General features: G+C 45.6%; 3 protein-coding genes across 8 annotated transcripts; 1 reads left to right on the top strand and 2 right to left on the bottom strand.

Annotated features, from left to right (window-relative positions):
* Positions 1 to 4,226: 4,226 nt before the first annotated feature.
* Positions 4,227 to 12,101, bottom strand: med16 (mediator complex subunit 16). Of its 3 annotated transcripts, XM_014149223.2 has the most exons (16): positions 11,990 to 12,101; positions 11,410 to 11,587; positions 11,101 to 11,208; positions 10,775 to 10,944; positions 10,025 to 10,306; positions 9,596 to 9,745; positions 9,346 to 9,451; positions 8,912 to 9,067; positions 8,331 to 8,551; positions 7,718 to 7,924; positions 6,732 to 6,942; positions 6,327 to 6,460; positions 5,713 to 5,905; positions 5,261 to 5,477; positions 4,914 to 4,997; positions 4,227 to 4,643 (listed from the first exon to the last, which is right to left on the bottom strand). In XM_014149223.2, exons 2-16 carry the CDS (start codon positions 11,549 to 11,551, stop codon positions 4,517 to 4,519), a joined length of 2,508 nt encoding a protein of 835 aa, XP_014004698.1. In that variant the 5' UTR covers positions 11,552 to 11,587; positions 11,990 to 12,101; the 3' UTR covers positions 4,227 to 4,516.
* A 166-nt stretch (positions 12,102 to 12,267) lies between these two features.
* Positions 12,268 to 30,946, top strand: LOC106573922 (membralin). Of its 4 annotated transcripts, XR_001321448.2 has the most exons (13): positions 12,268 to 12,668; positions 13,023 to 13,314; positions 18,600 to 18,905; positions 19,009 to 19,111; positions 24,794 to 24,904; positions 25,511 to 25,633; positions 25,758 to 25,858; positions 26,063 to 26,120; positions 26,231 to 26,314; positions 26,734 to 26,866; positions 27,188 to 27,287; positions 27,879 to 28,893; positions 29,983 to 30,946. XR_001321448.2 is itself a non-coding variant. In XM_014149383.2 (12 exons), exons 2-12 carry the CDS (start codon positions 13,102 to 13,104, stop codon positions 28,698 to 28,700), a joined length of 2,154 nt encoding a protein of 717 aa, XP_014004858.1. In that variant the 5' UTR covers positions 12,268 to 12,668; positions 13,023 to 13,101; the 3' UTR covers positions 28,701 to 30,946. The 4 variants fall into 4 exon arrangements, 3 of the variants coding, with proteins under 3 accessions (XP_014004858.1, XP_045553257.1, XP_014004859.1); XM_014149383.2 differs by having other exon boundaries at positions 27,879 to 30,946; XM_045697301.1 differs by having other exon boundaries at positions 12,268 to 13,314; positions 27,879 to 30,946.
* Positions 30,947 to 31,466: 520 nt separating this feature from the next.
* On the bottom strand, positions 31,467 to 70,276 carry LOC106573964 (glutamate receptor ionotropic, NMDA 3A). The gene is made up of 9 exons (XM_045697303.1): positions 69,643 to 70,276; positions 64,555 to 64,740; positions 63,643 to 64,513; positions 63,349 to 63,494; positions 56,557 to 56,672; positions 39,093 to 39,244; positions 34,102 to 34,266; positions 33,242 to 33,312; positions 31,467 to 32,740 (listed from the first exon to the last, which is right to left on the bottom strand). The coding sequence occupies exons 1-9, from the start codon at positions 70,263 to 70,265 to the stop codon at positions 32,641 to 32,643; spliced, it is 2,430 nt and encodes an 809-aa protein (XP_045553259.1). The 5' UTR covers positions 70,266 to 70,276; the 3' UTR covers positions 31,467 to 32,640.
* Between the last annotated feature and the right edge of the window lie 48,706 nt (positions 70,277 to 118,982).

Genomic DNA, 118,982 nt, shown 5'->3' with positions numbered 1-118,982 from the left:
GATTATCATATATGCATAGTCACTTTAACTATACAATCATCTACATACTACCTCAATTTGGCCGACCAACCAGTGCTCCCGCACATTAGCTAACCGGGCTATCTGCATTGTGTCCCACCCACCACCCGCCAACCCCTCTTTTACGATACTGCTACTCTCTGTTCATCATATATGCATAGTCACTTTAACCATATCTACATGTATATCTACCTCAATCAGCCTGACTAACCGGTGTCTGTATGTAGCCTCGCTACTTGTATAGCCTCGCTACTGTATATAGCCTGTCTTTTTACTGTTGTTTTATTTCTTTACCTACGTATTGTTCACCTAATACCTTTTTTGCACTATTGGTTAGAGCCTGTAAGTAAGCATTTCACTGTAAGGTCTACACCTGTTGTATTCAGCACACGTGACAAATAAACTTTGATTTGATTTGAGTAGACTATCGTTCAAGGTTGTCCAGAGTAGACAGTCAGTTTCACTCCAGCTATTTCAGGAACTGAGATATGACTTCAAATAAAGTGCTCACGTACACAATAGTAGATTTTGGTAGACAGATGGTGCTCTTTGGTAAATTGGTCATCAAAAAGAAAGGAGGACCAAGGCACTCCTCATATAATTCATTAAAATGCCTTTATTTACATGACAGGTTCAGTGGAAACAAAGTTTTAAAACTCTGACGTGTTTTGGCTGCATGGCCTTCGTCAGGGAGTACAAATATATGATAATACAATGTCCTCTTTTGAACAGCTTTATCCAATCAACCCTGATTTAAAGAGGGAGTGGTTAGAGAGTTCATTGGACAACACCTAGTAAGCAATACTATACACAATAAAAGTGAATTACTGTAGATATGTTATAAAACATGCATCTCAAGGCTAGAAGCATCAGAACCCCTAGAATGGTAGTTGTAACCTTGAATATGACTGGGCAAAGTGTTAAGAATAGGAGAGCCATCTATTTTATAGTACAGTACACTAGAACACAGCAAATATGAACCGCAACAGTCTAAACCTAGCTGAGGGCAATAGAGCAAAATGTCCACTAGATGACAGCAAAGGGACCTCTCACCACCCTACAGGAAAGGTGAGAAATCCATATCTTTTTTTTTCAACCAGGGTACGTAGTGGCCTGTAGTTTGTAAATCCCAAAACCATCTCTTTAGTTTAGCTGTTTAAGACGGTCCCCTTTTCTAATTGAGGCCGAAACATGATCAATACCCATAGTTTGCAGGGAGGCAGGGTTGCCATGGTGTAAGGACATGTAGTGCCTTGCCATGGGGTAGTCTTCATTGCCTACCCGTATGGCATACTTGTGTTCCGCTAAGCGGTCTTGAATGTGTCTCTTTGTCCGTCCAATGTACCTTGCACTGTGAACATTACAATCTGTAGATGACGTGAGGGGTTTTGCAGATAATGAATGCTTGACTTTTTCTGTGCAATATTTCTGCTATGGTTACACTGGTTGCATTTAAAAAAGCTCCTGGGTTTGTGGTCTAGTCAAGTTTTTTGAGAGTTACCAGGAAGATAGCTGTGGACTAATCTCTCATTTAGGGTAGGACATCTCTTAAAGCTTATGACTGGTGGCTCTGGGAAGACTTCGCGCAGTAGTGTATCACTTTGGATGATTGCCCAATTCTTTTTAATTACTATTTTAATGTTCTCTGCTTCAGTGCTGTATTTTGTAACAAAGTACACTCTCTTTGGTGCATCATGTGTTCCCTTTCGCAAAAAGTTATCTCTGCCAAGTCATCCGGCACCTTATGCCTGCATCTTTCAGGACCTGAGCGCTGTAGCCTCGATTCAAGAAGACATTCTCAAATTCAGCAGATTTGACACTGTAGTCTGTTTCCTGATCAAATTCTGCGGACTCTTTGGAATTGGCCATATGGAATGTTCTCTTTTAGCCTTTTGGGGTGGAAGCTGTCTGCCCTCAGAATGATATTCCCATCTGTAGGCTTCCTAAAGATTGATGTGTGCAAACAACCTGTTATTTTTACTGATGTCAAGGTCCAAAAAATGAATTTTATCCTAACTGTACTCCATAGTTCATTTGATGTTAGGGTTAATGAATGTTATCCTAACTGTACTCCATAGCTCGTTTGATGTTAGGGTTAATGAATGTTATCCTAACTGTACTCCATAGCTCGTTTGATGTTAGGGTTAATGAATGTTATCCTAACTGTACTCCATAGCTCGTTTGATGTTAGGGTTAATGAATGTTATCCTAACTGTACTCCATAGCTCGTTTGATGTTAGGGTTAATGAATGTTATCCTAACTGTACTGCATAGTTCGTTTGATGTTAGGGTTAATGCTGATAAGGTATTGGTGGAAGGAATTAAGTTCATCTTCTGAGCCAGACCAGAACAGGCAAACATCATCAATATAGCGTCCCCACCCTATAATCCAGTTAAAGAACTGGTTTTTAGAAGGATCCAAAATAAAGTAACTTTCCTATTTACCTAAGTACAAACCAGCATAGGAAGGACTGTAGCAAGCTCCCATGACACATCCTTTGACTTGTTTAAAAATACGGTCAGTGAGACAATTCAGTCAATGAGACAATGAATTATGTGGGAGGTATCTGTCTCAGGCCGGGTACTCAAGAAATGGTGCATAGCTGCCAATCCTTGTTCATGATCAATGGTGGTGTATAGTCTCCACATCCATGGTGACTAAAAATGAATTATTTTGTTCAATTCCTTAATTTTGTTCAACACATCTGTGGTATCTTGAAGATAAGCATTTTCTGCCTTCACTCCCAGCCTAATAAAGTAATCAATGTACTTGGAGATGGGTTCTGTCAAACTTTCATTACCACTAATGACTGGTCTGCCAAGGGGGTTTTCAGGATTCTTGTGGACTTCTGGAAGATAAAAAGAAGCCATACGCAGACTGCCATTGAAAATACATTTGAACTCATTGTCTGAAATGTAGTTATTCTCCTTAGCTTCTGTGAGGATCCCTTTCAATTCAGTTTGTAGGTCCTCTGTAGGGTTGAAGAGATTGGTAGAGTTCACCATTGTCTAATTGACGATAGGCTTCTGTCACATATTTTTCTTTACTCCACACTACTGTAGCGCCACCTTGGTCTGCTTAGTTAAACCACAATCCGTCCATTTTTGGACAATGATTGAAATGCATGCCTATCTTAGAAAGGTTACGTCTTGTTTGGAGTCCATTTGACCCTTAAACAGATTCTCCACATCAAAATTCACCTTCTTTGTAAATGTATTTAGTGTGGCATTCTGGACAATGCGACAAAAGGTGGAAGTTGTTGAGGACACAAACTGCCTGACCTGAAACACTGGTGTCTGTAGTTGGAGAGATGTTTTGCTTGTACCAGGCCTTCAGATGTAGATTGCTGCTGTAGAAACGAAATAGGTCAATCTTTGTAATGAATGAATTAGTTGACTATGTGGGGGCAAAGGACAGTCCTTTAGACAAGCCCATTACACAATCAGACATTCTTGCTGTGTTCTAGTGTATTATAAAATAGATGGCTCTCCTAATCTTAACACTTTGCCCAGTCATATCCAAGGTTACAACTACCATTCTCAGGGTTCTGATGCTTCTAGCCTTGAGATGCATTTTTTAATAAAATATCACCCATATTTCACTTTTTAACATGAATAGTATTGCTTACTAGGTGTTGTCCAATGAATTATGTAACCACTCCCTCTTCAAATCAGGGTTGATTGGAAAAAGCTGTTCAAAGGAGGACATTGTATTATCATATATTTGTACTCCCTGACGAAGGCCATGCAGCCAAAACACGTCAGAGTTTTAAAACTTTGTTTCCACTGAACCTGCCATGTAAATAAAGGCATTTTAATTAATTATATGAAGAGTGCTTTGGTCCTCCTTTTTGATGACAAAAATTATTTGGAACATCTCTAGTGCTTTTTTATTAAATGGAATCTCTTCGCGGAGTGTTACGTAAATCCAGCATTTTGATACAAAACCCATTTTAAATGAATCCTTATTATTACTAGTTCCTTTGTCTAATCCCTGGTGCACATGACAAGACTAAAGCCAGATTAGGCTTTATGCACAATAGACGTCTAGAGTCGCCACATTCTAACTACATCGAAACACACAATCATCCACCAAGGGCCAAATCATCATCTTCCATTTACATGAATGCAATATTTACATGAAAATATGAGCAAACTCGTCCAGATCTCAAATAGGATTTGAAGAGAAAAGCCACACCTCTCAACCATAAAGGTCACCAAATAAGGTTTATTTTCTTGACACAGGTTTGAATATAAAAAGGGAAACATAAAAAAACACGTGGTTCCTATTTACAGGTATCTCTGGCACATTTAACCCCAATGACGGCATGATCACTGCCTCTCCAAACAGCGATCTTTGAAATACAACCGTATGGATATCCAGTACTTCATCTGTCCCCCAAAGAGATCTGCTACGAGGCAGCAGTGTCATGCAGGCTAGTGTCCAAAGGCTGACCTGAGGTCAGGGTTTGCGGTGATAGTGGTCTCAGGACAGATCTCAGGACATTGTGGAGGGGATCCTTCTCCAGAGGCCCCCGCAAAGGCAGTTCTTGATCCAGCGCTGCTCCCACTGCTTCATGGCGTTGGTCTTGTTAGGCGAGCGGAGCATAGTCACACAGCCACACCTGAGATGGGGGAGGGAGAGAAAGAGAGCGAAATAAAAAGGTGGAAAGACACCAAAAGAAAGGTAGGCAGAGAAAGAGTGAATGTCAACACAGGCATGGTCAGACTGAAAAAGCAAGACCAGGAAAAGACAAGCTTCAAATTGTTACTTGGACCAAAAAAAAAGGTTCTTAAAAATAATGAAAACGTAAAGCGGTGGAATGATATAAAAATCAAGGAAAAGCAGGAAGTGTTGGGGAGAGGGTCATAGAGGAAGTGGTGTGGTGTCTGACCTGGTACAGGCTTTGCTGTCCTCTGTGGGGCAGACTCCCATGTAGAGACAACGTAGATGATCCATCCTCTGGACCCCCGGGCTCCTAGATACACGCACAATGAGTATATTGACCAATGGAAGGCTTCAGCTGAGCTTTGACTGAAATATTGGCAATATTAAGCAGAAGCACATTTACTACAAACAGATGTCAAAAGGACAACTGAGTGGCATGTGGGCCAAATGCCAAGAGTGGGCCAAATGCCAAGAGCACTACACCTACTTCTAACCCTAAAGAAGCCTACCAGGTGGCAGAGACACCCTTTCCCCTGAATACCATGTAGCCCTCTCCTGAGGCCTCACTCTTACCTGGAGAAGACCTCCACCTGGGCTGTGGAGTTGAGACCCGGCAGGCTGTAGGGCTTGCCAAACTGAAGCCGCAGCGGGTGCTTGCCCTGCAGCTTGCAGATGATGCCATCATTGACAGGCAGCCAGTCCATGCTGGGCACCAGCAGCTGGCTGGGCAGCAGGCAGCACTCGTCTATCAGCGGCTCATCTGGCTCCTGGGGGTGGCCCTCGTCCCGAGCTGGAAGGGGGAGGGGGATACATGGGTGAAGGCCAGGTACACATACAGATTGATGTAAGGTCTAAACAGATGCATAGAAACATTGACAGAAGAATGGACAGAGTAGACTGATATACAGACAGACACAGGCTGATGACACTGTTTTAACTTAAGGCATCTGTGGCACATTTAACCCCACATAGCTACATCCACATAATATATAGTCCACAGATACAAATGTTCTCCTCATCCTTACAGCAGAGCCAGAGCTTGGTGAGCAGGCGGAAGAGCAGCGACATGCTGTCCTGGTTGTCCGAGGTGGCCGTGTAGATGGGCAAGCAGCCAGGCTTCAGAAGGCCCCAGATGCGGATCATCACCATCATCTCCCGCAGCATACCCAGGGACCAACCGTCGCGCAGGAACCCAAAGCCGGGACGCACGACGGAGCCCTGAGACAGGACAAGGGTTAAAACAAGAGGGATACAGCACAGAAAGACAGACAGAGACAGAGTAACACTCTATTCTAGCATCAGCTCTACATACAGGAGGACAGAAACAGACAGAAGGACACTTTACTAGCACCAGCTCTACATTTGATTGAACACTACATTGTTTCAATACATCTTATCTAAAGTGTTTCTGGAGTAACAATGCACTCTTTTTCAGCACGTTGTGAAAGGCCTACATTGGTAGCTCTGTGAAAGGCCTACATTGGTAGCTCTGTGAAAGGTCTACATTGGTAGCTCTGTGAAAGGCCTACATTGGTAGCTCTGTGAAAGGCCTACATTGGTAGCTCTGTGAAAGGCCTACATTGGTAGCTCTGTGAAAGGCCTACATTGGTAGCTCGATTCGTAAAAATAAAAAAAACACCTGATTGGGTAGGTTGGCCATCAGGTACAGCACAAAGTCTCCCACCCATTGGATGAGCTGCTGCAGAGACTGGAGTGGGGGGCCGTCCAGCACAAATTCCTCCGTCTTCAGGTTGATCATCACCTTATCGATATCTACAGAGGGGGTGGAAGGTCAATCTTCACCAGAATCACTGAAGTCTTAAAATAAAAACGACACACACTGTAGATACTAGCAAGCTAACAGGACGGCAAACAACGCAGCCTTAGCCTACAGTCTGTTCAACAATAACAAAAGTTCCGTTCAGTTAAAATGGACAAGAATTCATTTTTCCAGCCTCACGTTAAGTGAAATTGGTGTCAGAAGTGGGATCCGTCTATTCATTGATTATACAGGTATAAATGGTAGTGATGCTAGTCCTCCTACCAGTGTCAGTGTTTTTGGAACATATCTCTGCCAGCCTGTCCCCGGGGCTCTTGTCTGGAGTGTTGAGGACGTGGGGTCTCAGCAAGGACTTGAGGGTGGAGCTAATGGCGATGAGGAGGAGCTTGGCGTGGAAGTCACAGGCTCGCGCAGCTGTGGCCGATGACAGCTTACAGAGGGAGGCCTTAACCGCCACGATACGTGTCGAGAGCACCTTCCACACACAGATACTGGATATTAGAAAAACAAACAAAAACACTTCCATCTATTGTCACAAATTTGTTTTCAACAGATTTCAGTCTGTCTGACCGAATGCCATGCAGCGGGGATCCCTGGGTTGTGTATTGAAATGACAAGGACTACCTGAATTTGTCCAATAAGAACTGTATAATTCAATTTCCTGTCGCAAAACATTTTGCTACGTTGTGCCCTACTGAACACGACCCTGGTTCACCTACCTGCTGCAGAGCTTGGTTCTGGCTCATCATGGTCCACCTACCTGCTGCAGGGCTTGGTTCTGGCTCATCATGGTCCACCTACCTGCTGCAGAGCTTGGTTCTGGCTCATCATGGTCCGCCTAACTGCTGCAGAGCTTGGTTCTGGCTCATCATGGTCCACCTACCTGCTGCAGAGCTTGGTTCTGTCTCATTACGGTCCACCTACCTGCTGCAGGGCTTGGTTCTGGCTCATCACGGTCCACCTACCTGCTGCAGAGCTTGGTTCTGGCTCATCATGGTCCACCTACCTGCTGCAGAGCTTGGTTCTGGCTCATCATGGTCCACCTACCTGCTGCAGGGCTTGGTTCTGGCTCATCATGGTTCACCTACCTGCTGCAGAGCTTGGTTCTGGCTCATCATGGTCACCTACCTGCTGCAGAGCTTGGTTCTGGCTCATCATGGTCCACCTACCTGCTGCAGAGCTTGGTTCTGGCTCATCATGGTTCACCTACCTGCTGCAGGGCTTGGTTCTGGCTCATCATGGTCACCTACCTGCTGCAGGGCTTGGTTCTGTCTCATGTACTCCTCATGCAGCTTCTCCACCAGGTTATGGACCATGCCAGGCTGCACGTGGAGCAGCACGTCCCACCAGTCGTAGCCTGTCACCATGCAGTACTCCAGCAGGAACAGCAGGTGGCGCAGAAGTGTGTTCATGTCCAGCATCTGGCCCATGGATGGAGATACGCGAATCATGTGCAGCTGAGGAGGGAAGAGCCAAAAGAGAGATGTGAAAAATATGGATACAAATATTGTTCCTATCTGAGGGATGGTCGGGTCAGACACAAAAGTCATGAATAAGGACATGGATAGCTTGTTGTTGTAAGAGAGGATACATGTATTATTTGTTTCATACATTATTGCCTGCAGACCATAAACTCCTGTAAGATTTAACACCAATGGCTGGGGTGTGTACTCAAGGGACATTGACGGTAAAAAATTCTACATGTTTTCCCTTTTCAAAAACTTAAGCCGTCTAAGCTTTACAACCTCAAATCCGGAGTAGCCTTCTCCTCATCTTTATTAAAGGTGGATGAGGTGCTGATATTGTACTGTGAGACATGTAAGGTCACAGTCAACGGATCTCAACGCATTGCTGCACTCTCACCTTGCCGTGGTTGTCCACTCCGGCCAGGGCCAGTGAGGTCCAGGAGAACTGCAGGGCCTTGAAGTGGACGGTTGGGCCGCCGGGGCGCTGACGCTTGATGGCCGGCTCATCACCGGGGCGCTGGGAGGAGCCCGAGGAGGATCCGTAGAACACGCCCATGGTGTGAAGGGACAGCCGGTGGAGGATCTGGATACTGCCGTCGTGGAAGGCTAGGGCCAGGCCTGGGAGGGACCACCACACAGAATCACATACAATTGAATTCACTTTATTGATCTCCAGAGGGTGGCATTGAGAATGACCCCAGCAGCACAGACAGGGGCAACACAGTAAGTATATAACATTCCATTCATCAATTTCTCTGCCATTATGCATCAATGTGTCATGTTACCACTATGTTGTGTGGGACACATCCATGTAGGTACCACTTCCCTAACACGTTTCTTGAGCATAGAACCACTTTTTCCTTTGGTAGGTTTAATTGAGCTGCAAACCACCATTTTGTAAAGGTGGATGCTGCCACCTGGAGTGCTCAATAGTAGATCCGGAGGGGGAATGACGGGTTATTTGGCATCAGCACATACCGAGGCCTGGGCAGAACTTGGTGTCCGACGCCACCTTTAGGTCAGTGTTGGAGATGGAGATTGGCAGCTTTGGCAGAGCCACGGCTGACACACGGTCCAGATCATTGGTGGCCGAGAGGATGCGCCATTTCAGGATCGTCGGCTGTTTCTCGCCCACTGTGGGGATAGAGAGGGGAAAGGGTGAGTAAGGGGGGTGTCTTTATGGGGGCATCTCAATTGTAGAATAATGTACTGTCTCCTTTCCTTTAACTGCATTGATCTGAAAACAAAATGGAGGATGCCTAAAAGGGAATTTACTGTCACCTGTTCAGTTCTTTAAAGTGGACAACAATTGGAAACTTCAATATTTTGAGATGCCCCCTATAAGTGACCTACAGTAATAATTATAGTTGGGTTGAGTGTGCTCTTCCTTGGTTTATCGTTCTCTGCCTTACCTACTGGTGAACGATGTTGGAATATGTTATTGACAGGGAGGCCTTCCTTCCGCAATGACCAGCACTCTACGATGCTGCCCATCTGACTGGAGGCACACAGCAGCACCTAAAAGAGCATTCATATCGCGGTTTAATCCACACACACTAAACTGTTTGAATGCACATTTGGCATACTGGTAAGTGATAAAGCTGGAAAGAATTCAAAATAAAGGACACATGGAAAGCAACGTGTTCACAGTGTCTCTCTCACCTGCTCTGAATTCTCCCTGGTGAGGAACTTGAGGTGTGTGACAGCCGGGTACTTGTCCCTCCTGACCGGGTCCGTGGTGCAGCGCATGAAGAGCGAGGGCAGCAGCTCAGTGTCGATGCGACACTTCTCGTTGACCACGCTCACGCACACCTTGATGTAGAGTTGGGACGACAATGGAAATGTTTAATCACGACAAGTCAGTGATAATATTATTGCAATACTAGCACTACTTAACTGATGTTGGAGTAAAACTTCACATTATCGGATGGTAAACCCTCTTTACAAGAAAATAAAAAGCATTAGCATTTGAACAGTATTATTTGCCAGACTTTTCTGAGACAAGGCGACTGGCTAGCACTTCTTGTGGTAGCCAGTAATGATAAGAATAACAAAAATAATTGTGTAATAGCATCGCTAGCTAATACCTACCTTGTAGAACTGCACAGGTGATGAGCTGCTGCCATCCGTGGCCGCCACCACAATGTTACCCCCGCCGGTAAAGGCGATGTCGGCCAGGGCCACACGGCCCCTCAGGCGACACAGGCTCTCGCTGGCTGTGAGCAGCTGACCATTGGGTTTCAGCAGGGACACGGTGACCAGGCCGCTCACCGTCACTGCCAGCCAGCCCTCCATGGGCTTTCCCCCAAACAGCGTGAGTGACGGTGAGAACTTGACCCGCGAGAATTTCTCACCGAAATTGGTGGAGCCCGACTGGGGGAGGAAGATTGAAGGAGAGGTAGAGAGAGAGTGGGGTGTGGCACATTTCAACAAACTAAGTGGCAAATTAGTTATATTGTTATATACTTGTTAAATGCTGTTATGTGCAGTGCTCCAAAGCCAGTGTACAGCACCCCCTGCCAAATAATGGCATATACAGTATTGTCTTATCTCAAGAGGTAGCTTAGAGTAGAGATTAAGAGCGTTGGGCCAGTAACCGAAAGGTTGCTGGTTGGAATCCCTGAGCCGACTAGATGAAAATTCTGTTGATGTGCCCTTGAGCAAGGCACTTAACCCTAGTTGCTCCTGACAGTCGCTCTGGATGACTAAAATGTAAAATAAAAAATAGCTTTAAACTGGTCTATAAAATACTGACATGGTAATAAATCATAAGGTCCACACAGACAGTTAAGAAGAGCTGGTAGATTGTGTGAATATGAGAACAAGCTGGTGGTCCATTACCATCTCCACATGGAGAGCCAGCTTAACTCCATTGTGCAGCCAGGACAGAGCTATGATGGGGTCTCCGTCCTCTGCACTCCCTAGTGAACTCTCCCAGCTGTTCACTAGGTGATCTGCCATCGCCCAGCACTTGATCTGCCCATCTCCATCAGCAGACAGCAACCTGGAACCTATGAATGAACGTAGTCATGTGTTCACACATATTTTAACTCAATACACTAGGGACACTTCTTGGCATTGTACTGAGTTCCACATCAGTCTACTTGGATTGATAGGGCAGTTGCAACTTTAAGGGTGGTTTTGGTGTTGTTACTATGTTGACCCACCTGATTGGTCCCACTCCAGACAGGATATGACCTCACCATGTCCAGAGTTAATGGAGTACACATCCCATGGGTGCTCTGTGTCAATGATGTGGACCATATGACTGACTTCTGAAATAAAGCAAATCACTGTAGTGTATGTTCTGCTAATCAAGTTACGAGGCATTGAGTTACATACGCAAAATTATATACGGATATATGGGATCAAACCTGATACTGGCAATGCGATTTGTTCCATTTCACATTCCTACTGTGCTCTTGTTACACACAACAAAACGGTCACAAGATCAGTACCAAGCACATTTTTTGTACCTTTCTCGTCTTCCTCATTTTTTAGGTCTGTGGTGAAGGCAACGAGGTTCCTGCAGGACCAGGCACACACCAGTGGGATGGAAGGATAGTGGTTGCTCTTGGGCCTCTTCTCCCACTCACAAACATAGGCAACCTCCATCATTCAACCATATGCTTTTCCACTGGTTGTGCAAGTGTCCTTGTCCAATCAGAGAAATGTTCAATCAGTCACCTTCATGTACTTGATTGCACTTTTCAGCTATATCACAAACAAGACACACAGAATTCGATGTGAAATGTACGTTCCTTGCATCAGTCTTCTTCGAGCGAACACTGTCACCTATGTTAGTTAGGTTAGCTACTGTTAGTCAACGTAGTTATCTGTTATATGTAGCTAGCTAAAACGCATTAGCTGCTACTTCAATTAGCTGGTTTATAAAGATAATGCTAGCTAGCAATATGATAATGTAGTACGTTAGAACCAAATCATGAAGCAACTACATCAGACGAACTTCTAATAATCTAGCTAAATGTCTTATTTATAGAGGTAGTAGGTGATATTTTAAATCTCTAACGTTAAATAAATACATTTACTCTTTACCATTCATCCTACAAAATGTTACAAACAAAGATGGTGCGGTAGGACCCCTGACAAGCGAATTTAGACGTATTTTCAGTTGCCTGCAGCCTTATTATTTTATAAAAACGTTATAAATGTATTTGGTAGAGTACAATTTAATAGAAAATGAATAACACGTTTCATCTAGCATATTATGTTTACTATTTGTATATTACTTTTTCTATGATCTCTTTATAAAAATGTGTATGTATGGCCGTTCCATCTACAGAGGGCGCTCGCGGTAATCGACTCTTCTTGTCAGGCTTTCTTTCTTAAATTTTGTCTTGCCTTATAGTTGTTGCTTCCCAGGCTATGTTAAGGAATCGTTGAGAGTATTGCAACAACTAACTAGCAAGGGATGCTTTTTTTTCAAGAATCAAGCACAAACTGGAATCATAGTTATCATTTCCATCTGAGATATATGATCGACAGTCTAGACTAAAAAGTAACAACGCGGTTCTCATCGTAGAGCTTGAACGTCGTCAGCGACACTAGCTAGTAGCGTATTAATAACTTTATTTTATTGGGATTTTTCTGGTGATTGGCAATGAGACAACTGCATAACAGCGAATTTAACATAAAATACTAAGAATATACCGCCATAACAGTCAATGTTTCTTCGGAAGGTTGCGTGGTCGCTAGCATGATATCTATGTTGCAGGTAACTAGATTGCTAGCCTGGGTGTGAATGTTGACTGACTGACGCTTAGTTATAAGGCCTACAAGTTAATAGAACATTGCTTATTGTAAAGAAGATTTTGACATTCCTTTAAGTGCCATTGCTAACTAGATTCATACAAACCTTTTGCTTGCTAGCTAAATTGTATTAACTCATTAGCTAACGTTAGAGGAACGAGTTTGTAGCCGGATAGTTACATATATTTCTACGACATGGTCGTAGTGCAGCACAGCCCATTAAGACATCAAATTGGTCACCTCTAGAAATGGACTGTTCTGTGTAAACTGACAGCTGCGTTATTGCATTGGGTTAATGCAGTTTTGTACCATTCTACAGTTGGGGAGTTTTTGGTGCCACGTTTGACCTGGATTGAGATAGCTAACAAGCCGCTATCAGTCGTCCTGCCAGAGATAAAATGTCAGAAAACCAGGGCAACGCGAACAACAACGTCCCGCAAAATAACAATGGCGGGGCGAACAGGATACGAAACCCTAATATCAACCAAAACCCACTCATCAATGTTCGAGACAGACTTTTCCATGCCCTATTCTTCAAGATGGCAGTTACCTATGCCAGATTGTTTCCACCGTCTTTCAGAAGAATCTTCGAGTTCTTTATCCTACTAAAGGTAAGACTTCCCCTCACATGATTTTACCTTCATGTAGGCTACCAAATGTCAAGGATATGGTATCAAGTACACTCACCAAGGACGGTAGGCTAATTTGCTCCAAATAAATTAGTTTTGTATATTAACTCCAAATAAATTAGTTTTGTATATTAATTTTATAACTTTCAATTATCACAGGAAAGGGGCAATTCCACGGTAACAGAATGATGCTGACTCAGATTCTTAACTATAAAATGTATGTCAAACAAAACAATGATTGCGAAGTTAAACAAGCCATACAACTATGCACAAGGACTACTTTTGACAATTTCCACTGAACATTTTACAAAAACACATTTACTTGAACAGTGCAGATGCAAAGTTTGGTAACAGAATTATGGTTTGTGATGTTTGTGCCCATTCTGTTTCCAAACTTTGCATTTGCAAAGTCCAGCCTTTGTTTTGATGTGTGGATTAGTTTGGATCTTAGATCTTACTTTGGTAGAACAGAAGTTTAAAAAAAATCCACTTGAATGCATCAGATCTGTGGTAACAACTATTCCGCCCAAATAAACAAATCTATGTAAGTACAGTTGAAGATGAGCCTAACAGACGAGCTAAATCACTTCTATGCTCGCTTCGAGGCAAGCAACACTGAGACATGCATGAGAGCATCAGCTGTTCCGGACGACTGTGATCACGCTCTCTGTAGCCGACGTGAGTAAGACCTTTAAACAGGTCAACATACACAAGGCTGCGGGGCCAGACGGATTACCGGGACGTGTGCTCCAGGTATGTGCTGACCAACTGGCAGGTGTCTTCACTGACATTTTCAACATGTCCCTGATTGAGTCTGTAATACCAACATGTTTCAAGCAGACCAGCATAGTCCCTGTGCCCAAGAACACAAAGGCAACCTGCCTAAATTACTACAGACCCGTAGCACTCACGTCCGTAGCCATGAAGTGCTTTAAACGGTTGGTAATGGCTCACATCAACACCATTATCCCAGAAACCCTAGACCCACTCCAATTTGCATACCGCCCAAACAGATCCACAGATGATGCCATCTCTATTGCATTCCACACTGCCCTTTCCCACCGGAACAAAAGGAACACCTATGTGAGAATGCTATTCATTGACTACAGCTCAGCGTTCAACACTATAGTACCCATAAAGCTCATCACTAAGCTATGGAACCTGGGACTAAACACCTCCCTCTGGAACTGGATCCTGGACTTCCTGACGGGCCGCCCCCAGGTGGCAAGGGTAGGTAGCAACACATCTGCCACGCTGATCCTCAACACTGGAGCTCCCCAGGGGTGCGTGCTCAGTCCCCTCCTGTACTCCCTGTTCACCCACGACTGCATGGCCAGGCACGACTCCAACACCATCATTAAGTTTGCAGACGACACAAGTGGTAGGCCTGAACACCGACAACGACGAGACAGCCTATAGGGAGGAGGTCAGAGACCTGGTCCGGTGGTGCCAGGATAACAACCTATCAGTCAACGTAACCAAGACTAAGGAGATGATTGTGGACTACAGGAAAAGAGGCACCGAGCACGCTCCCATTCTCATCGACGGGGCTGTAGTGGAGCAGGTTCAGAGCTTCAAGTTCCTTGGTGTCCACATCAACAAACTAGAATGATCCAAACACACCAAGACAGTCATGAAGAGGGCACGACAAAGCCTATTCCCCCTCAGGAGACTAAAAAGATTTGGTATGGGTCCTGAGATCCTCAAAAGTTTCTACAGCTGCAACATTGAGAGCATCCTGACTGGTTGCATCACTGCCTGGTACGGCAATTGCTCGGCCTCCGACTGCAAGGCACTTCAGAGGGTAGTTCGTACGGCCCAGTACATCACGGGAGCTAAGCTGCCTGCCATCCAGGACCTCTACACCAGGCAGTGTCAGAGAAAGGCCCTAAAAACATAGACCCCAGCTACCCCAGTCATAGACTGTATTCTCTACTACCATATGGCAATCAGTACCGGAGTGCCAAGTCTAGGACAAAAAGACTTCTCAACAGTTTTTACCCCAGGGCATAAGACTCCTGAACAGGTAACCAAATGGTTACCCGGACTATTTGCATTGTGTGCCCCCCCAACCCCTCTCTTATGCTGCTGCTACTCTCTGTTTATCATATATGCATAGTCACTTTTAACTATACAGTCATGTACATATTACCTCAATTGGGCCGACCAACCAGTGCTCCCGCCATTGGCTAACCTGGCTATCTGCATTGTCCCACCACCTGCCAACCCCTCTTTTTATGCTACTGCTACTCTCTGTTCATCATGTATGCATAGTCACTTTAACCATACCTACATGTACATACTACCTCATTAAGCCTGACTAACTGGTGTCTGTAAATAGCCTTGCTACTGTTATTTTCAAATGTCTTTTTACTGTTTTATTTCTTTACTTACCTACACACACCTTTTTTTTCCGCTCTATTGGTTAGAGCCTGTAAGTAAGCATTTCACTGTAAGGTCTACACCTGTTGTATTCGGCGCACGTGACAAATAAACTTTGATTTGATAACCAGGTAGGTCTATTTTATGAAGTTTCCACCGGATCAGAGCATGACCTCTCTTCCCCTTTCATGCTAGTGGTACTCGAAAGAGAGAGAACTGGAACCATTTTTCAAATGAGTTATGTTGAGGAACTATTGTCATTCTCAATGGATGTAAAAACAGACTTTGTTTACTTGCTTTTTGAGGTGAAAACATTTACTTGAGAAGCTCCACAGCTCATTAGTGGTGGTGAGTTAAGACAATAATAAATTGTATCCGATCCCCAAATGGGCACATTTTATAGGTCTACATTTGCGCGCAGGCCAGGTAGACTAGTCCTACTTCTTTGTGTAATCAGGTGCGTGTCCTTACTCAAGATTGACAGGAGCGCTCCAAGCGAAAGACAATGAATAAATTCACAACTCAAATGTAATGAAATGAACCAAAACTTTTGTGTAGCCTACGTTGTGTGCTCTGCAAACAATGTGTCCACCCCTACAATGACAACAGTAAGACTGTAATAATAATTTATTAAATGCATTTAACACAAATTAACGTAACCAAACAAATATTGTAGATTCGAAATTATCGGAATTAAGGTCAATGGACTTCCGGTGATACTGGTGTGCCATCCCTGCGTGCTCCGCAATGGGTTAGTCCACTCAGACAGGCGTGAATCAGACAGCCGTCTTGTGTGCAATAACATTTTTTTGTATTTTACCCACTTTTTCTCCCCAATTTCGATCTTGTCTCATCGCTGCAACTCCCCAATTTGCTCGGGAGGTGAAGGTCAAGTAATGCATCCTCTGAAGCATGACCCACCAAACCTCGCTTCTTAACCTGTTGGGGCTAGGGGGCAGTATTTGCACGGCCGGATAAAAAACGTACCCGATTTAAACTGGTTACTACTCTTGCCCAGAAACGAGAATATGCATATAATTAGTAGATTTGGAGAGAGAACACTCTAAAGTTTCTAAAACTGTTTGAATGGTGTCTGTGAGTATAACGGAACTCATATGGCAGGCCAAAACCTGAGAAGATTCCATACAGGAAGTGCCCTGTCTGACAATTTGTTCTCCTTCTGTAGCATCTCTATCGAATATACAGCATCTCTGCTGTAACGTGACATTTTCTAAGGCTTCCATTGGCTCCCAGAAGGCGCCAGAAAGTGGAATGACGTCTCTCCAGTCTATGGGCGAAAAACAGCAGGAGATTTTGTGAGTGGTCAGGCTGAGAACAGTGACACTGGAAATGTGCGTTCATGTGAATTCTCCATGTTTTTCTTTCTCTCTTTGAATGAATACAACGTCGCCCGGTTGGAATATTATAGCTATTTTTACGAGAAATCGCATAAAAATTGATTTTAAACAGCGTTTGACATGCTTCTAAGTACGGTGATGGAATATTTTGATTTTTTTTGTCATGAAAGGCGCCAGCGCGTCACCCTTTGGATACTGACCTGAACGCACGAACAAAACGGAGCTATTTGAATATAACTATGGATTATTTGGAACCAAAACAACATTTGTTGTTGAAGTAGAAGTCCTGGGAGTGCATTCTGACGAAGGACAGCAAAGGTAATCCAATTTTTCTTATAGTAAATCTGAGTTTGGTGAGGGCCAAACTTGGTGGGTGTCAAATTAGCTAGCCGTGCTATCTACTCAGAATATTGCAAAAAGTGGTTCGCCGAAAAGCTATTTTAAAATCTGACACCGCGATTGCATAAAGCAGTTCTGTGTATTTTGTGAACGTTAATTGTGAGTAATTTAGTAAATTCACCGGAAGTTTGTGGTGGGTATGCTAGTTCTGAACATCATATGCTAATGTAAAAAGCTGGTTTTTGATATAAATATGAACTTGATTGAACAAAACATGCATGTATTGTATAACATAATGTCCTAGGAGTGTCATCTGATGAAGATCATCAAAGGTTAGTGCTGCATTTAGCTGTGGTTTTGGTTTTTGTGACATATATGCTTGCTTTGAAAATGGCTGTGTCCTGACATAATCTAATGTTTTGCTTTCGCTGTAAAGCCTTTTTGAAATCGGACAGTGTGGTTAGATTAACGAGAGTCTTGTCTTTAAAATGGTGTAAAATAGTTTGAGAAATTCAAGTTATAGCATTTGAGGTATTTCTATTTCGCGCCACGCGATTCCACTGGCTGTTGACTAGGTTGCCCAGGGAGGTTAACACTGGCCTGCTTAACCCGGAAGCCAGCCACACCAATGTATCGGAGGAAACACCATTCACCTGACAACTGAGGTCAGCCTGCATGCTCCCGGCCTGCCACAAGGAGTCGCTAGAACGCGATGAGCCAAGTTAAACCCCCCCACCCGGCCAAACCTTCCCCTAACCCGGACGACGCTGGGCCAATTGTACGCCACCCTATTGGACTCCTGATCACGGCCGGTTGTAATACAGCCCGGGATCGAACTCGGGTCTGTGGTGACGCCTCTAGCACTACAATGCCCCGCAATAATTTTTATATATATATATATATATATATATATATATATATATATATATATATATATATATATATATATATATATATATATATATATATATATATATATATATAATCCTTTTTCCTTCAATGTTTTTGTCATCAACATTAACAATGGTGCAGGAGGGGGAACGTACAAAAACATGTATCCTAGTAAATGTGTCCCCTTTGGCATCATTAAACATATGTAAAGGCCAATCCCAAATTGACCTCCATCTCAATACTGCTTTAGACTCCATCTGCCATTAGTTAATGCCTTCCACCCTCTTCTTCCACCAGGCACTGTTTATTCTCTTCATCCTGGCCTATATCCACATCGCTTTCTCACGCTCGCCCATCAACTGCCTGGAGCACGTGCGGGAGAAGTGGCCACGGGACGGCATCCTGCGAGTGGAGATCCAGCGCAACTCGTCGCGTGCACCCATCTTCCTGCAGTTCTACGACTCAGACGGTCTCCAGGGCCTGGTCAAGGAGCCTGAGGGGGAGGGAGGAGGAGGGCTGGGCCTGGCCACGCTCCACCACGAGGAGGACGACGACGACGAGGAGGAGATGACCCTGGAGATGTTTGACAACAGTTCTGTGAGGGTGAGTCACCGCTACTGGCGTGGAGGGAGGGGCTGAGAGAGACCAATAATCCTGCATCATTTATACATTAACTCACTAAGTCTTTTTCTCTTTTCTTTGTCAGTTTGAGCTTGACATCGAGCCGCGGCTGAAGCCCTCGCTGAGTGGTGGGGGAGGGGGCCTCAACGACAGCCAGGACCTCTCCTTCAGCCAGGCGCCCACTAAAGGTATGCAGCCGCTGAGGGAGACAGACTCCCAGATTGAGATGCTAACTCGAGCTGGTAAACTCAACCCCCCCCCAGTGAGTGAGAAATCCTCAATCCACTCCTTTCTTCCTGCGAGTTAGCTCCCTGATCTTCCCTTCCAGCCATCTTTTTGTCGTTAGTCACCCCCATGATTCCATTCCAAAAATGTGTTCCCTTGTCTTTTGCCCCTCAACGATTTCATGTAGCTGTTGTTGTCAAGGAGCATTGTTTGAATCAGACTGTGTGGCCATGTAGCGATGCCATCTTGCCTCCCCAGTGGGCCCTGGCTGTGTGTGGGCTTGGAGCTGACCCTTTGTAGATCGGGCCAGCAGTAGCAGTTGAGAGCCAGACTTTAGTTTAGGCCCAGTTTGTGTTGTGTGCCTTTGACCCTGTCTGTCCTTGCATTAGTTTTAACCAATCTAAATTGCCTTTGCATAAGTGTTTTTCTGTGCTATGCATGGTCTGTGTAAACCTGAGTCCTCCTTTCCGTAATTTGCTTTTAGATGGTCACAGTGGCTCCGGAGGGGATGGCTGCCGTTTTACTGGCTCCTAACCGCATTTTTTTTGTAACTCACTTTGTACATAATGTTGCTGCTACTTTCTCTTATGACCAAAAAGAGCTTCTGGACATCAAACCGGCGATTACTCACCTCGAACTGGACAAATATTTTTTCTTTAATGAGTCTGACGCAAAGGATATACTGCTTCCCGGAGACCAGGCCCTCATCCCCGTCATTCGCGTGAAGAAAATCTGAAAATACAGGGGGTGCCTTATGAGAATTCGTCGGCGAGTGAGTAAACCACCACTACCCTCGATATTATTGGCCAACGTGCAATCACTGGAAAACAAACTGGACGATCTAAGATTTAAGAATGTCCTATCAACGGGACATTAAACTGTAATATCTTGTTTCACCGAGACATGGCTGAACGACTACACGGATTGTATAGAGCTGGCTGGCTTCCCTGTTTTTCGGCAGGACAGAGCAGCTACGTCTGGTAAGACGAGGGATGGGTGTGTGTCTATTTGTCAATAACTACTGGTGCGCTATGTCTAATATTAAAGAAGTCTTGAGGAATTGCTCGCCTGAGGTAGAATACCTCATGATAAGCTGTAGACCACACCATCTACCAAGAGTTCACATCTATATTATTCGTAGCTGTCTAGTTACCACCACAAACCAATGCTGGCACTAAGACCGCACTCAACGAGCTGTGTAAGGCCATAAACAAACAAGAAAATGCTAATTCAGAAGCGGCGCTTCTAGTGGCCGGGGACTTCAATGCAGACAAACTTAAATCCGCTTTACCTCATTTCTACCAGCATGTCACGTGCAACCAGAGGAGAGAAACTCTAGACCACCTTTACTCCACACACAGAGACGCATACAAAGCTCGCCCTTCATTTGGCAATTCTGACCATAATTCTATCCTCCTGATTCCTGCTTACAAGCAAAAATTAAAGCAGGAAGCACCAGTGACTCGCTCAATACAGAAGTGGTCAGATGACACGGATGCTTCGCTACAGGACTGTTTTGCCAGCACAGACTGGAATATATTCGGGATTCATCTAATGACATTGAGGATGATACCACCACAGTCAACGGCTTCATCAATAAGTGCATCAACGACGTCGTCCCTACAGTGACCATATGTACATTTCCCAACTAGAAGCCATGAATTACAGGCAACATCCGCACTGAGCTAAAGGCTAGAGCTTCCGCTTTCAAGGAGCGAGGTACTAATCCGGACTATTATAAGAAATCCTTCTATGCCCTCAAACGAACCATCAAACAGGCAAAGCGTTACCAATTGGATACCATGAAATTGGGGAGAAAAATGGGTAAAAAAAACAAAGCATCAATACGGGACTATTATTGAATCCTACTACACTTGCTCTGACGCTTGTCAGATGTGGCAGGGCTTGGAAACTTTTACAGACTACAAAGGGGAAACTCAGCCACGAGCTGCCCTTTTTTATGCTTGCTTTGAGGCAAGAAACACTGAAGCATGCTTGAGAGCACCAGCTGTTCCGGATGACTGTGTGATCACACTCTCCATAGCCGATGTAAGCAAGACCTTTAAACAGGTCAACATTCACAAGGCCACAGGGCCAGATGGATTACCAGGATGTGTACTCCAAGCATGCACAGGCTAACTAGCAAGTGTCTACACTGACATCTTCAACCTCTCCCTGGCCGAATCTGTAATACATACATGTCTCAAACAGACCACCATAGTCCCTGTGCCCAAGATAGTGAAGGTAACCTGCCTAAATGATTACGTTTAGGGTTGAAACGGTTACCAGTTTCACGATAAACCACGGTAAAATTCCAGACGGTTAGTATTGCTGTTTCAAGTTGTAATTATCATTAAAACCATGGTTGATTACCGCGGTTTTGAAAAACTCAAGGTAAATACTGTCCATCCTCAACCAAAGTTAGCAACTGTCTGACACAGGTGTAGCATGCAACGTGGGTTATGTTTTGTGTGAAAACATGGTGGAAGGCAGTGACGGCACTTGGGAGAATTGTCAGCCTTCTAAGAGGACCAAATTTCAAGTGTGGTCTTATTTTGGGTTTTACAAGAGTGCTGAGGGAAACTTAATCGAAGATGGTCGCCCTGTCTACAGAATATGCAACAAAATCGCTGCGAAAGGGGCAACACTTCAGTCATCTTTGTGACCACCACCCACTACTTTATAGTGAATGCAAGGTAAGTTAATATTTAGCTCAATGCATAATGGGGGGGGAAAATGTCATGGTTTGTCTGTCTAACTTGCTAATAGCTTGTCAATGTAAACTGAAGTTTTCAGTGTCACATCCTCTTGTAAAAACTCTACACGTTGTTCTGCTGCTGTATGCGTCGGTTGTCTGCAGACTCTATTCTTCCATTGCTAGGCTGGACAACAGAACGAGTCAAAATTCACCAAAGGTTGAAAAACAGCAAAATAACGTTGGCTAAGCTGGAACACTAGTGCGAGCCCATAGCAAATAAATGGAATCAAATGTTCGCAGAGCCTGTTTTGACTGGAGTGATGCTTAGAATTCAATTTCGCCTAAATGGCACAAACAAATGTTTCCCTTTTTTATTTTACCTCTACAATCTGTTCGTCTGACGAAACTGGGAAAAAAACAACTCGTGTAGAAAATGACATCCGCACCTCAACGGTGTCAACTGTGCTTATGTCTGCGTAATGAGAAAGTAGGGAAAAAATGAACTTCTATTTTTGGTCTAGTGATCGATGACAAATGAGCTTGCTGCCCAGGCTTACATAATTACAAAGAGATTCACCTGATTTTGAAACGGTGCCCGACTTGAATATACACATTGTGTGATATTTGGCGAAATAGACCGGCATGCCTCTCCATAGGAAAATAATGGAGGGAGCTCAACGTTCCAAGGGCAACAATTCTTTTGGGGCTAGCATTTGATGACAATCGAGCTCGCTGCCCACACTTGGATAATTAGAAAGATGAGATTCTCATTATTAAAATGGTGTTAGACTTGAAAAAAAATGGAAATATACACATTGTGAGAGATTTGGCGAAATAGACAGACATGCCCATATTTCCCCCATTGGAAACAATGGGACAACCTCAGAGTTCCATGAGTAATTTTTTGGTTTACATTTTAACTATAAACAACGTGAGCAGGTCTCATTGCAAACAATAGCGAAGGATGCATTGTGACGTAGAACAATAAGCTGGGAATAGAACGTTCGGAAGGCGAGTTGGTGCCACGGCGCTCAATAGAACTAATAGGAGCTGTCAGGGTGAAAAATGCCCTTAAAGGCCTGTTATTTTTATTATTATTATTTTTTTGTGTGTGTGATTACTTCAAAGTGACCGCAAGCAGCTGGGACATATTGTAAATCTGGGCTCCACGGCAGATGCAATAAACTAGTTATCAGAAACAAGCGTTGTTAAAAATGTAATGTGTCCAGTCTACCATTGCACACGATAGCACGTTATGTAGTTTAGTCACCCAACCAACATTTTGTTCATTTAAAATCCGGCAGTCGACTTGGTTGTAAAAGTGTTCCAACAGGAGAAACACTATAGACTCCTATATAGACTTGTATTTATGTCAATTGTTTGGCTCATTGCAATTACCATCACTGTCTTAACTCATTTGTATTTATGTAAATTGTGCATGGGGCACTTTTACCTCTCATGGCCACATGGTGCCATCTTTAATGTTATTATTTTAATGTTTATGCACACAGTGCATAGTGCTGCTAATTGTGTTTGTTGGTTTTCAATATAAAACTTTATGAAATGATTTCAGTGTATCAGTACTTTCTGAACATTTCCAGCACATTTTAACAATACTGCGATAATACTGATAACCGTGATCATTTTGGTCAATATAATCGTGCTATGAAATTTTCATACCGTTTCATCTATTCTCACATCAGTAGCCATGCAGTGCTTTGAAAGGCTGGTCATGGCTCACATCAACACCATCATGCCAGAAACCGTAGACCCACTCCAATTCGCATACCGCCCCAACAGATCCACAGATGACGCAATCTCAATTGCACTCCACACTGCCCTTTCCCACCTGGACAAAAGGAACACCTATGTGAGAATGCTATTCATTGACTACAGCTCAGCGTTCAACACCATAGTGCCCTCAAAGCTCATCACTATGGGGCGGCAGGTAGCCGCCCCATAGGGTTGGACCAGTAACCGAAAGGTTGCTAGAGGGTTGGACCAGTAACCGAAAGGTTGCTAGATTGAATCCCCAAGCTGACAAGGTAAAAACCTGTCGTTCTGCCCCTGAACAAGGCAGTTAACCCAGTGTTCCTAGGCTGTCATTGTAAATAAGAATTTGTTCTTAACTGACTTGCCTAGTTAAATAAAGGTACAATAAATTTAAAAAAAAAGCTCATCACTAAGCTAAGGACCCTGGGACTAAACACCTCCCTTTGTAACTGGATCCTGGACTTCCTGACGGGCTGCCCCCAGGTGGTAAGGTTAGGTAACAACACATCTGCCATGCTGATTCTCAACACTGGGGCATGTCAGGGGTACGTGCTTAGTCCCCTCCTGTACTCCCTGTTCACCCACGACTGCGTGTCCAAGCATGACTCCAACACCATCAAGTTTGCTGATGACACAACAGTGGTAGGCCTGAACACAGACAACGATGAGACAGCCTATAGGGAGGAGGTCAGAGACAACAGCCTCTCTCAATGTGAGCAAGATAAAGGAGCTGACCGTGGACTACAGAAAAATGAGGGCCGAACAGGTCCCCATTAACATCGACGGGGTTGAAGTGGAGCGGGTCGAGCACTTCATGTTCCTTGGAGTCCACATCACTAACAAACGATCATAGTCCAAACACACCAAGACGGTCATGAAGAGGGCACGACAACCTACTTTTCCCCCTCAGGAGACTGAAAAGATTTGGCATGTGTCCCCAGATCCTCAAGTTTATACAGCTGCACCTTAGAGCATCCTGACCGGTTGCATCACTGTCTGGTATGGCAACTGCTCGGCATCTGACCGTTAGGCGCTACAAAGGGTAGTGCGTACTGCCCAGTACATCACTGAGGCCAATGCAAGCGTGTGTGCAGTGGGGTTGGTGAGCTGCAGTGTGTTGGCAGGATGTGGTAAGCGGCGCTGCTTACCTGTGAGTGTGTCTCTGTGCCTTCAGTGTGGCCTCAGGAGGAATACATAGTGGAGTACTCTCTGGAGTACGGCTTCCTCCGCTTGTCCCAGACCACCCGGCAACGCCTCAACATCCCCGTCATGGTCGTCACGCTGGGTAAGCTGTTATAAAGCCTACTTAACACTGACATAGCACATGATGGCAGGTGCCATGAACAGTCATAGCTGGTGAGCTGTGTTAAGCCTACTTAACCACTTTAACCATGACATAGCAGATGTCATAAACAGTCATACAGTACCTGGGTAAGCTGTGTTATTAACTTAAGCCTACTTAAAGGTAGACTCATCGAAATGACGTAGATGCAGAAAGTAAACGGCATACTGGGCCAATTTCCGCAACACCGAAGAGCGTTGAAGCGCTCTGCTGTTTTGGTCCCGTGGTTACCACGCTGTAACGGTGTAATGAATTTGGACTGTAGGTCATATTGGCCAACACAATGCTGCACTCATATTAACGGAAGTTGAAGCTGAAGGCTCTCAGACCACCCTTTTGTTGAGCCTCCACGGCTAACTTTCACATGTGCGTTTGTCTTTTAGCAGATGCTCTTATTCAGAGCTTAAAGGTTGTAGGTGTTGTAGAAACACAGGTATTGCCAGCAAAACACTTCAAGCTAAGTCGTCATCATAACACTAACAAGTCTGTTACAGGTAGCACAAACAAGTGTTAGAGGGTAGGAGGGGCTCTGTGTGTGTCTGTGTGCAGACCCCATGAAGGATCATTGCTTTGGGGACAGCTTCAGTCACCTCCTCCTGGATGAGTTCCTAGGCTACGATGACATCCTGATGTCTAGTGTCAAGGCCCTGGCAGAGAACGAGGAGGACAAAGGTACATGGTGCTTAGGGATGGAGGTGTGTCTGTGTGTGTCAAGGATTCTCCCATATCTTTCTTTTCTTGGTGGTGTGCAAAGGCCTGTGTGTGTGTTTCTGACCGGTGCTCTGTGTGAGAACAGGCTTCCTCAGGAATGTGGTGTCCGGGGAACACTACCGATTTGTCAGCATGTGGATGGCCCGCACCTCCTACCTGGCTGCGTTTGTCATCATGGTAATATTCGTAAGTAGCAATCTCCACACACCTTTTGTCAAACTTGTGTTAAATGTAGCCCATGAGAAACCTTCATTTAGGTTCTTTACTCTGAAGTTTCACAAACAATACGACATATTTGGTATGATAAATTAGCTGGTGCTTAACTAACTCCCTGGGTTATTCATGAAAGATAAGTTAAGCTGTTGTCTGTTTCCTTCTCTGTGTCTACAGACCCTGTCAGTGTCTATGCTGCTGCGCTACTCCCACCACCAGATCTTTGTCTTCATTGGTGAGTCACACTCACACCCCTCTCAACTCTAGTAGTCCTGGAAGAATACATCTCTATATGCCCTACATGCCAGATGCTCAATCTCTGACCTTTAACCTCTGTTTCTCTAGTGGACCTTCTGCAGATGTTGGAGATGAACATGACCATCGCCTTCCCAGCAGCGCCTCTGCTTACCGTCATCCTGGCTCTCGTGGGTAAGAGCGTCATACCATTGAGCCGCCATCTCTACAGTTACAGATGCGGTCAAATATATTGGCACCTTTGCGTGATTCACTGTTTCTTCTAAAATAAGATGAAATTGAAAATACTTTGTTTACGTGTGTATTTGTATGATTTTAAAATGGCCCGGACTGAATTATAAAAAATTCTAGTAAATTTGGTTGGTGGCAATGATTCTCATTTACTGTGTAATTTCTTACCTGTTGTTGGTGCCTACATGGTAAAAAAGTAATTCATCAAGTTTTGAAAAGAGAACGGAACATTCTGTCTATTGCACTCCATTGTAAAGAGCCAAGGGTGCCACATATTCGACTGCATATGTAACTACAACAAGCTGGGTCTTGTGACGGTTTCTAGATTGAACAGGTGGTACAAATCTCTTCCTCTCTCCCAGGCATGGAGGCCATCATGTCGGAGTTCTTCAACGACACCACCACCGCCTTCTACATCATCCTCATCGTGTGGCTGGCCGACCAGTACGACGCCATCTGCTGCCACACCAACACCAGCAAACGTCATTGGCTGAGGTGAGTTCAACACACCAACACCAGCAAACGTCATTGGCTGAGGTGAGTTCAACACACCAACACCAGCAAATGCCAATAGCTGATATAAACCATTCATACCCTCCTATCTTGCATCAAATGGGGATGGGCAGAGAGAAAGGGCCCTTGGAACATTATTTACTGTGTTTCTATGTAGTCAGTTGAACTAATTTGCTTATTCTCTCCACTAGCATACAACTGATCACTTTGTCTCTCCAGTTCCAGACAGTCTATCCATTCCTCTGTTTGTCAGTCTAGTTATTTTTGGCTACTCTCTAAGGAGGCTGTCTCTGTCTCCTGCAGGTTCTTCTATCTGTATCACTTTGCGTTCTACGCCTACCACTACCGCTTCAACGGCCAGTACAGCAGCCTGGCTCTGGTCACCTCCTGGCTCTTCATACAGGTGAGAAGGGTTGGAGGAAAGAAATTGACTAGAGAAAATAAACTCAAACTGTAGTGTGATTTCAAAGTGTGTGTGTTTAGTTAATAGCCCACGCACTCCATCCTCCAGCATTTTGAATACGAGCACCAAGTCAAAACACTAGAGGCTTCGTCTTTTTTCCACGAGGCCAACACACCAGTTATTCAGTACACTGAGCTGGAAAGTGCTTCATCTTTTAATCAAGTGGACATGTTATTGTGGCCTTCTCCTTACTTATTATTCATTAGATGGTAAACAAACAAAACATAGAATAACATTTATTTTAGCGAATCGCTAAAGAAGGTAATAACGGGTTGGTGTGTTTTCAAACCGATTTTAATTGAATGTCCTGAATATGATCTATTTCCCTATAGAAGTGACTGTGTGATTCTAATGGTTTAGCCCAAATGCTAGTGGCTGGACCAAAGAGATTAGCATCCTAGGCTAGAGTAGCCAATGCCAGCCACCCCTTGTTCTAGGTTATAGCCTCTCCAGGCCCTGTTTCTTACGCCATGACTTAAACACAGACTTACTTTAAACTCCTACATCTCTTCTTCATCCCTCCATCCCTAGCACTCCATGATCTACTTCTTCCACCACTACGAGCTTCCGGCCATCCTGCAACAGATCCGCATCCAGGAGATGCTGCTGCAGAACCAGCTGGCGGGCCAGGGGGGCAACCAGACGGCCCTGCAGGATAACCTCAACAACAACAACACCACCACCGCTGCAGCCGGCGCAGCAGCCCCAGCTCGGGGACGGGAAGCCAACGGCCAGGTCCGACCGCCAGATGAGCCCCTGGCTTCGTCGGTGGCCCATGCCCAAGGTTCAGCGACCCTGGCTTCCCAGTCAAACGGCCTGGCCGGGAGCGCCACGTTAGAAGGGGCCGTAGGAGAGTTGACGACGGAGCTGGACTGGATGGGGGAGACGACAGCCATCATCACGGAGGCCTTGTCCTCCTCAGCCCCCCAACCTGGGGGGTCTTTGCTGGAAAGCACGGCAGGGGGATTGCTGGGGGAGGCCAGAGGGGTGGGGAGGGTTGGTGTTTCTGAGGCAGGCCTCAGCGTGGTGGCGGAGATTCGAATGGGAGGGGGTGGTGGTGGTGGAGAGAGCACAAGTGGCACTGGTCCCAGCTTGATGGCAGTGGAAATCAAAACCATAGTGGCTTGTAGAGGCAGTGCAGCAGGATCAGGCCTGCCTCCTCCCTCTCCTCCAATGGGAGGACTCCAGGAAGCAGAGACTTGCCTCTCTAGTGTCAGGCCATACCTTCCTCAACCACCTTCTCCACACACAGACTGCAGTAGGGCAGTGGTTGGGGAGCCAGAATGCCCCAGGCAGAGCCCCACAGATTGGGACTCCAAGACAGAGGAAGCCCCCAGCCCCACTCCATCCTGAGCCCCCCCTCCCTACATACCCGCTCCCAAAAGCAGAGGAAACATATCTTCTCCCCCTCAATTCTTCTTCCAACACCGCAAGATGCCGACGTGGCTTTATTTCTGTAATGTCATTCTTACGACACCAAGGAGAAGAAGAGGGGGATGGAAAGCTGAGGAAAAGAAAAGCCCCGCCCCTCAACTTCTCTTCAAAGGTGTGGAACTGTTCAGAAATGGCTACCCTGACATACATTTTGTTGCCTTGAAATGTTTTTTTTTTTTTAATGTATTTGTAAAATAATCATCAATCCTATTGAATTGGTGATATACAATTCCTTAAAGATGATGATTCTGTTGGTTAGGGGGTGTCTCGACTGGCTATGGAAATGGCGGTGTATGTTTCCTTTTGAGAGCACAGTGGACTTTACAAGGCTGCAAAACATGAACTCTTGTCCTATCCATCCATTCATTCCATCTGGTCCTCAAACCCAGAAAAAAGACAACCCTGTGTTTTGAGTTGCTCATTTTTCTTTCAGAACTGTTAAACAGGCTAATAAAGTTGCTGTGGTTTGTCATGATACTTGGTCAAACCCCACTTCTCACAAGCTCTCAACTTCTTCTCCAGTTTGGAGGTTGTAGTCCTAACTGGCAACTGGCTCCGCAAGCTTGCTCTATCCCTGACTGGAGAATCGTGGGAAATTGAGTTGATATCCACTGTTTTGGAGTGTTAAGTAGACCTCCATGCTCGGATGTTTTGCCAATCCACTGCTCTTACGATGATTGGTAGGTGGCAGTTGCTTCTGTACTGCTTGAGCTGCAAGAAGAGCTGTCATGACTGCAGTTTCTTTTGTCTTAACCCCTTTTTTTGTGAACCTGCATCATTACATCCCTCTGGGAACTTTTCTGTGTACCGTCAGGACACTAGGCCCATTTTCTTACCCATAACTCATTACCCAATTTGTGAAAACTTGCCTTACATCCTGTGTTCCAAAAGAGGAGCATGTGACTGTAAGAATTAAGTTGTATTGTGATGTTTTCTGGTGCATGGCATCAGCTGACGGCAGCCCACGCCAAGCTGGTAAGACAGGTCTTTGCTTCAGACTAGCACAAGACGATAGCTGGCTATGTTAAATGGCTTCAGGGTAAAGCTATTGTAACCACGCCAACCAATCTCCATTAGACGTGTCATTGGTCTACTGTTCAGCTCAAAGGGCAAGTTGTGATGAAATTGCATGCCTTGGACGCTCCAATTTAATTTGGTAAAGAGCGTATTTTCATAATGTTTCTTGTTTTAAAACCTCCAGATGATGAAGCTGCTGAAGACTACCTTGGAAACTTTACCAGACTTGTGTGGCCACTGCTTTGTTCGATAGCTCACAAGAGACTAAACTGGACTTGCAACCCTAGTAAGATGCTACTGTGAGACAAACTACCTGTCATCAGATGGACCTGACTTACATCATGCTCCCCCTTTCTGGAACCAGCTGAACACGGTTCTAAGATGGACAGGGTGTAACAAAAGTCGAGAGAAATTCAAATGATAACGCCATAGAAGTAGAAACTGTCAGGGCAGAATAAACAGGGAATAGTGACAGATGTGTTCAATGTCTACATCCTCATCTGTTGAAACAGACCAATTTCCTGCCCAGAGAGCTTTATTTTTATGCCTTATGATTCCAAATGGGATATTATTATTGGAAGTGCATTTTGAGACTTCCTTAGCAGTCAAATTTAAGCAGGTTTTTGATGTATAGTGGCCTCATATCAGAGGAAAATGGTTTATATTTCAACGGAATCACGATAACCAAGGGCCATTTAGCAAAATGGGTTAGACTTTTCCATTGTTAGTTCTATTAAGACAGGAGTAGAATCATTTCTGTTCAGTGAGTTGGGTGGAGGTGTAGTCATGGCTATGCAGTGGGCAGGACCGAGGACGTGGTTCTGGTTTGAAAGGTCCAAATTGTGCAATATGACAGGAAGTCAGTTTAAAGAGAAGTCTTGTTCATTGTAGAAGTGGATACTTTTACAGATGCGACAAATATGCTCCATCAATGACGTTTCTTTATCTGTGCCTATATGCCGTTCTGTAAGAAAAAAACGGGATGATTGTAGCCTTGCAAACAGTTGCTGTCCAGTTGTAGCTCATTTTAGGCAATGTAAACGAATCCTTCAATTTGTGATGGACTAGATTCCTTCTCTCATTCAAATGTATTTAACTGTTTGGTAAACTACGTGCAGAAGAAGCATTCTTTGCACAAGCAATTGTCATTGGTGTAGTTGTTTGTGTGTCCTAGTATTGGTTATATAAATCCTATCCTTCAGTTGGTAGGGTTACGTGCACCACTAGTTATTGTAGGTTGAAATAGGCCAGCATTTCCCAAACTCGAACCTGGGGTACACGTTTTGGTTTTTGCCCTAGCTGATTCAAATAAAAAGTCGAGTTGATTATTTGAATCAGCTAGGTAGGCCTATGTAACCACAATGTGCACCGCTTGGGGTCCCCAGGATCGAGTTTGGGAAACGCTGACAGGCAATTCCAAATAATGTCCATATTTTCACTCCTGATTAACAAAAGGATCCCATGTCAAAGGAAAAATGACACCCTGTTTTTTTTGTCTAAATGTTTGGAAAGAGTTTATGTGTAATACAGACTTCATGGCTCAGGTACTACCTGTTATTCTATCACTGAAATATTCTAGCATTTCTGAGGGAAACGCCCCTACTTTCCTGCTGTGGACCTAGCTGTAGAAATACAGACAACACAAAGTGCACTTGACAAGGATTCACATTTCAACCATCACAACCAACACTTCCATCAGACTTTATTCTTGAAAAACATGTTAATCAAGGCCAGTGAACGATATCGACTCAGAACTCAAAGAAAACAACAGAAACACCATAAAAGCACCACTCCTGATTTGAATACTGTCTGGACTCCACGTAGTACTGATTGTTGTTTCAGGTTGCCATTGCATTGTTGATAAAATTCAGTTATTGCCACAGCCTTGTGAGCCCCACCACTAAAATCAACAGAGACTAGAAACAGAAGGTTGCGGGTGGCAGCCATTTTGGCTCCTGTGGCAGAGGAGAGAGCACTGGAAAGTTCCCAGAATGGGTGCAGTGCCAGCATGGCTCGGTCATGGGGGCATGCTGGTACCTCCAGCCCCACTCCATTGGCACGGTAGATCCAAGTAGGCCTGAGGTAGCCCAAACACACATTTTACCAATCATGTGAGGACCAATTGGGCACATGTAGATCACAAGTGATTCCCAGTGCCCTGGAAGCGCTTTCATCGCACCCAATAGCAAAAGGTTGGTGTCCAGGGAAAGAGCTGCCATGCTATGGCATCGGGCTCACAGCAATTGGATAAATCCAATCCAAGGTAATCCAACTTCTTTCAATAAACCCCTCCCCTAATACACCATAGGTTTTTCCAAACATTAGGGGACATCAGCTCTTCTCATTAGTGTGTATGGCAGAGGTGGTGCGGACTGTGGGCAGGGATTTGAGGACAGGGTCTGTCATGGTGGTGGCACAGCGGGTGGAGGGGAGGGCTGCAGTAGCTACAACCACGGAGGTCATTCCCGTCACTATGGGGGCGGAGCAGGCAGCCTTCTCCTTGGCCAGGGAAGTCTGCAGCTCAGCCCTCCTGGCCAGAGCCGTCCTCAGCTGATCCCGGATCAGGTCGATCCTCTCCTGCAGCTCCTGCAGCTCTCCCGGCCTCAGAGGAACGCCTGAGGAGGAAGAAGGGATGGATGAAGAAGAGGAGGGGAGGGATAGCACCAGGCTGGCAAAGGAAGTTCCGAAGCCCCCATTCGCACAGACCCGTGTGGCCGGGTTGGTCCTAGGGTTAGTGTCGCATCCAGCCGACTCCCCTCTCCCCCCTTCAGACTCAGCCACGGCTCGGGCTAGAAGGCGGCGGCTGTTGAGGGTCTCCAAGTTAAAGTGGACTCGCTTGTCCTTAGCGGCTGCAGCAGCGGAGTCCCTGCTGCTCTCGTTCCACTTGGCCGAGGCGCCGGGGAAGGGGAGGCTGGGGGTGCTGCTTCTTCTGGATGTCGCAGCTACATGGAGATAAAAGGCTTGTGTCAGTAAAGAAAGAAAGACACAGGTCTGGTGCATAAACAACCACTACTACTAGTGTGTTAGATTGCTTTCAATCGGTATCTCAGTATTAGGGCTAGATTCAATCCATATCTGAGAAGTATCGCGGAAGATCTGCATTAACGTCAATTGAAATTTAAAGGCAATGTTCCCGTGTTCGGGGTAAACACTGCATTCATGGTAAACGCTGCATATGTCGACTTAATTGCAAGTTACCTTTACATTTTAACGGGGATACTTCCACGATAAGGGTTGAATCCAACCCTTAGTAATGCTTCATCTCCTTGTCTCCTTTCCCTCAGAGACATTACCACTGGTAAAAGGACTGGAAAGGTTTCAACTATATATTGTTTCTTCTAGATTCTACTCATGTCCTGTCAGATCAGTGATTATGGAGGAAAGGACAAGGACAGTAAATACATTTTTAAAACAGGTCTCCATAATAGCAGCCATTTTGTCACCTTTTTTCTGTGTTGGCGCCCTGCTTCTTCTTCACATCCTCATAGGTCTGGTTCAGGGCTCGGTGGATTTTCTGCATAACAAATGGGGCCATAGTTACACTGAACCAGGGAAAGGGGTGGGAGGGGGAGAAAAGCTCCACACTGATTTATTCAAAACAGGCAGAATCAACACCATCTTAGAAATTGTAATTACTTTCCCCCTCTCGTTAATAATCCTCCAACTGGGAAAGGAGCTTAGAGGACCTCTGGGGACTTAAACCAGGCAGATTAGAATTTTCAGTGCTTTTAATACTTCACTTCAACTACGGTTCCCAAATGGTGGTTCTCTAAATCAACAGCAGATGGCGACGTTGCCTTTATGTTATCAAATGACAGCCACGGTGATAAACAGTCCTAATGACTGTTTATCCAAGAGAGTGAAAAACCTACACCATAAACAACCTTTTACAAGCAATCAATATTTGTTAATATTTAATTCCTGGAGGATTTGTGAAGCGTAACTGCTTTTAGATATAGAGTTCGTAAAACATGACAGGGAGAGCCACAAATGTGTTCAAGTAAAAAAGAGCACTTTAAAAAGGCCAATAAAAGAAGCTATGAAAAAGTCTGAAGCCTGAGGCGGAGAGACTCACTGTGAAGGTTATTGTATTGACACACAGACGCTCACACACACACACACAGAAGCATCTGTCTGTTTCTTTCTCTCACACATTCTCCTCTCTTTCTCTCTGACACACACTCTTGGTTCAATCACACTTTCTCTGTTTTCTCGTTCTTTCTTGTACACACATGTGCGCACACACACACTCACACTTACATTCTCCTTTGGTTCACTCACACAGTCCCTCCCTCCATCTCACCTGGCTGGTGTGGAGCCAGTACTTGTACTTCTGTCGTCGTCGGATGTGTGGCAGCACAATGTGATAGAAGGCGTGTTCCCCAGCCAGGGTGAGCAGTGATGTGGCCACGCCCACACACAGCAGCACAAACAGCCCTGAGAAGTGACGGATGCCCATCTGGAGAGTCTGTATGAGGAGGGGGAGGGAAGTTGAGGGAAAGGGAGGGGACAGTTGGGTTACTTGACTAGGGTTAACACCTGTAACAAAGGGTTTAACAATGCAGTAAATTGTTTGTCAACCTCTGGTCCATCTACCGACATCAGTCCTTGGGATGATGGTGATTGGTCCCTGAGAACCTTGTCATTAGATCTCTATCCAATGGATACTGAGCATCATTTCAGGTCTCTCATCTTTTCTGACGCTCCCTGTTTTCACCTCTAGGGGCCAGTCTCTATTCATTTCTATTCAGACAGAGATCGACATGGTCCATTGAGTGAGTAAATGAGTAACCATTTGGATAAGGGGATTGTAAATATAAGTGACAATTGTTTTATATCTATTTTGCCTTATGACTGCTGGAGACATGAGAAACCAGTCACATGAAAGCAAACTGAAACATATCTTTTCCACAGTAAAATGTATGAAATGCTGGCCTTATAACTTGCAGATATGAAATGTGGAGACCCAAGCTATAGATTTATGTAGCCATGCGCAAATGACAGTATAGAGTCAAAACTACCAAAAAGTGTTAAAAATAAATCTGAATCGGGCCGTTAAAGATTTGACATCAGGAGGCATCTGTCTGTCCCCTAGAGTGGTCTGGAAGTGTCCTGCCAAGGAGAACTATTTAGAATTTAAAAAGCGTGGCGTTTATTAAATAAATGCTGCTGCGCTCCCATTAAGCCCTGTTTATACCTGATGAAAACGTGTCCTTTGTCCTGATCTTGTTCACATTCTGATTGTGCCCACATATTAGCCATTGCATCTATACAGGGTATTAAAATGTGTCTGTTTTCTGTCCACTGTGTCTGCATTGTGACCAGATTTACATGAATGTAAATTATTTGACATATTTTTCTAAATAATATTTATTTATTTATTTAAAGAGACATATTGATGCCATAATTCAATAGTGGAACCTGACAATGATTTTAGAGGGCAGAATAATGATGATTTAAATGGTTTCACTGTCCAGATCTGTTACACCCGAGACACAATGCATCCCTGACTACCTCCGGAGGTGGTTAGGAAGATCTGATCAGAATCAGATCACCATGCATATTTTAATTGTCTACACCTGTCTAATGTGGGCACAATCAGAACGTGGACAAAATAAGGATAAAGGACGCATGTTAGAACCAGGCATAAACAGGGCTTTAGAGACCTGAGCATTGTGACTAATAACCCAATAACACAATCCTGATCTCCATGCCATTGGCTGCCTTATTGATTTTGTTGTGTTGTATTCTATTTGGTTCTAGATTATTCTACCCAGAGATATGAGTTCTCATTCTATGCCTTCTATTCTACGCTACTCTATTCTAGCCTATATGATTCAGTGGAGGCTGCTGAGGGGAGGACGGCTCATAATAATGGCTGGAATGGAGTGTAATGGAGTGAATGGAATGGTATCAAACACATAAAAAACATGCGTTTCATACCATTCCATTCACTCCATTCCAGCCATTATTATGAGCTGTCCCCCCACAGCAGCCTCCACCGGTATGATTAGTGTCTACCCTGTGGGCTGCTGCAGATGTCCTTTTGAATTCCAGCAGTGCTTAGAGGACATTTAGCCTAAGTCAGGACGACAGTGTGTGTTTGAGAAGCACAGTGTGAGCAGTGAGAACCCTGTCTGAGTGCCTGCCAGCAATACAGTACAGTAGTTGTATAGTACAGTAGTTGTATAGTACAGTACTTGTATAGTACTGTACACCTCCAATAAAATAGGAATCTAGCCTATCAAGGTCTAACAACATGAGTTGTTGGAGATGTGCTGTATATATAGGCAGCCACATTGTTCAACGCTGTTTGACACTTTGCAGAAAAGGCGAGAGAACTTTTCAGAGGAAATGTTCTAAAACGAAAGCCGCCTCTCTGATCTTATCTGTAGAGGTTTGGATGTAGATGTGAGAGAGGGAGGGAGGGAGAGAAGGAAAACTTGAGAGAGGGAGGGGTGGAGGACGGCGGGCTTGTTTCCGAAGTGCTGACACAGTGAACCCCAGGGGTGCAGTACAAGCCCTCCCCGTCCCTCCTGCCATCCTCCCATCCTAGACCCAGTCCCTCCTCCCATTTAATTCTGGAACTTGGCCAAGAGAGGGAGCTGCCAGCCTCTGCTCTCTCCCTCTCCCTCCCTCTGCCACTCTGCTCCCTCTTTCTCACTCTCTCCCACTTTCTCCCTCTTTCTCCCGCCCTCTGCCACTCTGCTCCCTCTCTCTCTCCCTCTCCCTCCCTCTGCCACTCTGTTCCCTCCCTCCCTCTGCCAGTCTGCTCTCTCTCTCCCTCCACCTCACCATTATATCTCTCCCCCTTCTCCTCTCCTCTGCACCTCCCCTCCCTCTCCCCTTCTCCATCTTACCCACTTCACCCCCCATCTGTCCTTCTCTCCCCCATTCTCCCCCATCCTTCTCTCGCCCTCTCCATCCTACCTTCGCCCTCCATCCTCTCACCCCTCCCTCCCTCCCTCCCTTTCCCTCTCTCCCTGACCAAGTAGTGTTCAGTATGCAGGGGGAATAACTCATCCTATTAGCACTTAGGGCCCCCAGTATGGATGGTGTTAGCCTGTCGACTGTGTTTAAGAGTGGACCCGTCCTCCGCCATATTGTTTCTGGGAGGGGTAGCTCGTCTCCCCCCGTTCCCCTCCCTTCCCCTGTCCCTCAGCCTTTCCCCTCCGAATCCATGTGAGCAGAAGGATTTGGAATGAAAATTAGGAATAATCTGTTCAATGCAAGCCACGGTAATTCTGCCCTTCAAATGAGAGTAAAATAGAAATGCCATCCGGGTGCTACTGTGTGAAATATGTAGAGGAAACTGTGAAAGATTAAAATGTGAAAAACATATGGTTTGTAGGATGTGGTAGTTTTGGATTGATAGATGCTAGATGCGCTGCATGTACACTCTCCTTGGAGTTTCTAACATTGATCCAAGGCAGCTTGAAAATGACAGGCTGGAATGTGATTCTGTCAAAAACATATTTTTTTTTACATTTCCAAATAAATATGAATTTGAGTATCTTTTGAGGGGTCGTCGTGGACAGGTACATGATGACATCATAGTTCAAAGGAGTGTCAGCCGGGGTAAATCAATAAAACAAACTAAAATTGTTCCCTTGACGTACCTAAAAGAAGAGATGTTATTGTTAGTCGTGTCGTGTGCGGCTCAGTCGAGGTGAACGGGAGATGTTGTCATGTGGGAGACATCAGTGTCCTACAATCCATTCGTCAGTCTCTCCCCAATGTAAATCAGGTGATAATTTGATGATTAGGTAATGACAAGACTGGGAATGACTTTGATGTTTCTGCACAGATGGCTGGGATCACTGCTTGTCTCTCTAGCAGCGTTTTCCCCATCCGGAAAATGCATACCAGCAGGCACGCGCACACAGGCACGCACATACACCCACACAACCTCAGTCACACACACATGCACACACACACACACACACTCTCTATCTTTGCTGGGTCTGTGAAGATCACAAATCAGCGCAGGCTGATGTGGGGTTGGTATTAGAAAAGTAATCCCAGAGTCCTCGGCTGCTAGGCCCTGTCTCTCTGTCTCTCCTGTCTGTCTGACTGACTGTCTGTCTGACTGTCTGTCTGTCTGGGGAGAAGGAGCCAAAAGGTAAACAGCCCATATCGTAATGCTGATGGGACCAGACGATTGCCCCAGTAACAGGTCATCAACAATAATAACACTATTTAATAGGATTATAACAACCAGTTAATGAATTAGTAACAGCCAATGAAGTATATCAACACAGTATACACTAAGTGTACAAAACATTAAGAACACCTGCTCTTTCCATGACATAGACTGACCAGGTGAATCCAGGTGAAAGCTATGATCCCTTATTGATGTCACTTGTTAAATCCACTTCAATCAGTGTAGATGAAGGGGAGGAGACAGGTTAAAGAAGGATTTTTAAGCCTTGAGACAATTGAGACATTGATTGTGTATGTGTGCATTCAGAGGGTGAATGGGCAAGACAAAATATTGAAGTGCTTTTGAACAGGGTATGGTAGTAGGTGCCAGGCGCACTGGTTTGTGTAAAGAACGGCAATGCTGCTGGGTTCTTGCTCAACAGTTTCCTGTTTGTATCAAGAATGGTCCACCACTCAAAGGACATCCAGCCAACTTGACACAACTGTGGGAAACATTGGAATCAACATGTGCCAGCATCCCTGTGGAACGCTTTGATGGCCAAAGAGGAGGGGTAAAACGCAATGTTAGGAATGTGTTCTTAATGTTTTGTCCACTCAGTGTATGTCTATGATATCAGTCCATTGGGGCAGGAAGTTCGACCAACTGGGTGCTTGGTGTTAAAGGAGAACCTCAGGATGACACACAATCCTGAGAGGATATCATAGACACACACAGAGGTCGAATCTAGGAATAAATATTTTTCCCTAAACATCTGACGCTGATGGATTCCAGACTGTCTAAGGAGTGTCTGCAAACCACACCTAAATATCTCTTAGAATGCATGCCCAATACATTCCTTCATTCAAGTGGTATGCTAGTGTGGATATTGGAATGGAGCCAAACATCCAGTTTGATATGTCCAGATGTGTTAGGATGGCCAAACCCAATGTCCATCAACTGTCTACAACCGACGTGGTGTGCCTACAGGGCGGCCACTCCACCACAGCCCACTAGCCTGGTCCCTATCTGCACAAACAGATCTGGGCCCAGGCTGACATCGCTGGTCAAACACGACCATAGAAGTTGTTGACAACATAGTCCAAACCGGTCTGGGACCGGGACACACACAGACAGACGGACGGACAACTCACCTCGGTGACGGCGAACACCCTCTTCCCACAAGGCACCACCTTGTACCACTTGTCATGCAGCATGTCCATGTAGCCGTCTGACTTGTAGCGACTGATGAACTCTGACACGTTGTTGGTTAGAGGGGAGTTCTGTGGTAGGCCTATTCCATAGCCTGGGGGGATAGAGGAACTATTACCATCAGCATAGTACAATGGGTATAGTAGTTGGTAGAAATTCATGGAAATAATTGTGGTGCATCCCCTTCTATACCACCAGTCACATGGCTGTGCTATCATTAACCTGGATACAAACAGTGACACAGACGTCTCATATCTGCAAAATAAACAGATGGCATTTTTACTAAATCATTGTTTGTCTCTGATCCACATAAAACGCCCAAAATGCTTTAAAGATTGTCCTAAATTGTTTGGTGGAGAACTGAGCAGGGGTCCAAAGGCGTATCATTCCAAACTTCACACAGAGTGAGTTAACTGGCAGAGTGTGTCTGGATCCTGTCCGCCCAAGGAGATGAAGTGGATCAATACTAAACCAAATCGGATGACCTTAGCTTCATCCCTTCCAGAAGGGGAACATGAGGCTATGGATATTATAGACGAACCAAAGAGTTCAGCCTCGACAAATTCCTCTTCTACCTGTACTGCTGATCCTGTACTTTAAACTCCTTTGAAGTTTAAATTACATTTAGTAAATGAGATTTTCGATATCTGATTCCTGGGGTGTGTGGAAGGATGGAGAGGGAAAATCCCCATCTCGTGGTCTTCAGTGGCAACTGGAGGAAAGATGGATGGAGGAATACATGGGAAAAACAGGAAGAACGTTCCGAGCATCCATTATATAATGACAAGGTGTGTGTGTGTGTGTGTGTGTGTGTGTGTGTGTGTGTGTGTGTGTGTGTGTGTGTGTGTGTGTGTGTGTGTGTGTGTGTGTGTGTGTGTGTGTGTGTGTGTGTGTGTGTGCGTGCATGCGTGGGCGTGCGTGGGTGTGGGCTCTGATAGCAGATGAGTTGTGGTGGGCTGGGGAGAACAGAGGATGAGAGCCTGTATCATTGAGACACATCTCTCCCTCCAACTCTCCCTCCATCTCTCCCTCCAACTCTCCCTCCATCTCTCCCTCCAACTCTCTCCTCCCCTCCCTCCATCTCCTCCTCCTCCCTTCTTGTATCCCTCCTTCCTTCCCTCCATCTCAAAAGACGACTGGCAGAAATGTTATTTAATCACTGAATGGGTTTTACCTCTACCTATCCCTCTGTTTCTCATGGCTAATGTATGTCACTCATCTCCCCCTCCATCCCACTCTCTCTCTCCCCCACCCCCCATTTCCCTCCCTCCCCTGGACCAGTCAAGATGACAGATAATAGACAAGTTCTGACATTAACACGTTTCATCAGAGAGAGACTGCCCAAGCATGCACACACACACACACACACACACACACACACACACACACACACACACACACACACACACACACACACACACACACACACACACACACACACACACACACACACACACACACACACACACACACACACACACACAGTCAAGCGCACACACAGTCAAGCACACACACACACACACACACACAGACAGACGTGTATGTGCCTGCGTGTGCGTGTCTGTCTTTCTCTCGGCCTGTCTGCCTGCCTGCCTGCCTGCCTGCCTGCCTGCCTGCCTGCCTGCCTGTCTGCCTGCCTGTCTGCCTGCCTGTCTGCCTGTCTGCCTGCCTGTGTGCTCCTATAAGTAAAAACAGCTGAACTCTTATGGAGTGTAAAGCGTGTGCTTCAGTCTAACAATCTCAGATCCCGTTAACTTCCCTTTGTTTCCCTTAAAGCCAACAGGGTTGGTCCCTCTGCGCTGGCACAGTCTGGCACAGACTGGCACAGACGTCCCTGTAGCCAAGTGTTGATGAGGATGTTATTCTTAAAAAAGCGTGGGCTCGCAGCTTTGTGTCACAATCATTAAATACTGGTTGGCTTTAATCACCAAATTGACAGTCCTGGCACCTTCCAGTTACACTGTCTGTAGCCCACTACGACTCAGCCCAAAAAATAGTGACAAATGAAATCCTAAAGCGGCAGGGACAGATATTCAGAAAGAAGGGACTCTGTTTTAAACGAAAGTTCAACAGCTGTATTTGAGTTGCTTGATTGTTTTATTAAATTAGTAAATAGAGGACTAGCTGCCAACCAAGGTGTGTGTGTGTGTGTGTGTGTGTGTGTGTGTGTGTGTGTGTGTGTGTGTGTGTGTGTGTGTGTGTGTGTGTGTGTGTGTGTGTGTGTGTGTGTGGAGAAGAAGGCAGTGTGTGTGACTGTTGTGTGTGTGTACATATGAGTGTGTGTATGAGATACACAACTGGATGGAGTGATGAAAAGTGAGAAGAAACTGAGAAATTGCGAGAGAAGAGTGAGGTTAGAGTGAGGGAAGAGCGAGGAAAGAGCGAAGGAAGAGCGAGGGAAGATTCGAGGGAAGAGCGAGGGAAGAGCGAGGGAAGAGCGAAGGAAGAGCGAGGGAAGATTCGAGGGAAGAGCGAGGGAAGAGCGAAGGAAGAGCTAGGGAAGAGCGAGGGAAGAGCAAGGGAAGTGAAAAGCGACGAAGTGAAAGGGAAGAGCGAAGGAAGAGCGAAGGAAGATTCGAGGGTAAAGCGAGGGAAGAGCGGGGGAAGAGCGAAGGAAGAGCGAGGGAAGAGCGAAGGAAGAGCGAGGGAAGATCGAGGGAAGATTCGAGGGAAGAGCGAGGGAAGAGCTAGGGAAAAGCGATGAAGTGAAAGAGAAGAGCGAAGGAAGAGCGAGGGAAGAGCGAGGGAAGAGCGAGGGAAGAGCGAGGAAAGAGCGAGGAAAGAGCGAGGAAAGAGTGAAGGAAGTGCGAGGGAAGAGCGAGGGAAGAGCGAGGAAAGAGCGAGGAAAGAGCGAGGAAAGAGCAAGGAAAGAGTGAAGGAAGTGCGAGGGAAGAGCGAGGAAAGAGCGAAGGAAGAGCGAGGGAAGTGAAAAGCGACGAAGTGAAAGGGAAAAGCAAGGAAAGTGAAAAGCGACGGACATGAAAGGGAATAGCGAGGGAGGCTAGAAAATGCAATTAACGGAGAGGAGAGATGAGATAGGAGAGGTCTAATTGAGCAAAACCCCAATTACTGCTTTATTATGGATGACTGTCTAGAGGTCGGGGCCCAAAATGGAGGAACATGTCTCACTTCAAAACCCAGGCAAAAAAGAGCAATAAAATATTCCAGGAGTTACTGTGAAAAGAGATGGTGTCGATCCTGTTCCACACATGGTTTAGTTGTCTCCCCAAACTCAGAAAAACAAAAACAAAGATCCCTCTTCCCTGGTGAAATTCCTCAATAAATCAGCTCTCAAGAGCAACCAGTTGATTGAGTAATGTAGTTCTCACAAGTCTGTTTCATGAAATATTGTGATGTAAAGGAAGTGTGAGTGGGGGGGGGGATTATTTTCAGGAAAAAAGTGAAACTGCTTGACTCAAATGGAATTTGATTGGAGAGTCATTGCTCCCCCAATCGCCCCTCCAGAGCGCGTGACTTCGTCTCATGAAAGATATCTGGCAGACAAAATGTTGCCGTTTCAAAGCTGGTGAGCTGTGAAGTTCACAAGTATAAAATATGCAAATGAGATGAGAGGGCATCTCTCTCTCTCTCTCACACACACACACACACACACACACAAACTTTCATCCACCAAAAATAGGCATACAGTATTTGCGAGCTATCCCACAGTTATAGAATTTCCAGACGAAAAGGGAAAAAGCCAAACGGGAGTGTGTGTGTGTGTTTGCATATGGGTGTGTGTGTACTGTATGTGTGTGTCCTGCCCAGTGATGAATCTGAATACACAGCGTGAGCTGACGTTCTACACATCCAACACAGCAGGTCTGCCCTTTCAGGCTAATAGAAACAGCAGCCAGATGACAGACTCTTTCATTACCGTTCCCTCTCTCCCCATCCTCCTATTACCATTCCCTCTCTCCCACCTCCCTCCTATTACCATTCCCTCTCTCCCCCTTCCTCCTATTACCGTTCCCTCTCTCCCCATCCCTCCTATTACCAAAAATTATGAAATGTATACATTCTCCACTGTAAGTCGCTCTGGATAAGAGTGTCTGCTAAATGACTAAAATGTAAAATGTATTACCGTTCCCTCTCTCCCCATTACCTCCTATTACCGTTTCCTCTCTTCCCATCCTCCTATTACCGTTCCCTCTCTCCCCATCCTCCTATTACCGTTTCCTCTCTCCCCATCCTCCTATTACCGTTCCCTCTTTCCCCCTTCCCTCCTATTACCGTTCCCTCTCCCCCATCCTCCTATTACGTTCCCTCTCTCCCATCCTCCTATTACCGTTCCCTCTCTCCCCCATCCTTCCTATTACAGTTCCCCCTCTCCCCTTTCCGCCTATTACCATTCCCTCTCTCCCCATCCTCCTATTACCGTTCCCTCTCTCCCCCTTCCCTCCTATTACCGTTCCCTCTCTCCCCCTTCCTCCTATTACCGTTCCCTCTCTCCCCATCCCTCCTATTAAAAAATTATGAAATGTATACATTCTCCACTGTAAGTCGCTCTGGATAAGAGTGTCTGCTAAATGACTAAAATGTAAAATGTATTACCGTTCCCTCTCTCCCCATTACCTCCTATTACCGTTTCCTCTCTTCCCCTTCCCTCCTATTACCGTTTCCTCTCTCCCCATCCTCCTATTACCGTTCCCTCTCTCCCCCTTCCCTCCTATTACCATTCCCTCTCTCCCATCCTCCTATTACCGTTCCCTCTCTCCCCCTTCCCTCCTATTACCGTTCCCTCTCCCCCATCCTCCTATTACGTTCCCTCTCTCCCATCCTCCTATTACCGTTCCCTCTCTCCCCATCCTCATATTACCGTTCCCTCTCTCCCCCTTCCCTCCTATTACCGTTCCCTCTCTCCCCCTTCCCTCCAATTACCGTTCCCCCTCTCCCCCATCCCTCCTATTACCATTCCCTCTCTCCCCCATCCTTCCTATTACAGTTCCCCCTCTCCCCCTTTCCTCCTATTACCGTTTCCTCTCTCCCCCTTCCTCCTATTACCATTCCCTCTCTCCCCCTTCCTCCTATTACCGTTCCCTCTCTCCCCATCCCTCCTATTACCATTCCCTCTCTCCCCCTTCCTCCTATTACCATTCCCTCTCTCCCCCTTCCCTCCTATTACCATTCCCTCTCTCCCCATCCCTCCTATTACCATTCCCTCTCACCCCCTTCCTCCTATTACCGTTCCCTCTCTCCCCATCCCTCCTATTACCGTTCCCTCTCTCCCCCTTCCCTCCTATTACCATTCCCTCTCTCCCCATCCTCCTATTACCGTTCCCTCTCTCCCCATCCTCCTATTACCGTTCCCTCTCTCCCCCTTCCCTCCTATTACCATTCCCTCTCTCCCCATCCTCCTATTACCGTTCCCTCTCTCCCCCTTCCCTCCAATTACCGTTCCCCCTCTCCCCCATCCCTCCTATTACCATTCCCTCTCTCCCCCATCCTTCCTATTACCATTCCCTCTCTCCCCATCCCTCCTATTACCGTTCCCTCTCTCCCCCTTCCCTCCTATTACCATTCCCTCTCTCCCCATCCTCCTATTACCGTTCCCTCTCTCCCCATCCCTCCTATTACCGTTCCCTCTCTCCCCATCCTCCTATTACCATTCCCTCTCTCACCATACCTCCTATTACGTTCCCTCTCTCCCCTTCCCTCCCATTACCGTTCCCTCTCTCCCCCATCCCTCCTATTACCGTTCCCCCTCTCCCCCCATCCTCCTATTACCGTTTCCTCTCTTCCCCTTCCCTCCTATTACCGTTTCCTCTCTCCCCATTCTCCTATTACCGTTCCCTCTCTCCCCCTTCCCTCCTATTACCATTCCCTCTCTCCCATCCTCCTATTACGTTCCCTCTCCCCCATCCTCCTATTACCGTTTCCTCTCTTCCCCTTCCCTCCTATTACCGTTCCCTCTCTCCCCCATCCCTCCTATTACCGTTCCCTCTCCCCTTCCCTCCTATTACCGTTCCCTCTCTCCCCCTTCCTCCTATTACCGTTCCCTCTCTCCCCTTCCTCCTATTACCGTTCCCTCTCTCCCCCTTCCCTCCTATTACCGTTCCCCCTCTCCCCCCATCCTCCTATTACCGTTTCCTCTCTTCCCCTTCCCTCCTATTACCGTTTCCTCTCTCCCCCCATCCTCCTATTACCGTTTCCTCTCTTCCCCTTCCCTCCTATTACCGTTCCCTCTCTCCCCCTTCCCTCCTATTACCGTTCCCTCTCCCCATCCTCCTATTACTGTTCCCTCTCTCCCCCATCCTCCTATTACCGTTCCCTCTCTCCCCCATCCCTCCTATTACCGTTCCCTCTCCCCCTTCCCTCCTATTACCGTTCCCTCTCTCCCCCTTCCTCCTATTACCGTTCCCTCTCTCCCCTTCCTCCTATTACCGTTCCCTCTCTCCCCCTTCCCTCCTATTACCGTTCCCTCTCTCCCCCTTCCCTCCTATTACCGTTCCCTCTCTCCCCATCCTCCTATTACCGTTCCCTCTCTCCCCCTTCCCTCCTATTACCGTTCCCTCTCTCCCCCTTCCCTCCTATTACCGTTCCCTCTCTCCCCCTTCCCTCCTATTACCGTTCCCTCTCTCCCCTTCCTCCTATTACCGTTCCCTCTCTCCCCCTTCCCTCCTATTACCGTTCCCTCTCTCCCCTTCCCTCCTATTACCGTTCCCTCTCTCCCCATCCCTCCTATTACCGTTCCCTCTCCCCCTTCCCTCCTATTACCGTTCCCTCTCTCCCCCTTCCCTCCTATTACCGTTCTCTCTCTCCCCATCCTCCTATTACCGTTCCCTCTCTCCCCCTTCCCTCCTATTACCGTTCCCTCTCTCCCCTTCCCTCCTATTACCGTTCCCTCTCTCCCCCTTCCCTCCTATTACCGTTCCCTCTCTCCCCCTTCCCTCCTATTACCGTTCCCTCTCTCCCCCTTCCCTCCTATTACCGTTTCCTCTCTTCCCCTTCCCTCCTATTACCGTTCCCTCTCTCCCCCATCCCTCCTATTACCGTTCCCTCTCCCCCTTCCCTCCTATTACCGTTCCCTCTCTCCCCCTTCCTCCTATTACCGTTCCCTCTCTCCCCTTCCTCCTATTACCGTTCCCTCTCTCCCCCTTCCCTCCTATTACCGTTCCCTCTCTCCCCCTTCCCTCCTATTACCGTTCCCTCTCTCCCCATCCTCCTATTACCGTTCCCTCTCTCCCCCTTCCCTCCTATTACCGTTCCCTCTCTCCCCTTCCCTCCTATTACCGTTCCCTCTCTCCCCTTCCTCCTATTACCGTTCCCTCTCTCCCCCTTCCCTCCTATTACCGTTCCCTCTCTCCCCATCCTCCTATTACCATTCCCTCTCTCCCCCTTCCCTCCTATTACCGTTCCCTCTCTCCCCTTCCCTCCTATTACCGTTCCCTCTCTCCCCCATCCCTCCTATTACCGTTCCCTCTCCCCCTTCCCTCCTATTACCGTTCCCTCTCTCCCCCTTCCCTCCTATTACCGTTCTCTCTCTCCCCATCCTCCTATTACCGTTCCCTCTCTCCCCCTTCCCTCCTATTACCGTTCCCTCTCTCCCCTTCCCTCCTATTACCGTTCCCTCTCTCCCCCTTCCCTCCTATTACCGTTCCCTCTCTCCCCCTTCCCTCCTATTACCGTTCCCTCTCTCCCCTTCCCTCCTATTACCGTTCCCTCTCTCCCCCTTCCCTCCTATTACCGTTCCCTCTCTCCCCCTTCCCTCATATTACCGTTCCCTCTCTCCCCCTTCCCTCCTATTACCGTTCCCTCTCCCCCATCCTCCTATTACCGTTCCCTCTCTCCCCCCTTCCCTCCTATTACCGTTCCCTCTCTCCCCATCCTCCTATTACCGTTCCCTCTCCCCCTTCCCTCCTATTACCGTTCCCTCTCTCCCCCTTCCCTCCTATTACCGTTCCCTCTCTCCCCCTTCCCTCCTATTACCGTTCCCTCTCTCCCCCTTCCCTCATATTACCGTTCCCTCTCTCCCCCTTCCCTCCTATTACCGTTCCCTCTCCCCCATCCTCCTATTACCGTTCCCTCTCTCCCCCTTCCCTCCTATTACCGTTCCCTCTCTCCCCATCCTCCTATTACCGTTCCCTCTCCCCCATCCTCCTATTACCGTTCCCTCTCTCCCCTTCCCTCCTATTACCGTTCCCTCTCTCCCCCTTCCCTCCTATTACCGTTCCCTCTCTCCCCATCCTCCTATTACCGTTCCCTCTCTCCCACTTCCCTCCTATTACCATTCCCTCTCTCCCCCTTCCCTCCTGTTACCGTTCCCTCTCTCCCCCTTCCCTCCTATTACCGTTCCCTCTCTCCCCTTCCCTCCTATTACCGTTCCCTCTCTCCCCCTTCCATCCTATTACCGTTCCCTCTCTCCCCCTTCCCTCCTTTTACCGTTCCCTCTCTCCCCCTTCCATCCTATTACCGTTCCCTCTCTCCCCCTTCCCTCCTATTACCATTCCCTCTCTCCCCATCCTCCTATTACCGTTCCCTCTCTCCCCTTCCCTCCTATTACCATTCCCTCTCTCCCCATCCTCCTATTACCGTTCCCTCTCTCCCCTTCCCTCCTATTACTGTTCCCTCTCTCCCCCTTCCCTCCTATTACCGTTCCCTCTCTCCCCCATCCCTCCTATTACCATTCCCTCTCTCCCGATCCTCCTATTACCGTTCCCTCTCTCCCCATCCTCCTATTACCGTTCCCTCTCTCCCCATCCCTCCTATTACCATTCCCTCTCTCCCCCTTCCTCCTATTACCGTTCCCTCTCTCCCCTTCCCTCCTATTACCGTTCCCTCTCTCCCCATCCCTCCTATTACCGTTCCCTCTCTCCCCCTTCCATCCTATTACCGTTCCTCTCTCCCCATCCTCCTATTACCGTTTCCTCTCTCCCCTTCCCTCCTATTACCGTTCCCTCTCTCCCCCTTCCATCCTATTACCGTTCCCTCTCCCCCTTCCCTCCTATTACCGTTCCCTCTCTCCCCATCCTCCTATTACCGTTCCCTCTCTCCCCATCCTCCTATTACCGTTTCCTCTCTCCCCTTCCCTCCTATTACCGTTCCCTCTCTCCCCCTTCCATCCTATTACCGTTCCCTCTCCCCCTTCCCTCCTATTACCGTTCCCTCTCTCCCCCTTCCCTCCTATTACCGTTCCCTCTCTCCCCATCCTCCTATTACCGTTCCCTCTCTCCCCCTTCCCTCCTATTACCGTTCCCTCTCTCCCCTTCCCTCCTATTACCGTTCCCTCTCTCCCCCATCCCTCCTATTACCGTTCCCTCTCCCCCTTCCCTCCTATTACCGTTCCCTCTCTCCCCCTTCCCTCCTATTACCGTTCTCTCTCTCCCCATCCTCCTATTACCGTTCCCTCTCTCCCCCTTCCCTCCTATTACCGTTCCCTCTCTCCCCTTCCCTCCTATTACCGTTCCCTCTCTCCCCCTTCCCTCCTATTACCGTTCCCTCTCTCCCCCTTCCCTCCTATTACCGTTCCCTCTCTCCCCCTTCCCTCCTATTACCGTTTCCTCTCTTCCCCTTCCCTCCTATTACCGTTCCCTCTCTCCCCCATCCCTCCTATTACCGTTCCCTCTCCCCCTTCCCTCCTATTACCGTTCCCTCTCTCCCCCTTCCTCCTATTACCGTTCCTCTCTCCCCTTCCTCCTATTACCGTTCCCTCTCTCCCCTTCCCTCCTATTACCGTTCCCTCTCTCCCCCTTCCCTCCTATTACCGTTCCCTCTCTCCCCATCCTCCTATTACCGTTCCCTCTCTCCCCCTTCCCTCCTATTACCGTTCCCTCTCTCCCCCTTCCCTCCTATTACCGTTCCCTCTCTCCCCTTCCTCCTATTACCGTTCCCTCTCTCCCCCTTCCCTCCTATTACCGTTCCCTCTCTCCCCATCCTCCTATTACCATTCCCTCTCTCCCCCTTCCCTCCTATTACCGTTCCCTCTCTCCCCTTCCCTCCTATTACCGTTCCCTCTCTCCCCCATCCCTCCTATTACCGTTCCCTCTCCCCCTTCCCTCCTATTACCGTTCCCTCTCTCCCCCTTCCCTCCTATTACCGTTCTCTCTCTCCCCATCCTCCTATTACCGTTCCCTCTCTCCCCCTTCCCTCCTATTACCGTTCCCTCTCTCCCCTTCCCTCCTATTACCGTTCCCTCTCTCCCCCTTCCCTCCTATTACCGTTCCCTCTCTCCCCCTTCCCTCCTATTACCGTTCCCTCTCTCCCCCTTCCCTCCTATTACCGTTCCCTCTCTCCCCTTCCCTCCTATTACCGTTCCCTCTCTCCCCCTTCCCTCATATTACCGTTCCCTCTCTCCCCCTTCCCTCCTATTACCGTTCCCTCTCCCCCATCCTCCTATTACCGTTCCCTCTCTCCCCCTTCCCTCCTATTACCGTTCCCTCTCTCCCCATCCTCCTATTACCGTTCCCTCTCCCCCTTCCCTCCTATTACCGTTCCCTCTCTCCCCCTTCCCTCCTATTACCGTTCCCTCTCTCCCCCTTCCCTCCTATTACCGTTCCCTCTCTCCCCCTTCCCTCATATTACCGTTCCCTCTCTCCCCCTTCCCTCCTATTACCGTTCCCTCTCCCCCATCCTCCTATTACCGTTCCCTCTCTCCCCCTTCCCTCCTATTACCGTTCCCTCTCTCCCCATCCTCCTATTACCGTTCCCTCTCTCCCCATCCTCCTATTACCGTTCCCTCTCCCCCATCCTCCTATTACCGTTCCCTCTCTCCCCCTTCCCTCCTATTACCATTCCCTCTCTCCCGATCCTCCTATTACCGTTCCCTCTCTCCCCATCCTCCTATTACCGTTCCCTCTCTCCCCCATCCCTCCTATTACCATTCCCTCTCTCCCCCTTCCTCCTATTACCGTTCCCTCTCTCCCCCTTCCCTCCTATTACCGTTCCTCTCTCCCCCATCCCTCCTATTACCGTTCCCTCTCTCCCCCTTCCATCCTATTACCGTTCCCTCTCTCCCCATCCTCCTATTACCGTTTCCTCTCTCCCCTTCCCTCCTATTACCGTTCCCTCTCTCCCCCTTCCATCCTATTACCGTTCCCTCTCCCCCCTTCCCTCCTATTACCGTTCCCTCTCTCCCCATCCTCCTATTACCGTTCCCCTCTCTCCCCATCCTCCTATTACCGTTTCCTCTCTCCCCTTCCCTCCTATTACCGTTCCCTCTCTCCCCCTTCCATCCTATTACCGTTCCCTCTCCCCCTTCCCTCCTATTACCGTTCCCTCTCTCCCCTTCCTCCTATTACCGTTCCCTCTCTCCCCATCCTCCTATTACCGTTCCCTCTCCCCCTTCCCTCCTATTACTGTTCCCTCTCTCCCCCTTCCCTCCTATTACCGTTCCCTCTCTCCCCATCCTCCTATTACCGTTCCCTCTCTCCCCCATCCCTCCTATTACCATTCCCTCTCTCCCCCTTCCCTCCTATTACCATTCCCTCTCTCCCCATCCTCCTATTACCGTTCCTCTCTCCCCATCCTCCTATTACCGTTCCCTCTCTCCCCCTTCCCTCCTATTACCGTTCCCTCTCTCCCCATCCTCCTATTACCGTTCCCCCCTCTCCCCCGTCCTCCCATTACCATTCCCCCTCTCCCCCTTCACTCCTATTACCGTTCCCTCTCTCCCCCATCCCTCCTATTACCATTCCCTCTCTCCCCATCCTCCTATTACCGTTCCCTCTCTCCCCATCCTTCCTATTACAGTTCCCTCTCTCCCCATCCTCCTATTACCATTCCCTCTCTCCCCATCCTCCTATTACCGTTCCCTCTCTCCCCATCCTCCTATTACCGTTCCCTCTCTCCCCCTTCCATCCTATTACCGTTCCCTCTCTCCCCATCCCTCCTATTACCGTTCCCTCTCTCCCCATCCTCCGATTACCGTTCCCTCTCTCCCCCTTCCATCCTATTACCGTTCCCTCTCCCCCTTCCCTCCTATTACCGTTCCCTCTCTCCCCATCCTCCTATTACCGTTCCCTCTCTCCCCATCCTCCTATTACCGTTCCCTCTCTCCCCCTTCCATCCTATTACCGTTCCCTCACTCCCCCTTCCCTCCTATTACCATTCCCTCTCTCCCCCTTCCCTCCTATTACCATTCCCTCTCTCCCCCTTCCCTCCTATTACCGTTCCCTCTCTCCCTGTTACGGAGACAGCTATCCTGTGTATGTATCCTGTGTGTGTGTTTCTTGTCTCTCCTTCTGTCCTTCTCCCCTCACAGGTGACAATCATCATTCCCCCAATCAGTCACTAATCAGTCCCCAAACAGAAGACACCTGCTCATCTTCCCTCACCCAATCACAGCCCCTTTCCCTTGGTTTAAATCCCAGTCAGTTGTTTTCTCCCCGAGATCAATCTTTGTGTTCATTCTCTCTCTATCTCTCGCTCTCTCTCTGTGTCCCCATCTCTCTCTTTCTGTATTGATCTGTATTTTGTATTGCAACTACATGTCACTTTGTCCATCCCACCTGTGAGTATTGTTTTGTTGTTTGACTGTTTGTTTGTTTGGTGGGAAAAGGGGGTACCAAGACAAGTCGCCCATGGGCATACATTACCCGTAGGAATACTTTGTCTAAGTACCCTAGTTAAAACTGGGCGGACCACCCACTGTATTTTTGGTTAGTTAGCTAGCTGTTATTGAAATAGGCTAGTCTAGTTTAGGGGTGTTTTGGATTATTGTTTCTTTGCTTGGGTCCAGCTCAGCGCCTTTTCTCACTACCCGATTACCATGGGGTTAAAATAAACCCTGAGTGTTTGACGGTAGATTTCAGTTGTCTGTGGTTTTTGTTTTCACTGTTACTTTTCTCCATTATAATTTGCAGGAGTTATGTTACGGGTCTCGAATCCATCCCCCCTAGACTGCAAGGCCAAAAGGGATTCGTAACACGCCCCATCCCTCCTATTACTGTTCCCTCTCTCCCCCTTCCCTCCTATTACCATTCCCTCTCTCCCCCTTCCCTCCTATTAACGTTCCCTCTCTCCCCCTTCCCTCCTATTACCGTTCCCTCTCTCCCCCTTCCCTCCTATTACCGTTCCCTCTCTCCCCCTTCCCTCCTATTACCGTTCCCTCTCTCCCCCTTCCCTCCTATTACCGTTCCCTCTCTCCCCCTTCCCTCCTATTACTGTTCCCTCTCTCCCCTTCCTCCTATTACCGTTCCCTCTCTCCCCTTCCATCCTATTACCGTTCCCTCTCTCCCCCTTCCTCCTATTACCATTCCCTCTCTCCCCCTTCCATCCTATTACCGTTCCCTTTCTCCCCCATCCTCCAATTACCGTTCCCTCTCTCCCCCATCCCTCCTATTACCGTTCCCTCTCTCCCCCTTCCCTCCTATTACCGTTCCCTCTCTCCCCTTCCCTCCTATTACCGTTCCCTCTCTCCCCCTTCCCTCCTATTACCATTCCCTCTCTCCCCCTTCCCTCCTATTACCGTTCCCTCTCTCCCCTTCCCTCCTATTATGTTCCCTCTCTCCCCCATCCCTCCTATTACCGTTCCCTCTCTCCCCTTCCCTCCTATTATGTTCCCTCTCTCTCCCATCCCTCCTATTACCGTTCCCCCTCTTGCTTGGAGTTTGCAAAAAGGTGCCTAAAACAATATTCTCTGGTGTGATGAAACCAAGATTAAACTCTTTGGCCTGAATGCCAAGCGTCATGTCTGGAGGAAACCAGGCACCGCTCATCACCTGGCTAATACCATCCCTACGGTGAAACCTGGTTGTGGCAGCATCACGCTGTGGCGATGTTGTTCAGTGGCAGGGACTGGGAGACTAGTCAGGATTAAGGGAAAGATGAACGGAACTAAGTACAGAGAGATCCTTGATGAAAACCTGCTCCAGAGCGCTCAGGACCTCAGACTGGGGCAAAGGTTTACATCCAACAGGAGAGTGACCCTGAGCACACAGCCAAGTCAACGCAGGAGTGGCTTCAGGACAAGTCTCTGAATGTCCTTGAGTGGCCTAGCCAGAGCCCGGACTTGAACCCGATCAAACATCTCTGGAGAGACCTGAAAATAGCTGTGCAGCGAAGCTCCTCATCCAACCTTATCAAACTTGAGAGGATCTGCAGAGAAGAATGGGAGAAACTCCCCAAATACAGGTGTGCCAAGCTTGTATGATCATACCCAAGAAGACTCTAGGCTGTAATCACTGCCAAAGGTGTTTCAACAAAGTACTGAGTAAAAGGTCTGAATACTTATGTAAATATGATATTTCAGTTTTTTATTTTTATTACATTTGCAACAATTTCTAAAAACGTGTTTTTGCTTTGTCATTATAGGGTATTGTGTGTAGATTGATGGGGGTAAAAAAGATTTCATACATTTTAGAAGAAGGCTGTAACGTAACAAAATGTGGAAAAAGTGAAGGGGTCTGAATACTTTCCAAATGCACTGTATATCTCAGTAAAGGAAAGATTGGGGGAATCAGGGTCAGGGAGAGATACGCGCCCGGGTTAGCCCCCACAGTTGAAACTTGTCCCCCCTTAGTTTTAGTTTTATGTCCCTATACAAAAATAGCAAAAAAGTTCAAATGTTTGAGTGACAGATTGGCGCAAAATCTGTATCTCCTCTGCGCTTTATCGGCACCATGGACAGAGAGCCTGCCAGAGTGATAAGGGGAAAGCCACTGGGTGGTTAGGTATGACTCCTCTGGGTTTCCATAAAAATCATGAAAAACCCTGCTCATCTGTGGTAGGCTACGTGAATAACGTGGTAGGCTACGTGAATGATGTGATACACCTCCGCCTGTTATATTTTGATTTATAAGGTCGGGGTCACAGGTGAAGCTGCTTCGCTCAACTCTGCCTCACACCCCACCACTACAGAGTTTAGTTAGCTTCTTAACTAGCTGTAAAAGGTCTTAGTTATTAGCCTATTTAGCTCTAACCAGCTAATCTGCCACAATGTATATCAGAAATCAAATCACCGAGGCCACCACCAAGCCCAGCAGCGATGATGCTGCCGAGCTCCAGCTAGCACCAAGTGCAGAGCCTACCAACCCTTCCACAAGCACCGCCAGGATAATGGCTCCACAGCCACTTCCACCTCCGACTGTTCCTGACATGTTTTGGAACAGAGGAGCCAGCCCAGACTAGCCTATTGAATCCTACCCATGTTTTGGAACAGAGGAGCCAGCCCAGACTAGCCTATTGAATCCTACCCATGTTTTGGAACAGAGGAGCCAGCCCAGACTAGCCTATTGAATCCTACCCATGTTTTGGAACAGAGGAGCCAGCCCAGACTAGCCTATTGAATCCTACCCATGTTTTGGAACAGAGGAGCCAGCCCAGACTAGCCTATTGAATCCTACCCATGTTTTGGAACAGAGGAGCCAGCCCAGACTAGCCTATTGAATCCTACCCATGTTTTGGAACAGAGGAGCCAGCCCAGACTAGCCTATTGAATCCTACCCATGTTTTGGAACAGAGGAGCCAGCCCAGACTAGCCTATTGAATCCTACCCATGTTTTGGAACAGAGGAGCCAGCCCAGACTAGCCTATTGAAGCCTACCCATGTTTTGGAACAGAGGAGCCAGCCCAGACTAGCCTATTGAATCCTACCGTTGCTGCAGGTTTTCTGTCCAGAAACCTTCATTTAATAGCAACTGGTTCATAGGAAGAGAGTGGCTGGAGGGTCTCTGCATTTTAACTTTTATGTTTATAGTGGTATAGCGTGATATAAGCAGAATTCAATATAATTCCAATGCAAGAACCCAAATGACGCCCCTGGGTATAGCTACATATCGATATGTTTCATCATAGAAATAGATAGTCTATATTCTGTTTTTATGGTAGCCCATTGCTTGGTTGTAAATGGAACTGTACGTATTGGAAACATGTTTACAGTAGGCAGGCATTGATTAAATGATTACGTGGGTGGGTTGAATTCGATCCACAGAAGTGTATTGTGCCATATCGCAATGTGTTGCTGAATTTATGAGCTGCATGATTTTCCATGTTTGAAGCGTAAATAGGCTAAATATAGATTGTGTCATGCCTTTATCGATCTGATATTTAGATTGTAGGCCTATAGTACACCTACCGCTAGTTTGTTCTGTTCACATTCATTCACATAGGCTGTTTGGAATAGGTGAATTACCCTATCTATCTTGTAGCCTATATTCATTGTCAAATGGCCTTGCTTTAGTGGCAACCTGTCACTTCAAAAGCACTCAATGGTCTTGGAGTCGTTGCATTTGAACTTTATGTTTATTGTGGTATAGCGTGATATAAGCAGAATTCCAACGCAGGAATCCCCCAAAATTGTGCAACCTCACTGATTTCAACAGCCCCCACTTTAGCCTGGAGGGATACTTCTCTGAAGCAATGCTTTTCAATCCTGGTTCAAGACACCCATAAGGTGTGCTGTCTATTCTTCTATCCCTGCACAATACATCTGCTATCAAGTACTCATCACGTTCTTCTATCCCTGCACAATACATCTGCTATCAAGTACTCATCATGTCCTTGGTGAACTGAATTAGGCTTGTGTTATTATAGCAAACAAATAACGTTTTGCAATGGAAAATTAAAACATGTTTCTTATTGGACAAGTTTAGATAGTACGTCCCTGTTTCACACTGTTCCCTGCACACCCTGTGGGTCACCCATAACACCCTGTGGGTCACCAGAACCCATAACACCCTGTGGGTCACCCATAACACCCTGTGGGTCACCAGAACCCATAACACCCTGTGGGTCACCCATAACACCCTGTGGGTCACCCATAACACCCTGTGGGTCACCCATAACACCCTGTGGGTCACCAGAACCCATAACACCCTGTGGGTCACCCATAACACCCTGTGGGTCACCCATAACACCCTGTGGGTCACCAGAACCCATAACACCTATCGGAACTGCTCTAAAAAAGATTGACATTGAAAAGTGAACCTTAATGCGTTGACAATAAGGGAGCAGCGATGCAGAAAGACAAACACAGAAAGGCGAACCGCAGGAGGCTGTTTCCACTTACTCCCCATAATCCTGCACAGGCTCTCAGAAACATGGGTGTGATGTTGGTTCAGACAAAATAGCAATGAATATATTTGAATAATACATATTCAAATGAAAAGAATGTGAATTTGAGATTAACTAGAAAACAGGGAGAGGACAGGGAATCCAAACACACATTCAAGCAAGTGCATGCCTGCCTACCTACCAGGGCACTTAAGAAAGCGCACACACACATACACATAGAGGCAGACAGACAGACAGACAGACAGACAGACAGACAGACAGACAGACAGACAGACAGACAGACAGACAGACAGACAGACAGACAGACAGACAGACAGACAGACAGACAGACACACAGACAGACAGACACACAGACACACAGACACACAGACACACAGACAAGCAATGGCTCTAGAGCCATCAAGTCTGGGGGCTGTCAAAACAATACAGTGTCAGGGTGGACGGGTGGTTTCTTACCTTCGATGGCGAAGGGCTTGCCCACAGTGAGCAGCTTGCAGTCTGCATCGATGGACACCTCGTAGTCCAGCAGGGCCTTGTCCATGATGAAGGCATCAAGCTGAGGGGGATCTACCCTTCAACACACAGGGAGAAGGGGTTATACACGTCCAAATCACCACACACCAAACAGGCCACGTCCCAATCACCACACACCAAACAGGCCACGTCCTAATCACCACACACCAAACAGGCCAAATCATAAAACACCAAACAGGCCACGTCCCAATCACCACACACCAAACAGGCCACGTCCCAATCACCACACACCAAACAGGCCAAATCATAAAACACCAAACAGGCCACGTCCCAATCACCACACACCAAACAGGCCAAATCACAACACAACAAATAGGCCACGTCCCAATCACAACACAACAAATAGGCCACGTCCCAATCACCACACACCAAACAGGCCACGTCCAAATCACCACACACCAACTAGGCCATGTTCCAATCACAACACACCAACTAGGCCACGTCCCAATCACAACACACCAACTAGGCCACATCCTAATCATTGCAAACCACAAACAAAACAGGTGAAGTTTGAAATTGACCATGTCTCAATCCTATGCACTACACATCAAAAAGGCTATGTCCTCCCTCATTCCAGATTCAGCACATGGCTCTCGTCACCATCATGTTTATACTTCATGTCTCAGTGTAAATGGGGGGCTCAGAATCAGTCCTCCAGGGAAATTGGACAGAAGGAGAAGGGTAAAGCAAAGCCATTAGATATACGTTTTATTGTCACATATTAATCGCCTGTCTGACCAAACAAAACCGGAATGAATGCAGACAGAGTACAGTGCCAAAATCAGGCACTCAACTTCCATTATGATGCTGACTCCTGACTAGGCACATCAGCTGAACCAGAGAGGATTATGGGTCATGGGAACTATCATAATGGAGGTTCAAGATGTCAAAACTGCACATTATCAAATGTGTCAGCTTTGGAGTCCTCTGACTTCAGATTCAATTGTAAGGAGGGGATGACCTCTTGGGTAAGAAATCAACAGTGGATATTACTAGCAATTTTCGCTTTGGCTGTTTAATCAAACCATCCATCAAACCATCCACTTAGAAGAGTGGACTCTTATTCCAGAAGGAATAAACTTGTCACGTCTACTCCCGCTCCCCCTCTCTGGCGCTCAATGTCGCCGGTTTACTAACCACTGGTCCTGGCAACCCATCATTATTCACACCTGGCAACCGTCATTACGCACACCGCTTCAGGTAGTATTGTTTATGTTTTCCTTGTTACACGCTGCTCATGTTTTGTATTCCTTCCATGGTTGTTTTCATTAAAATCACACTACACTTGCTTCCAGACTCCCTGGGTCTACGTTACTGTCACGCTCTGACCTAGGAGAGCTGTGTTTTGTCTGTTTAGCTAGGCCAGGGTGTGATAGGTGGGTGGGCATTCTATGTTTTGTGTTCTATGTTTTGGCCGGGTATGGTTTCCAATCAGAGGCAGGTGTCTATCGTTGTCTCTGATTGGAAGCCATACTTAGGCAGCCTGTTTTTCCTTTGTTTTTTTGTGGGTAGTTGTTTTCCGTTTAGTTGTAAGTACCCAACGGAACTGTCTGCTGTAATTTTTTGTTTAATTTGTAAAGTGTTCATTTCTTTCATTAAACTCAAGATGAACATATTCCACGCTGCACCTTGGTCTACTCATTTTGACGCCTGTGACAGTTATAGAATACTACCTCGAAAAAAATATATATACAGTGGGGCAAAAAAGTATTTAGTCAGCCACCAATTGTGCAAGTTCTCCCACTTAAAAAGATGAGAGAGGCCTGTATTTTCATCATAGGTACATGTCAACTATGACAGACAAAATGAGAAAAAAAATTCCAGAAAATCACATTGTAGGATTTTTAATGAATTTATTTGCAAATTATGGTGGAAAATAAGTATTTGGTCACCTACAAACAAGCAAGATTTCTGGCTCTCACAGACCTGTAACTTCTTCTTTAAGAGGCTCCTCTGTCCTCCACTCGTTACCTGTATTAATGGCACCTGTTTGAACTTGTTATCAGTATAAAAGACACCTGTCCACAACCTCAAACAGTCACACTCCAAACTCCACTATGGCCAAGACCAAAGAGCTGTCAAAGGACACCAGAAACAAAATTGTAGACCTGCACCAGGCTGGGAAGACTGAATCTGCAATAGGTAAGCAGCTTGGTTTGAAGAAATCAACTGTGGGAGCAGTTATTAGGAAATGGAAGACATACAAGACCACTGATAATCTCCCTCGATCTGGGGCTCCACGCAAGATCTCACCCCGTGGGGTCAAAATGATCACAAGAACGGTGAGCAAGAATCCCAGAACCACACGGGGGGACCTAGTGAATGACCTGCAGAGAGCTGGGACCAAAGTAACAAAGCCTACCATCAGTAACACACTACGCCGCCAGGGACTCAAATCCTGCAGTGCCAGACGTGTCCCCCTGCTTAAGCCAATACATGTCCAGGCCCGTCTGAAGTTTGCTAGAGAGCATTTGGATGATCCAGAAGAGGATTGGGAGAATGTCATATGGTCAGATGAAACCAAAATAGAACTTTTTGGTAAAAACTCAACTCGTCGTGTTTGGAGGACAAAGAATGCTGAGTTGCATCCAAAGAACACCATACCTACTGTGAAGCATGGGGGTGGAAACATCATGCTTTGGGGCTGTTTTTCTGCAAAGGGACCAGGACGACTGATCCGTGTAAAGGAAAGAATGAATGGGGCCATGTATCGTGAGATTTTGAGTGAAAACCTCCTTCCATCAGCAAGGGCATTGAAGATGAAACGTGGCTGGGTCTTTCAGCATGACAATGATCCCAAACACACCGCCCGGGCAACAAAGGAGTGGCTTCGTAAGAAGCATTTCAAGGTCCTGGAGTGGCCTAGCCAGTCTCCAGATCTCAACCCCATAGAAAATCTTTGGAGGGAGTTGAAAGTCTGTGTTGCCCAGCGACAGCCCCAAAACATCACTGCTCTAGAGGAGATCTGCATGGAGGAATGGGCCAAAATACCAGCAACAGTGTGTGAAAACCTTGTGAAGACTTACAGAAAACGTTTGACCTGTGTCATTGCCAACAAAGGGTATATAACAAAGTATTGAGATAAACTTTTGTTATTGACCAAATACTTATTTTCCACCATAATTTGCAAATAAATTCATTAAAAATCCTACAATGTGATTTTCTGGATTTTTTTTCTCATTTTGTCTGTCATAGTTGAAGTGTACCTATGATGAAAATTACAGGCCTCTCTCATCTTTTTAAGTGGGAGAACTTGCACAATTGGTGGCTGACTAAATACTTTTTTGCCCCACTGTATATGGCAGACTGTTGGCGAACAAGGACACCTACTCCACCAACACCACAATCAGCTGGCACAACTGCGTGCGCCAACGGATGAGGTCCTTCGCATCCTCCACCACCTCGACACCACACGAGAGTATTCACTTTCAAATAGCAGAGCCCTCTATCATGAGTCATCCCAGCGAACCAGTCTCCCAGCCTACCCAGCAGCCTACCCAGCAATCTGCCCAGGTCAGCGATGCCCAACTGCCCCTCCCGGGAAGATAGGATGGGACTCCATCCAAAAGCCGTGGCTTCCTACTCCAGTGCTACCTCTATTTCGCTCATCAGACGGGAGCCCCCACCAGGAGAGGTCCAACGTTGCCACGGTCATTTCCCTGCTGACCGGGTGGGTGTTTGTGTTTGCTACGGCCGTCTGGGAGAGAGGAGAGGAGGAGCTGGTTTCCTATCAGGGGCTCATAGCTCTGTTCAGGGCAGTCTTTGACCATCCCCCGGATGGCAAAGAAGGAGGTGAGCAACTACTCCAACTCTGGCAGGGTGCCCAGACTGCTGCGGAGTACGCCCTCACCTTCCAGACCGTGGCAGCCCCCAGTGGATGGAATGAGCCGGCATTCCACACCCTATTCTGAAGAGGACTGCGCAAGGATGTACAAACGGAGTTGGCTTGTCGGGACGACAAACTTTCCCTGGACGTGCTCATCGCGATGGCCATCCGTCTGGACAACCTTCTTCGGGAGCGTCGGTGGTCCCCTATTCCCCTATTTTGCTGGCTGGCTGTCCCTCAGGTGTTGCCTCTACGGCTCTAGTGGACTCCGGTGCCGCAGGGAATTTCATCGACTAGGCCCTTGTCTCCTCCCTCAACATCACCGTGTACCTGCTCTCCTCTTCTTGTTTGGTCTGAGCCCTGGATAAATGACAGTGGGGACCCAGCACTATTACGCACGTCACAGCACCCTCAAAGCCTTCCCTTTCTCATCACCTCTGCACAAAGTCATCCTCGGCCTCCCGTGGCTTCAACTTCATAAACCCACCATCTCCTGGTCTAAGATGAGAATCATCGCCTAAGGACCAGGATGTCGGAGGAACTGCTTTCCCACACCCTGTGGTTCAACGTCGGTGGAGGGTCCTGTGAGTGCCCTTTAGCTCATCAATCGTTCCTCCCGTATCGTTGGCCCAGTGTTGTGGGAAGTAGATGTGGACATCTGCCTAGCTCTAGAGAGGGAACCCGCTCCAACCACCTGCCCTCCAGAGCGCATCTACGTCCCTGCGGAGGTGAGAGATCAGCTGTTGACCTGGGCACACACATCCCTCGCCGCTGGATATCCAGGTATCACCCGCACCATCCAATCCCTTTCTGATAAATACTGGTGTCCCACTTTGGCACAGGACGTCGCCCACTATGTCAACTCATGTTCAGTATGTACTCAATCCAAAACTCCCCTTCACGTTCCAGCAGGGAAACTACTTCCCCTTCCCGTCACATCTGTCCATAGATTTTGTCACTGTTCTCCCCTCCTCTGATGGTTTCACCACCATTTTAGTGGTTGTGGACAGATTCTCTAAATCCTGCTGTTTTGTCCCTCTTTCTGGTTTTCCTACCACTCTCCAGGTCTCTGAGGCACTGTTCCAGCAGGTCTTCCGGCACTATGGCCTTTCGAAGGACATCGTCTCCAACCGTGGCCCCCAATTCATGTCACAGGTATGTAAAACCTTCATGGAGAAGCTGGGGATCACTTCCGGATACCGGCCTCAGTCTAACGGGCAGATGGAGATGATGAACCAGGAGCTAGGGAGCTTCCTGAGGAGTCACTGCCAGGACCGGCAGGGAGAGTGGGCCCGATTCCTTCCCTGGGCGGATTACACCCAGAATTCATTGCATCACTCCTCCACCGGGCTGACTCCCTTCCAGTGTGTTCTGGGTTATCAGCCGGCCCTGGCTCTATGGACCCCGAGCCAGACCAAAGCTCCTGCGGTGGACGAGTGGTTCAGGCACGCAGAAGAAGTTTGGAACGATGCCTACGTGAGGCTACAGCGTGCCGTCCGCCACCAGAAGAAGCAGGCGGATCGCCACTTCAGTGAGGCTCCCGTGTTTCATCCTGGTGATTGCATCTGGCTCTCCACCAGGAACCTCCCAGTCCGCCTGCCCTGTAAGAAACTGAGCCCCCGGTTTGTGGGGCCGTTCAAGGTTCTCCGGAGGGTCAACAAGGTGACATATAGATTACAGCTCCCCACTAACTACCGAATCTCACCCTCTTTTCATGTCTCCCTCTTCAGGCCAGTGGTTCCTGGTCCCCTGGCTGAAGCCGCCTCCCACGACACCCTTCCGCCTCCCATGGATATCGAAGGAGGTCCCGCCTATGCCGTCAGATCGCTCCTAGACTCCTGACATCGTGGGGTCGGCTCCAGTACCTGGTGGACTGGGAGGGGTATGGTCCAGAGGAGCAGTGTTGGGTTCTGGTGGACGACATTCTAGATCCCAACATCATCCGAGATTTCCACCTTCCCCATCCAGACCGGCCCGCTCCTCTCCCTCGGGGCCGCCCCCTTGGCTGGCGTCATCCTACGGCTGGAGCCGCGAGTCAGGGAGGTACTGTCACGTCTACTCCCCCTCTCCGGCGCTCGACATTACCGGTTTACTGACCACCGGTTCTGGCAACCCATCATTACGCACACTTGGCAACCCTCATTACGCACACCTGCGCCTCATGAGACACACCTGGACTTGATCACTACCCTGATTACAATCTTTGTTTTCTAAGTTATTTTGTAACACAATATGCAAACATGTCTATGTGGCTACTGGCTAACCTTGTCAAAATATCTTACAAAACTAAGATAAAATAGAAGGATCCACAGTCTACACAATCACAAGCTTAAATGACAGTTGTCTTCTCTCTCTTGGTCTAAATTGAACTATAACCCTTCTTCTTCCACCTGAGGTTCAACTTTGCAGTCTTGTGTCTCTAGAGAGTCAGACAACACGCGTAGAGAGACAGATGGTTTGTGTTTGCTCCCTTTCCCATTTGATCTTGTTTTGAAGCAATACCACTGGCCTCTCAACAAACACTTCTCCCAGAGGAAGACAGAGCTGACAGATACTTTCTCTATCTACTCTGTGCTCGACTTGATCCACCTCTGGCCAAATAACTTAAATAACACTTATAAAAACCCATGGATACAATCAAACATAGGTTAATGTGCCTTTAAATAGTATTTCTATGGATGTAGCTCAAAGGTGCCATGGACAATCCTACTCTAGGAGTGATACTGCAGGTGCAGGCTTTTTGTCCCAGCTCCACTCGAACACACCTGATTCTACAAAGCAGCTGCTCATTAGGACCTTGATTAGCTGAATCGGGTATGTGAGTGTAGGGCTGGAACAAAAGCTTGCAGACCCTGTAGCTCTCCAGAAGTAGGGTTGTGATCTCTTACTTGAGGGTGGACACTCCATCGGGTGTGGTGGGCTCATTGTAGCGCCTCATGTACTCGTGCATCTCTGGGAAACTCTTCTTCATGTACTCCTCAGCGCTGCTCTCCCTCACCGTGCCAAACCGGAAACCATGGGATGGGTGGTGGAGCTGGGGTGGAAGGGAGGAAGGCAGAGGGGGAAGGGATGAAGGGAGAGGAGGCAGGGAGGGAGAGAGAGGGAAGATTAGAGAGATAGAGGGTGAAGGAGCAAGAGATTGTGGCGGGAGAGAAGAGTTAATAATGAAAACAAATACTCACCTTGGCGTCGTGGATCCCCGAGAGCTCTTCGAAGGTCTTCTCGCCGACCATGACGGCGGCCAGGTTGGCTGTGTAGCTGGACAGCACCAGCAGGCAGAAGATGGCCCACAGGTTCATCAGAAACCGACCCGTCCAGCACTTGGGCGTCTTGCTGGAGACCGTGCGGCCAAACAGAATGGCGTAGCACAGGTTGAGCGCAGACGAGTAGGAGAAGACACGCAGGCGGTTGCGTCCGTGTGGCGTCATGCCAAATGGGCTCTTCCACTCATAGAGGGTGAGGAAGAGGGCGGTGATATGCAGTGCCACGAAGATGCCCACCCACATAGACCAGTGCAGGGGCCACATGAAGGCGCCGATGGGCGCCGCCGTGTCCTTGCTGCGCACCAGGATGCCCAGCGAGGTGGAGAAGAAGGGCGAGGTGAAGTCGATGACACGGCTGCGTACTGAGTTAATGCTGAATGAGGTGACGGCCATGTCGGCCACGCCATTGAGCAGGTCACCCACCAGCCCACTCCAGCGGCCGCTTTTCGATGCACCGTACTTCCCGTCGCCCACGATGTACAGGTCGTACTCGAAGCGCATGTCCTCTGACATTTTCTCCAGCAGGTCTATGCAGTATCCGTAACAACACTTGCCGTAGTCCGTGGGCAGGAAGGTAGAGTTGCCCGTGGCACGCTCACTGAAGTAGCGCTCCAGCATGTCTGAGCTGTTTGTCCCTGCGTCCAGGCAGTACTGTCCTGCCGGACAGTTCCCGTCCTCATCCACCTCCCGCGTGAATACGAAGGGGTGCTCCACTAGGGTGACTACCCGCACCCGGCTGCCTGCCACAGGACTGCCGGCTCGCCACCGGCCCCCGCCCCGCCCCCATGGCCTTCCCCCCGGCCATGGCCCTTGCCATTGTGCCCTTGCCACAGGCCCTGGTCCTCCACCTCCAGGCGGCCCCCCTCCCAGCTGCCCACTGTCACCCAGGTGGGCTGGCCCACCACGTCCCGCTGCAGGCTCCAGATGTGGAATCGCTGAGAGGTGAGAACTCGGGATAGGTTCCTCTGCACCGACACTGGCCCCGTCAGCCCTGAGAACGACGTGTTGGACAGGAACCTATAAGTCAGAGGAGATCACATTAGATTACAGGACTTCAATACCCTTCAGGCTATTTAGTGCATGCATTTGGGCCCCAAGATATTGCATTTCCTATAGATGATTTCTATGGTGTGGTGGCAGGGGGAGGGGCACACGGACTTCTGGCCACAGGGATAGTGAGTCAGACTGTACAGTATCAAACTCACTTCAGGAAATGCACAGTGAACATACACTTCTGCCTGTGATCTGACTGTAACCACCTACACCTCTTCTCTCCACACCTGACCTGCAGCACAATCCAGACAGGCACCTTAGCTACTGTAGCACAACATGTCAAAAGCAGGATTGGCATCTATTGAAGCCAAACTAATCCGTCCTGCACCTGCAGCAAGGCCAACAGTGTATACCATCACCGCCCTGATTGACAGCTAGTCATTTCCCCATGGCTAGGATTGGCTATCTTTCTGGCTGACACCTTTTTGGCCTCATCACAGACTCTGAACGCCAGGCTCTGCTTAGTTGAGCGAGTGAGTAGTTAATTTCCATGTGAAAACCTGCCCCAGTTCATACATTTCTGCCTCGGATCCATGGTGAAATGCTAGCCCCTAGCGGTTAGCCCTTCAATGAATTACGGCATGGTGGTTTAGCTTAGCGCCAGCGGTTAGCTTAGCGAAGGGGTCACTTCAGGAAATACAGATCCAGCCAATCCCATTGGCTGAGGGTAGCTGTGACAGTCATGTTGTGTCAGGATGAATGTGTGCAGCCATCAATAACTGAGATGACGCCATGTGATCGCCGCTGAACTTCTTTCATCGAAAATTAAAAGGTAATTTGTCTCCAAACCTTTTAGATCATTAATTTCTCCCTGTCTCAGCCTATATCCCCCCTCCTCCCCTCTTTCTCCTCAACCCCACACGAGTTAAAGGAGCTGGAGGCTATTACATCATTACATTGAAAGGCTATGTGTTCCTCTTTAACAGTAGGCACAGGTTGCAATTACTTAAAAGCATCCCCCTCCCCCACCTCAACCTCTGGGTTTCTATCTACCGCTCTCATCAACCCTCATGCATTTCTCTCATGATCCATTCCTTCCTCCCCTGAAGCCCTCTTCTCTCTCTAATAGTTGCTTTGTTATGTAGCTGTAATTATGTGTCTAGGTGACATTATGATTATCATGGAGTTGTTCTTGAGCAAAACGCTGTTATCTCGACATCGTCGATCTTTACTAGGCACCCAGTCAATCCCATTAGTTAGATTGCCCTCTTAAATGACTTGATAGAACTGAATATAGTTTTATTATAGTTATAACGGGGTGCTTTCCAAAGTGTTGTAATCCTTCTCCTCTGCGTTGAAGTCCCAGGCAACAAACACTTCTCCTGAAACGAAGTGCTAACTGCTTACTGCTCAAAATGACTTGCCTCTTTCGGCCAATTAATAAATACAACATGGTGCTCTAGCATTCCAGACCCACAAGCTATTGCATCATTTCTGCTGTATAGTTTTTTCCAACATGATATAGCTGAGCCTAGTTACAATTGGTCCAATTGAAGCTCATTCTATTGTGTTTTTGTGCTGAGACGCTGGCTGCATGGCTAGGTTGCGCAGCTGTTGTTACTCTGGTTTGTGGCAGATACAGCAGTTGTAAAGCTGTGTGCTGCTGTCGCTCTGCACTGCTCTGAGCCACGCAGAAACAGAAAGGACTGTGGGCTCTTTTGATAAGGGAGCCTGGCTGCCTGGCTGCCCTGTTGGAGAGGCAACTGACTGGAACTCATGAATAAAGCTTAAAACTCTTCCCTCCTCCACTTCATGTTTGTATTCCAGCTGGGTGCGTGCGTGCGCATGTGCGTGTGTGTTTGAAAGAGAGAGAGAGTCTGTCTGTCTGTCTGTCTGTCTGTCTGTCTGTCTGTCTGTCTGTCTGTCTGTCTGTCTTGTGTGTGTGTGTGTGTGTGTGTGTGTGTGTGTGTGTGTGTGTGTGTGTGTGTGTGTGTACGCGTGTGTGCGTTCGTGTGTGCGTGTGTGTGTGAGAGAGAGTCTGTGTACGTATGTGTACAAACACACTCCAGCCTCTCTCCAAACACTGGAGGCTGCATCTATCATTGTGTTTAGAGGAGCTGCTCTGTGGTTAGGGGTGACGAACAGTCTGACCTCAGCAAGAGATAGGCCTATTTGCAGTCTCCTGCGAACACTGACACTGGGAGAGAATCACTACTTAACTGTCTACAGCACTTAACGAACCAATCCGTTATAATAACATGGACCTGAAAACACTATTCAGACACAACTTGGCTAAAAGGAGATGCAACAGAATGCAATACAACAGTGTGTGTGTGTGTGTGTGTGTGTGTGTGTGTGTGTGTGTGTGTGTGTGTGTGTGTGTGTGTGTGTGTGTGTGTGTGTGTGTGTGTGTGTGTGTGTGTGGGCACGGGTATGCATGTATGTACACTGAGTACATTAAACATTAAGAACACTTGCTCTTTCCATGACAGACTGACCAGATGAATCCAGATGAAAGCTATGATCCCTTATTGATGTCACTTGTTAAAAATCCACTTCAATCAGTGTAAATTAAGGGGATTGTTAAGCCTAAACATAATTAAGACATGGATTGTGTGTGCGCCATTCAGAGGGTAAATGGAAAAGACAAAATATTTAAGTGCCTTTGAAGGGGGTATGGTAGTAGGTTTGTGTCAAGAACTGCAACGCTGCTGGGTTTTTCAAGCTCAACAGTTTCCTGTGTGTAACAAGAATGGTCCACCACACAAAGGACATCCAACCAACTTGACACAACTGTATGAAGTGTTGGAGTCAACTCAATATTAGGAAGGTATTCGTAATGTAACAGCACTTACAGTTGACCGGGGCAGCACTAGCAGGGCAGAAATTTGACGAAATGACTTGTTGGAAAGGTGGCATCCTATGACGGTGCCACGTTGAAAGTCACTGAGATCTTCAGTACGGGCCATTCTACTGACAATGTTTGTCTATGGAGATTGCATGGCGGTGGACTCGATTTTATACACCTGTCAGCAACGGGTGTTGCTAAAATAGCCGAATCCACTAATTTGAAAGAATTTCCACATACTTTTGTATGTATCTATGCCTTCAGAAAATATTCACACCCCTTGACTTTTTCCACATTATGTTGTGTTACAAAATGGGATTAAAATTGATTTAATTGTAATTTTTTGTCAACGATCTACACAAAATGCTAACATTTGTAAAACATTAATGAAAAATAAAACACTAATATATCTTGATTAGTTAAGTATTCAACCCCCTGAGTCAATACATGTTAGAATCATCTTTGGCAGCGATTACAGCTGTGAGTCTTTCTGGGTAAGTCTCTAAGAGCTTTCCACACCTGGACTAAGCTAAATTTGCACATTATTATTTTCCAAATTGTTCAAGCTCTGTCAAATTGGTTGTTGATCACTGCTAGACGGTCATTTTCAGGTCTTGCCATAGATTTTCAAGCAGATTTAAGTCAAAACTGTAATTCGGCAACATTCCCTGTTGTCTTGGTAAGCAACTCCAATGTATATTTGGCCTTGTGTTAGGTTATTGTCATGCTGAAAGGTGAATTTGTCTCCCAGTGCCTGTTGGAAAGCAGACTGAACAAGGTTTTTCCTCTAGGATTTTGCCTGTGCTTAGCTGTATTCCGTTTCTTTTTAACCTAGAAAACTGCCTAGTCCTTGCTGATGACAAGCATACCCATTACATGATGCAGCCACCATCATGCTTGAAAATACGAAGAGTGGTACTCAGTAATGTGTTATATTGGATTTGCCCCAAACGTAACACTTTGTACTCAAGACAAAAAGTACATTTCTTTTTCACATTTTTTGCAGTTTTACTTTAGTACTTTATTTCAAACAGGATGCATGTTTTGGAATATTTGTATTCTGTACAGGCTTCCTTCTTTTAACTATGTCATGTTCTGTAGGTTAGTATTGTGGAGTAACTACAATGTTGTTGAATCATACTCAGTTTTCTCCTATCACAGCCATTAAACTCTAACTGTTTTAAAGTCACCATTGGCCTCATGGTGAAATCCCTGAGCGGTTTCCTTCCTCTCCGGCAACTGAGTTAGGAAGGACGTCTGTATCTTTGTAGTGACTGGGTGTTTTTTTTTTACCCGTCTACCAAGAGGTGCTCTTCTTTGCGAGACATTGAAAAACCTACCTGGTGTTTGTGGTTAAATCTGTGTTTGAAATTCACTGCTCTACTGAGGGACCTTACAGATAATTGTATGTGTGGGGTACAGAGATGAGGTAGTCATTCCAAAATAATGTGGTGTCTCCCATCTCCCATCATGTGGTGTCTCCCATCTCCCATCTCCCATCATTATCCCCCGTGTATTTATTCCCACGGGGGGGCCAGTACAATTCGCATGAAATTGTACTGGCATGAAATGCATGAAATGAAATGAAATGTATGCATTCACTACTGTAAGTCGCTCTGGATAAGAGCGTCTGCTAAATGACTAAAATGTAATGTAAATGTTAAACACTATTATTCCACACAGTGTCCATGCAACTTTTGTATGTGACTTGTTAAGCAACATTTTATTCCTGAACTTATTTAGGCTTGCCATAACAAAGGGGTTGAATACTTATTGACTCAAGACATTTCAGCTTTTCATTTGTAATTGATTTGTAAAACATTCTAAAAACATAATTCCACTTTGACATTATGGGGTATTGTGTGTAGGCCAGTAACACCAACTCAACATTTTGTCCATTTAAATTCAGGATGTAAATATGGAAAAGGGGTGAAAAGATTGAAGGGGTGAAAAGATTTTTGCCAATCTTTATCAAGGGTGCCAATAATGTTGGATCTGACTGTGTGTATGTGTGTAAGCTATTCTTTTAAACCTCCAGAGACTTTGTGAGTTAAAGGTTCAAAGTAAACCAGCCTTACCTGGCGAGGTACTGTCCGGAGGAGGGCACCTCGTGCTTGTTGGGTTTGTCGTAGCAGTTGACCATGTTCTGGATGAGCGCCAGGTCTGGGCGCACCACTGTGGCCGCCGACACTGCCCGGCCTACCAGCTGGAGTGCGTCGCGGATGTAGAAGTCCAGTGGCTTGCGCTCCACTTCACCGTAGGCCAGCAGACCCAGGGGCAGGCCGATGGAGTGCAGGGCGTCGGGGCTCAGTGGGTAGCCCAGCACCCAGTGCACCGTGGGCAGCGTCAGCCCCAAGTCCTGGGCGCTCTGCAGCACCGCCGCCGCACACTCTGGGTCGCCCCCAAACAGCAGCACCGCGGCCGGCGGTGGGATCTGACTTGGGCCTTGGCCCCGGAAGTGTTCTGAAAGGAAGTCCTGGATTTGGGATTCTGCTGGGCCAGCACGGGTGAGGTTGAGGAGGGCGCGGAGTTGCCAACGGGTGGCGCCACAGCCCAGGTGGCTCTGGAGGTCCAGTAGTTCCAGCAGGCCATCCTCCTCCCAACCCTGGCACAGCACGGCCATGCCCTCCTGCCAGCCGCTCCGCTGGAGGACGGCCAGCAGCAGCTCCGACAGGCCCGACGGGGGGATCCGAGTAACCATCTGTAGGTGGAAGCGGTTCTGGGAGGAGAGAGAGAGAAAGAATCAGAAACCGTGTCAGATCCAAAGAAAAGGACTGGAGCATGAGTCTCACAATTGCTATAATCAAACATAGCATTGCTCACCCTTTGTAAATCACAACTTTGTTGGAATATGACATAGTGGTTACATTTGGCACAGCAATCTACATATGGCCTTCACAATCTCTTCAGTATTGTTAGATTCTGGGTTAAACTTGGAACATTGTTATACTCAGAAGTATAGTATCTAAGGAGTGAAAGAGACTAGTTTTTACAACAGAAGTTAATGGTTATCTGTAGGAGCCAGATGGCTTTGGAATGTGTGGACAGGAGGAAGTCACAGGATTGCTATAGGGGATATGGATGGACATCTGTGGGTTAGGCAAATGAGGGGTTGAGGTCAGGCCAGATCCTCTTATTAAGGGAGAAATGATGGTTTATTACCCTATTACCCTCTTCCTGCCGAACCATAATAGATGTAAGGATTGGAGAGGAGGAGGAGGGCCTAAATTGGAGTATATATACTTGTGGTGGTGGAAACATGTTTTGTCTGAATGCAGCTGTATTGACCCTTTGGGTAGAATAAACTTGTTTAAGATTTCATAATGTCCGTTGTGTTTTTACTCTGAGAATTAGAACAGTATGAAATGTGGTTATTACGTTGTGAAGCATGTAGGACTTATAAAGGCATTATGAATCATTCATTTCCAAAAATGTACAAAGAAAAAGTCAGAACCAAAATAAATGACTGAGTAACATAGACCCAAAAGCCTAAAGGCTTTTCTTTTTGAAACACTGAGAGAATGCAACTCTACTCACTGATTGAAATTCAAACACACTCTGTATGTTAAAGGATGGAGAAAAGTGGTTATCTTTTCAACTGGTTATCTTTTAAATCCCTTTTTTTCATGAAACAAAAACTGTGGTGAGCTTCAAGCTTATGCTCTCCCTAGCCACTCTTTGACTCAAAAAGCAATATCACCGGATAAGAGGGACGATTTCAAACCACCTGTTTCAAAGGCCTTGGTTTGATTACCACTACATACCCATTCAAAATTGGGGTGCCCGTTTCCGTAACCCTCCCTGACACGTTGCTAATTCGCTTCGCTGCAGAAAACAGACAGGAGAGATGGAAGCACAAATTGCAATTCATGCTCTATGTCGGGTTCCCCCTTGTGTGTGTGTGTCTCTATGTGTGTTAGTGTTTGCCTCTCTGACTCCTGCAACCTCAAACAGCCGCTGGGACAGGTGCATCAGAGTAGAAGTTGAAAGGTGAATGTTTGATACATGTGTGTTTGCAGGCAGCAGCCATTAACCATTTCAATGACGCTCATCAAAAGTTGCAGTATTCTTCTGCTCCAGATAAAGAGATCAAAGCTTGGTTTCTCCTGGGACTCAGGGAGAATGAGCTTTGTAGTGTGGCACCCAGTGAGTCAGCTCCTCCCTGGGCATAGAGGAAGAATAGACTGATGTTGCCGCCTAGACCAGAGGTTGGAAACCCCCTAGACTGACCAGAATTAACAAAAAGGTCATAATGCGTTTATAGTTCACTTCGAAGTGTACTGTGACCCTTTTGTAATGTGCTAAAGCTCACAATAACTGCTCACTATCAACAGATGGCATGGTGTCAGTGAGTCGAGCTTGACAATGACTTACACATGGCACATAAGCAAAAGTCCTGTCATCAAAGTATCTTACTTCATATGAATACTCATACTGTAAGTAGCTTTTGTGCCAGTTTTCGGTAAAGTCAGATTTTCACTCCATGCGATGTGGACATACAGTATCTACTTCAAATACCTTGTGCCCCTGCACATTGATCTGGTACTCCCTGTATATAGCTCCACTCTTGTGTATTCTATTCCTCTTGTGTTACTATTTTTCTTTTTAGAATAATTTTTTAACTCTGCATTGTTGGAAAGGGCTCATAAGCAAGCATTTCATTGGTAAAGTCTACACCAGTTGTATTAGGCACGTGACAAATTAAATTTTATTTGACCCCTCATACATCAAGTCCATCACCAGTTCAATGAAAACCTTCAATAACATCTCACTGAGACGACAGGAGTATATTGTGTGTGAGTTATTCCTGTCTCGCAAAGCAGTATCAAAATAGAATTCAACAGTTCACATCATATAGGAACATACATTCGAAGTCGGAAGTTTACATACACTTTGGTTGGAGTCATTAAAACTCGTTTTTCAACCGCTCCACAAATTTCTTGTTAACAAACTATAATTTTGGCAAGTCAGTTAGGACATCTACTTTGTGCATGACACAAGTAATTTTTCCAACAATTGTTTACATACAGATTATTTCACTTATAATTCACTGTATCACAATTTCAGTGGGTCAGAAGTTTACATACACTAAATTGACTGTGCCTTTAAACAGCTTGGAAAATTCCAGAAAATGATGTCATGGCTTTAGAAGCTTCTGATAGGCTGATTGACATCATTTCAGTCAATTGGAGGTGTACCTGTGGATGTATTTCAAGGCCTACCTTCAAACTCAGTGCCTCTTTGCTTGACATAGAAGAAGTCATTTAGCAGACGCATCATTGGAAAATCAAAAGAAATCAAACAAGACCTCCACAAGTCTGGTTCATCCTTGGGAGCAATTTCCAAATGCCTGAAGGAACCACATTCATCTGTACAAACAATAGTACGCAAGTCTAAACACCATGGGACCACGCAGTCGTCATACCACTCAGGAAGGAGACACTTTCTGTCTCCTAGAGATGAACGTACTTTGGTGCGAAAAGTGCAAATCAATCCCAGAACAACAGCAAATGACCTTGTGAAGATGCTGGAGGAAACAGGTACAAAAGTATCTATATCCACAGTAAAACGAGTCCTATATCGACATAACCTGAAAGGCCGCTCAGCAAGGAAGAAGCCACTGCTCCAAAACCACCATAAAAAAGCCAGACTACGGTTTGCAACTCTACATGGGGACAAAGATTGTACTTTCTGGAGAAATGTCCTCTGGTCTGATGAAACAAAAATAGACCCGTTTGGCCATAATGACAGTCGCTATGTTTGGAGGAAAAAGGGGGAGGCTTGCTAGCCGAAGATCACCATCCCAACCGTGAAGCATGGGGGTGGCAGCATCATGTTGTGGGGGTGCTTTGCTGCAGGAGGGACTGGTGCACTTCACAAAATAGATGGCATCATGAGGAGAGAAAATTATGTTGATATATTGAAGCAACATCTCAAGACATCAGTCAGGAAGTTAAAGCTTGGTCGCAAATGGGTCTTCCAAACAGACAATGACCCCAAGCATACTTCCAAAGTTGTGGAAAAATGGCTTAAGGACAACAAAGTCAAGGTATTGGAGTGGCCATCACAAAGCCCTGACCTCAATCCTTTAGAAAATTTGTGGGCAGAACTGAAAAGGCGTGTTCGAGCAGGGAGGCCTACAAACCTGACTCAGTTACACCAGCTCTGTCAGGAGGAATGGGCCAGAATTCACCCAACTTATTGTGGGAAGCTTGTGGAAGGCTACCCGAAACGTTTGACCCAAGTTAAACAATTTAAAGGCAATGCTACCAAATACTAATTGAGTGTATGTAAACTTCTGACCCACTGGGAATGTGATGAAAGAAAGAAAAGCTGAAATAAATCATTCTCTCTACTATTATTCTGACATTTCACATTCTTAAAATAAAGTGGTGATCCTAAATGACCTAAGACAGGGAATTTTTACTAGGATTAAATGTCAGGAGTTGTGGAAAAACTGAGTTTAAATGTATTTTGCTAATGTGTATGTAAACTTCCGACTTCAACTGTATGTAGGATCTTAATTTGATCAACTTGTTGCAGGAGATCTTTCATGCAATGCAGGAAATGTAAAACTTGTAGTGCATTTTTTGTGTATTTGATGTTTAAAAAGGCTTCTTAAATTGTTTAATTTCCACTTCGAATTTTCAGACTTGATTTTTTTCTTACGAAAAATCAATCAACCCCTACAAAAAAATCCATTAATTATAATCCACATAATAATTCACATTTCCTATTGCTGCAAGATTATTTTCCTGCTATAGAAAACTGGCTCAAATTAAGATCCTACGTATTCTTAGAGGTCAATAAGTGCCTATAGAAGGTCTACACCCTACATTTTGTTATGTTACAAAATGGGATTAAAAATTATTTAGTTGTATTTTTTTTGTCTACACAAAAATACTCTGTAATGTCAAAGTGGAAGAAAATTTGTAACATCATTTTTTTATTTATTAATACAAAATATACCTTGATTACATAAGTTTTCACCCCCCCGAGTCAATGCATGTTAGAAACACCGTTGGCAGCTATTACAGCTGTGTCTTCTTGGATAAGTCTCAGTGCTTTGCACACCTGTATTGTGCAATATTTGCCCAATATTCTTTTCAAAATTAGTCAAGCTCTGTCAAGGTGTTGGGGATCATGGCTACACAGCAATTTTCTAGTCTTGCCATAGATTTTTGAACAGATATATGTCAAAACTGTATCTTGGCCACTGAGGAACATTCACTGTGGTAAGCAACTCCTGGGTAGATTTGGCTTGGTGATGTAGGTTATAAAAATATGTATCATCAGGAATAAGGTTTTGAAGTGTCTAGGAGATATAAGAAAGCTCAGGATTTTTATTTGTTTATTTTTTTTTACATATATTTAACCCCGTATTTTTGTTGGCACAAAACTACCTCCATACTTCCATTAATTTGTGTGGGTTACCTTCAGACGAGTACCGTGGGGCTTGTGTGGAACAGAGAACACCATCGTGTTCATGAGTCTCATCTTTCCATAGAGTGGTCATATTAGTTAGAAGGCCAAACCGTTCGAACGCTACAGACGTTTTTGTGAGAATACCGATTTTCAGGATGTCTTGTGCTCTGACAAACAGTGCAGATGTGTAAGGGTGACATAGGTGGATGTGGTGGATTGAGACACAGCCCATGCAAACAAAGATATCTCAAGCTTAAACTGACAGATTTTGATGGGGATTTTTTCATTAGGTTCAATAGATTGATGCATGGGTGCATCAATAGACTCTTAAGGATTAAAAATATTTTCAATGTCTGATTAGTTATAGTTACTCATCTACCAATCACTGCCCTTCTATATGAAGCTTTCGAAAAGCTCTCTGGTCTTTGTACTTGGATCTGTGCTTGAAATTGAATACTTGACTGAAGGACCTTACAGATGTTTTATGTATGGGGGACAGAGGAAGGATTAGTCATTCAAAAATCATGTCAAGCACTATTATTTCCCACAGAGTGAGTCCATATAACTTATTATGTGATGTATTAAGCCACATTTTACATCTGAACTAATTTAGGCTTGCTTAAACAAAGGGTTGAATACTTATGCAACTATTATATTTTAGTTATTTAATTTGTATTCATTTGTAAAAATGTGTAGAATTTACTTTTCACTTTCACATTATGCACTATTTTGTGTAGATCAATGGCAAACAATTACAATCACATCTATTTCAATCCCACTTTGTAACGAAACAATGTGAAAAAATGTCAAAGGGGTGTAAACCTTCTGTAGGCACTGTAACTAATGACTCCAGTAACCTGAGGGAGGACAAAGGGACAAGGACATTATCTGATAGTCTGTTTGATTGGAACCTGGAACAAAAAAGAGAGAGAGAAGAAAAGAGAAGAGGGATATAGCGGGCAACCACAGAATGACAGCTCCATTCAGAATCCAATCTTTCTTACTCCTGGAAATAGAAATAAATAGAAAAGGAAAATTTAGGGAATGAAAATGTAAGTCTCTGTCCCAAATCCTTTACCACACAGCAGCAGCCAAAATGATTTCTCCAACACTTTACTTACAGACAGCGGGCAGTCAGTTTAAGCATATGAAGGTGTGCACCCCACACACCTTCATATGCACGCATTCTATTTCTAAAGCAACCCCCGTGACTCTGTGTGTAATTAATTAGAATACTGATGATGACAACCTGGGGAATGGGAGGTGGACTAGGGGAAACTGGTGAGCGTTGCGCATATGTGAAGTTTGCGCCCCTTCTTTTCAGACGGGAATAAAAGGAAAAGATAAACCATGAAACTATCTTTATTTACCCTTTCCCCTCATATCTTATCCCTCTCCGAAAATCCTTGTTATACCTTTGGTTGAAACACTTCTGTTTTATACCCTCCAAATATATACAGAACCATGAACCTGCCTTTGTTCACACTTTACATTCAGATCTTATCTGTCTCCCAATCCTCATTTTACCTTTGGTTCAAATGTATGTTTTATAGTGTTTGGAATAGAATCTAGCAGGCAGCAACTGTGGATGAGGAATCTAGCAGGCAGCTACTGTGGACTAGCAATCTAGCAGACAGCATCTGTGGACTAGGAATCTAGCAGGCAGTCACTGTGGACTACAAATCTAGCAGGCCGCCACTGTGGACTACAAATCTAGCAGACCGCCACTGTGGACTAGGAATCTAGCAGGCAGCCACTGTGGACTAGGAATCTAGCAGGCAGCAACTGTGGACTAGGAATCTAGCAGGCAGTAACTGTGGACTGGTGTAGAGTGAGTAAATCCAGCCCCAGGGGAAGAACAGAGTTCAGACAGATATGGAATATAGATCAGTGAGGTGGAACACCCAAGGTTTCCTATTTATTCTCTCTCCCTTTCCTTTTTTATTTTTCATTTATCCATGTTTGATGGAATGTTACAAGCGGAGTTCGTTGAGAGTTGAGGAAGAAAGCAAAATGCCATGTCAGAAGGACTATATTAGGTCCCCCCTGAGCAAGACAAGGTTCTTATCAATTACAGACTGAATGGAAGAGCTAGCTACATGAGGCTGGCTGTCAGAGCAAGGAGTCGTGACTGTTTGCCTGCACCCGGCTCTGTGGTGATCCCACAGCCCTGTTACACAAGAGGACAAGTTGTGTGTTACGGTATGTTTTTCTGCCTGGAGCCTATCTGATCAATGTCATATCCCTCATGCCGATCGCTCTGCACTCACACGCAAGACATAGGCCTACATTATGTAGCCAATGAGCAAGCAGCAAATGACCCGTTCAGGAACTCTGACCATGGTTTAGAGTTTGCCTTCAAATACGTTTGACTTCTAAAACTCAAGAGACACAACTCTGTAGACTGTAGTTAGCTGTGGCGTGGCGCAGCAGAAAGGTTTGCACTCTGAAGCTCTGCAGGGGTATAAACAATTGGGGATTGAAAAACCCACTGAGACGCAACAAAACAGTGGCGTGTGCTAAACCTCAAACTCTAAGTGACAGATTTATACATCAACATTGCCTATGCACTTGAATTCATACGTAAACAAAAAAAATTGGGACTGCTGCGTATTCTTCCTCTGGCGGTTTGATCTCTGAATTGTTACGTTTATCTTCTCCCATACAGAGGCTCTGATAGACAGCAGGCTTTGTGTCTAATGCAGACTCTTCTACTCGGCAAAAATCTTAATTTATTCTACATTTCAAGTGACAGTGTTTATCTGCCTTACAATAGTCAAGTGCATTGTGAAGTTAAGGCCCATAGCTAGCTAAGAACTTTCTCAGTACTCCACAGATCACTCAAACCCAAGTGAGCATGACCTGAATATGAAAAACAGGGAATTTGCAACAGTAGAGATGAGACATAATGTGAGAGAATCTATTCATTTCTTTGGTTCTCATCTCAGTTTAGGCTTTATTCATTGGTTTCTTTGTGAATGTTCACTGGAAAACCCTTTTCAGACTGGAGTAATGTCTCCGTTGGAATGTGCCTACGTGGGCCTATAATTTCACGTTTGTGTGGTATCTAGCCAGCTACCATAGCATAAGAATATCAATCCACTCCATACAATAATTTTCTGAAACTACAGCCAATCAAGTCATCGTTACTATAAAAGCTATTTCTAAAGAGATTGCTTATCATCAGAAATGCAGTATTTCATCGTGTTAGAGTAGTAATAGCACGATAATGACACAGTCAAAATGATATTCCAGAGAGCTTGATCTGACAATTTTCTGATCAATGGAGAAATCCATAAGAGGGATTTAAAACCAGTCATGTGTAATGTTGAGAAAACTCTTAAGTAATCTCTCTGGTATGAAATGCATTGTGCAGACTAGGCTAGACTCCCGGACAGTGGTGGAAAAAGGACCCAATTGTCATACTTGAGTAAAAGTAATGATACCTTAATAGAAAAGGACTTAAGTAAAAGTGAAAGACACCCAGTAAAATCATACTTGAGTAAAAGTCTAAAAGTATTTGGTTTTAAATATACTTAAGTATCAAAAGTAAATGTAATTGTTAAAATATCCCTAACTATCAAAAGTAAGTGTAAATCATTTCAAATTCCTTATATTAAGCAAACCAGACGGCACCATTTTCTAGTTTTTATTTATTTACGGATAGCCAGGGGTACGCTCCAACACTCAGACATAATTTACAAATGAAGCATGTTTTTAGTGAGTCTGCCAGATCAGAGGCAGTAAGGATGACCAAGTGTGTGAATTTGACCATTTTCCTGTCTTGCTAAGCATTCAAAATGTAACGAGTACTTCTGGGTGTCAGGGAAAATGTGTGGAGTAAAAAGTACATAATTTTCTTTAGGAATGTAGTGAAGTAAAAGTAAAAGTTGTCAAACATATAAATAGTAAAGTAAAGTACAGATACCCCAAAAACTACTTAAGTAGTACTTTCAAGTATTTTTACTTAAGTACTTTATACCACTGCTCCCGGGCATACAGACTAGCAGATTGATTAGCATTTCTTAAACAAGTCTATAGCTATTAATTGTAGAACTGTAGAAGGTGCCGGTTGTTCATAAGGGTTGGCCTGATACAGGTGCTGCATAGAAACTCTTGAACTACAAATCACCTTTACCGGAAATACCACTGAGCTTAACCAGATTCTTATTTTGAAAAGATTAGCAAATCTGTGTAAAACCTTGTTGAAGCCACACCCCCAGATGAGGTGTCAGTTAGCCATTAATGAATAAACAAATCAATCAATCAATTGGTTACCACAGAATTCAACAAACAGTGTCAGTTACATTCGCCAAGACCCAACCCTCTGTTTACAAAGCGTTATTGGCTCAATGTGGGTGGAGCTAGACTGAGTACTGTGACTTTAAGGCCAAACCTTATGAACAACAGGTGGTGAGAAAAAGCAAAGGTACCTTCTCAAAGATCACTGATATTACATGCAACAGTACAGTAGTCTTCTGTGAATGAGAAGTAGCAGAGAGACAGTGGGAAGGTTCAACCTTGACTGGAGAGTGGGCAAACGAGGAGACAGGCAGAACTGATGGACTTTGATGTCTCTGACAGGAAACAAAAATTGACAATAATGATAAGAGAAGAAAACCTTGTGTGGAACAGTGGAAGAAAATTGCAGTAAGCCTTTTGCAGCAGACGGAGAACTGGATTTATATACTGACAAAAATAATTGGAACAAGCATACTCAGTATTGGAAGTCCACAGAATGCACTAGCCTTTCGAGCCAGACTCAGAAACTAGCATTAGCTCAGCCTTCTGGCCATAGCGTGACTAGAAATACACGTACAATATTAAATATTAGAAATGCAATATGAGAGAAATGTCTTTCCAATCTTTTTTTTGCCTTTGTCTTTGCTTATGCAACTCCTTTCCAAACATGCATGATGTGCAGCCAAATCTTAACAAATACATACACTATATATTAGAGGTCGACCAATTATGATTTTTCAACGCCAATACCGATACCGATTATTGGAGGACCAAAAACATCCGATACCGATTAATCGGCCGATTTATTATTATTTTTTTTAAATGTTGTTGTTGAGAATAATGACAATTACAACAATACTGAATGAACACTTATTTTAACTTAATATAATACATCAATAAAATCAATTTAGCCTCAAATAAATAATGAAACATGTTCAATTTGGTTTAAATAATGCAAAAACAAAGTGTTGGAGAAGAATGTAAAAGTGCAATATGTGCCATGTAAGAAAGCTAACATTTAAGTGCCTTGCTCAGAACATGGGAACATATGAAAGCTGGTGGTTCCTTTTAACATGAGTCTTCAATATTCCCAGGTAAGAAGTTTTAGGTTGTAGTTATTATAGGAATTATAGGACTATTTCTCTCTATACGATTTGTATTTCATATACTTTTGACTATTGGATGTTCTTATAGGCACTTCAGTATTGCCAGTGTAACAGTATAGCTTCCGTCCCTCTCCTCGCTCCTACCTGGGTTCGAACCAGGAACACATCGACAACAGCCACCCTCAAAGCAGTGTTACCCATGCAGAGCAAGGGAAACAACTACTCCAAGTCTCAGAGCGAGAGACGTTTGAAACGCTATTAGCGCGCACCCGCTAACTAGCTAGCCATTTCACATCGGTTACACCAGCCTAATCTTGGGAGTTGACAGGCTTGAAGTCATAAACAGCGCAATGCATTGCGAAGAGCTGCTGGCAAAACGCACGAAAGTGCAGTTTGAATGAATGCTTACGAGCCTGCTGGTGCCAACCACCGCTCAGTCAGACTGCTCTATCAAATCATAGACTTAATTATAATATAATAAACACACAGAAATACGAGCCTTAGGTCATTAATATGGTCGAATCCGGAAACTATCATCTCGAAAACAAAAAGTTTTATTCTTTCAGTGAAATACAGAACCGGTCCGTATTTTATCTAACGGGTGGCATCCCTAAGTCTAAATATTCCTGTTACATTGCACAACCTTCAATGGTATGTCATAATTACGTAAAATTCTGGCAAATTAGTTCGCAACGAGCCAGGCAATGAACGCAAGAGCAGTGACACAATTTCATGTTAGCAGGCAATATTAACTAAATATGCAGGTTTAAAAAGATATACTTGTGTATTGATTTTAAAGAAAGGCATTGATGTTTATGATTAGGTACATTGATGCTGTCACGTCTGATTTGGACTGGCTGATAGGCGGAATCAAGTGCAGGAGACAGAGGTGCTGGAGGTGAGTGTCTTTTAATAAACCTGACTGCGCCCATAAAGCACAAAATATAATTCCAAGGCAAGGAGCGCAGCCCGGTAAATCCCTCTACAAAAAACTGTTGATAACACAACGTGGACAATAAACAATCCCGCACAAAATCCCAACTGAAAACACACATTAAATAAGCCCCCACTAATGACATACACAAAACAGGTGCGGAACAGACAGACAAAACTAAAAGACACAACTAAAATACACAGAAACAACGATCGGTGGCAGCTAATAGGCCGGCGACGACGACCGCCGAGCTCCGCCCGACCGAGGAGGGGCGCCACTTTCGTTGGGTCCTGTGACAGTACCCCTCCCTCTCCCCTGCCTCGGCGACGGCCCGGAGGGCGAGGCGCCGGCCGATCCGGTCGGCGACGGTGGAAGTCCAGCAGCATAGAGGGGTCCAGAACGTCCGCTGCCGGAACCCAGCACCTCTCCTCCGGACCGTACCCCTCCCAGTCCACGAGGTACTGCAGCCCCCTACCCGACGTCGGGAGTCCAGGATGGCTCGGACTGTGTACGCCGGGCTCCCCCCGATGTCCAGGGGGGGCCTCCAGCACCTCACTGTCCTGCAGCGGACCAGCTACCACCGGCCTGAGGAGAGACACATGAAACGAGGGGTTAATGCGGTAATACGAAGGAAGTTGTAACCTGTAACACACCTCGTTTATCCTCCTCAGGACTTTAAACGGCCCCACAAACCGCGGACCCAGCTTCCGGCAGGGCAGGCGGAGAGGCAGGTTCCGGGTCGAGAGCCAGACTCTATCCCCCGGGTTAAACACGGGGGCGTCACTGCGGTGGCGGTCAGCGCTCTCCTTGTGTCGTTCGCTCGCCCTCCTTAAACATTCCTGGACCGCGTTCCAGGTCTCCTGAGAGTGCTTGACCCATGCCTTCACCGCAGGAGCCTCTGTCTGGCTCTGTTGCCATGGCACCAGGACCGGCTGATACCCCAGCACCACCTGGAAGGGTGACAGGTTAGTGGAGGAGTGGCGCTGAGAGTTCTGGGCCATCTCGGCCCATGGCACGAACTGCGCCCACTCCCCTGGCCGGTCCTGGCAATACGACCGCAGGAACCTGCCCACATCCTGGTTGATGCGCTCTACCTGCCCATTACTCTCGGGGTGGAACAACGACCCGGATCGCCGTGTTCCCCTGAGACGGCTGGAGATCCGTAAGGAAATCCACCGAGAGGTGAGTCCAGGGCCGCTGTGGAACGGGGAGGGGCTGTAATTTCCCTCGAGGTAGGTGCCTAGGAGCCTTACACTGAGCGCATACTGAACAGGATGAGACATAACGCCGGACATCCTCAGCCAAGATGGGCCACCAGTACCTTCCCTTCAGGCCCCGCACTGTCCGTTCCACCCCAGGATGACCCGAGGAGGGTAGAGTATGGGACCATAGGATCAGGCGATCGCGAACACCAAGCGGAACGTATTTCAGGCCCACGGGACACTGCGGTGGAGTAGGCTCTGACCGACCCGCCCGCTCGATGTCCGCATCCACCTCCCATACCACCGGTGCCACCAGACAGGAGGCGGGAAGTATGGGAGTAGGATCGATGGTCCGCTCCTCGGTGTCGTAGAGACGCGACAGTGCGTCAGCCTTCCGGTTCCGGGAACCTGGAATGTACGAGAGAGTGAAGTTAAACCTCGTAAAAAACATGGCCCACCTTGCCTGACGGGGATTAAGCCTCCTCGCTGCCCGAATATACTCCAGGTTACGGTGGTCGGTCCAGATGAGAAAAGGGTGACGTGCCCCCTCAAGCCAATGTCTCCACACCGTCAAAGCCCTGACCACGGCTAACAGCTCCCGGTCCCCCACATCATAGTTGCGCTCCGCCGGGCTCAGCTTCTTAGAAAAGAACGCGCATGGGCGGAGCTTCGGAGGAACGCCGCGACAGCACAGCTCCTACCCCAGCCTCGGACGCGTCCACCTCCACTATGAATGGCAAAGAGGGGTCCGGATGCGCCAGGACAGGTGCATTGGTAAACAGAACCTTCAGACGATGGAAGGCTCTGTCCGCCTCTGCTGACCATCGTAGCCGCACCGGCCCCCCCTTCATCAGTGAGGTAATGGGAGCTGCTACCTGGCCAAAACCCCGGATAAACCTCCGATAATAATTAGCGAACCCCAAGAACCGCTGCACCTCCTTCACAGTGGCTGGGGTTGGCCAATTACGCACAGCCGTCACGCGGTCACACTCCACCTCCACCCCCGAGGTGGAAATGCGATATCCTAGAAATGAGACGGCTCTTTTGAAGAACTCACATTTCTCAGCCTTGACGTATAGGTTATGCTCCAGCAGCCGCCCAAGCACTTTACGCACCAGGGACACATGCTCGGCGCGTGTGGCGGAGCAGATCAGGATGTCATCGATGTACACCACCACACCCTGCCCGAGCATGTCCCTAAGGACCTCGTCCACAAAGGATTGGAAGACAGCGGGAGCATTCTTTAACCCATACGGCATGACGAGGTACTCATAATGGCCCGATGTGGTACTAAATGCGGTTTTCCACTCGTCTCCATCTCGGATACGCACCAAGTTATACGCACTCCTGAGATCCAATTTCGTGAAGAAGCGCGCCCCGTGAAATGACTCCACTGCCGTAGCAATGAGAGGTAGCGGGTAACTGAAACCCACTGTGATAGCATTTAGACCTCTATAGTCAATGCACGGGCGCAGACCTCCCTCCTTCTTCTTCACGAAAAAGAAGCTCGAGGAGACGGGGGATTTAGAGGGCCGAATGTATCCCTGTCTCAAGGACTCAGCGACGTATGTATGCATAGCCACTGTCTCCTCCTGAGACAGAGGATACACGTGACTCCTAGGAAGAACCGCGTCAGCCTGGAGATTTATCGCACAATCCCCTCGTCGATGGGGTGGTAATAGAGTCGCCTTCGTCTTATTGAAAGCGATAGCCAAATCGGCATACTCCGAGGGAATGTGCACTGTGGAGACTTGGTCTGGACTCTCCACCGTAGTCGCACCGATGGAAACTCCTATGCACCTACCTGAGCACTCCCTCGACCACCCCGTTAGAGCCCGCTGCCCCCACGAAATCTGGGGGTTGTGTGTGGCTAGCCAGGGGATTCCCAGTACCACTGGGAACACTGGGGAGTCAATGATGAACAGGCTGATACGCTCCACATGACTCCCCCACGTCTGCATAACCAGTGGCACGGTGACCTCCCCTACTTGGCCTGACCCTAGCGGTCGACTATCTAGGGCGTGCACGGGGAAGGGGTGGTCCAGCTGAACCCGGGGAATCCCTAACCTCTTAGCTAACCCATGGTCCATAAAACTCCCAGCTGCACCTGAATCGACTAGCGCCTTATACTGGAAGTGAGGGGAAAAATTAGGAAAACAAACGGAGGTGTACAAGTGGTCGACAGGGGGCTCTGGGTGTGGCTGGTGCGGACTCACCTGGGGGGTCGAAGCAGTGCTCTGCCTGCCCTCCGAACTCCCGGAGGGACCTCTCCAGCACCGGTCCACAGTGTGTCCTCTGCGCCCACATCGGGTGCAGGAGAGACCCCCCCCTCCGGTCCTCCTCGATGCAGCCCCCCCTATCTCCATGGGCTGTGGAGCGGGAGGACTGGGAGGCGGAACGAACAGGCCCCGACTGGAACGTCCCCGGGCAGCCAGCAGGTTGTCCAATCTAATGGACAAATCCACCAGTTGGTCCAGAGTGGAGGTGTTGTCCCTACATGCCAGCTCCCGGCGGACATCCTCGCGAAGGCTGCACCTATAGTGGTCTATCACGGCCCGCTCGTTCCACCCCGATCCAGCGGCGAGAGTCTGGAATTCCAACGCGAAATCCTGAGCGGTCCTCGTCTCCTGTCTCAAATGGAATAGTAGCTCACCCGCCGCCCTGCCCTCCGGGGGATGATCGAAAACCGCCCGGAAGCGGCGGGTGAACTCAGGGTAGTCACCCCGGGCCGAGTCTGGACCATCCCAGACCGCATTGGCCCATTCCAGGGCTCGACCCGTGAGACACGAGACGAGGACACTCACCCTCTCTTCGTCGGAGGGAGGGGGGCGGATGGTCGCCAGGTACAGTTCCAGTTGGAGGAGGAACCCCTTGCACCCAGCAGCCGTCCCATCGAACTCCCTGGGAGGTGAAATCCGGATCCCGCTGGCACCCGCTTCAGTGGATGTGGGTAGGGGCGCAGGGTGAGGGACCGGAGCTGGTCCTGCTGGGGAGGCACCTCTCTCCCATCTCTCCAACCGGGCCAACACCTGATCCATGGCCGAGCCTAGGCGGTGGAGGAGGCCGGCATGTTGGGAGACCTGCTCAGCCATGGATGGCGCTTCTGCTCCTGCTGACTCCACAAGTTTTGGTGCAGGATTCTGTCACGTCTGATTTGGACTGGCTGATAGGCGGAATCAAGTGCAGGAGACAGAGGTGCTGGAGGTGAGTGTCTTTTAATAAACCTGACTCACACAAACGCCGAAAAGCACAGGGCGCTATACAAAGTTCATGTATTTTTTAACTGCGCCAATAAAGCACAAAATATAATTCCAAGGCAAGGAGCGCAGCCCGGTAAATCCCTCTACAAAAAACTGTCGATAACACAACGTGGACACTAAACAATCCCGCACAAAATCCCAACTGAAAACACACATTAAATAAGCCCCAACTAATGACATACACAAAACAGGTGCGGAACAGACAGACAAAACTAAAAGACACAGAAACAACGATCGGTGGCAGCTAATAGGCCGGCGACGACGACCGCCGAGCGCCGCCCGACCGAGGAGGGGCGCCACTTTCGTTCGATCCTGTGACAGATGCAACGACAGTGCTTTTTTCGCAAATGCGCTTGTTAAATCATCACCTGTTTGTCGAAGTAGGCTGTGATTCGATGACAAATTAACAGGCACCGCATTGATTATATGCAACGCAGGACACGTTAGTTAAACTATTAATATCATCAACCATGTGTAGTTAACTAGTGATTATGTTAAGATTGATCGTTTTTATAAGATAAGTTTAACGCTAGCTTGCAACTTACCCTGGCTTCTTGCTGCCCTCACGTAACAGGTAGTCAGCCTGTCATGCAGGCTCCTTGTGGTGTGCAATGTAAGGCAGATGGTTAGAGCGTTGGACTAGTAACCAGAAGGTTGCAAAAACAAATCCCCGAATCCCCCTGAACAAGGCAGTTAACCCCCATTCCTAGGCCGTCATTGAAAATAAGAATGTGTTCTTAATCTGACTTGCCTAGTTAAATAAAGGTGTAAAAAGAAATCGGTGGCCAAAAATACCGATTACCGATTGTTGTGATAACTTGAAATCGGCCCTAATTAATCGGCCATTCCGATTAATCGATCGACCTCTACTATATATACAAAAGTATGTGGACACCCCTTGAAATTAGTGGATTCGGCTATTTCAGCCACACCCATTGCTGACAGGTGTATAAAACTGAGCACACAGCCATGCAATCTCTATTGACAAACATTGGTAGTAGAATGGCCTTACTGAAGAGCTCAGTGACTTTCAACATGGCAGCGTCATAGGATGCAACCTTTCCAACAAGTCAGTTCGTAACATTTTTGCCCTGCTAAAGCTGCTCCTGTAAGTGCATTTATTATGAAGTGGAAATGTCTATGAGCAACAACAGATCAGCTGCGAAGTGGTAGGCCACACAAGCTCACAGAACGGGACCGCGGAGTGCTGAAGTGCATCTTGTGTAAAAATCGTCTGTCCTCGGTTGCAACACTCACTACCGAGTTCCAAACTGCCTCAGGAAGCAATGTCAGCACAATAACTGTTCTTCGGGAACTTTATGAAATGGGTTTCCATGGCCGAGCAGCATCAGACAAGCGTAAGATCACCATGCGCAATGCCAAGCTTTGGCTGGATTGGTGTAAAGCTCGCCACCATTGGACTCTGGAGCAATGGAAATGTGTTCTCTGGAGTGATGAATCACACTTCACCATCTGGCAGTCCGACGGAAGAATCTGGGTTTGGCGGATGCCAGGACAACGCTACCTGCTTTTGTGTTAATGTAGCAGTAAAGCATTAAGCTCCAACGGCTGGTGTCTTGAGTTGTGTGAACACCTGCAGAGTGCCAACTGTAAAGTTTGGTGGAGGAGGAATAATGGTCTGGGCTGTTTTTCATGGTTCGGGCTAGGCCCTTTAGCTCCAGTGAAGGGAAATCTTAACACTACAGCATACAATGACATTCTAGACGATTCTGTGCTTCCAACTTTGTGGCAACAATTTGGGGAACGCCATTTCCCTTTTCAGCATGACAATGCCCCCGTGCACAAAGCGAGGTCCATACAGAAATGGTTTGTCGAGATTGGAGTGGAAGAACTTGACTGGCCTGCACAGAGCCCTGACCTCAACCCCATCGAACACCTTTAGGATGAATTGGAACGCCGGCTGTGAGCCAGCCTAATCGCCAAACATCCGTACCCGACTTCACTAATGCTCCTGTGGCTGAATGGAAACAAGTCCCCGCAGTAATGTTCCAACATCTAGTGGAAAGCCTTCCCAGAAGAGTGGAGGCTGTTATAGCAGCAAAGGTCTGACCAACTCCACATTAATGCCCATGATTTTGGAATGAGATGATCAACGAGAAGGTGTCCACATACTTCTGGTCATGTAGTGTACCAATACGCTTGGAATTGAGCCAATCAAAATACTAAAATAATCATAGTCTGGGACATGGCAACTGTATTTTCTTAATGCTGAGAGAGAACATTTGAGTGGGATTATAATCAGCATTATAGTATTTCTTCTGAATCTGATATGAGATGGTGAAGGAGTCATTTCTAGTCAGAAGAGGATTGGCCACCCCTCATAGCCTGGTTCCTCTCTAGGTTTCTTCCTAGGTTCTGGCCTTTCTAGGGAGTTTTTCCTAGCCACTGTGCTTCTACACCTGCATTGCTTGCTGTTTGGGGTTTTAGGCTGGGTTTCTGTAAGAAGGGCTTTATAAATACATTTGATTTGATTTGATTAGTCAAGGAAGAGCAAACAAACTGAGCAGTTTTTTCTTGTGCTGCCATTATACCCAAACATGACAGTAAAATAACTTCCACAATGCATGCTGTTTGGCCACATGCACACGTTTCTCTTCAAAAATTATTTATTTTCCCCTCCGAAATTAAATAAGGTCCAATTATCTGGCAGTTCCAGAGAACTGTGGGCTTTCTGAGAGAGCTGTCTGGCAGCTGGTATGGAACGGAGCTGCGAGCCCATGGTTGTCTATGTAAATGACTGCGTTTATCAGTCCGGTACAGACAGTCGTAGGCAATATCAAGGCAGTGTATTTAAAATGGGTTGCCGTAGGGGATTAGTGGAGACTGGGACATTAACAGGAGAGGGATGTCCATCCAGCCTCCATATTAAGCAAGATGCTCTGTTCAGAGACGAGGTAATGAACAGGTAATCCTGAGGTTATGGGGGTACTTTACAAAGGTCTTGGAAGCCCATGCAGAGCAGTCACACTTGAATCCGTAAAATCATTACACTGCAAAATACAAGAAGCTCTGTACACCTGACGCCATAACCACTGAGCATTTGCAAAGAAAGTAAAATATGCATGCAGTCTTTACAGAGTTTGGTAAATTTAAATTCTTAAAGGTGCACTCTGCAATATTTTCCTCCATGGGCCCTTGTGAGTAAACAAGATCCCCAAAATGGATCCTTGGCACGGTTTTTCTGTCTTCAGTAAACACTTTCTTATTTACAGCCAAACCCCAAACACAATCAGCCTGATGTTTACACCTCATGGCCATCTCATTGTGCTAAGCAGGGCTGAGGTCATACTGGGAGAGAGAGTCAATACTCAACAACGTTAGTCCAATCACAATGGCTAATCAAACCTATCAGCACAGTCTGGGCAAACACTTAATTCAAACACGCTTTTCACTTGGCCCCAGAATGCTGCTAATAAATGAGGTACTAGCATGGGAGTACGGCTGGAATAGGATGGGGGTAAGACTCCTTTCATAGTAGATAATATAAATATTGGGGAAAGCCATTCAGAATGTTGACATGATGACACACGACACAGAACAAAATGCGCATGGAAAGTGAATAAGCATAGAAGGTGCGTCACAATCGCTATAAACACAACTGGAGACACCTCGTCATTTTTGGTGACTGGTGTTTGACAGGAGAGCTCTACGGTTGCTAGCAAAGTGTTTCGAAGAGTAAACAACCTGTAAACTGTAAACAACCTTAGCTAGCTAGCTAACCATCTTAAGTAACTGTGGGGATATTGGAGATGTTTAGTTACTATTTTATAAAAAAATTCCACACAACTACACTAAATCGTTTTAACCATGTTTTTAGGCTGTACAGTGTTTGTTTACAGTTACTTTGTTTACAAACATTGGAGTAAAACAAGTTAATATTTAAAATTCTGATGGAGTACGACAGTTAAACTAAAATCATGAGGCATTTATAAGTTATATTCTTCAACAATCAATGGGTACATATCATTAATGTATAATTTCAAAAACTGTATGTAGCAACTTGCTGATTACCCCTTTAAGGTCAAATTCTGAACAACATCCTTAAGTTGGAATGTCATTCAAGGCCTGATGTTTGCGTGTGTGACTTCTGCCTGTCATCACCAAATGGACAGGGACTAAGCCAAACACACAATGAATACCACAATTAAAAATATGAAATCACATTTTATTTGTCACATTCGCCGAATACAACAGGCTTAGACCCTACCGTGAAATGCTTACTTAGAAACACTCAACCAACAATGCAGTTCAAGAAATAGAGTTAAGAAAATATTTACTGAATAAACTAAAGTAAAAAATTAAATAAAAAGTAACACAATAAAATAACAATAGTTAGGCTATCACTCTCTACTGTGTTAGAATTCATAATAGAATGCTGCTATAGCGTCTGCATGGCATCAGGTCTGCAGTGAAGGCCTCTGGCTGTCTGATTTGTGTTGTTTTTTGCCTTGGCAGCTGGAAGATCGATGGAGGAACTTACTTATGCCACATTACTATTTGTCACTTGGCACACATCTCTGTGATAAGGGCTAGTAGCCCACCTGTATAGGGAGATGAATTCAGGTATTGAATCATAGACAAGCCCAATCCGCCCATGGAGGATCGTAGATATAATGCTTTTGGCATGGGGTGACCTCTGTCCCAGCCAAACAGACATGTGCCTCCGTAAATAGGAACATTGAAAATGGGGACAACAGGCTATTCCATCAATCCATTCAGCAATTGTCGCTGCGACATTTGTAACCGTTAAGACAGCTCATGCATCGAAGCCCAAAGCTAAACAAATGTCCTGGCTTTCTAATATACAATACATCACCACCAATAGAGGCACAACTGTCTATGCTTACTTCCTTCTCTCTGTTCAAAATGCATGTTCGACCCATTTCAGGTTCATGCCTTCTGGTTTAAAGTTCCAAACCTGTAACGTTAGCTTCCACCCCAAACATAGAGGTAGGGGAGCACCATGGGAGAGAAAGAGGTAGGGGAGCACCATGGGAGAGAAAGAGGTAGGGGAGCACCATGGGAGAGAAAGAGGTAGGGGAGCACCATGGGAGAGAAAGAGGTAGGGGAGCACCATGGGAGAGAAAGAGGTAGGGGAGCACCATGGGAGAGAAAGAGGTAGGGGAGCGAGACAGGAGGAGGGACGGGTGATAGTTGGTGACTGACAGGGATGGGAGATACCCTCTCCCAGGAGTGGTCTGAGGCTGATTGCCCCGCAGACCAAGGGGGGCTGCTATAGTCTTTTTAGCCATAGGCTCTGATTCAATCACTCTGATAACTCGGCCCTGCCTGTGTCCTCCTGAGGTCACAAACTACCAGAATGAAAAAATTCTGCTCTTGTTCAGGACACACAGAATGAAATATTGATCAGGGTCTGTATATTCTCTCTTTGTTCAACCATGCTTGAACTTCTGTGAAAGTGAGAGTTGATGCTTTCTTTTCAACCACTACTTGCGCAATTTTAGAATGGGTGACGGGTAGAGCCGGTTGTTATGAAACATGTCAGAAAGAGGAAAAAGGCCAGACAAGAAGAGGACTTAATGTGACAAATGACATCTGCTGTGTTTCAAGCAGTGAGTTTCCGCATGTAACGGGGACCCACACAAACACAAATGGTAAACGGGTGTTTGCATATCTGAGTGCCTCAGAGAGAGAACAAATGGCTTTCTTTGTAATGTACTCACACCACAACATGTAATACATGAATCGTAGTGAATGGTGGGTGTTTTATTCTCTCTGGGGGGTGGCTTTTAAAAATCCTACATTCATCAGGTACTGTATATCCATGTAATAGCTAAAGTGACATTTCCATTCTAAACAACTCTATACAGCATTGAATCAGCCCAATATAAAAAACCTTTGCACCTCTCACAAATCCGACTTAATAATAATAATAATAATTTTGTTTTATATAGCGCTTTCCTTGTAAATAGAATCTCTTAGTCGCTTTAAAAAAACAAACAAAAACAAATGTAAGGATCTGGCAGATTCTTGGGCTCTTGGCTTCCACAGCTTCAGATGATAGGACGTTGAGTCAGTTTTGGATAGGTAGTTGCTTGAGTGGGCGGAGCATAGATTGTACAGCCGGGACAGAAATATCAGTCCACGAGCTCTTCATCGGGCACTTTGACGTCTATGATGTTCAGCTCCTCTCTGTAGGTAGGCTAAAACGTCAACTCCGGAAAGTGTAATATGTGACTTACACACAATAAAACACAGCACCTTTGTTTTGAACTCGAAACAAGTTTAGTTTTGCTCACAACCTTTCAAAACTTTTTAATTGTAGCCCAACTTTCATTCCACCAGGCAACAATAACAACCTCCTGCTTTGCAACGTTCTAAAAATGACAAAGAGATCAATCTAGATTTCTAGTTTCCTGCTGGCCCTATGCATGTAATGAGGCTACATTTATAACCCGCATCAATCATTAGAAATTAAAATACATTATAACCATCATCTACTCGCATTTTGTCATTTAATGTAATCACACAGGACAGATGAGTGGACGAGGGCAGATATAATAGACATTAGTCTGTGTACATATTTAATGTAGTGGAAGAAGCAGAGACAGCGGGACGCCTCCTCTCAGTCACTGCCAGTTTAAAGGGCAGGCCGATCGGCAGAGTACACCGGCAGTTGGGAGCTCAAAACCAGCCCTGGCAGTTCCCATCAAGCATGTACAGATACAGTGTGCAACATGGAGCTCTATATCCATTTAAATGCCATCGATGTTATAGCATTCATGAAGTATGCTCCCCTGTAAGGTACACATTCCAACATGGCCGTGGTAGATAATCTTCCACTCTGTAGTCCAGATTCATATTAAATGTCTATGGATTCGGGTCCTGCCGGGTCACATTGCTATTCGACGTATTCATTTTTATACAGAAGTGGTATGTATGTGTGACCCACTGGATTTTAACTCTGGTCTCCTATGTGCCAGTGATGCCACAAGACTGTTAGCCCTCTGAGCTAAAGCCAAGGTTACTCATCACGCGAGCATGATTCACTGAATCATCTATGTTACGCTCCACATGCATTTCCCATATCGAACTCACTCAATATAATATAAAGTGTGAACAATAGATTTATTAATCATATCTGAAATAGGCCATTCCAGCAGAGAGAGTAGCACAAAGCCAGTACAACGCAAATATCCCAAATCACCCTGTAAGGTTTTGAACAAGTTCATAATTGGAAGTATTCAAAAACTAGCAAAAAAGTAAGACATTTGAATATGTCCTCTTTCTCAACAAAGTGGAAACAGCTTATCACTTCTCTTGAGTGCTGTGTAAAATTTCATTCAGTCATAGTCGCAGGATCATAATTTCTCGAGTCATTTAACACAGAGAAAAGTAATGGGATAGTGGAGTATCCATGTCATCCCCAGAGCTGACACAAAAATATGTTCCAACAAATCTTCTCACGCCTAGATGATACAGCCATCAAAGAACGACCCCGAATGGCTTTTAGTGGCATCAAAAAAAGCCAACATATTTCAAAACACTATCCCATTGAAATCTACTTATCACAGGCAATTTCTATATCAAAGAGCCAATGTTATACACATCCATCATACACAGGACATAGAAGATGCATTTGGATGATGTAGATAGATACTTACATGTGTGACATGATTAGGTGGCGTGACAGGATTTTGTTCCACCCCAGCACCAAATCACATTATTCAGTCTTCACTGAACCAATTTGTACTGAACCCATCCGTTCATTCAGGTGCTTTAGTGATGAACTGAAAGAAAAGCCTCAGGGCTACCTTGCCCTGGTGTATGAGAACAGGAAGTTCCGGTCCTAGCTATGTGACGGCTAGCTGAGGGCAGTCTGACAATGGACCCCTGTAAGTGGTTTCAGCTGGCGCTGGTTTTGCTTTCGGTTCAGTCATTGAGCAAAACTCTTGTGTGCCGACATCTTTTGCCAAGTGCGAGCCACTGCCTTTGCAGTGGACGGGCCGCCCATGGGCCAATGTAAGGCTGCTAGCTGAGTCAGACCAGGATTGGAACCACTGAAGCATGACCAGACTCGATTATATTCCACCACATTAAGAAAATACCCAGCCTAAAGGTTCAGACAGGGAGACCGTGCTTCTGGGGTCACCGCTTGTTCTAGCGTCTCCTCACATTTACAAACCTTTGCATCACAACCAAAGAAAAAAAAACATGAGTATACACATAACAGATGTGGGTGTCAAATGTGTGAAGCATTGAATATGCCCCAACCAATCTCACCGACTCTAAAATTCATCTCAAAAGACTGCTGCAGTGGAAATGACCTGTCACCATCAGACTTGCGATGATCCATACAAATTAAAGGAAAGCGTCGGCTTGCTGCTCTTGCTGTTCAGTGCGTGGGACAATGAGACCCCAGACGTTTAATGTGTGGGTCCCGTGGGGGATGAGTCAGGAAAAGGCCCAAGTCAATCAGTAGAGCAACACAGCAGCGAAGTCGAGGCAGCCGAGTTGATCTGTTAAAAGCGGTTAGCAAAGCGCTGCAGCAGCATCCATTACTCCAATCCGAAACAATAACACAGCCATAATGGCTGTCTGGAGCTTCTAGAGAGTGAATGATTTGCTCTAATACTCATATGGAAAATGACCCTTCACATATGGCTGCTATATGAATATTAAAGACTCCCATGGCCCCAAAGGGCGAATTAAATAAAGCTTGAATATGAAGGCTATTTAGGGACGCACAATTACTGATCCATTTTGGTAAATAACCTGTCCCCCCACTGCAGTCGATGTATGGTGTCTTCAGAGCACACAACACTGCACACATTACAGTTCTGCTGGTAAGATATGTGATGGACATTTTCAAGCTGGAAGGCAAAGGCAATAATGTGTTTAACTGAAGTTAAGGATATTTGCCTTATATATTACCGTAGTAGCTAGGAGGGAGAAAGCTCTTTAGTCAGAGAAACGGGTTAACAAAAAGCAGCCCATACTGTGGGGTGAATTCCAAATGTTATTGATGATGGAGACCAAATACACTTAAATCTATACTAAATTTGGCTACTTAAGAGGGCAAAATACCTAATACAGACACAAGCCTTTAGGGAGGGCAAAAAAACGGCAGCGTAGCCTAGTGGTTAGAGCATTGGACTAGTAACCGAAAGGTTGCAAGATCAAATCCCTGAGCTGACAAGGTACAAATCTGTCGTTCTGCCCCTGAACAAGGCAGTTAACCCACTGTTCCTAGGCCGTCATTGTAAATAACTTATGACCGAAAATAACTTTGACATCAGAACAGCGATTACTCACCTTGAATGGGACAAAGATTTTTTCTTTAACGAGTCCGACACTTTAGGATATACTGCTTTCTCGGGGAACAGGCCCAAATCCCCATCATTTGCGTGAAGAAAAGACAGAGAAAGATGGGGCGGAGTTCGGGCTGCCTTCTGAGAATTCGAAGGCAAGTGAGTAAACCCCCTCTACCATCAGTCCTATTAGCCAAAGTGCAATCATTGGATAACAAAATGGATGATCTCCGATCAAGGATATCCTACCAACGGGACATTAAAAACTGTAATATTTTATGTTTCACCAAGTCGTGGCTGAACGATGACATGGAAAACATACAGCTGGCGGGGTTTTCGGTCCATCGGCAAGATTGAACAGCTGCCTCCGGTAAAACAGCGGTGGCGGTCTGTGTCTATTTGAAAATAACAGCTGGTGCACAAAATCTAAAATTAAGGAAGTCTCGAGGTTTTGCTCACCTGAGGTAGAGTATCTCATGATAAGCTGTAGACCACACTATTTACCAAGAGAGTTTTCAGCTATATTTTTCATAGCTGTCTATTTACCACCACAAACTGATGCTGGCACTAAGACGGCACTCAACAATCTGTATAGGGCCATTAGCAAACAGGAAAATGCTCATCCAGAGGTGGCGCTCCTAGTGGCCGGGGACTTTAATACAGGGAAACTTAAATCCGTTTTACCTCATTTCAACACATCTGCCACACTGATCCTCAACACAGGGGCCCCTCGGGGCGGTGTACTTAGTCCCCTCCTGTACTCCCTGTTCACCCATGACTGCATGGCCACGCACGACTCCAACACCGTCATTAAGTTTGCCAACGACACAACAATGGTAGGCCTGATCACTGACAACAATGAGACAGCCTATAGGGAAGAGGTCAGAGACCTGGCAGTGTGGAGCCAGGATAACAACCTCTCCCTCAACATGATCAAGACAAAGGAGATGATTGTGGCCTACAGGAAAAGGAGGACCAAGCACGCCCCCATTCTCATCGACAGGGCTGTAGTAGAGCAGGTTGAAAGCTTCAAGTTCTTTGGTGTCCACATCACCAACAAACTATCATGGTCCAAACACACCAAGACAGTCGTGAAGAGGGCACAACAATCCCTATTCCTCCTCAGGAGACTGAAAAGATTTGGCATGGGTCCTCAGATCCTCAAAAAATTCTGCAGCTGCACCATCGAGAGCATCCTGACTCGTTGCATCACCGCCTGGTATGGCAACTGCTCAGCCTTCGACCGCAAGGCACTACAGATGCTAGTGCATACGGCCAAGTACATCACTGGGGCCAAGCTTCCTGCCATCCAAGACTTCTATACCAGGCGGTGTCAAAGGAAGGGCCAAAAAATTGCCAAGGACTCCAGCCACCCCAGTCATTGACTGTTCTCTCTGCTACTGCATGGCAAGCGGTACCGGAGTGCCAAGTCTAGGTCAAAAAGGCTTCTTACCAGCTTCTACCCCCAAGCCATAAGACTCTTGAAAAGTTAATCAAATGGCTACCTTGACTATTTGCATTGTCCCCACCCCACCCCTCATTTTTACACTGCTGCTACTCTCTGTTTATTACCCATGCATAGTCACTTTAACTCTACCTACATGTACATACAGTTGAAGTCGGATATTTACATACACTTAGGTTGGAGTCATTAAAACTTGTTTTTCAACCACTCCACAAATTTCTTGTTAACTATAGTTTTGGCAAGTCAGTTAGGACATCTACTTTGTGCTTGACACAAGTAATTTTTCCAACAATTGTTTACAGACAGATTACTTCACTTATAATTCACTGTATCACAATTCCAGTGGGTCAGAAGTTTACATACACTAAGTTATCTGTGCCTTTAAACAGCTTGGAAAATTCCAGAAAATTATGTAATGGCTTTAGAAAATTCTGATAGGCTAATTGACATAATTTGAGTCAATTGAAGGTGTACCTGTTGATGTATTTAAAGGCCTACCGTCAAACTCAGTGCCTCTTTGCTTGACATCATCTGAAAATCTAAAGAAAAAAAATTGTAGACCTCCACAAGTCTGGTTCATCCTTGGGAGCAATTTCCAAATGCCTGAAGGTACCACGTTCATCTGTACAAACAATAGTACGCAAGTATAAACACCATGGGACCATGCAGCCGTCATACCGCTCAGCGGTCTGTCTCCTAGAGATGAACGTACTTTGGGGCGAAAAGTGCAAATCAATCCCAGAACAACAGCAAAGGACCTTGTGAAGATGCTGGAGGAAACAGATGCATACTAATTGAGAGTATGTAAACTTCTGACCCACTGGGAATGTGATGAAAGAAGTAAAAGCTGAAATAAATCCTTCTCTCTACTATTATTCTGACATGTCACATTCTTAAAATAAAGTGATGATCCTAACTGACCTAAGACAGAGAATTTGTACTCGGATTTAATGTCAGGAATTGTGAAAAACTGAGTTTAAATGTATTTGGCTAAGGTGTATGTAAACTTACGACTTCAACAGTACCACCACAAACTGATGCTGGCACTAAGGCCGCACTCAACAAGGTGTATAGGCCCATAAGCGAACAAGAAAATGCTCATCCAGAGGCAGTGCTCCTAGTGGCTGGTGATTTTAATGCAGAAAAATGTAAATCCTTTTTACCTCATTTCTACCAGCATGTCACCTGTGCAATTGGAGGCGAGAAAACTCTAGATCACCTTCGCTCCACACACAGAGACGCATACAAAGCTCTCCCTCGCCCCCCATTTGGCAAATCTGACCATAACTCTATCCTCCGGGTCTTCATCCGATGGCATTGACGAGTTTACCAGTCACGGGCTTCATTAATAAGTGCATTGATGACGTCGTCCCCACAGTGACCGTATGTACATATCCCAACCAGAAGCCAATGATAACGGCCCAAGGCAACAGCCCTGAGGGATATCACACTGTACATATCTGATGTTAGAGAAGCTTCTATCAAAGAACACTCTCAGGGTTCTATCCGATAAGTAACTCTCCAACCATGTGATAACAGGTGATGTAAAGCCATAACAATAACAAATTATGATCAATAACATCAAAGGCTGCACTGAAATCTAACAATGCAGCTCCAAATATAATCTTATTATCCATTTATTTTAGCCAATCATCAGTCATCTGAGTCAGTGCAGTACAAGTTGTGTGCCCTTCCCTATATGCATGCTGAAAGTCAGTAGTTAACTTGTTCTTTGAAAAATACATACACAATTTTCTCCATCAGTTTACTAAGAACAGGCAGCAAACTGATTGATTGGCTGTTAGAGCCAGCAAAGGGTGTTTTAACATTTTTAGGTAGAGGCATTGCTTTAGCTTCCTTACACACCTGTGGACACACACTCCTTGAGGCTTTGGTTCTAGGTTGTCTATTCCTGTTGGCTTATCATTATTGATGTATAAAAAAATGTTCTTTCATACAAATTTGACCAAATTCAAAACAGCAATTGTCACGTCCTGACCAGCAGAGGGCGTAATTGTATTAGTTTTGGTCAGGACGTGGCAGAGCTTTTGTGTTATATGTTAGTTAATTGGGGTTGGACTCCCAATTGAAGGCAGGTGTGTTGAGTTGCCATTGATTGGGAGTCCTATATAGTAGTGTGTGTTTTTCTTTGGGGTTGTGGGTAATTGTTTCTTGTTTAGTGTGTTTGCACCTGACAGGACTGTTGGCTGTCAGGTTCCTTGTTTTGTTTGTTATAGTGTTCTTTCTAATTAAATTGAAAGATGAATACTAACTCCGCTGCATTTTGGTCCATTCCTGAAGACAGCCCTTACAGAATTACCCACCACAAAAGGACCAAGCAGCGGAGGAGAAAGGAGCCACAGGGGAACAGCGTGATGGACTGGACATGGGAGGATATCCTGAACGGCAAGGGATCCTACACATGGGCGGAGATCCTGGCTGGAAGGGATCACCTCCCATGGGAACAGGTGGAGGCACTCAGAAGAGCGGAGGCAGGAGGACAGAAGAACCAACGGCAGCGGTATGAGGGAACACGGCTGGGTAGGAAGCCCGAGAATAACCCCCAATAAAAAAAAATTGGGGGGCACACGGGTAGTTTGGCTAGGCCAAGGAAGAGCCGTAAGCCAGCTACCCGTGATCACATGGAGGAGCGTATGAGGTGGAGGGCACCATGTTTCGCTGAGGTGCGCACTATCTTGTCGATACGCACGCACAGCCCAGTCCGCCCTGTACCAGCGCCCCACAGGTGCCAGAGCGAAGTAAGCATCGAGCCTGAAGGGGTGATGCCAACCCTGCGCTCAAGACCGCCAGTGCGCCTCTACGGTCCGGTGTTTCCCGCTATACGCACTACAAGTGAAAGAGTCATTAAAAGGTTTTGTTATAAATTACCCATCATCTTCAATGAACAATGGAGATTAATTGGCTTTTCTGCCCATAATATAATTTAAGGTGCTCCAAAGTCTTTTCCGATTGTTTTTATTGTCATTTATCTTGTTTTGATAATATAATGTCTTCTTTTTTTGTTAGGTTTAATCACAAATGTCTGAACAGCTTGACTTGTTTGCCACCTTTTTTGCAGAATTTCTTTGAACCACACAGTTATTAAATTAGTATCTTAACAGGTGCATGTTTGTCAACAAAGTGCTGCATCTGGATTTTCCTCCTTATACACATCAGACCAACATAGATGTTTTAAATCTTCAACAAAATTATCCTGAGGTAACATTTTGTACAATCTCCTATAAATAACTTTAAGCCCTGCCTTGGTACTTTGGCCTTCCTGGTTATTGACACTATTATGGTCACTAGAGCCAATGGGAACTGATATTGCTTTGGAGCAAAGCGCTGCAGCATTAGTGAATAAATGAACAATACAAGCGGATGTCACAGATCCAACACTATTGGTATACACTATAGTTGGATAACCTGGGTCATGTTACAGGCATTAGTCACAGTAAGAAGCTTCCTCTTATAAGGGGGATACCAAGTCCATTGCACAACTGAATGCATTCGTGTACATTTCTGAATCTGAGAGGTACAGGAGCTGCCGTAAGCGATGTCATTGACGCCCAGAGAGTAGTTGTTGTTGTTGGGGGTTAACGACCATGCTCAACAGCAGATTTTTCCATCTTGTCCACTCAGGGATTCAAAACTGTCCCAATGCTCTTAACCGATAGGCTACCTGCCACCTTGAGAGGACAACTAGATGACAACCAGTCAATGTTCAGGTCACCAAGAAAATACGTGTCTCTTATCTAACATCACACACATATTTTCCAGATACTGACAGTTTGCACTTGGTGGCCTATAGCTGCACCCTAAAATAAGAGGCTTCAGATGTGGCAGGTGAACCTGCAACCACAGCAGTTCTACTTCATTTGTCATGAGATCTACTCTGATCTTTCCAGGAATATGGCTCTGAATATATACAGCAACACCTCCCCTGTATACATTCCTGTCTTTTCTATAGATGTTATATCCTTGTATTCCTACTGAGTGGGAAGGAGAAAACTAGCTGTTATTGGCAGAGAGGTTTGGAATTCTCTTTGTCATTGGTCTATCAACCAATTTACTGCATGGTGATGTCACCATGGAAAGCCCAAACTGCTTACCTGCTGATTAGAAGGTCCTGTGTAGATTGTATTTTCAACCATCAACTATCAGGAAATAACACATTTTCACACTTTTACAGTGTTAGTTTCATCAGCTGTTGTACAATATGTTGAAAAAAACACAGGAAAAACAGAATATTGAATGCGCTGGGCCTTTAGTATAGACTACATGGAACATTTTATAAATCAGATTTTTTATATGAATAAAGACTTGGCAAAGTTCCAAAATGCACCCTCAGTGAATTCTAGTAAGGTTTTAACCCACTTAACTCCAACATTTCTCCAAAAGTTACCACCATTGTAAAGCCCTAGTTATTTTGTTGCTTTGACAAAGTCATTTCTGAAAAGTATTATTTATTTAATATGATTAGTGTTTCATTGCTTGTGAAGCTTGCATTCAATTGCCCCTCCCTGTAGCACACAACAAGCTTCCATTCCCTGTAGCACACAACAAGCTTCCATTCCCTGTAGCACACAACAAGCTTCCATTCCCTGTAGCACACAACAAGCTTCCATTCCCCCTGTCACAAGGAGATTCATGGCTGATTTATGAGTAAATCATCAACCCTATTTCGGTCAACCCTGTCCCTTTACTTGTCATTTAACAGGCACTTACTATAGTATTGTTTATTTAACAGTTGATTCTGTGATCTTCCTGCTCCGTCGGGTGCCGGTATCAATTGAAATCCCACAACACCTCACAGCCGGTGGTGACAAAGGCTGTAAACACGGTTAAGTTGAAGGAGGTTATCTGGAGTGTGGGTCTTGAGTTGGGTTTACTCACCGCCTGTGTATCATATCTTTGATTCTCTTCAAGTGAAAGAATTTCATATTTTCTTGTATTTTGGGAGGGATATAGAAGGGTCGTTCCACCAACACATTTACCCATCTCAAGAGGTTAAGTACTGTATCAAGCTGAACACTGTTCTTCACTCGCACTGAACACTAGGCTACCAAGCCCACAGCCTTAACGGTGGAAAATGGAGGTAGCTATAAAACTGTACGTATGAAGCCCATGGGTATAGTAAGTCTTGAGAAAATAAGATATCCCTCTCTCCTTTCCATGGTGACATTTCACACATGGGATCGAATGAAGGCTGGCTTTGCGTGAAGCCCAAATCCCAGTACACATGGATTATTGGGATTTGGAAACAGAGGGTAAGGACTGCCAAGACCATACATCAGTGGGGGGGGGTTTATCTGGGAAGACAGGGAGCTCAAAGGAAGAGACCTGGGAACAGGGGAGGGAGTGTGGCTGATTTGTTGCTGACAGGCGATGTACTTAGGGCCTCTCTGGTTTCTTCACATAGGCCATTACAGCCTGTCTTTCTCTCTGAGGGGCTTGACATGTTCGTTCCATCATACACTTCAGATCTAAGCAGACATGTGTGCAACTGGGAGAAGCCTTTATGACAAGAAACCTCCAGAAGTGTTAAAGGGATAGTTCAACATTTTGTCAATGAAGCCCTGTGTCCAGTATGAAGGAGCCAATGCTTACTAGCATTAGCACAGCTAGCTAGCTGTTCCTGTGCACTTCCTGCCATTGTGCTAATTCCTCATTCTCAATTCAGGGTTTTTATACCTGCTTAGAATTGTAATAAAAAAATAAGCAATGTCTTATGATGGTCCTAGGACAGAATACTGTGTATTTACGAAAAGTATGCTCTGCTAGTCCTCAGTGTAGTCAAACAGACAGAGAGAGAGGAGGGTGTGTTGGAATCATAATCTAGGTAGCTATCATCATTAGCACTTTTCTTGTCACCAAAGAGTATCAGCTGTGGATCCTGTCTGCATTCGAGACAGAGTGGAAACTCCTGACACGACAGGAATTGGGCCCCCGATTAGTCTGGTCCTCCTCAGCTCGCCAAGACAATGGTGGGCTGTACCAGGCTGTACCCCTCCGTCAGTCCCCCTCCCTTTCACGGAGCTGAAGAGGCACGATAATAAAAATGACACTTTTACCGATGTCTTTAACAAGTCTTTGAAGACTCTGCCAGGGGCCCCGTTCACTTCAGTTAAAGCCAGTTGCTGTGAAAAAGCAATTTGAGGGAAATGTATTCTCCCCTCCAGCAAAAGCTGATGTACACCATTCAGACAGAGTCTGTAAAAATAAATACATAGAAATAAAAGGACCATTAAGGTGATAGGGGGGTAATTTGATCCATTTAACTATCCACGGCAAGGACAACGGGAGGCATGGAAGATATTGAATATTTGACTCCCTTTCAGGTGTTCATTTGGGCCAAGACCGGGTAGCTCAAACCAGAACCACCACCAAGCATCCCCAGCATCTCATATACTATTAACATCTTGATAAAAAAGTCATCATTAGTTGATTGATCATTAGCATTGTTGACTGATTGGTTGATTGCTCGTTAACTTTATTGACTGATTGGTTGATTGTTCATTAACTTTATTGACTAATTGGTTGATTGCTCGTTAACTTTATTGACTGATTGGTTGATTGTTCATTAACTTTATTGACTAATTGGTTGATTGCTCGTTAACTTTATTGACTGATTGGTTGATTGTTCATTAACTTTATTGACTGATTGGTTGATTGCAATGACAGGCTCTACTGTTTATTTATTTATTTGCTGGCACTGAAATTCTAGGGCCAGACCAAAAATAGATGTCATTTTTTATTAATAACTCATTGCAGGTCATTTATCAGAGGATTTATTGCAGTAGTATGATAAATTACCAATTAATAATTAACTAACTTAAAATGAATTCATCTTCGAGGAGACCCCATGTTATCGTGGGTTGCTGTGGCTGACGTGCACCATGCACCAGTTACCTGGGAGGTGAAAACATCTACAGTGTATCACTGTACCATCTAGAGTGTATCTCAAATCAGGAGGCGGAAGGATGCCTACTTAGAATTAGCGCTTGTTCTATAAAGATACAGTTAATACTGGCAGATCTGTGCCCAATCATGGGGCATACACCAGTCCCACTGCACTGTGAGATCATTCCCCTGTGACTATTAGACACTGCTACACTTCAAAAGCTCACGAAATCAAGACGGCCCATCACCGCTGAGCGATGAGTAGAATATAAAAGAGAGGATGGTTCCTAATCACGGTGGAGTTAGAGTTAGGGATAATATTACCATTGGGTGAAAGAAAGACCTGGTAGAATAAAGGCCTCTATCTCTCTCCCTTCATTGTGTTTCCCATTAACCCTCCAGCATTAGTCCCCCTTAACCTTGGTCTGTGGTAGGGCTCCTTTGTGAAGGAGGGTTAAAGTCATAGCAGCCTTTTTGAATGCCACCCACACTTTTGGTTTACCGTAGGTAAGCCACAGCTGATGTGGTGGCTAATCACGTGTCAAGTCTGGGAACATTTGAAAAGCATTAGCTGGGTGACAGCAATTGCATTACTTGTGCATCTCGTAGCAACCCTTATGGGAGATCACATTCAATCCCTCAACGGAGCAGCCATGCTTAAGCACTCTATACAGGCAGCGCATAGATATAGGCCTTTACTGGGGAAAAGACATCAAATAAAAATGTATTTGGTGACTTTTACTTTTACTTCAGTCATTTTCTATTAAGGTATCTTTACATTTACTCAAGTATGACAATTTAGTACTTTTTCCACCACTGGATGTGGCTGGGGGTTATAGCATTTAGTTCACATGACCCATCAATTTAGACAAGTGTGTCTGGTTAAGCATCATCTAATATTTATCAAATATTTTTGATTTGGACACGTTCTGTTTACCTGGAATTTTTCCTTATTGTAGGCTACTACCACTTTTAGTCTTAATCTTTACTACACTACTCACTGTTTAGCACCTGACCTCACATGTGAAACTTTAAAGAGAAGGGTGGGGCTTAAGAGGGTGTGAACAATGCTGAATAGGTGTAGACAAAGAAGAGCTCTTCCGTAGGTACCAAAATATTCAAAGGCTCCTGTCTCAAAAGTGAGTTTACAAGTTTATCAACTTTCAAAGCAGAAATACTTTCCAGTTGTTCCTCAAAATTCAGTGTATGATATACCATTTTGTAGCTCTGAGTCTTGTCACATCCTGACCAGCAGAGGGAGTAGTTGTTTAGTATTGTGGTCAGGACGTGGCAGAAGTACTGGGTATGTGTTTGTCTAGTATTTCTGTTTCTATGTTGGTCTGTGTGGCTCCCGATCAGGGACAGCTGGTTATCGTTGTTCCTGATTGGGAGTCATATATTAGGAGTGTGTTTGTCACCTGGTTTTTGTGGGTTGTATATTTCGCACTGCTAGTGAATGTATAGCCTGTGAGACTGTCACTAGTCGTTCTTGTTTATTGTTTTCCCGTGTATGCTTTATTCAAAATAAATAGAAAGATGAGTATCCACATCCCGGCTGCGTTTTGGTCGATTCAACACGGCTACACCTGTGACAGAACAACCCACCTTAAAAGGACCAAGCAGCGGAGGAAATCTGGTGAGGACCGGGGAACACGGCTGGTAAGGGAGCCCGAGAGGCAGCCCCAATAATTTTTTTTGGGGGGGCACAAGGGTAGTTTGGCTGGGCGAGGATGGAGCCCCAGGCCAGCTCCCCGTACCCTTTTTGGGCAGAGACATACTGGACAGGTCCCGTGCTTTGGGGTGATGGGTGCTGTGGCGAGGCTGGGTGTTTTCAGGCCGGTACGCGCAGTACCAGCGCCCCGCATGTGCCAGGGGAAAGTGGGCATCCAGCCAGTAGGGGTGATGCCAGTCCTGCGCTCAAGACCGCCAGTGAGCCTCTACGGTCTAGTGTTTCCCGCTACACGCACTAGCCTTGAGGTGCGTGTCTCCAGGCTGGCACGTCCAGTACCAGCCCCACACATCAGGCTTCTAGTGCGTCAGCCCAGCCTCGCCAGTCTGGAGTCGCCAGAGCCGCCCGCCAGTCTGGAGCCGCCCGCCAGTCTGGAGCCGCCCGCCAGTCTGGAGCCCGCCAGTCTGGAGCCGCCAGAGCCGCCCGCCAGTCTGGAGCCGCCCGCCAGTCTGGAGCCGCCCACCAGTCTGGAGCCGCCAGAGCCGCCCGCCAGTCTGGAGCCGCTAGGGTCAGCAGCCAGGCGAGCGCAGCCAGGGTCGCCCGCCAGCCGGGCGCAGCCAGGGTCGCCCGCCAGCCGGGCGCAGTCAGGGTCGCCCATCAGTCCTCCGACGCGGCCAGGGGCGCCACCTAAGTGGGCGACGCCGAGGGTGGAGCGGGGTCCACGTCCCGCACCTGAGCCGCCTCCAATATAGGTGGGTTGGGGAGGGGGGGTGTAGCACAGGTGCCGTCGTTGATGGCAGCCACCCTCCCTTCCCTCCCTTTTTGTTTAGGGGGGTATTTGGTTTTGTTTTTTGTTGTGGTATTGGGGATATTGTTTTTTTTGTTAGGTGCATTCGAGGTATGCACCTTTAGGGGGGGGGGGGGGGTACTGTCACGTCCTGACCAGCAGAGGGAGTAGTTGTTTAGTATTGTGGTCAGGACGTGGCAGAAGTACTGGGTATGTGTTTGTCTAGTATTTCTGTTTCTATGTTGGTCTGTGTGGCTCCCGATCAGGGACAGCTGGTTATCGTTGTTCCTGATTGGGAGTCATATATTAGGAGTGTGTTTGTCACCTGGTTTTTGTGGGTTGTATATTTCGCACTGCTAGTGAATGTATAGCCTGTGAGACTGTCACTAGTCGTTCTTGTTTATTGTTTTCCCGTGTATGCTTTATTCAAAATAAATAGAAAGATGAGTATCCACATCCCGGCTGCGTTTTGGTCGATTCAACATGGCTACACCTGTGACAAGTCTCTACTTTTTACCAATGTAAAAAACCCAATTTCAAATGTTGCTACATACTTACTAACAAGCCCTTAACCAACAATGCAGTTCAAGAAATATAATTAACTAAATATTACCTAAATAAACTAAAGTATATATCTTTTTTAAAGTAACCCAATAAGATTACATAACAATAATGAGGCTATATACAGGGGGTACTGGTACTGAGGCAATGTGCGGGGGTACAGGTTAGTCGAGGTAATTTGTACATGTAGGTGGGGTAAAGTGACTATGCATACATAATAAACAGCAAGTAGCAGCAGTGTTAACACAAAGGAGGGGGGTTCAATGTAAATAGTCCGGGTGGCCAGTTAATTAATTGTTCAGCAGTCTTATGGCTTGGGGGTAGAAGCTGTTAAGGAGACATTTGGACCTAGACTTGGCACTCTGATACCGCTTGCCGTGCGGAAGCAGTGAGAACAGTCTACAACTTGGGTGACTTGCGTCATTGACAATTTTTTGGGCCTTCCTCTGACAACGCCTAGTATATACATTTGAAGTCGGAAGTTTACATACACTTAGGTTGAAGTCATTTTCAAACCCTCCACAAATTTCTTGTTAACAAACTATAGTTTTGGCAAGTCGGTTTTGGCATGGCAGTTAATCCCCAATAACACACAAGTCTAAACACCATGGGACCACGCAGCCGTCATACCACTCAGGAAGTAGACGAGTTCTGTCTCCTAGAGATGAACGTACTTTGGTGCGAAAGTACAAATCAATCCCAGAACAACAGTAAAGGACCTTGTGAAGATGCTGGAGGAAACAGGTACAAAAGTATCTATATCCACAGTAAAACGAGTCCTATATCGACATAACCTGAAAGGCCGCTCAGCAAGGAAGAAGCCACTGCTCCAAAATCACAAAAAAAGCCAGACTACGGTTTGCAACTGCACATGGGGGCAAAGATCGTACTTTTTGGGGAAATGTCCTCTGGTCTGATGAAACAAAAATAGACCTGTTTGGCCATAATGACCATAGTTATGTTTGGAGGAAAAAGGGGGAGACTTGCTAGCCGAAGAACACCATCCCAACCGTGAAGCACAGGGGTGGCAGCATCATGTTGTGGGGGTGCTTTGCTGCAGGAGGGACTGGTGCACTTCACAAAATAGATGGCATCATGAGGCAAGAAAATTATGTGGATATATTGAAACAACATCTCAAGACATCAGTCAGGAAGTTAAAGCTTGGTCGCAAATGGGTCTTCCAAATGGACAATGACCCCAAGCATACTTCCAAAATTGTGGAAAAATGGCTTAAGGACAACAAAGTCAAGGTATTGGAGTGGCCATCACAAAGCCCTGACCTCAATCCTATAGAACATTTGTGTACAGAACTGAAAAGGCGTGTGCGAGCAAGGAGGCCTACAAACCTGACTCAGTTACACCAGCTCTCAGGAGGAATGGGCCAAAATTCACCCAACATATTGTGGGAAGCTTGTAAAAGGCTACCCGAAACGTTTCACCCAAGTTAAACATTTTAAAGGCAATGCTACCAAATACTAATTGAGTGTATGTAAACTTCTGACCCACTGGGAATGTGATTAACCTCTATGGGCAAGGCGGGACGAATTCGTCCCACCTACGTAACAGCCACCTGAATTCAGTGGCGCGATTTTTGAATCGTTTGAAATGCTATTACTTCAATTTCTCAAACATATGACTATTTTACAGCTATTTAAAGACAAGACTCTCCTTAATCTAACCACACTGTCCGATTTCAAAAAGGCTTTACAACGAAAGCAAAACATTAGTTTATGTCAGGAGAGTGCGCAGCCAGAAATAATCAGACACCCATTTTTCAAGCTAGCATATAATGTCACAAAAACCCAAACCACAGCTAAATGCAGCACTAACCTTTTATGATCTTCATCAGATGACACACCTAGGACATTATGTTATACAATACATGCATGTCTGTTCAATCAAGTTCATATTTATATAAAAAAAAACAGCTTTTTACATTAGCATGTGACGTTCAGAAAAAGCATACCCCCCGCAAACTTCCGGGGAATTTACTAACAGTTTGCTAAATTACTCACGATAAACGTTCACAAAAAGCATAACAATTATTTTAAGAATTATAGATACATTACTCCTCTATGCACTCGATATGTCCGATTTTAAAATAGCTTTTCGGATGAAGCACATTTTGCAATATTCTAAGTACATAGCCCAGCCATCACGGCTAGCTATTTAGACACCCGGCAAGATTAGCCTTCACCAAAATCATATTTCCTATAAGAAAAATGTTCTTACCTTTCCTGTTCTTCGTCGGAATGCACTCCCAGGACTTCTACTTCAATAACAAATGTAGGTTTGGTCCCAAATAATCCATCGTTATATCCAAATATCCTCTGTTTTGTTTGTGCGTTCTAGACACTATACGAATGGTAAATAACGGTCGCCCGCATGGCGCATGGCGTGACAAAAAATGTCTAAATATTCCATTACCGTACTTCGAAGCATGTCAACCGCTGTTTAAAACCAATTTTTATGCCATTTATCTCGTAGAAAAGCGATAATATTCCGACCGGGAATCTGCAATAAGCTAAACAGCCGAATGAAAGTTCTCCACAGGGGCGAATCGTGCACGCGCCTCATTCAATGGTCCTCTGATCGGCCACTTGGATAAGGCAATAATCTGTTTCAGCCAGAGGCTGCCTCGTCATCGTTCAGGTTTTTCCCGGGTTCTGAGAGCCTATTGGAGCCCTAGGAATTGTCACGTTACAGCTAAGATCCTTACTCTTCAATAAACAGATGCAAGACGCACGACTCCTTGTCAGACAGGCCACTTCCTGCATGAAACCTTGTCAGGTTTTTGCCTGCCATAGGAGTTCTGTTATACTCACAGACACCATTCAAACAGTTTTAGAAACTTTAGGGTGTTTTCTATCCAAACCTGAACAATAATATGCATATTCTAGCTTCTGAGTTGGTGTAGGAAGCAGTTAAAAATGGGCACATATTTTTTCCAGAATTCTCAATACTGCCCCCTAGCCCAAACAGGTTAAATAAATAAAAGCTGAAATAAGTCATTCTCTCTACTATTATTCTGACATTTCACATTCTTAAAATAAAGTGGTGATCCTAACTGACCTAAGACAGGGAATTTAAATTTAAATGTATTTGGCTAAGGTGTATGTAAACTTCCGTCTTCAACTGTAGGTCCTAGATGGCAGAAAGCTTGGCCCCAGTGATGTATTGGACCGTACGCACTACCCTCTGTAGAGTCTTATGGTCGGATAACGAGCAGTTGCCATTCCAGGCGGTGATGCAACCGGTCAGGATGCTAGATGGTGCAGCTGTATAACTTTTTGAGGATCTGGAGACCCATGCCAAATCTTTTCAGTCTCCTGAGGAAGAACAGGTGTCGTGCCCTCCACTACAGCCCCGTCGATGTTAATGGGGGCCTGTTTGGCCCTCTTTTTCTTGTAGTCCACGATCATCTCCTTTGTCTTGATCACATTGAGGGAGAGGTTGGTCTCTGACTTCCCCCCTATAGGCTGTGCAGGTTACCTTCGAATTCTTGGGCACAGGGACTATGGTGGTCTGCTTGAAACATGTAGGTATTGCAGACTCGGTCAGGGAGAGATTGAAAATGTCAGTGAAGACACTTGCCAGTTGACCCGCGCATGCTCTGAGTACACACCCTGGTAATTTGTCTGGCCCCGTGGCCTTGTGAAGGTCTTACTCACATTAGCTACGGAAAGCGTGATCACACAGTCGTCCGGAACATCTGGTGCTCTCATGCATGCTTCAGTGTTGCTTGCCTCGAAGTGAGCATAAAAGACAATTCGCTCATCTGGTAGGCTTGCGTCACTGAGCAGCTCGCGGTTGGGTTTCCCTTTGCAGTCCGTAACAGTTTGCAAGCCCTGCCACATCCGATGAGCATCAGAGTCAGTGTGGTAGGATTCAATCTTAGTCGTGTGTAGATGTTTAATGGTTCGTCTGAGGGCATAGCAGGATTTCTTATAAGTGTCCGGATTAGTGTTCCGCTCCATGAAAGCGGCAGCTCTAGCCTTTCGCTCGGTGCAGATGTTGCCTGTAATCCATGGCTTCTGGTTGGGATATGTACGTATGGTCACTGTGGGGACGACGTCGTCGATGCACTTATTGATGACGCCGGTGACTGAGGTGGTATACTCCTCAATGCCATTGGATGAATCACAGAACATATTCCAGTACTGCAAAACAGTCCTGTAGCGTAGCATCCGCGTCATCTGACCACTTCCATATTAAAAGAGTCACGGGTACTTCCTGCTTTAGTTTTTGCTTGTAAGCAGGAATCAAGAGGATAGAATTATGGTCAGATTTGCCAAATGGAGGGCGGGGGAGAGCTTTGTATGCGTCTCTGTGAGGGGAGTTAAGGTCGTCTAGAGTTGTTTTCCCTCTGGTTGCACATGCTGGTAGAAATTAGGTAAACCGGATTTAAGTTTGCCTGCATTAACCTGTTATGGCTAGGGGGCAGTATTTTCACAGCCGGATTATTACTCCTGCCCAGAAACTAGAATATGCATATAATTATTGGCTTTGGATAGAAAACACCCTAAAGTTTCTAAAACTGTTTGAATGGTGTCTGTGAGTATAACAGAACTCAAATGGCAGGCAAAAACCTGAGAAGATTCCATACAGGAAGTGACCTGTCTGACAAGTTCTTGTTCATCTTGGCTCTTTTTATTGAAGACTGAGGATCTTTGCTGTAACGTGACACTTCCTACGGCTCCCATAGGCTCTCAGAACCCGGGAAAAAGCTGAATGATATCGAGGCAGCCTCTGGCTGAAACACATTATCGCCTTTGGTAAGTGGCCGATCAGAGGACAATGGGCTTAGGCGCGTTCACGGGTCGACCCCATGCTTTATTTTCTTTCGTCTTTTTACCTAAACGCAGATTCCCGGTCGGAATATTATCGCTTTTTTACGAGAAAAATTGCATAAAAATAGATTTTAAACAGCGGTTGACATGCTTCGAAGTACGGTAATGGAATATTTAGATTTTTTTTGTCACGAAATGCGTCGTGCTCGTCACCCTTCTTTACCATTCGGATAGTGTCTTGAACGCACGAACAAAACGCCGCTATTTGGATATAACTATGGATTATTTGGGACCAAACCAACATTTGTTATTGAAGTAGAAGTCCTGGGAGTGCATTCTGACGAAGAACACCAAAGGTAATAACATTTTTCTTATAGTAAATCTGACTTTGGTGAGTGCTAAACTTGCTGGGTGTCTAAATAGCTAGCCCTGTGATGCCGGGCTATCTACTCAGAATATTGCAAAATGTGCTTTCACCGAAAAGCTATTTTAAAATCGGACATAGCGAGTGCATAGAGGAGTTCTGTATCTATAATTCTTTAAATAATTGTTATGTTTTTTGTGAACGTTTATCATGAGTAATTTAGTAAATTCACCGGAAGTTTGCGGGGGGTATGCTAGTTCTGAACGTCACATGCTAATGTAAAAAGCTGGTTTTTGATATAAATATGAACTTGATTGAACAAAACATGCATGTATTGTATAACATAATGTCCTAGGGGTGTCATCTGATGAAGATCATCAAAGGTTAGTGCTGCATTTAGCTGTGGTTTGGATTTATGTGACATTATATGCTAGCTTGAAAAATGGGTGTCTGATTATTTCTGGCTGGGTACTCTGCTGACATAATCTAATGTTTTGCTTTCGTTGTAAAGCCTTTTTGAAATCGGACAGTGTGGTTAGATAAAGGAGAGTCTTGTCTTTAAAATGGTATAAAATAGTCATATGTTTGAAAAATGTAAGTTTTTGTATTTTTGAGGAATTTGTAATTCGCGCCACGCCCATCATTGGCTATTGGAGCAGGTGTTCCGCTAGCGGAACGTCTAGATATAAGAGGTTAACCTATCAAGGTATAGTTGCAGTATTTTCAATTTCGGATGAAAAGCGTGCCCAGAGTAAACGGCCTAATACTCGGGCCCAGAGTCAAATATTTGCATATTATTAGTAGATTTGGATAGAAAACACTCTGAAGTTTCTTAAACTGTTTGAATGGTGTCTGTGAGTATAACATAACTCATATGGCAGGCAAAAACCTGAGAAAATTTCAAGCAGGAAGTGGCCTGTCTGCGAACTTGTAGTTCTTCTTTTGGTTCTCTATTGAAACTACAGTATCCGTGGGGTTACGTTGCACTTTCTAAGGCTTCCATTGGCTCGCTAAAGCATTCATAAAGCGGATTGAGGCGTCTCCTGTCTCTGGGCAGAGTATGGTAGCTCAGTTTGTCAGTGGTCTGCCTGGTCACTAAGAGATTGGAGATGCGTGTTCACGAGACCATGCTGTTTTTTCTTTTCGTCTTTGAATGAATACACTATTGTCCGGTTGGAATATTATCGCTATTATATGAGAAAAATACCATAAAAAATATTTTAAACAGCGTTTGATATGCTTCTAAGTACGGTAATGGAACATTTTGATTTGTTTTGTCTCGATATGCGCTCGCGCGTTACCCTTCGGATAGTGACCTGAACGCACAAACAAAACGGAGGTATTTGTACATAACTATGGATTTTTTGGAACAAAAACAACATTTCTTGTGGAAGTAGCAGTCCTGGGAGTGCATTCTGACGAAGATCAGCAAAGGTAATACCATTTGTCTAATAGTAATTCTGAGTTTAGTGAGCCCCGAACTTGGCGGGTGTCAAAATAGCTAGCCTTGATGACTGAGCTATGTACTCAGAATATTGCAAAATGTGCTTTCGCCGAAAAGCTATTTTAAAATCTGACATAGCGATTGCATAAAGGAGTTCTGTATCTATAATTCTTAAAATAATTGTTATGTATTTTGTCAACGTTTATGATGAGTAATTTACTAAATTCACTGGAAGTTTTCGGTGGGGATACATTTTCTGAACATCACACGCCAATGTAAAAAGCTGTTTTTTGATATAAATATGAACTTGATTGAACAAAACATGCATGTATTGTATAACATAATGTCCTTGGAGTGTCATCTGATGAAGGTCATCAAAGGTTAGTGCTTCATTTAGCTGTGTTTTGGGTTTCTGTGACATATATGCTTGCTTGGAAAATGGCTGTGGGATTATTAGTGGCTATGTACTCTCCTAACATAATCTAATGTTTTGCTTTCGCCGTAAAGCCTTTTTGAAATCGGACAATGTGGTTAGATTAACGAGAGTTTTATCTTTCAAATGGTGTAAAATAGTCATATGTTTGAAAAATTTAAATTATTGCATTTTTGAGGTTTTGCATTTCGCGCCACGCTGGCTGTTGAATAGAGTGGGACGGTGATGTCCCACAAGCCCAGAGAGGTTAAAGGCCCTGACCACTAGGAGCGCCACTTCTGGATGAGCATTTTCTTGTTTGCTTATGGCCTTATACAGCTCGATGAGTGCGGTCTTAGGGCCAGCTTTGGTTTGTGGAGGTAAATAGATGGCTACAAATAATATAGATGAGAACTTGGTAAATAGTGTGGTCTACAGCTTATCATAAGATACTCTACCTCAGGAGAGCAATACCTCGAGACTTCTTTAATATTGGAAATCACACACAAGGTGTTATTGACAAATAGACACACACCCCCACTCCTCGTCTTACCAGACGTAGCTGGTCTGTCCTGCTGATGCACGGAAAATCCAGCCAGCTCTATATTAGCCGTGTTGTCGTTCAGCCATGACTCGGTGAAAAATAAAATATGGTAGGATAGTCTCGACCGTAGATCATCCAGTTTGTTTTCCAGTGATTGCAATATTGGCCAATAAAACCAATGGTGGTGCCGATTAACTCACTCGCCTACGAATCCTCACAAGGTACTCCGACCTTCACCCCCTGTATCTCCGTATTTTTTTCATGCGAATGCCGGTGATTTGGGCATGGTCTCCGGGAAGCAGTATATCCTTTGCGTCAGACAAATTAAAGAAAAAATCATTGTCCAGTTTGAGGTGAGTAATCGCTGTTCTGATTCCCAGATGCTGTTTTCGGTCATAAGAGACAGTAGCAGCAACTTTATGTACAATATAAGTTACATGCGAAAAAACAAACAAAATAGCAGTTGGTTAGGAGCCCGTAAAACGGCAGCCATCCCCCCTGACGCCATTATTATTATCTTGAAGGATACATTCTAAATTACATACATTCTAAATGACAGGCTAATGACATGCTTTCCTTTTCTCCACTGATGGGCAGAGAGCAAGACCTCTATGGGACAGCCGAAGAAACCTTTTGGAACCCTTTTTTTCAAAGAGTGTATCCTCAAACGGGTGTCAGATTGAGAGCCTTTGTAGGGGTTAGATTGACGTTATAAAATAGGCAAAACCTGAGTTCTACTTAAAACACTGACTGACTGGTATCCAGGCGAAAAAGAAAAGATGAGAAAAAAATGATGTTCAATGACTTAATTGGCTTTTCAAACATACATTCTTGCAGCATGGCAATAAACTTGTTTTGTCTCATTCTGTGAACATCTGGACAGCAGTTTTAATCTCACTTGGCCCCTTGTACTGCATCAAAGCATGACCGATTAATTAGGGCCGATTTCAATTTTTCGTAACAATCGGTAATCGGCATTTTTGGACACCAATTATGGACGATTACATTGCAATCCACGAGGAGACTGTGTGGCAGGCTGACCACCTGTTACGCGAGTGCAGCAAGGAGCCAAGGTAAGTTTCTAGCTAGCATTAAACTTATCTTATAAAAAAAGAATCAATCTTAACATAATCAATAGTTAACTACACCTGGTTGATGATATTACTAGTTTAACTAGCTTGTCCTGTGTTGCATATAATCAATGCAGTGCCTGTTAACTTATCATTGAATCACAGCCTACTTTGCCAAACGGGTGATGATTTAACAAAAGCGCATTCGCAAAAAAAGCACAATCGTTGCACCAATGTACCTAACCATAAACATCAATGCCTTTCTTAAAATCAATACACAAGTATATTTTTTTTAAACCTGCATATTTAGTTAAAAGAAATTCATGTTAGCAGGCAATATTAAATAGGGAAATTGTGTCACTTCTCTTGCGTTCAGTGCAAGCAGAGTCAGGGTATATGCAGCAGTTTGGGCTGCCTGGCTCGTTGCGAACTGTGTGAAGACCATTTCTTCCTAACAAAGACAGTAAATAATTTGCCAGAATTGTACACAATTATGACATAACATTGAAGGTTGTGCAATGTCACAGCAATATTTAGACTTAGGTTGCCACCCATTCGATAAAATACAGATCGGTTCCGTATTTCACAGAAAAAAAATAAACGTTTTGTTTTCGAAATGATAGTTTCTGGATTTGACCATATTAATGACCTAAGGCTCGTATTTCTGTGTGTTTATTATATTATAATTAAGTCTGACTTGATATTTGATAGAGCAGTCTGACTGAGCAGTGGTAGGCAGCAGCAGGCTCGTAAGCATTCATTCAAACAGCACTTTCCTATGTTTGCTAGCAGCTCTTAGCAATGCTTGAAGCACAGCACTGTTTATGACTTCAAGCCTATCAACTCCCGAGATTAGGCTGGCAATACTATAGTGCCTGTAAGAACATCCAATAGTCAAAGGTATATGAAATACAGATGGTATAGAGAGAAATAGTCCTATAATTCCTATAATAACTACAACCTAAAACTTCTTACCTGGGAATATTGAAGACTCATGTTAAAATGAACCACCAGCTTTCATATGTTCTCATGTTCTGAGCAAGGAACTTAAACATGAGCTTTTTTACATGGCACATATTACACTTTTACTTTCTTCTCCAACACTTTGTTTTTGCATTATTTAAACCAAATTGAACATGTTTCATTATTTATTTGAGACTAAATAGATTTGATTTATGTATTATATTAAGTTAAAATAAAAGAGATCATTCAGTATTGTTGTAATTGTCATTATTACAAATATATATATAAAAATCATCCGATTAATCGGTATCGGCTTTTTTTGGTCCTCCAATAATCGGTATCGGTGTTGAAAAATCATAATCTGTTGACCTCTACTACAAACTATACATCAAAGGTCAAACTTGAGGTAAAATAAAGGTTACATTTAGTATATACATTCCTTAACATTAACAGATAAAAGAGCTGATGTACTGATTGTTAAAATGTCAAGAAAAAAGGTTTGCTGGGGATTTAGCACTATCATCATGATTGTAAAATGAAAACTTCAGAGATAAAAGAGATTTAGTGAAAGCTTTCACACCCTTTGTTCAACTTTTCTAAGCACATACTTTAGATATCCTTTGATATTCTTTCTGCTTTCCCAAAAATAAGTCAAGGACATTAGGTGGAAAAAAACCTGCCTTGCCAATGATTAAGAAAAGCTTGATTCCAAATGCTAGGTCTCAAACCCACAGCCAAACACAATGCAAAACGAATCAAGCAAAAATCTTTAGTCAGATTCCTGCATAGAATAAAAAACAATCTATTGTCTCTCTCCAGACTGCAGAACTCTTCCTTCTATCTATTCACCCAGGACAGTGTGAGTGAATCACTGGTAGCGGAGGCATCTCTGAGTGTGATGTGAAAGGCAAGATACCCAGGGCAGTCTATCAGGCTAGCTACAGACACTCCTGACAAATGTCACCTGGTGCTCACTCATTCAGTCACTCACTCTGTCACCCCATCTTCCCAGAAAGCCGTTGAATGGCCCTGAAGTTCCCTCTATGTTTGATTTGAGCGAAGGAGGTTGGTGGACAGTGAGGACGACACTATTCCTCTGGCAGTCTTGGTGGGGCTGGTCCACACAGACCAGAGGGAGAACTTCTTGCAACAAAGAAGTGAAAGGGGAGGGGGGAATGGGGACTGACAGCCATTACAATTACCCCAATGTACCAACTAGCACGGCCAAGTCATTTGTCAATGGTATCAAATTCAACTTGCTGCAAAGGGTGTCTCTACCGGTCTGAGGCTATTTGAAATGAAAGAGGTATAAAAACAACGGCAACATGACCTTAATAAATCAGTCCCAAGCTTCCAAAACGTCATTCATATGCTAGGGAACTCATTGTATTGGAGGTGATGACACATCTCCCAAACATATGCTCTCTAGTCCATCTCACTTATACCACCAATTACATCCCAAAACTGTCAGTGGGACACTTCATCTTCAATCTGTTTCAAGTGGAATTATCGTGTGCACACACAGACGTCATTTGATTGAGGGAGTGGGGAAGGACACTGAGAAGGTTGCCAGCATTACTACTCACTGAGCGGGTCTACTACATGTTTATTAGTCAAGCGTGGGTGTCCATGGAACTACTAGAGCTCAACTATTTGTTTGGATTATGTGAGTAAAGTATGATACGCAAATCGGTCAGATAAGGTATCAGAAAGGCAGGCTTTTGTCATGTTATCTTAGCTACTATTGCACGTGGCTACCAGTCTGTACATTTAGCAACGGTCATTGAAATTGTTAAAAGGGTTTTAAAACAATTCTACTAAATGCAGCAGTTGGAACACGGAGGAAGATACTCCAAACTTTTAGCATTTTTAGGATCCAGCAGATTTTGACTTAATTATATCACATGAAAGAAATTATTAGCGTGGACAAATAAAGAATTGAGAGGTTTGTGGGAATTCAGGTATTACATTTATTGTACAATTTCACTTTTATAGAATGAACTCATTGCATTTGGAAAGTATTCAGACCCCTTGACCTTTTCCACATTTTGTTACGTTACTCAATAACTCAGCGTTAATCAATAATTGATTAAATATATTTTTTCTCATCAATCTACACACAAAACCCCATAATGACAAAGCAAAAACAGGTTTAGAATTTTTCAAATGTATTACAATTTTTAACAGAAATAATACATTTACATAAGTATTCAGACCCTTTAGTCAGTACTTTGCTGAAGCAACTTTGGCAGCGATTACAGCCTTGAGTCTTCTTGGGTATGACACTACAAGCTTGGCACACCTGTATTTGGGGAGTTTCTCCCATTCTTCTCTGCAGATCCTCACCAAGCTCTGTCAGGTTGGATTGGGAGCGTTGCTGCACAGCTATTTTCAGGTCTCTCCAGAGATGTTCGATCAGGTTCAAGTCCAGGCTCTGGCTGGGCACTCAAGGACATTCAGAGACTTGTCCCGTAGCCACTCCTGTGTTGTCTTGGCTGTGTGCTTAGGGTCGTTGTCCTTTTGGAAGGTGAACGTTTGCCCCAGTCTGAGGTCTTGAGCGCTCTGGAGCAGGTTTTCATCAAGAATCTCTCTGTACTTTGCTCCGTTAATCATTCCCTTGATCTTGACTAGTCTCCCAGTCCCTGTCGCTGAAAAACATCCCCACAGCATGATGCTGCCACCACCATGCTTTACCGTGGGGATGGTGCCAGGTTTCCTCCAGACGAGACGCTTGGCATTCAGGCCAAAGAGTTCAATCTTGGTTTTATCAGACCAGAGAATCCTGTTTCTCGTGGTCTGAGAGTCTTTAGGTGTATTTTGGCAAACTCCAAGCGGGCTGTCATGTGCCTTTTACTGAGGAATGGCTTCCGCCTGGCCACTCTACCAAAAAGGCCTGATTGGTGGAGTGCTTCAGAGTTGGTTGTCCATCTGGAATGTTCTCCCATCTCCACAGAGGAACTATGGAGCTCTCTCAGAGTGACCA

The sequence above is a fragment of the Salmo salar genome, chromosome ssa16 (genome assembly GCF_905237065.1).
Source record: "Salmo salar chromosome ssa16, Ssal_v3.1, whole genome shotgun sequence".
NCBI lineage: Eukaryota > Metazoa > Chordata > Actinopteri > Salmoniformes > Salmonidae > Salmo > Salmo salar.
This window is presented reverse-complemented; position numbering and strand designations above follow the sequence as displayed.

Excerpts from the sequence above, each read along its gene's own strand:
- med16 (XM_014149223.2), bottom strand. The coding sequence starts at position 11,551 with ATGATGGAGGTTGCCTATGTTTGTGAGTGGGAGAAGAGGCCCAAGAGC. Across the intron at positions 10,307-10,774 it reads TGGCTCTCCATGTGGAGATG|TCGGGCTCCACCAATTTCGG; the intron begins GTAATGGACCAC and ends TTCCTCCCCCAG. Across the intron at positions 4,644-4,913 it reads GACAGCAAAGCCTGTACCAG|GTGTGGCTGTGTGACTATGC; the intron begins GTCAGACACCAC and ends CCCCCATCTCAG.
- LOC106573922 (XM_014149383.2), top strand. The coding sequence starts at position 13,102 with ATGTCAGAAAACCAGGGCAACGCGAACAACAACGTCCCGCAAAATAAC. Across the intron at positions 19,112-24,793 it reads CAGCCAGGCGCCCACTAAAG|TGTGGCCTCAGGAGGAATAC; the intron begins GTATGCAGCCGC and ends CTGTGCCTTCAG. Across the intron at positions 26,867-27,187 it reads AGCAAACGTCATTGGCTGAG|GTTCTTCTATCTGTATCACT; the intron begins GTGAGTTCAACA and ends TGTCTCCTGCAG.
- LOC106573964 (XM_045697303.1), bottom strand. The coding sequence starts at position 70,265 with ATGGTTACTCGGATCCCCCCGTCGGGCCTGTCGGAGCTGCTGCTGGCC. Across the intron at positions 64,741-69,642 it reads TCCGGACAGTACCTCGCCAG|GTTCCTGTCCAACACGTCGT; the intron begins GTAAGGCTGGTT and ends TCTGACTTATAG. Across the intron at positions 34,267-39,092 it reads GGGTGTTCGCCGTCACCGAG|ACTCTCCAGATGGGCATCCG; the intron begins GTGAGTTGTCCG and ends CTCCTCATACAG.